The sequence below is a fragment of the Dermacentor andersoni genome, chromosome 1 (genome assembly GCF_023375885.2).
Source record: "Dermacentor andersoni chromosome 1, qqDerAnde1_hic_scaffold, whole genome shotgun sequence".
Lineage (NCBI taxonomy): Eukaryota > Metazoa > Arthropoda > Arachnida > Ixodida > Ixodidae > Dermacentor > Dermacentor andersoni.
Genome location: NC_092814.1, coordinates 341,603,460 through 341,747,638, shown reverse-complemented (window position 1 = coordinate 341,747,638; position 144,179 = coordinate 341,603,460). Strand labels below are relative to the sequence as shown.

Sequence of the window (144,179 nt, the reverse complement as noted above, 5' to 3'; positions counted from 1 at the left end):
TTAGATTCAATAGAAAGATATCCTGTGACGCACAGTGCTATCTCTGCCTGTGAACTCAACTTATCTGCAGGGCAGCTGCATACACTCACGGCGAATGAATAACCGTGACTCGCCAGGGCTCTGCAGGAGCGCATCCTTTCGTGTGGGAACCAGAAGCACGGTAGGATGCTGGAGTTGCCACGCAGTGCTGCTGATCCCAGAGAGCAGCTTGACATGGCGTCATGGCGGCACTTGCGCTGGAACACGTGGCGAGACCTGCTGCAGTCCTTGTGGCGCCCAGGTAGCCGGAGCGAAAACTGGTCGGTGGAAGCCCGCTGCCTAGCCCCGTCAACACGACGTCGGATGCAGAGTGAGACGGGACGGCGGACGACATCAGTGCGCCGTTGACGTCTTGCGTGAGGGTGCGTTCGCATCCGGGGACGCGTGAAGGACTTCGGAGCCGCTGAAGGGGCCATCTTCTCCGAGTTGCTTTTCTTCGTTGGCTGGGTGCTCTCCTGCAGCGTCTCGTGCAGCGTCGAACGCAGAAGGGCGCTTCGTCTTTTACTCGCCCGCCCGCGACGCGCATCGCTCTTGATATGTTTATTATTACGAGTATGGAATCTGTTTACTGCAGTGTAGATTGACATCGTTAAAAGACTTTCCCAAATCAGTCTCACGAGCGGAAGCTTCATGTTTTACTTGCTTTTATTTTCTCTCACTTATGCGAGCTCACAAAAGAAAATGATTCGGTGCTTTTCGAGCGAGTTTCGCAATTCCTTCTTCCATTCTATGTGCCCTCATTTTATGTCAGTGTCCTCATAACTGTATTTTTCGTGTGTTGGCCGGCAAACACTTCATTGATGCAGCCGTCCTGTTCCGCGTTTCCTCGGGACTGTTGCACAGAGAACAGGGACAGCCTTTAATGAAAGGTCATTTACCACCGATCGCAACGTCACATTATATCAGCCAGTCTGTGCAGAAAGGGAAGAGATGGGGAGGGGTCAGAAATTGGATGCAATGTTTAGTCAAAATATGAAAGTTCGATTAATGTGCTTTAAATGAGACTTTTTTTTTTTCAGCTGTATACACAGATCTGTGGGCATCATTCTGATATGAAAGCTTTATGGAAGGCTAAAAGTTAATCGACAGTCTTTATGTTTTTTTAGGTGAAGAGCGCAAACTAAGTAAATATCAGTATTTCAGCAAGAATGACGAAACGCTATGTAACAGGAATCGATTGGACTTCGACTGATTTAGCGTATGAATAAGCGTATGAGTGGCGAAAATGTTAGTGAAATGAAGTACAGACAGATACAGCACAAATGTCACATATCTTTATTTGAACGCTCCTTCCGCGCTAAAATAACAAAAAAGACAAGAACGAAGCATATTTGTGCGGTTCATTCACTTTATTGAAGTATGCTATAGACATACGTGTGACAATTTAGTGGGTGGACTCCGGGTGACGGTTGACCGCCTGTGGTTCAAATCGCACCCACGAAAGGCTGCGCGAGCGTATTCGTATTAAGGCACTATCGAAATGCGGTGGCCGTGACCGGCAACTCAAGCTATGACCTCATGATGTGCTACAGAATGCCATGAACCATTACGAAAAACATTTGGGCAAGATCACGGAAGTGGTTTACTCTAAGTATAAGGACAGGGTTCGTGCACCTATTACACTGTCTGTTACCCCGCTTGATGTCTCAGAGTATAGCGGTCCGCTTCTTAGCTCGAGTTCGTAGGTTCGATTCCCAGAGGTCGTGGTCGGATTCCATTGCAGTTGGAATGAATAACCCTCCTGCAGATGCATGGGGTCGAAGTCCTGTTGTAAAACACCCGACGGCCAAAATTATTCCAGAGACATTGCCCCCATTGGTCACTCATAGCCACTATGTTTCTTCGCCAGATAAAATCGCGGAATCAACCTTAATGAAATGGCGAATTGTTATTTACTTATTCTTCAATTTACTTTATTCGCTGTGATGTAGTCGCTCGATATGCGCCACTGTGTGTGTGTGTGTGTGCCAGTTCTTGGCCAATTCTCCTGAATTCTCCCACTGTGACACAAGAGGTAGAGAATCCCGAAATGACCTTTAATACGTGTCGTACTTTCTGTTCACGCACTTGTCATTCCCAGGCTTCCCTCCACGAGCGTCATACATCGCGTCTGTCCTCACAGACATTTTTGCGTAGACGTCTCACACTGTGCATCCACCTGATTAAGACTGCATTTCGGTATAGCCTGTGAACGATGCAGTGCATAAGCATACAAATTGAAGACTATAAAGTTGTGAGCTTTGTGGTGCATATTCCATGAGATTACGGGCTGCATAGGCTGAAAGCAAAGACAAATGTACTCGTGGCCGATAGATGCAAAGCATTTATTGTACCGCTTTACTAAAGCTTTGCTTCACATAGATTCCGAGATGTGCATTCTGCCGGCGTAATTTTTTTTTCGTCGCTAATGGCCTATCGATTTTTGCTCACGATTGCACAACGTCTGCATTAAGAAGAATAATCGCATTGGAACAGTTCACCACACTAATCTGTTCGAACTTCAAAGTGTTACGTAGCTTAAGCGTACCCCTTAGTTTTATCTCTCTGCAGCAGACATGTGGCGAGTCGGTAATGCAAAATGAAAGGGGAAAAGCTTGTACGTGCGAAATCATGCGTCGTTTTGTTGGCGTATTTGCCGTCGAGTTAGAACATTGCACCAGGCCCGATATTTTTTTTTTTTTACAAATTCTCGCTTTTACGCCATGCATATTGGTTACTGACTCCAAATATGGACTAGTCACATAGCTGCGCACACAAGAAAAGTGGGATAATATCGATTAAGAATAGTGCCCGGCAAGTAGGCACCCGCTCTCCAAAGTTACTCATTACATGGGTGCAGAAAAGTAATCAAACTGGGAGAATGAGAATGTTAACATGTCAATGAGAAATATACGTCATGAAGGCTTCGATTTACCGCTGACTCTGTGTTGTTCAGCAACACGAGATATGACCTAAAAGGTTGAAGACTTCAACGCGGGTAAGAATTGCAGTGCCACAGTGGTAGTGCGAAAACTCAAGTGGGGTTAGATGTCGGCCTCAATATAACTGTTAAGGCGTGCCACTTCCTCTTGATTTTCAACCCTGATCGACTCTTGGAGCTGCGTCTACCGAGCTTGAGCAGTTAATTTTGACGGAAGGTGCCGGCGTTCCTGATTATGCGCAGATAAGTTTTGTGCGTGCCTTTTTTTCCACCACTGTGCGACCTTTCAGTTGACGGTGGGTGTTTCTGTTTTCGTTTCCCTCTGTTTGTGTCCTAGTCAGCATGCCTACCTCTTTTCTAACATGAAATGCTATCACTGACGCATCATGTGTAGGTAGGCGTCCTGAAACTGTTTCGAGAACATTTCCCGTCTTATGCCTTTCTTTATATATTTTAGTGATTTGGCCAAAACGGTGCTCTCCGCTGTAAACGGCGGTTGCTTGCAGCTCGCGAAAAGCAAGGGTGCAGCTACTCAAGTCCCCGTTTCCTAGACACTTCGTGAGGAAGGCATGTCGGTGTGCCCTGCTTGGAAGCAGATGTAGTCGCTGTGTTGGAGGCGCGGGTGCCGCAAGCATGAAGTAAATAAATGAGGGAGAAAATAAATGAGGTGAGGCTACGATGTCTCCAATGGAACTTCCTAATTTTTAGCAACTGTTTAGGCTCCTTTTTATAACAGAAACTTCATTGATAAAAAAAATTGGCACATTTGGATTCCAAAGGAGATGTGATTATCAATTGAGCTCAAATAAAAATGGGCTGAATGAATTATCAGCCGCAGAATTTTCCCGGAATAAAACAACAACGTATTTTTCCATATCATGTGCGCAAACTATAGTTCAATTATAGGACTCGTAGTAGGCGCTCTTTTCCGAACGCTTATTTTCAACATGTTTATGGTTAAGTTTGTTAAGGCGGTTGGTTGTACGTAATAGTTGACTGGCATCTGAACTGTTAACTAAGAACACGCAGTTGTACGATCGTAAAACTTTGCGATCCTCAACCTCGAGGTCGAGCAAGCAAGCGCGTGCAAGCAGCGTTGCCCGTTTCGTGCCGTTTTGCCCTTGTTCTTGCTTGCGCAGGTCCTTGACCCAACACAGCGGCATGTATTCAGGTGCCACTCCTGTGCGCGACATGTGTTGTGGTCTCGCTAACGAATGACTTGCATATTCTTTCTTTCACCTTGATGCAGCCTATCGGAGGACAGAATCAGGACCAAGGGTTCTTCACCTACTGCCACGAGCTGGGCCGGAACCTGTCATTTCCCCCCCCCCCCCCCCAAAAAAAAAGGCTCTGTGCCCAGCCTGTAGGCGCGGCGGGCATGTTTCTTCTGAAAACCGCGGGCGAACTCAAAGGCCCCTCTTCCGCTTCAAGTTAGTATAGTCGCGTCAGTATGCACGGCTTCGCAGGAATGCTGAGATAATAAAAATAAACGCTAATAAACCCAATAGGGGCGAAAATAGATGCGGAAACAGACAGCTCTAGGGTCACTTTAATAAGTAGTTATTCAATAACATACACGTAATCATGAAGACGGCATTCTGCAGTCTCGCTTCGAAATCTACCTTCAAGCACTGTCTTGGGCTTCTGTAACTACATCAGGTGTCACTGAATATGGGTGTGCCCGACCCTGATATATTCAACCTTAAAAATTTTAAGTTAGTGTCGCTTAATGCAATACGTTCTATTACACGTTGATGGATGGATGGATGGATGGAGTAACTTTATTGAAAGGTCCTTCGAGCTACAGGGCGCAAGGGCCCATAGAGCGGGCTACTCCCACGTTGGGACCGGGAGTTGTAACTCCCTGGACGCATCGTGGGCTCGCTGGACAGCTCAGAGCTGCTCCGCCAGGCCCTTGCTGCGTAATGCGTCTTGTAGCCTGGCGGAGTCTTGATCCTTGTTTGCGTGGGTCCGACCACACGGCCAGAGCAAGTGATGTACGTCTAGTGTGCTATGGCAATTTTCGCAATACACGTTGAAAAACGGGAAATTACGTTCCGTAATACAGTAAATGATTCCAACAACCATGTGTTTGCCGTATTTTATTTTCTGCTCGTTATATGCAGAAAGAAAAAACTGAGAAGGGAAGCTGCATTTTTAATTGAAATTGTAGTTTTACGTGACAAAACCACATTATGATATTGAAACAGGAAGTAGTGGGGGACTCCGGATTGAATCTGACAAACTGGGGTTGCGTATTGCGCACTTATTGCCCGCTGGGCGGCCGTTTTTTCACTTCACCCCCATGGAAATGCGACTGCCGCGGCCGGGATGTATTCCCGCGCCCTCGGGCTTAGCAGCTTAACGACAAAGTCACTACGTAACCAGGGGGGGGGGGGGGGGGGGTCGCAAATTACTATCTGTTGAACTATGAAGACTCAAGCATATGGCGATGTATTATATTTTACGCAACTTTTTTCTGTTATTGTATGCTTCGCAAGGAAGTTTTCCTTCGACAGCCCGTGTTGGGAACATCGACCTGCAAAAGGTGTTATTGTGTATCGAATCCGCTGTATCTTATAACCAGGTCCCAAACACCCGGTACTCCTCGAGGGAAGGTCGACAGTCCACCCGGTCTGGGATCAAACCTCAGTCGGATAGATTTGGTTGGGCACCTGTTTGCATGCACGTGCCCGACACACTACGCGTGGAGTTGTCCTCCCTTTTCCTGGATCCGCAGCATTGGGGATAACCTATATTCAGGCATCTTTGTATGGCTTGATACAAGAAGGATCTGTGAAGCGGAAAAGAAGGTATATAAGAGGAAAACATATCTTTATTATTTCAATAGTTCATATTTAGATATTTACAATCTTAAAGGAGTTCAACGGACGTGAACCGCGAAGAGCGATATTACAGAAAAAAAAGAACGCGTTCGTAAAAAAGCGTGCGTGCCACTGTGTCACCGCTCCTCCCCGCAGCAGCGCAGTGCAGGCGGGGACCACGTTCGGCAAAAAAAGGATTCACTTCGGCTGACTCGGGTGTCGTGGCCCCGGACTCGGGTGAAGCACACGGGCGCCCTTGGCTGTGGTGCTGCGTGCGATGCTCGCACTTCCAGAAGCCTCTGGCGGACGGAATTTGCCAGCGCATTCCAGTTTCTATGAAACCGTGTTTTACAGAAACCGCGCTTCGTTCGCATGCCGACGCTTCGCGAGAAATTATTGCGAAAGTTTGTTTAGGTCTTAACTATATTATTCAGTTTGGCACTACGTGTTACCAGTGTGAATCACGTCTCTGCACTTTCTTTGCAACACGTCACATTCGCTGCGTTCAGGGGAATAATGTACAATCGGCCGTGGGCTTGCCAGCTATAGGCTAACTCAAAAAAGCACGGGAGTTCCCCTTACAGTTCAATACCCGTCGAAAAACACGTGAGTATCGTACCTTGATGGCACTGGCTACCGTTCTACCATTCGAGTCGATCGTTCTACTCTCCTTTTAAACAAACTTTGGTCTCGCAAGCCGGCAGTTTGAGGACTATGAGGACCAACTAACCTGTCCTGTCAGAAGTGGTGATAACACTAAACGCAATAATACGGACCAAGGTCCTTGCTCTATTGCATGAATATATTCCCCAAAAACTGATATTTTCTATTTCTTGAGCATTCAATCACTTAACATTCTACGCTGAACAGGAAAGAAAAGCGGACTGGAGTGCTTATACAGAAGTTAAGTGAACACTGGGCTTGACTGAGGCTACTCGTGTTTCCTGCGCCATATTTTCCCATTTAGGAACAAACTGTAACTTGTTTAACGCACTGAAACTTGACGACTAAGAACACGTGACAAGTTTTACTTAAGGTGATTACTATGGCTATGGCGACGACCAAATTTATTTGTTCGAGCGTAGCAGTAGCAGTACTGGCAATGTATTAGCGACACCAACCGTCCTGGAGATGAGATGCACGTCTAACTGGCTTGATTAAAAGGGGCCTTAGTTTATTTGCGTGAACAAGGTCGGTACATTGTAAAGATTGCACTCCAATGATATTATTTTGGCTCTTCGTCCGTGGTCCGAGCTACACTCCGCCGCGCCGTGAAGGGTGAATATTAAAGAAATTATGCCTGACACTGCTATCGCGAACACCAGAGACTAGTGGAGCTGGGGCAAGGCCAGTAAAGTAGTGCCAAACCGAACACAAGGCACACGAGCGCCAACAACGCATATCTACGGCGTCCGCCAAAGGAGTTTACTACGGCGTCCGCAGTTCGCGTGGCCAACGCCGTATTTGACGCCGTGGTTGTCTCCACTCTGTACGGAGCAGCGGGCGAGGAGGACATCGGGCACCCTAGCACCAGCCGGAGAAGAACGCTCCTCCTCCCTCGCCAGATCCCCCTGTCACGCCACCATATGGAGAGAGCACGCTCCGGGCCGCGTCCCTCCCTCTCGTGCGCGCCGTTCATTCTCCCCTGCCAGGCTCCACCCACTCTCGCTGCGACGCTATGCTGTGCTAGCTTTATACTCTGCTTGCACTGTCTCTCTCCTCTCTCTTCCCTCAGCTCGGCGAAGCGGCGCACGTCAAGAGAAAGCCAGCGAGGTTGTAACAGCTCCACTGTAAAAAGCAATATTATCGATAGAAAGGAATCCTCACGTTATATCGACTCAGGGTACCTTAACCAGTCACAGGAACCCCTACGGCTGTTTTTTTTTTTTTTTTTTCGTTACGGCGCTCGTAAATTCGAGGCTATTAGCCCCGAGACATCTCAATGGCACCGTCTTGAGGGTGATGTCAGAGAGGGGACACCTGCTCTGCTCGGGTTTTTGAAATGCGAGTCAGCATGTTTGTAGAACAGTACATACGGAATGTTGCAGGACGTTATTTCCCGCGAAAGCGAGCGAAGTCGCCTTCATCCCCACGCTTAGCGTGCATTGCTTCTGGCGTCGTCTGCTATAGTGATAAGTGTGCACACGTGTGTGTACGGCGTTTGGTTACTTATCGTCACTGTTCGGTTGTCTCGGCGCACTCGTACTGATTTGTCTGTCCAGCGCGTGCTGCCTGTTCGGTCGCCCGCTCTGTTGGTCACAGACATCCCAATTTTGCTGCGGCCCAGCTGCATATCACGAAAGACGTTTGATGCTATTCTCTGGAAACTAAGTAATCAATGCGGTGCGTTTCTGTATGCGCTGTTTTAGCATCATTGGCCCGAAATCCGGCCTGGAACGTCTGGCGGTAGCGCGGACACAATTAGTGGGCAAAACAAAGTTACGTAGCGTTGTGCTGCTATACTGACCTTCGCAAGATAAGTTAAACTTAATTACTTCCCTCCTGACACAGCTCACCATTGGATGTTAGTCGGCTCAGCGTAGCTATTTCTTCCTTTGCTTCTGCAACGGGTAGCGAGCACATTTACCGGGCGACGTTCGTCGAGCGATGAGAATTAATGCTATAAAAACAGGTGATAGTACCTTGCCTTATCTCATCGTTTCTTATATACCTTGTTCTGTAAGCGCGCCATGCTTATTTAAAGCAAATAAAGTTGAGAAGTTCAGGCTGGCTGGTACTTGACCGAATAACTATGCAGCTGAAGCACTAAACATAATAGGGGAAAAAAAGGGGGGGGGAGATTCAAAGGCGCAATGAAATGTTACTTTAGACAAACAATATTTTAGCAGTAGAAACTGGTAATGAGAGTTACTTGCAAGAAAATAATGTAAAGCAGGTTTGACGCTTGCGAAGCAGGATAGAGCATGGTACTAATGTTCGAGAAAAACCGCTTCCCACTGAAAAAAATTACTAGATTTTTCTGGTCAGAAAAAGCTTTGTATATGTAACAGCAAGTGACCGGAATTGGGAGAGAAATTTAAAATTTGTATTCCGCTTCAATGGGACTTAGCCGACGCCAAATTTTGTGAATGAGTCCTGCGACCATGCATGCTTCCTTTCAAAAAACTGTGTAAGCTCTCATTTAGTCGCTCAACGTGATGTCTTATGACAGAGTCACGAGATCTTGTCCCTGCCGCAAGGTCTGTGGTTATATGGAATGTTCTTATTATGGAAAATAATATTCAGTGAGTCCGCGTGCCAAAAACACAATATGAGTACTAGGCACGCCGTAATGGGGGACTACAGATTCATTTTGACGAAGTGAAATGACCCTGGACGCAATATGTCTGATATGGGCCCAAAATAGCACTATGCAGTGGATTGAGTTGCATACAAAGACACTTTCCTAAGAGCTTGTAATCGCAGTTCAGAAGTGTGATGGGACGCCATTGTCTTATACCGGTACTTCTGGACTCATGCTTACAAAGGAGAGTGATTCGCCCATCTATTTAGACGTTGACAGTCTCTTCACTGAGCAGCCTATTCACTAGGGATGTGAAAGGCTTCCCTAACACTTGCCAGAATTTACTATAAAATGCAACTGCCAAACCATCAGATCCTGGACTGCGATTATGTTTCATAGACTTCAAAGCCGAAACGAGCTCTTTCTCAACTGTGGCTGCATCAGAAACTTCCGGCGGCTCAACTGGTGAAACAAATGGAACAACAGCTGGAATGTCAGCTGGATCAGCATATAAATTCTTAAAAAAACAGCCTCGCCAACTCAAGAACTCCATCTGGTGAAGCTAGTCTACCACCACGAGTCTGCTACCAGTCTGCCACCATTTCTACGGAGGGCGTTTCTTCTGCACCATGCATGCGTTTCTATCCCCTCAAGCCATCTCAGCGTCGCTGCAGGGGAATCCGATCTTCCTTTCCCAGAGATGCCAGTGGTAGAGTTGCCACAGGACCGCACAACAGTGGTATCGAGCGCAGGAGGATTGCGTCAGAGACGATCTTAATCTCGCGCGACCGACACTTGTACCAAGACCTGAAGCACTCGCGCGTACTTGCCTTCACTTCATCCCATTCTCTGACTTCGAGATTCTCTTTGTTATGGATCTTGCGAAATAGAATGTACAATACTTCTGCGGTTGCCTGCCTGTCCTTTAAGAGCCGTGGATTTAAACGCCATGGTCTCTTCCCTGGCGAGACTAAATACGAATCGGCAAACCGCAGAATTAGAAAGCAGTGCTCTCTAAGAGCCCAAAGAAACAACCTCGAAGAGTGCATACTGGGTGACAGTGATGATGAGACATAAAACCGATCAATTCAGCTCTTCAGCCCTCGCCAAGCATCTGCATTCCAAGCTCATCATCGAGCTCTCAGAGTACTGAATCTCCATCCATGTCTTTAAATTTTGGAGTACCGCTATAGGATACACGATCCGTCTCCTCTAACACGCAATTGAAATCGCCCACGAGAATAAGCCGCGATGGGCCTACCAAGTGAGGGTTCAATAATGGAGTGAAAAACTCTCCGCGACCTTTACCCCTGCATGGAGTGTAGACACTAACAATTACAATGTCAGAATCAAGATCCACTGACTATATATGGCCCTCGGAATCCCTGGCATAAGTCGCAGCACAACCCTATCGAAATCTGGCATCAAAATGATAGGTCCACCAGTAGCGTCGTCTGCTCATTGCACTTCTTGAGCACCGACTGCAGTTCCGAGTCCGCCTATTAGAACCGGCGCCTGAAGCGTACAGGTGTCCCCAGTTTTTTCCTGGCTACCCGAGTTATATGCAGTCACAGATACCAAAACTCATACACAAAAGTTGGCGGGCAGGAGATTCTCGAAAAAAAAAATATCGACGTTCCTTCGTGAGTCAGGTGGCATTCCTTCTAGCATGTAGAGTTCGAATTCCTTCTGTCGCTTGTATGCTTTGCATTGGAATGCTGCGCTTGATTGCGCGGAAGTGTTATCTTCCCCCAAAACTTTGGTTCGCGGGTGTACTCTGTTCGGGCAGCATCATCCCGGCAGGGGTTGGGCCTATGCCCTTCTCAGCTCCACTCTCACTGACCAAATCTGGGCCGTGAAGCGTCGTCTAGGCAAGGCCTGGACGTCCCGACATGGGGTAACGGGGCCCGGGTCAGCAATCTGCAGTGCACTCAAAAAACGTTTTACCAACCAACCTACAGGGGATATGCATCCCCGCTTTTGTGTCGCTTTTTGCTCGGGACAACTTTTTGCGGTTTGTTATAAAGGGATAGTTTAAAGGTGGCGCGAATCGTCTCCCGCGCAGCCATAGCAACGAAGTCGAGGCGTCGGAGGTGTGCGTTCAGCGTGTATTCTTCCTACAGCTATCGTATACCTCTTTTTGCACTCTCGTAACCGTAAATGAAGCTGAGCTTCGCACAACGACGTCCCTGTGTTCCTTCTTAACCGTCGTCGTTGTCTTCAATACAGGCACGCGATAACCGCGACATTTAGGTAACACTCATGCACTCGGAGAAGAACGGCAATATTGAAGAAAATAATTATAGCAGGACCTATCAACGGCGTTGTTAAGCTCTCTTAGGGCAAAGTGTTCCAGAAGTACAAAATTGCCAACATTTTGAGGCCATAAAACATTCCCGCATAACAAAGTTTCCCGTTTAGACGGGGTATTGGTTAGTGATGCGAAATAACAATATTTTGGACTCTAAGAGCGTGTCTTAATTTCATGCACTTTGCGTGCGTGAGCGTCTTAATATTTGTGTAGGTGTGCATGTGTGTTACGTACGTATGAGGGCATAAAATAATATAGGGACAACTGGCGTGATAAATGCATGACAGAAATTAATGACACTGCACATATGATTCCAAAATCGTAACGTGTATACGCATTAATTAAACTGAGAGAACGTAGAACTGCTTTGATCATTAGTGCCGCTAATTTACGAAGGCAAAATGAAGGAAGTCGGAAGTCAAGGATTAATTGCGAAGTTGTGCGACATAGTAGTATACACATACTAGCAATACACTAACAAGACGCATTCTAATAAAGCAGTGAAATGGCGAACAATAAAGTTTGAATCGGGGTTGATACCGTCATTCATCAGAAGAATATACGTGTAAGTGTTTCAAAAATTGCAGCAATACCCATGCCATGGCTACGCAAGTAATAATTTAGCAGTGCGGAAAGAACTGTTGCGTCTGTTGAAAGAATTGAAGCGTGTGTTTACCATTGTTTGTGCGGCAACAGCGTATATTCATGCATTCATGAGCACGAGTGTTGTAAGCATTCATAAAAACTTCAAGTTGTGTCAAGTGAATATTTAATGTTATCGTTCTTTATTGTCCCTAACCAATCAAGGGGGCCAAGATAGCATAAAACTCTATTGGGCACAGCTTAGAATCACCGCGTGTCGCTCAACGAGGGTGGCCAGGCGTAGACACAATAAACGTAGACAATTAAATACTTATTTAATTAAAGATGTAATAAAATCGTTAAGAAAGCGCACGAACTTGAGCCGCCAGAAGTGACGGCGCAGAAAAGCGACGTCACCGAGAAGAACAAGCGCGGCCGTGCCACGACAGCGCGTTCTCCTCGCGTCGCTGTGCATTGTGGGCGGCCGCGTCGTCGAGACTCGGCCGCTGCAGTTCCCCGACGAAGCACGCGGTGCGCGTGGCCGTGCGGCTGCGTGCGGTCCTCCAGCGTCGAGCAAGGAAGCGGCGCTGCAGGGTCGGGACACTGTGACAGAAAGGGCCGCCATCACCCCGCCGCTTGCGCTCAATAAAAAAACACACGCACACACACAAAAGAAACTACGCGCACGATCGAAACCCCGCGTGAAGATGGCTGCGAGTCTAAAAGCGCACAGTATGATGACAACAGAAGAATTCCGAACGAACAGTAAAAGACAAACGACAGAAGAGAAGAAAAAGAAAAAATTTGAGCCCGCGCGGATGGCATGCCAATATCGCAGCCACGAACAAAGTTCAGTTGCCTATAACATGGCGGACTGCAGGCCAACCAAAATGGCTGCCCTCCCATTACCATCACCAGCCCATCTTTATGTCGACTGCAGGACGAAAGCCTCTCCCTGCGATCTTCTTTTACCCCTTTCTTGCGCTAGCCGAGTCCCACTTGCGCCTGTAAATTTGCTCATTTCATCGCCCCACCCAGTTTTCTGTCGTCCTCGAGAGCGCTCACCTTCCATTTGCACCTATTCTGAAACTCTACTGATGCACCGGTTATCTATCCTTCGCATGAAATGGCCTGCCGAGTTCCATTTCTTTCTCTTAATGTCATCTGTAATGCCGGCTAAACCCGTTAACTATCTGATCCACATCGCTTTACTATGTTACTTAACGTTACGCCTAACATTTTTCGTTCCATTGCTATGTCGGAACTTGGTCTCGAACGTCTGTATTAAACGGGCAAATTTCTGCCCTATATGTTAGCACCGGTAGAATGCAATGATTACACACTTTCCCTTTGAACGACACTGGTAAGCTGGTGCCCTCCCATAAAAGGCCATTAATGTTCCCTTGTGGGGGCTGTAAACAAGGTAAGGGGAGAGATTGTCTGCTGCGTACAATGTAGTCGCTTTCTCGCACTAAAGATTTGCGATAGATCATTTGCATATATCAAGAGTTGCACTAACCTTTACTAACATTCTTTTGGTATACTTTGACGCTCCTTGAACGGTACTCTTCGAAATCTGGTGTGAAACAAATATCTTAGACTGGGCTTGATTATGGCCCCCTTAAACTGCGATGCGCTATCATTTGTGAATGAGGTCTTCCGCCACGGCATTTAGCAGCTTGTGATGGTTACTAGAGGCCATATGCACCATCATTCATGAAAGATAAGTTTTCCGCCCTATGATCTTACGCGCCAACATTTACATTCACTGCAAGAAGCACTCACTTATCGATACTAATGTTATTGGCATCCCCTTTAAAACGGCGGGGCGACCAATGGTGACATATACTGCTTGAGCTAATTATATTATAAAGTTTAGTATATCTACTGCAGTCTGATATTTTGCCGAGCTTTTTCTGATATTGGTTACTTGTGCCTGTAAGAACGCCGGCATTCGTTCTCTTGATTTTGTTTCCCACGAATACTCTCAACGTGTCTTGCTTATTCGGACCGCTGACCAGATAATGCTCCCTTAAGCTGCAAACTCCTGCGCTTGTGCAATGCCGCCATTCCCTACTGCTCTGACTGGAGACTGAATTGCGGTTGTGGTTGGGCATTGCATCTTGACATTGTCGTGTTAAAGTGGGTTTAGTCTTCTCTTGCAATAGACACATGCCACATCCTGTTGAGAATACTTGCACCTTTGTGCATTTATGTTGGGGCTGCCTTCTAGGGTGTCAAATAGCCAGACATTGTCCTTTGTCTTATAGTATAAATTTTATCTCCTCCTTTCTCGCTTGCCGTATTTGTAAGTATCCGCAACCTTTTAGCAACCTCTCTCGGCCGCGGTCGAACTATCTCAAAGGCTGTGCTCTCGCGCGAACCGAGTTGCAGGGCGAGTTCAACGCCGCACGGCTTTCAGACGCACATGATGTGGTGCATGGGGCGTTGTTTATAGGCACTGTGGCACAGCCTAGAGAACTGCACGGGCCCGGGCCGACCCGAAAGCACGGGCCAGGCCTGGTTAAGATGTTTTTGGGTGGGCCCGGTGGGGGCTAGGTTTTGAGGCTGCGGACACCGGGCCGGGCCCGTTCGCTAATGAGCCGAAGTCGGGTTTCAGAGCGCGCGCGGACGCACTGCATAGATGCAAGGCACTCCGTGCGAAGCCAAACTGACCCGTTGTAAAAGCTGGCTCTTAGCTCACTCAACATAATAAAAAAAGAATAAAGTTTTAATTCTAAACAACCTTGCTTCTCCTCCCCCCCCCCCCCATAGCTGACACTAAAAGCCACTGTTGACACGATTATTTTATTGCAATTGTGCTATTTTTCTGCATTTTATTTCTTGAAAACACTGATTGCTTAATCGTCACTGAAGTACGCATGAAAATCGTCTTTGTAAGCCTTACATAGAAACTTCGTCCCGAGTTCGGCAGGGTCAGTGTGGTAGCTCAAAGCACTCACTTCCAGTAAGTTTCTGGTCAAGATGCCGCTATGGATTTCAACCTTAGCCTAAACTCATCATATGCCATGCGATATTCCAACGTGATCTCAGTTACTGTACCTTGCTTATAATTATTGTTTTTTTAATGACCACCCAGTGGACATGTCCATTTCGTATGCTGCTGAAGCTCTGATAGGTTGGGCTGGGGAGACAGATGGAGACAGGCGCCCCCACCCAATCACCACTTCCAACACCAGACGAAATTAACATGTCCACTATAGGTTAGCGCTTACAGAATGCCCCCCTTGGTATGGGCGACCACATCTAAAAGCAGCATTATTATGCTTCTGGATTTGAAAAAAAAGGAGTAATAAGAATTATAGCTGGTGGCAGTTACAGAACTTATCAACTTTTTATTCAATAAAATATTCTTTGTGTGGACATTCTTTTTGCATACAGATTATTATATACCCTCAAATTTTCTCTGACAAGTGTACCTAACATGTTAAGGCTCGCTCTAAAACAGCACGCATACATCAATGCATTTGTACGAGACAAATAAATGGTTATTTTCGTGTGTAAGAACAAACTACGGTGAACGGAGCCTAGAATATCTATTGCCTAGAACGCTAAATATGTATGACCCGTTACATGATGTTTATGATGAAGTTTATAGGTTCGCTTCGTTTAAGTTATATTTATTAAAAGGAACAAATAATACTGTTTGCTAATAGATGACTAGTTTGCATTTTTCCTGTTTTAGTTGATGTTTCATTCCCCCGTCTTTCATATAACATCTTGTCCTTTTGAAATGTTATTTCGCCATTATCTCCTCGCATAAATTGTGTATGCGTGCTACTCCGGTATACCATATATCTGTATTTATACTCTGGGTCCCAGATGTCTTCAAGCTACATTTTTGTAACGTTTCACTAGGGTGCATTCCCTAATTGATTGAAATAAATGAAGCAATCATTAATTCCCCGCAGTGCCTCAAAGAGCCACCGCAGTTGGCGTTCGCCTGTGAACGCGCCCCACAACGCAAGCAGGGGCGTCCTTCGCGTCGGCGCCTTGTCTCCAACCTTCGACGAGCAATTCCCGACCACCGGCGTTGGTCTACCAACCACACACAACCGACCAGGGAAACGGGTGACGGAGCCAAAGAAAGCTGTCCGATTTAAAAGGTGCAAGTCAACGCGAAGGAATAAATGCACACACCATCTGCTTAATCTCAAAGCGAGGAGATAAAGTGAGCAAGGCAGACAGTGCAGTTTTTTTTTTTATCTCGCACCATCGCTCTCTCACTTGCTCGGTCCTCAGCGAAGGTCGTGCGAATCGTTGCAATACATGTAAATTACGGTGCACAACTACTGACACGATGCGCTAACAAATTCGGCTGCATAGAATGTCACACATTATTTGCGCGGGTGATGTAAACGCACTGACTCGGACTATACACATATCTGATAACAAGCCGTACACCTATGCCATACGCTCACAGGGCAGCGCCTTGCCAGTTTCGTGCAATGAAGTGAAAACCGCCGATGCGGATCGAGAATCGGCTAAGTGTCGCAAAGAGCGTGTAGCTCGCCCTTCGTGCTCCGCTTATAATCCTGTTGCACAGGGAAGAATCAGCGACGGACAAAGGGAGAGCCTCTCTTTGTTGATTGTAAAGAGCCGCTTGTCACTCCAGGATGAATGACACGAACCACAGTATTCGCTGCCCTACGTGGATCTGCAGTGTTGAACGTAGTTATGTGGGCAAACTTGGCGCTTGTCGACTGGCGTGTTAGCTTCATCAACTGTGTTAGCTTCATCGACTGTGCTGTGGGTGCACGGAAAACCCACCTCTGAACGGCGAAGGGTCCGGACGCTTGTGGGCTTTCGTGCTATAGCCTGAACAATGGTGCGACGTGGAAGCTCCGAGAGATCGGAAGAGGCCCGCCAGGTCGCCCATCGTTTACGGACAGCGCATGCACTTGCAGGAAGCCATGAATGAAGACTGCCCCGTCTTCCTCGACGAGGCGGCGCGCGGCGACTTGCTCATCCGTGTGCGTCGACCCGCGGCCAACCATGTTTAGATTCTGGCAGTGCAGCCACAAGCGACGGGCAAAGCCGTTCATCGGGAAACCGCGCAGTGTGGCGGCGCCGATGCAAACTTGGCCGCAGCCAGGAACGTCGTGGAAGCGCAGCAGGAGTCCTCGCAACTGAACTGGGTGACGTCACACTCGGCTTGTTACACTCGTGCGGCCGCAGACTAGGACCTGAGGAGGCGATGCAGAAGCCTGGCAGATGCTGCGCGTGTCACATGGAACGAGGAGCTGCGTGTCGGGAACTATGGCACAGACCCACTTGAGCCGATAGAAGTCTGGTGGCATGGGTATATGTGCAAAATAAAGGATTGTTCTAAAGAGCGAAAAAAAAAATGCAATAACGAATGTGTAAAAATGGAAAGAATAGATCGGAACTGAGTAAGACTAGCTATACATAAATTTCGGGAAGCTTTCATATACGACGGCTATCCAAGTAGGCGAATAGTCGAAACTTGCAATTTATGAGGCGCTTCGTGCGGGACACACTGCTCCTTCAGTTGACGCCACCTGGGATTCCGCGCATCACAGTCGCACCGATACAGTGATTCAAATGGGAGGCAAAGATATTTTTTGAAGCACGCACATGTACCCTTTCCGACACGCGCAGGCGAACGACCCACATTTTTCGACTGCACTATTCCGGTACGGGCCCGTATATTTGGTAGGACAGCTGAATAGCTGTATAATTAGGAAAAAAAGAAAGCCTTGCCTGAGTACGCCAAGAATGCTTTCGCATTAAAATATCGAAATATTATACAGTTCTCCTGCACTGTGGATATCGATCATATCCGACGAATTTAGCAGGTTTCTGGCTCTGGAGAACAAGGTGGAACAACGTGTTCTTGTAAGGCCAGCAGCTGTGAGAATGACGCGAACGTCTGTGTGAGGACAGCAGCGATATGACGACGACCGAACGACAGCGATGACATAATTTATACTGTGGCCTCTCCACGTGACTTTACGGCACGCGTGTTCCTGGGAACTACATAGGTACTGTATGGGCGTAAGCAAAATTATGGCATCAGCTGCGACTAAGTGTTATACAGTGCTACGTGCCTGTGTCTATGTTAAGTGGTTTATGTTCAAACGACGGTGCAGATTGTAGTCCCCCAAGAAACCGGTTGGACCTGCGTTGATCACGAAGGCGGTGCGATGGCGTCCTTGATCTACGTAAGTCGCGTAGCCAGAAATGTATTTCGGGAGACGGGGAAGGTACACTACAGTGTGACAGAGGCGCCGAAGCGAAAGAAAAAGACCCTGCCGCCGATAGTTGGAAGACCGAAATTGGTGTCGGATCGTCCTAGTGTGAGTGAGCCTTAAGTAGGCCACGGCAACCCTAAAGCAACTGCCGCCGAGCGTACACGCCTCGTGCACCGCCTATAGAGGCACCACTGAAAGCCACCTAGCGGACATTTCGAACAGTACACGCGGGAGCAGTAGCAGACGACAACCCTTTGCAGCAAGGATGGCTGAAGTTCGCGGCTGCGATTTCTCCTTTGTTCGGGTGCCAGGCTGCTGCTTCTGCGGTGAGAGCTGTAGGAAAGATGCTGACCTCTGTGCGAGCGGGTATGAACACGATGTTACCGGTGTTTGGGACAACATGGTCCACATACGTGCAATGTGTGTCCCGCAAACAAACGCCATGAACCCCATTTACATGACGTGGAGCTCATGTTCACTAGCCGATATATTTTGTTGAGTGATGCGACCTCTCGATGGTTTTTTTTTAATTCTACCCTTGCCGCAATGCTGCTTCTGTACCTGAATAATAAGCACCCGTCGTTAGTGCAGACTTATATGAAACAAATCCGCACGGTGCAATCTCTGCATATGCCGTTGTGATTTTTCTGCCGATGAATACATGTGACATCGCCGATAAGTGCAGTCGAAGTCGCCTCAAGAAGAGTAATTGCCAATTTATTGATGGAAACGCGTACACTACCCAAAGAAGTCACCAAACACACGGGTTAATAAAAGTGCGTGTTAGTGCTGTACTGCCGATGCTATTCTGCTGCATACGCCGATGAACTACCGTTGCCGCTGCAGTTTGTGCAATTTTAAATTCCCCAAGGGAGCTGCTTGGAAACGTACAAAGCTAAAGACTGACTAACTTTTCAGTACTTTTTATATTACTAGAGAGAGGTGCTACATGATATACTTAAAGGCAGAGCAGCGCCAGTCAAAGTAGGTGAGCGCTGGCGGCAAGGCCCGGTTTAGTCGTCTGCAGCGTAAGTATAAGAAAGAATTCAGTTGAGTACAAAACTCAGATGCAAGAAGGAACTACGTTGTGAAACAAACAAATCACTCAGCGTGTTAAGTATGCTCAGGCAGCATCGAGGTGTGATGATTTCCCAAACGGGACGCGAACTTTTCAGCGAGAAATGGAACAAAAGTACCATATGCAGCCGCTATTAGCAATTCTCGCCCTGAACTACCTATTTTCTAAACACATTTCCAAAAACGCAAACAATATCTAAGATGCCCTCGGGCGGAAAGAATAAAGCTGTTAAAGAAGCACTTCCTTCATATCATTCTGATAAGACACAGCGTGATTTATACCCTTTACAAACAAGGCAGGGTGAAAACTTCGCAGCTCAAAATAATCGACAAGAGTTATGCATGGAGCAACTAGCAACAGTTAAACATGTTCGAAGCCACGCATAAAATAGATGTAAAAACATGAAGTACGCGACAGCTGGTGCGAGGATTTACCGCGCCACATGAAACCAACAATTTCAGTTCTTGCAAACTTCAGTAGCTTTAACATACAACGCGATGCGCTCGTGCAGTCGTGCTGCCTAGCTAGCGCAACGCGGTAAAAAAGCGGAAAACAATATAAGCGGCAAACAGCATCCCGAACTTTAGCGAAATGCCTTTAAACCTCATGCTGCACTGCAGACGACCTTCGTTGCTCACGCCTCTAACTATGATCGAGTGGAAAAAAACACCGACGAGACAAAGGAAAGGATGAGAGGAGGAAATTTCCTTTCGAAGCGACGATCCATTTTTGCTACCGTTGCTCCCGCTGATGACGCTTGGGCGGGAATGATTAGAACCGTATCGCCGGCACGTTTTTATCGGTATTTGAGCCCCCCACCCTGCAACAATTCTTCTTCGACATTCCCTGAAGCTTTGGCCACCCCACACGTGCGAATCGTGTTACCTATCTTGCTCTGAAAACGTGAATAAGACAGAGAAGCACGATCAACGACACAACAAACTACGGCGCGCGCCAGGCTCCTCTCCCGCGTGTTCTGCGCAAGGCCGCCACCAGTGGCGCGTCCGTCGGCGTGCACGGCGCTTATACCCGGCATACAACACAGCGCACTTCTCCGAAGTCACCATGGCGGTGAAATAATAATGCTAATAGTAATAAATGCTAATGCTAAATAATAAAGTGCTAATAGATGGCGCCACTGCCTGCGCAATATGGCGGCGCCCATGAAAAAAAGAAGGTCTACAGGTGGCGTGCGTAACTGGTGCCGCAGCGCCCACTAACCGTACTGTGCTGTCTACACTTCTCTCGTGCTAAAGCGAACTTCCCAGCTAGCTGTATTAGTCGTCTGGCCATTCCGTCACGTGTCAGTTTCTCGCATTCTGCCGTCGTAACAGACAACACTTTGAGAGGTTCTGCAAGACTATGCCGCTTTTTGGATCGGTCCACTATGCCCAGTTATTTCCGCGTGGCAGCTAACACTACGTAGAAGTTGTGCGACACTCTGTATACCAGCTTCTTATTCAATGGAGGTCGAATAGGTCTTAACGTTTCCTTGCCGGAGTTCAAGTGGTTTAATCATTTTAACAGAAATTATTAACATAATACACTTCGTAGCAGATAACTTCATAATCCCTGTTTCTTTCGCTTACTTCCATATGTAGTGTCCAGGAATAGGCATGTCGTAAGGTCACGTCGAAAGGTCGGAGTATAAATAATGCCGTCACCACCCTCATGCGATCGTCGTCACTGTCATCGGTGCCATATTGCGGCCATGGTCACACAGACTCACATAATCCACACAACTTCTCGCATTACACAAACACGTTGTCCCACCTGGCAATGCTTTGCGCTACACCAAACGAAGCTGGATAGCCCGCAACTTCCATAATGCATCGCATATGGTTCTTGTTCCCGACAATGTGGTCGATCTGCATTTTTTTTATATTTTTGTTACGATTGGTATGACTCTTCATCTTTAGAACTATTCTTTTCATTCAGCATCTTTGTTTCTGCATTATTTCGCCGGCGCAGCTGCGCGGATTCCTGCGCAGCTGTCACGGTGTTCTCAGTTGTTGCCAAGCTGGGATCGGAGGCGACATTCCACGTTGTTTCCCAATCGGCAGCCTTCCGCGTGGCTTGCGGCTACAGTGCCCGAGTCTAAAAGCTATTGGCCACGGGTTGACAAACTTGGATTTAAAATTCACCCCGTGCCGCCTCGTCGCGAGTAAACATTGCAGATCTGAATTGAAGATTTCTTGCACGTGCGCAGCTCCGATTCGATGGGCAACTCCGCTGCCCGTACTGCTACATTCCACGTCCCGCCATTTTTCAGGCTCGAGCACGACAGCCCCCAAACCCTCGGACTCGTCGTCGCTCAGAGGTTTGTTTTCCGTACAAACTCACTGAAGCTGATGAGGCCAACACGCAAGTCGTCAAGCGCGAAACTTCCCCACATAACTCCGAACCGCCAGATCCCTGTAGAGCAGCGAATACTGTGGTTCGTGTCAGTCACCCTGGAGCGACAAGCGGCTCTGTACAGTGAACAACGAAAGGCTCTGCCTTTGTCTGCCGCCAAGGGCGAGCTATACGCTCTTTGCCACGCCTAGCCCGTTTTCGATCCTCGTTGGCGATTCTCACTTTATTGCTCGAAGCTGGCGAGACGGCAGGTGTAGTGAACGTATGGCGTGTGTTTACATATTGTTGTTAGATATTTGTACAATCAGAAGTTGGCGCGTTAAAAAAATCCGCACTCATAAGTTTGAGATTCAAAGTATAGTCGAACAAGCTAGCTAATCACGTTAGTGTGATGTGCCTCAATTTACATATATTACACAATTTCGCGTGACGGTCGCGTAGAGTGGACCAAATAAGAGAGCGATGGTTCGATATAAAAATAAGTGTACTCGCTGACTCTTAGAGTTTCTCTGTTATCTTTGATGCGATGGAGAAAGTGTTTGTATATTACAATCTCACCGAAGATTACGATGCTCCCAAATGTGAAATTTGAGTGCAGCTCTATACGTGTTTTCATTTCGCGATATACTGGCTGGAGAGGGCAATCTGTCTCATGTGGCATGTTTCAAACGGAGCGAAGCGTAGCGCGACTGCGTCCCTAATCGGGAGATCGCGAGAGGCAGCACGTAGGTAACGCACAGGCGCGATTCACAGCAGCCGTCGCAGACTGACTTCCCAGACGACGCACCCTAGTGCGGCGCCATCGCGTTGTCATCGTCGCCGCAGAGCTCGTCCTGCGAGGAACTACGCTCTTATTGTTCCGCTTTCACCATGCACTCCTCCGCCGTATTCCTCCTCGCGCTCTCTTCGCTGTCACCCTTTTTGATCTTTCAATGTGCTGGTTCGCTCCGTGACGCCGACGCTCACCGTAGGAACGAACGCCTAAGAGCTGCGTTCTAAAATAAAATTCACGGGTTTTAAGCGCAAGAACTACGATGTGATTATGTGGCACGTTGTAGTGTTCTTTAACGTGCACCCAATGCATGATAAACGCACGTTTTTGCACTTTGCCTTGTCGAATAGCGACCGCTGCGTCCAGGAGTAGATAGTGCACCTTTGGGGTTACCACGGTCTCTGTTTGTATGTAGTCGTTAAAGTTAACTTGCAACTTTTAGTGTCCCCATTATACAACATTATCTATTACGTATACTTCGAGCTTGACTTTCGTTTTCATCTATTTTAGAGCTGCGTTTGGATTCTTGTATACGTCGATACTACTTATACCGCCGGGAGATCATCTTTCCATTTCTCGTGCAGGGAATGTCCGTCTCTCTGAGTAATCAAGCTGAATGACTAGAATTACGTTATCTGGAACAGGCTATGTTTAACAATTCCATAAACCTTTAATGTGATCATCATGTGTCGATTGGGTTTGGAACGTAAAACACCTCAAGTTTTTTTTTTTCTGTTTTCTTTTTTAATGCGAGGTGATTACTTGGCTCATTCAGCCACCCCGCCATCGTCAGAAAGTCCCGGCAGAAAAACGACACAAGATTGACGCCATGATTTATATTTGTTAAGGTAAGCGAGATGAAGATGGAATTCACTCAAATGGACGGTTCACAATTACATTGGTAATATATGGGTTAGCAATCCAGGCAATTAAATTAAAGCTGCAAGCATAGGCAGAGAATAGCAGCATTTTAGGAAAAATTCAGAATGGCTTCAGAATAATTAAACGTCTCGATAAGTTGTTAGAAATGAAATGAGTAGAAGAAATAAGTAGAAATAACACCGTTATATCTGGCCTTTTTAGACATTATATGAGCGTATGAAAAGGTAGACCGCAAAAGTTTGTGGGATATTCTGGCAGGGGAAGGCTTGGGCGATAACTGTATACAGATTTTGAGAAAGATTTACCTGGAAAATAATGTTTGCGTTGTATGGAAAAGGATGAGGAGCGAGGAGGAAGTTGATATCAGCAAGGGACTGAGGCGAAGGTGCCTTGGTGAGGATGAAGAGGGCGCTAGAGGGAAGTAATATCGGGTTTAATCTCTTATGCAAACAGGTGGTTATAGCAGTAGAGCAGTAGCTTCCAGGTTTGTTTTAAGCGGATGACATTGTGTTGCTAGCTAACAAGCAAAGTGATATGCAACGTCTAGTTAATATCGGTGGACAGGAACGGGATAATTTAGGTCGGAAATGTAGCGTTAAAAACCAGGTGTTACGGAATTCAATGGAAACAGTTAACAGACTGTGTCAATGCGGGACCAGGAAATACCTCGGAAAAAGGAATGTAAATACCTTGGTATATGTATAAACGATATACCATGTGCTGTATATAACCATTTACAGATAGATATCTGGAAACACAGGAAAAAATAACAGCGAACGGGAAGAGAAATACGTCTTTAATGAAACACGGAGCGCTATGGGCATGCAATAGGTAGGAGGTGCTGCAGGGTATATGAAAAGGTTTCGTGGTTCCAGGACTTACATTAGAAAATGCGGTTGCTAGCTTGAAATCATAGATACAATCGGGACTCGATGGCAACCAAAGGTCAGAGGGACGCCTCGCATTGGGCGCTCACGGGAAGACTACAAATGAAGCTATGCAGGGTAACACGGGCTGGGCAAGCTTTGAAATGAGAGAACTTCATCGTTAAATTGATTATGAATAACTACTGACTAATATGGAGAAAAGTTAAATGGGCTGGGAGAGTTTTCAGGTATTTGTACAAAAAAGAGAAACATGGATGCACAGTCCAGGAAAAGAACTAGGAAGCTCTCCAGCAAGTATGCAACCCGTATGGTGAGCAACATGGCAACAAAGAACATCAAGCGGAAAGTCAGAGAGACTGAGATAATCTCATGGGTGGCGGCATTGGAAAAGAAACCTGCCATGAGTAACTACTTGAGAGGAAAAAAAGAAATCGCAAAAGAAACAATTCATGATAACTCAAGGGAAGCTCTTACTTTTGGAAGCGAGAGCGGGATGCCTTAGAATACGCACTTATAAAGCGAGATGTCAGAAGGAAGTAGACGCATGTGGCTGTTGCGGTAAAGCTGGGGAAACGATGGAGCACGTTTTATTAGGACGTGAAGATATCTGTGCAGCGGTCGATTTAGGCATCTCAGGCCTCCCTGAAGAACACGGATTTAGTGAGAGCAGGGAGAACGTAAATATGCGCGTAGAAGAGATTAGTAAGCGGCGATTGGAAGGTTGGTGAATAAAAAGTAGGCAAACGACAAACAACCGAGGTATGCAAAAACAAAGCTTACAATAGGGGTTCAGCAACATTGGTTATGGGAATTCATCGTAATTTTTTTTTCTCTTTTCCTTTTTTTTTTCTTTTTTTTATCAAAGATGCGGCATTAGGCAATATAATAAGAAGAGCTCGGTTGCGCAACCCACAACGCCGTTCCAAAGGGCACACTCATGGCATCCATCTATCCATCCATCCATCTATCCGCAGATGAACCGCCATGTCTTGCACGTATAGGCTCCTATGGAAGCTTCGCTACCTGGTGTATTTACCTTGGAGGCGAGCTGCAGCAACTCACTGTGCCTTTCGCGTTGTCGGGATCCGGCAGACGCCGTCGACGAATAAGATGCAACGCGCTTCAGGTTTACCCCTCGGGTGACGACGACTACGACATCCCCCCTTAGTAGGAGGTGGAGTTCGCCTACACACCCGATGAAGAAATTTAGTGCCGACACTATGGTGCCGGATCGGAAAAAAATACTGGCATCGCTCGGCCTAGTGTAGTCATGGAGAAATAACACTCAACGCAAGTGAAACACTATACTTTAAATAGAACTCAGTTGAGAGATCGCACTACGGCCTGCTTGTCGTCTTGCGTTGTTGCGACCTCACCGGCAGCAACATTACCCTCGGAAACATAACGCAGCAGCGCTAAACTCGGCAAAATTTGGCCGCTGTCTTAAACTCGGCGGCATACCTCAGCGCCGCTGCCTTAAACTCGGCGGCATACCTCAGCGTCACGTTATGCTCTCGCATTCACACGCAACAATTTCTTAGTTCCCCCATATCTCTTTTTTCATGACACCGTATTGCTCTCTGGTGTCCCCTTAACATGTTGTATGGCACGCAGGCACGGCATATAACGCTGGAATCGTTGGTGTGTTCTGCCGGTGTTCACGGAGCACAAGTTCCAGCACACTTTGGTAAGATATTTTTTTTGTCGGCTCCCACTATCTGTTTATTTATTTCTTTATATAAAATACCTTCAAGGCCCTATGGGGGCAATGTGTAAGGAGGTTACAAAATCAAATGCGTAAAAAAGAAGAGTAAGCAGCCTTCTGAAGTCTGGTACAAAAGATACGTCCCAATGCAGGGCTTTTCAACATGGCTAGAAAGATCAAAACATGAAAAAGGAGAAACTGAAGTAATAAAATACCACCAAGGCACACTTCAAGGAAAAAACACGAGTAAAATTAACGTAAGGCACTAATACTAGAAAGTACAATACAGGAAAACTGAACAGATCAAGGAATACAATGCATCAGGGGATATTTCGAGAAAAAGACGCAGAAAAGCAAAATATGAGGAGTTTTTTTTCGAAATGGGTCAAATCCACGTAAACAAAAGTTGAGAAAAAAGCAAAAATTTGTTACTGGACCTAAATGCAACGCTAGCAAAGCTATTATATGATATGCTTTACATGTCGGCTAGGGCAAGTTTACGACCACAAGTAATGAAAAATTATGCGGCAGATATGCCCAATATTAGGGTGAGAACTCTGGATTTGGCTCGTATTGAATTGAAACACTGGATTTTAGGCGGTATTGTTATGAAAACTTTATTAAAATTGGCTTTCCAGAATGGCATCATGTAATAATGACAGAAAAGCTATAATAACATTGGCAGCAGGGCTTTGCTGTGCTTCAAGAACAATAGAACTATACTTGAAGAGCAGGTGCGTCTTCTTGGCAGCATAAGCAGCTCTCTTCTAATTCTTCCGCAGGATCATTTCCTTGGGCGCGCCTGAAGACACTAACGAAGTACGCAAGCTCTTCATTGTCTTGCCAGGAATTTCCGAAATGCTTCACAAGAAGGCTGGTCACATCTCTGACTTTCATTTCGTTGACGTGGTGTGCGTACAGTGCACATCTTATGGGTGCTTGTGCAAGGGACCTTCCCCTTTTTAGCACTGACACGAAATTTGACACAGAAACTTTATAGTGAGGCTCTGCTCTAATTTGAGGACTCCTACCAGCTGCATTTCTTTGAATGTAGAAGACCTTCGTTTCGGTTATCTTGAACGGCAAGCTGGATGTCGACTTCATCACCGCCGTGCAGTAGGCCTTCCAGTCGTACGCATGCCAATGTTTTCCAAGCTCTAACACAGTGCCGTGATTTGAAAAAATCCTTTGGTAGCTTTGTGGATTCAGGATTTCTTCGTGTCGTCTAACATCTTTTTCAATTCTGCCAAATACCCTGTCTGGGGGTAAAAAACAGTGTCCTGTGACAGGAAACACAAGGGAAACTACTGAGACACCTGCTGGAGCCTCATTCTGGAGCCACCAAAGAAGCATGCAAAGCACAGTACTGTTCTTGTTTTGTCCAGCACAGCCATCGGCTACTAACCGCACCTCTCTAATTCCTTCGAAGTTAGCGCTTCGAAGTGTATTATGTACCGCACTGGCTACTTGGTTGCTTCCTTTGGAGCTTTCATCTTCGCTCCATGTGTAGGAATGGATGGCCTCTTTGGGCATTGATCCATCTGCCTGGTTTTCCACCACGCAGAGGTGGTACTGATAGAGCTGGCGGCTGTAGTAGGCTTCCTGGTCCGGAACTTTGGGGAGCACTTGATTTTGTTGGCAATCAAATGAGAATGTTTTCAAGTCTTCCCTCTTCTCACGCAGCAGGGAATAAAAAGCCTTATACTTCAACTTGTGTACACGTTGCTCTGTTATGACACGCTGCTTCTGTGAAACATCTCCACAAGTTTTCATCTCATACGCATTTTTCAGGCACACAGAGCAAACGTCTGTCCTCGGTGTTCTGAACGAAAGATTGAACGTCGCTCGAAAAATGTGGTGAAAGAAGCCATACTTCACCCTCACATCTTCGGGTGCTTGTTGGTTATAAATCTGCCACAGGTTTCGGATGCTCTTCAGCTCACTTGGAAGGTATAGCTTTTTTGTCTTCTTCCGGTTGTAGTGCGACTCTCTTGCCCGAAGTCGCTTAATGAAACCCACAACAGCTGATCGCTTTCGACCGTAGCGCTTGATCTTATGGTCACCTCCACGACTGTCGGCTTTCACTTCACCTTTTTCATGCTTGTGCTTTATATAGCGAGTAACTGTGCTGTGACTCATATCAAGCACTGCGCAAAACATATCGCGACAAACACGAATCTCTTGGCCATTTTCTATCCGTACCTTGTAAACAACAGCAAGGCTCCGACGAGGTTCCGCTTCTTTTCCTCTCCTACGTTTTACGGCTGTTGGCGTGCAGTACATCAAAACGAACGCCTTTTGTTCCACGCTACACAGTTCGTAAAACTTCTCCTTGAAACGTTTAGTGGATGCTTCTGTCACAAGCGCACACCTGAGAGTCTTTTTCGCGTGTTTACATTTTGGCAACGGCGCATTCTTGCTTTTACGGTGGTGATGCGGCTTTTTTTCACTTCGCCGTCGACGTCTAGGGATAGATCTTTCGCCGATCTCTTCATTGCCATCCGAATCCATGAACAACGATATCAGAAAAGCGAAGAACTCGCGAAAACACGAACGAAACACTCTGAGCTGTCAGGCGGGAACCAACTCCTTGGCGGGAACTGACGAGGCAGCGATGGCTAAATGACGTCATGCCAAAAGCGCTCTCCTATTGGGCAAATGGATTTGGCTCATTTTGATCCGTGCAACAGCTGGATCAGGCTCAATTTCGATACGAAATACGATCTGCGAACACGTTCGCCTGGTGTTATTTGACCCATTTCGTTGCAACGGTTTTTCTATGAGAAAGTTGCCTAGTTTTTCTTGTCATTACCGTTTTATCTGACCCAGTTTCGGTTTGTGGATTTGGCTCATTTCGAAAAAAAACTCCTCATATACAGGGCATACAAGTGAACATGTGACGCAGCATAAAATACTAATTGATAAGAGCGAGATAGCAATGCATCAATAGAAATAAAAACATCGCAAGAAGTTCGAAGCACATTGCCAAGTACTAGAAACAAGATAAAGTGGTTTGTATGTACTATTACGAAAAATGCTCTTGTAGGGGATGACGAAATTTTTCTTGATCTTACTCGGAATCAATGTTATCAGAAAGATTGTTCCACAAGCGAATGGCCGTAAGGAGTGCGGAAAAGTTAAAAGCATGTGTCGTACCGTATATGAGCGCAAAACTTAAGTGGTTATTTATTCGGCGAGACCTTTTTGAGGCGATCTGGATATGCAGCGTGGATTATGTGGCATTATAAACATATTTGTGAAACAAGGATACCAGAGCGATATTACGGCGAAGAACGAAAGGCTGGAGGGAATGATCGAGTTTGATTTGTGTTACGCTGGATTGGTGGCTATAACTACGTGAGATGAAACAGGCCCCTCGGTTCCGGACTGATTCAAGCATGTCGAATAAGTAGGTAGGATGTGGGGACGAAATGGATTATGTATATTCGAGCTGTGGACGAACAAATGGCTGATAGACCAATCTGTGGATGTTGGAAGATGAATTACCCAGATTACGAAGTAGGTAACCTAAGGTCCTTGAAGCTTTCGCACAGATGGCTGCAGTGTGGCCTGTCCCGGAGAGGTTTTCGGTTAGTAAAGCATACAGTAAAGCATATAGAAAAGCAGCCGGCCTGCTGCTTCCAGTAAGCATTGTTCAGCATATCGTCACGAATGAATCTGTGCAGCAAGTAAACAGCAAGGTGTCCCAACTATCATGCACCAAGGTTTAAAAATACGCGAATGCCACGTAGCTGGACCGAACCAAGGTAATGCTGTTCGCCGTCGCATGGAGGTACTCAGATTATTCTTTCCATTCCGCCTAATCACATAATTACTCTTAATTACTTGATCAGCTTCTCAAGTGTTATATTTAGGTGAAAAGCGTCAGTGAGAAACATGTAGAGGAACACGAAAAACTTCCACTAAAGCATTCCGTTGCTCAATACGTGCTATAAAAAAAGTGTTTTTCCGAGCCTGAAAGAAGCGCGCGAATACACGCAATGTGCCTCGAGCGGCCAGTCACGCGGCCATTTTGCGTGCATTCGTGGGTAATCTCGCTGATTTCGAGAGTGTCAGTAGAAGGGGCGAATGGTATCTCAGGCCCGTGCGTTGTTAGCTGATCTGAGGTCTGTGCGAGAACACTGTGACGTTGAATAATTGCACTGACAGCCATTTAGCGCGATATCTGACGTTGCTGCGTCCAAGAAAAATAGAGGGGGAATTAAGTTAGTGATTTGTCGTCGCTTTCTTGCACCGTTCGACGTTTACCCACACACAGATATATATATATATATATATATATATATATATATTTGGTATTCCATCGAACACTTTTAAAATACTTTAATGGTTGCCTGCGGCAGATAGCTCAATTCTAGTTTACGAGCCGGTCTACTTGAAGCGGCGGACACTGCTTGCATGAAGAATTGAAATGCAAAATATACTAATTATTGACAATTCACTAATTATCTTTTTAGCTAATTATCTTACGGCCCATATTGCAATTTACAAATTCTAGCAGTGGATTTCGCAAGGCGGATCCGCTTAAAACGAATTCTGAGGGCGACACCACTTTGGAGATATAAAATCCTAAACTTTGCGTAGACACGCATTGACGTTCCAGTTACTTGTGTGCTTCATTGTATGAAACGATGTTTTTTTTTTAAAAATTAACTGCACTGCGAATGCATTCCTTCACGATGTTCGGGAATTGATATCTCGAAACCGGTGTCGTCTTGAAGAAGAACCCCACCTATATATACTGTGGCGAGGAAGGCGTACGTCGCCTTGAAGAAGACAAGTCCACTTGTCGAAACGTTGGCTCCTGCATTCACCTTGTTCACGTTTTGCTCATCGTCTTGAATTTCCATCTCCCGCATTCCCCGTGTTTTCCCATTATTTTTGAGGGAGACTCATATCGTGAGAATTTTGAGCATATGAATCACACAGCTGTCTTCTGTATCCTTTAGATGCATTTAATATTCTGTATAGTAAACGGGTCCCAAACAACACATGCATATTCAAGTTTCGGTCTAATTAATGAATAATAAGCAAACATGCATACGTTAGGTGAGAATTTTTAGGTTTGTGTCGCAAAAAATATAATTTACGCAAGGCCAAAGAACACATACTACCAATGTGTAAATTCCATGCTAAATTGTTAGTAATTGTGACACCGAAATATTTATATTTTGTTTCTTCCTGCAAAGGCAACGAACCTACCGTGTTACTAAAGGTTAGTGGAGCTTTCTGAGGAGTGAAGCGAAGAAAGACCGTCTTTTCAACGATAAGCCGCATTCGCCGCAATTTCAGCAAGAGAAGGATTTAAATCAATTTGATCATCTGTTCAAGTGATTACTCTAAAAAGCACACAGTCGTCCGCAAACAACCTAATTTGCACACTTGAATGAATTGAAGTAATATATATATATATATATATATATTTATATATATATATATATATATATATATATATATATATATATATATATATATATATATATATATATATATAATATGGTGATAGAATGCCAAATGACATTAAAGCCAAAGAAAGCAACGGGGAAATTAACTGTGGCTGGAATTAGGCCCGCATTTTAGCCCTCTAAGTAATGTTACGACACGGTTATAGTTAAAGTGAACTTCAGATATATGCTCCAGCCTTAATTCCGTGTAATGCAGTACTGAGCCATAGTAGGGGTGTGTGAACACAGACGGAAAATAACGAATAAAGCAGCATGCCTTCTTATAGTTGACTGCTACTGTATGTAGTACTATCTGACTGTAACCTCGGAATAGATTCCTGCTGTCGGCCACTATTCTTCAAAAATTTTCACCGCTCCTTCGTGTTGTCTGAAATGTTAAGCCATGTGAATCGAAAAAGCCTTTTTTTTTCAAGTAACCTTAGCTTTGTGTAAATCTGCTAATTAAGTGTCCTGATAATTCCATGCACTCGTGGCCTCTGACTTCTCCTGTAGGAAAAACGATGGCAATGTCATCTTTAATTAGCTTTCCAGCATCGTTATTCATCCAAGGCTTGTCTTGACGCCTTTCTCGTGTTATGACTTTCGAAGGGACAAGAGCGTTTATGAACGCAATGAATTTAGTTGTCAAAGCAGTCACCTGCCTTTGCAATCTCTGGAATACTCTGTATTCAAGAACTTAGGCAAATACAATGTAAGTTCGCATTTTAATGGTGCATTGTCTCCATTATCACAAAGATAAACCTTCCTGGGCCCTCTATATATGGTGCTCTGGCGGCGAAATGCAATCCATGCGCAACAACAAATTATGATGGCAATATACCGGGAATTATTTCGACATTTGAAACAAGTGGTCCAGGGTTTGCCAAGAAGAAGTCGAGCATTGGAGGTGACGTGTTCCTTTGCCACGTGCTTTCAGTCACACACTGATCTAGAATATTTGAGCCTGTGATTTCCGCAAATTCTATAGACAAGGCGTTTGCGTTGACTAATTGGTGTTTTTGGTCTTACCATAAAACTTGTGGCTTGTTGACATGTCCCCCAATTATAAAGCCGTGGTTTGTTGTACACAAAAAAAGCACAATTACCTACTTAAAAACGTGCACGATTATTCGGCGAATCAGAGGGATACACAGCAGCAATGGCCAGACAACCACCAGGGTTGACTTTGAATTTACGCCGCGCGGATTCGCAAGATTCGAAAGACGTCAAAAACGGACAAGGCTGAAGACACCCGTCGGTGTTCTGATCAGCGCGGAAGAAAGAGAGGCCACTTTATTCGTAAGAGTGGGGAACTAATTCATGGGGTCATTAGGATGGCGGCCAGGCGATACGTGACGGCGACCTCCTCGGCTCTCCCCACGGCTAAGCAGCGTGCAAGGCGTAGTAATCTGAGGGAGAAACTTCGGCATTGTGAAAGGATCCATGTAGCCGAGATTCAGCACCGATTACAACGGGAGGCTTAAAAGAAGAAGCCGAGACAGCAAATGCGTAAATTTTTATTATACTGCGGCCATTAAGTATTATAAAATTGAGGTCTTTCCGGACGGCACTCTCATACCGCTGTGCTATATTTTCAGCTCCAGAATTTTGTCCTGATTGGCATCATAAATGAACCACCCATTACCCATATAAATGACAAGAGAGGAGGTTAACCTAGGGACCCGATTTTGTAATAATGATATCATATGAAGTCAACAAACAATGACACCAAGAAAAACAAAGGGGGAATTAGTTGTACTCACCAATTGAATTAAAGAAATAATAGATTATTGGAAATTATTGTGCATGAAAAAAGAACTTGCCGAAGGTGGGGAACCATCCCACGTCTTCGCATTAAGCGCGCCATGCCCAAGAGTCACGAGTACGTGATCTTTTTGGGTGAAGGCAACTAGTCAATAAACCCACACATGCTACCTGAACGCATCAATGTTGCCTTCAATGTTGGCTTGGAGATTCGAGACTCTCGTTATGTAATAAACGAAAGGAAAGGCGATTAACCGAGGCGACCGATTTTGAATAATCAGATCATAAGAAGCCACCAAACAATCACACCAAGGAAAACGTAAGAAAAATTGCTTGTACGGAAGGCCGTGAGGCTTGGCCTTCCGGTCCCAACGTGGGAGCGGCCCGCTTAGTGATTAATTATCACTACTTGCAGGACCACATAAAGTTTTCCTTCCTTCCTTCCTTCACTGATTCAATTAAAGAAACGATAATTTCTAATTAATAATTCTCGTTTGATACATAACAAGGGTCTCGAATCCGGCAACATTGATGCCTTAAGGTAGCATGCGTTGCCTTCACCCAAAAAGATCACGTGCTCGTGACGCCTCTGGCAGAAAGGGTGTGCCACATACGCCGCCAAGGCTGGCGAGTGGTGGCGCTGGCTAACACTCCCAGGATTAGTTCTAGTAGTAAAACATGAATACCCGAGGATGTAGATGGGCAAACGGCGCTGCGGTAGCTGACCTGGTTGAACATGGCGCGCATAATGCGACGACGTGGGATGGTTCCCCACCTTCGATACGTTGTTTTTGAGGCACATTCATTTCCAATAATCTATTATTTATTTAATTCGGTTAGTGAGTACAAGTAACTTCCCCTACGTTTTCCTTGATGTTATTGTTCGTTCGCTTCTCATGCTATGATTAACCATATGCAGCGTATCATAGTGAAGCATGTACAGAATGCAGAAGCGCAAATGAAAAGCAGGCCTCGTTATAGGCAAGTCTATTCTGGGTACGCATGTCAAAAGTGCGGAACCCTAATGGACTCACTTAAGAACTGCAGGGGCTTGAGCGCGTTATGGCAGGTTTATATTTTAGACTATACAGTACGTAAAATTTTTAAAGTTGCCTGCGGCATTCTAACGCAATTCCAATCCTTCAACTGGAATAATGGAAGAAGCTGATATCTGCGCGAGAAATCAAATTCCGTAACTGAATTATTACCAAGTAAATCTCTATTGAAGTTTTAACGGACTGCTTTATGCGGCACATATTCAGTTTAAGAATGGTTGCTGGCGCTTTTGCAGGGCATATTCATTTTGATCGAATCCTAAGGGTGGCAACGTTTTCCAGATATCCACCGCGAAAGTGGCGCTATGACGGCTGTGTCGCTCTTGCTTTTGCTTTCTTAACACCGTTTGATGCATTTAAGCACAAGACTACCTGAACATCGCAGTACATGTACACGACCGCGAAACACACCGTAATCAGTCCAGTAGTTGTGCTCACTTTTCGCGAGTGTTGATAGTTAGGATAAAGAAAAGGATAGACTTCGCAACAGCTTGAACTCATCTGTTCTGGGATAACGACAGCGTTTTAGCACAGACGTCACGCCAGTAGACAATCAAAACCAATTTTATTGATATATTACAGAAGTAGTAGAACAAAAATTGACGGATACGAAAGCAAAATCGTCAACATAAACGTGCTGACCACGCGCGTGGACTCTTTCTAGGGAAAGAGTAGCCCACGTGACCTCGTTCGGCAACACTGGGTCCCTCGAGGCGCAGGAGCTGCAGCATGCGATGCACTTCACGAAGGCTGCGCTGCTCGCGGCGGTGCTGCTGCGTGCGATTCTTCGGCGTCGAGCAGCCACCGCAGCGTCGCCGAAGGGCAGCACGCCGGCAGGTCGGGGCACTGCGAGGGTCAAATATTAACCAACCATGCCCGTGGGTGTCACATTTAGTAAAAAACAGTATAGAAAGAAGTGTTGGTTGGATTAAAATCTCGCTCGAGGATGGTCACGAGTGTCGAAGTGCGCAGACCAATTGCAACGAAATTGGGCAGAGAAATTCAGCGCTTTTTCCGCATGCAGGTAACCGGGCATGCGCGCATGATCGTTAACGAGCAACATGCCGTTCTAGAAGTTGACGACGACCTCCCTCACACGCCGTTGTTACTTAGTGTCTATGGTATTGGGCTGCAAGGGCACGAGGTCGCGGGACCGAATCCCGGCCGCGGCGGCCGCGCATTACGATGGGGACGAAATGCGAAAACACCGGTGTACTTAAATTTGGGTGCACGTTAAAGAACCCCAGCTGGTCCAAATTTAGGGAGTCCCTAAATACGTCGTGCACCATAATCAGATCGTGGTTTTCGCACGTAAAACCCTACATTACATTTTTTCAACGATTCTCCCTCTGTCTTACGACTCTTGTTCCCTCATGTCTTCCTGTATTGCAGAATCTGTGGCTCGCAAGCAGTCGTTTCCGAACCCTTAGCGCGGCCTATGCAAATAGCAAGTCTTGCTAAAAGAATTCGATAAACGTGCAACATTGTCCATCTTGTTTTGCAATTGTTAATCGCAAAATGTCATTAAATAGAGCTGAAACACTCACGCGTAAATTAAAGGATAATTGAGTTCTAACGGTTGATTCCAAGTAGAACGTCGCTAATGGCCGATGTGCACATACCATACATCTCCTCCCCAATGACGCCAGTTGCGCTGCTGCGTGCGATTCTCAGGCGTCGAGCAGCTTCTGCAGCTTCGCCGAAGCACAGCCTGGCCACAGGTCCTGGCACCGTGACAGCACAAAACAAGCCATTTGTAATCCTAGCGTGGCACTTGTATTGTGTGACAAATCCCCTAACACGGCCCGCGCACACTCGGAAGTGCAGTACAGAGGCGGGTATGAAATTCTAAGTTCCGGGGCAGTCGGGCGACGGCAAGAAAACAGTTCCTAGCGAAATAATCCAATTTCAACAAGAACACCTGCACCATGAACACCACAACTCCTCCTTTATTCCAGTTGCGTCCAGCGTTCCTCAAGGGAGTGTGCTTTGTGCTTTCCTTCTTATAGTCTATATTATTGATTTGCCTGATTGCATGTCGTCCCGAATAAGACAGTTCCCCGATGATTCAGCCATTTTCCGTAAACTTTCTACTGACTCTAACAGTGAAGCGTTCCAACCACACCTAAACGCATTGAGTCCATGGTGTTCAGACTAGCAAATGACCTTAAATTATGCTAAAGCTAAGTGCATGTCATTTTCCCGCTCCGCGACTCGTATTGCAACGTCATACTCTCTTGATAATAAGATTTTGAGGAGACACTTTGCAGCGGAATCCAACATATGTTGGTCATCACATCACCGTTACTCTTGCATCTATTAACTACAAATTTGAAATAATCAAACACAGACTAAAGCAAGCACGTTTACACTTAAAAAAGATCTTACATATACACCGCATTAGTGATACCTCAAAATTGAATATGCATGCGCCACCTGGGATCCGAACCAAGACACCATCGTACGTAACCTTGAATACTTGTAAGCCGTGCTGCTTGCTTTTATCTTTACAGATTATCCCGCGAACTATAATGCTGCATGTTTAAAGAATCGTGCCGAATTGCATCCGCCATCACTACGCCGCAAACACGCGCCCCTATCGCTCTTTCATAAACTTCACCATCACGACCGTTTGCAATGATGGCTTCTTTCACTCACGCTCTGTCATTTTCTCTCGCCCAGATCACCCTCTCTATGTCAAAGCCCGGTTTATCATTCAGGTCTTCGCGTGCAGTCATTTATACCCAGATTCATACTTAGCTAGAGCAACCTACCATCAGACATTGCCTACTGAAGTTCACCCCGACACATTTCAACAAATCCTGCGTACGTATGTCATAATGTGATGTCTCTGTGCAATGGATGAGTTATATTCTATGTTGTGTTCCTCCGGTACCTTTGCCATCCGGTAAATTTTGTTTTCGAATTATCCTCTTTGAGTGCCTTTTATGTATTATGAATTCCAGGTGTTTCAATTTTCAAATTTCTTCTGATATACTGCTGATTTGGTTTTATCCAAACTGTGATTTTACTACACATAAAATGTGTCTGCGTATTTAGTCGTGTATTTAGGCGCGTTTGTTGCATTTTTCTCAGAAATTGTTATGACAGTACGTTCGTGTTCCCCCCTCCCCCAATTCTAATGCCCTCTTCGGCAGGGCATTCAGTGCTGTTATTGAATAAATAAATAAATAAATAAATAAATATATTAATAAATAAATAAATAAATACAGGTCATTTACAGTGTATTTCCCTTCGTACTTCTACGCACGAATTCCTTATAGGAACTCTAAGTCACTGTTCAACTGTTTCGCTGAAATAGCGCAACGTTCATCATCTGCTGCTCGAAATTCTATTGTTCGTGGGCAAAGTTGTAATTTCGTTTCCATACGCTATTTACATTGACGCAACAAAAACGTGAAAACTGCTTCAAATGGTTTTGTTTTTTTCTCGTGGCTAACATGTGAAAAATGGTTCCGGTGATTTCACAAATGATCGGTGAGACACAATAGCACCACCGAAGAAGCGCATGCTGTTGAATGAGCGGCCATAGCTGAATACAATGAGGTGGCGCCACTAGCAATTTCCCCGACGTTGTACAGTTTCCGCGATACGGAAAATATTGACTTGAGCACATATTTGCTGTGCTCGTACAACCTACTGTATTTTAAACTGTGCTGTACTCTAGGCCAAGGGATGGGGAAATAATTTAAGTATAAAAATTGAAAAGAACACACCGTGGAACGGTGCCCTGTCTTATACTCATTTCTGTGCATTTACTGCTGAGGAAGTGAAGTCTTTCATTGTAACACATTGCCGTCTGTTTGAAAGGCAAAGCGTAGTTATATCGAAAGATTCGTCAAAAAACCTACACTTAGGGTGATTCTCTGTAAGAATGTCATTACAAACGGTGTTACTTGATTTATATCGATAAATATTACGTCTTTTCACGAGTATGGGAGAACTCAACAGGGCAAACTTACGCAAACAGTAAAATATCAGTCGCTTACTGTTTTACGAATTGTTCCAATTTTATGCTTTGAAAGAACAAGGCAGTGTTTTTTGAACATATGAAAACGTCAGCAGTACTGCGGGACTTCTTCCTGCAGTGGTGCAAAAGTGCAGTGGTGCAATTTCGAGAGCTTGCGTTTCTCTGAGGAGTTCGGCGTTAAGTCCAAACTCCACGAGAGCGATTTTGCGCGTGAGGATGACGGGCGACGGCTTCGAGCGACAAAACGGGCCGTCGCTTGAACAGATCGTTCGGTGTTGTCGCTCGATCGCTCGTTTCTAGAAATCTAGAACTCATCGCTTGTCGCCTGGAAGTACTATGAGCGACTAGCCAATAGTGCGAAGCCGGAACTGGATGTACATAACTCAAATATTACTGTTTGTCGCACGGAACGAGGAAACTATTGAATTGTACACGTGCAAGAGTAAGACCCTAGTGCAAGACCTTCATAAATATTTTATGCTCCTTTTTCAGTAAAATAACTCAACCTAAATTGATAAAGCAAACGTCACGCTAGTTTCGGCGCGTATATTGCTGCCCTCACATCGGCAAGTCTTCGCTCAAAGCCGTCGCTCGCGCGGAGTTCGGCTTGCAGGCGACGAGTGAACGCGATAGCCATCGCCTCGCTTGTCGCGCTGTCGCTGTCGCGTTGCAAGATCACTTGTGAGGGGTCTATACTTTACTACCTACTTGTACGAGCCGATTGCGAAGAGCCGGCCTCTCCAAGAAGCAAAAAATGCTGGTGAAAGCACTGCTTTCCACGCGAACGAAAGTGTTAGCACCTCCTTGTGTTGGAAATGTTCTTTGGCGAGTATGTTTTTTGCTAAGCTGCATTCAGCGTTCCAGTGAGTACGTTTCCTGGCAAACAATTGTAGTGTTATGTTCCTGCATGCCTCCTTGTAGAACGCAAGCGGTGATGCGATCTTCGGCATTTGTGCGCTGCCCCAAAGCTGTCGGCAATCTTCACAGACGGTTTAAACGCGGCAAAAGTTTACCGGCTGTTGTAGCACGTGTAGTCTATAGAACCTTCATCAGCGCTATCCCCACGCTACTCGTAACAGGCGAGTTCCGTCGGCTACGTGAGATGGTCGATTTCTCTATGTGTGCGAAAGAAGGGGCGCGCAGCGTCCTGGCGTGAGCAGGCTTTCCAACACGTGCAAATTTTACGCTTGCACTGCGTTATGGTAGCTGCTAGCAGGCTGTTTCACAACCCACGTGCGAATAGAAAATTCGCGGCGCCTGACGATGAAACCTGCGTCAAGGGTGGGAGATAAACATGCACCTTCCGTTCAGCGTGCTAACACGAATGAGAACCCAAAGCACACATTATTGATAAACTCCGGTAGTAATCGTCACGGAAGTGGTTAGAGCACAACACTGTTGTTCTTGAGCGCTTGAAGTTGTTTCGCTTCACAGCAGCCTCCCACTTAGCTGAAAGCCTCTTGTCTTGGAGGAACTAATGGAACATCGGAACATCGTCGCGGCCGCTGCTGTTCGTGCAAGCGTAGGCTGCGCTGCACAGAACGCCGGCATGATCGGCCTACAAGTTCAATTGATGCTGCGCACGTCAACTACCCCTCCTATATACACACAAACAAAGGAATGTGGGGTCGAGCGCAGCAGATTAGGACGGCACGCACGCAGAAATAAGCCCGGTCAGGCACGGTCGCGGAGACTGCGAAGGAACGGAACACCAGTGCTGACGTCACTACGCCGCGGTTTCCGGTCGCCGCTCGCATCGTCAGCGTCAGCAGCAGCGCGCGGCGCTAGACGGGGGGGCAGAGCTACACCGCAATTTTAACCGACGATTGCGTCGCTCCTAAGTGATAAATCACCCACAACATTTTACCTGCATGGTTTATAAGGTTCCCACATCCGTATATGAGCGTCTTATTGAATTCGACAGACTCTTCAGCTTCTCTTTAAGGTTTCTTTGCCGAACCGTGAGAATGACTTATACCTACTCTGTGTAAACCGCCGTGGTTGCTTAGTGGCTATGGTATTGCGCTGCAAAGCAGGAGATCGTGGGAACGAATCCCGACCATGGTGGGCGCATTTGAATGGGTGCAAAACGCGAAAAAACCCGTACAGTTAGGCTTAGCTGCAAGTTAAAGACCAACAGGAGGTGAAGATTATTCCGGAGTCCCAAACTACGGCGTGCGTCATAATCAGATAGTGGTTCTGCCATGTAAAATGCCATAATAAAAAAAAACATGATGAATATTCTCTAAGGAAAGCACAAAATTCTAAAAATATACTTGAACGCTTGAAATTCCTCTCAGTTTTTCCTGATGAGTAGATGCCTTTTAATCCAAATAGTTTAAGGAAAATAGGCCAACACGGTGCCTCTTGTGGTACACTCTGCTGGTTCCTACGGCGCCGCAAGTCGGTTTACAGCGATGCGGAGCCCTCTCGGGATTAGAGCCGTAGAAATACTGCCCCAGCCGAACGTGCTAGCTGCTGCCAGAGCCATCAGAGTAGCCGCGTTATCCAGCTTTCCTAGGATCTCTGTGGCGCTGTCGTGTGGAAGGCATACAGCACCGCCTGCTAATGCTCTCTGCTGGAGCGCCGCGCTCTGAATAGACCACGCGAATGTGTTCAGAACGCCTGGTTTCGACCAGCCGAATGGAAACTGCATCAAGAGAGCGCCCCAAAGAGGCCACTCCCCTGTAAATTCAATATAGAAATATCACGTGACACTTTACTATGGGCGCCTATCAAATCACCTTGACGGCAGCAAAGCTATTAACACTGATGGCGAATGAAGAAACACAACTTGCCATCATTCGGAAGGGGCAGGGACTTTCGTACCGGAGCCAGAAGCACGGCAGGATGCTGGAGTTGCCACCTGCTGCTCCTGCTGATTCCAGAGGGCAGCCTGACATGGCGTCATGGTGGCACTTGCGCTGGCAGACGTGGCCAGGAGACCTGCTGCTGTCCTTGTGGCGCCCGGGCAGCCGGAGCGAAAACTGGTCGGTCGATGCCCGCTGCGTAGCCCCGCCAGCATAAAGTCGGCTTCTATATTTGGTCAGTTTGCGCAACTACGTAATGAAACAGCCATATAAATAAAATTATTTTGTCGCTTCTCTAAATGATTCAGTTAGGTACCAGGGCCACTATAATGTAAAAGTATTCCAAACCTTTTTATTTCAATTCTGAAATCAGCACTCCACGATTGGTCAAAAGCTTTTTTGGACCGATAGCCCATCTTCTGAAAAACCTTGTACGCAATGATTATGCATCAGTTGACCGAACAAAAGAAAAATTGTAATTTCTCATTCGACGGCTTTTCGGCATTAGCCCTCGGCTATTGGTCAAAAGTTTTCGGGCTGCACTCCTCTTCACATGCTTGTCACGCGACGTCACAAAACCGTAAGAACTCAAAGCGTCAAAGTGACGTGTACGCGTTAAAGATGCATTTATATACCGAACAAGTGTGAAATTTCTTCTGAATAGCCGCAGTCTGCCCCGTCCCCAAGGAATAAAAGATGGCTGCCGCCGATCCTTCAGGCACTGGCTACTCGCACCTGCCAGAAAGCATGGGTTTATTCGCGGATAATAAACTGCTTGCGTGGCCGTGTAACCTTTTTGAGCACTTTGAGCACGTTTACGATCCCGCTGTTCCAACTCTTCTTTTCTGAGGATTCATTTTAGCGGCATTCTTAACCATCCGTTGCACGACGTCGCGATTTTCGACCAGCCACCTCAAGCTAAGTACTGAAAGCGGACCAATCGCAGACGCCGACACCACCCTCTTCATGTGGTTATTTCTTTCACTGCGGTGGCTCGGTCCCATCGAAACGCTGTCCACTTGAGCGTGCTTCTCGCCTCCTGCCAACCAATTACAAGTGAAACACTTCAACGTAGGCAATGATTCATTTCGAAAGCAAAGAAAAGTAGGAGTGTTTGATTGGCTGTTCAGGCAGCGCTGCGGGTCACCGCGTGATGCTTGCGTCGGTGGTTGAGCAAACTTGACGTCGGAAGTTTGGAATAAAAACATATTGGAATAGTTTTACGTTATACGCGCCGTGCACGTCGACGGACGCGCCACTGGTGGCGGCCTTGCGCAGAACACGCGGGAGAGGAGCCTGGCGCGCGCCGTAGTTGGTTTTGTCGTTGATCGTGCTTCTCTGTCATATTCACGTTTTCAGAGCAAGATAGGCAACACCATTCGCACGTGTGGGGTGGCCAAAGCCTCACGGAATGTCGAAGAAGAATTGTTGCGTGGTGGGGGGGCTCAAATACCGGTGAAAATGTGCCGGCGATACGGTTCTAACCATTCCCGGCAAAGCCTCATCAGTGGGAGCAACGGGAGCAAAAATGGATCGTCGCTTCGAAGGGAAATTTTTTGTTCTCATCCTTTCCTTTGTCTCGTTGGTGTTTTTTTCCACTCGATCATAGTTAGACGCGCGAGCAACGAAGTTCGTCTGCAGTGCAGAATGAGGTTTAAAGGCATTTCGCTAAAGTTCGGAATGCTGTTTGCCGCTTATATTGTTTTCCGCTTTTTTACCGCGTTGCGCTAGCTAGGCAGCACGACTGCACGAGCGCATCGCGTTGTATGTTAAAGCTACTGAAGTTTGCAAGAACTGAAATTGTTGGTTTCATGTGGCGCGGTAAATCCTCGCACCAGCTGTCGCGTACTTCATGTTTTTACATCTATTTTATGCGTGGCTTCGAACATGTTTAACTGTTGCTAGTTGCTCCATGCATAACTCTTGTCGATTATTTTGAGCTGCGAAGTTTTCACCCTGCCTTGTTTGTAAAGGGTATAAATCACGCTGTGTCTTATCAGAATGATACCAAGGAAGTGCTTCTTTAACAGCTTTATTCTTTTCGCCCGAGGGCATCTTAGATATTGTTTGCGTTTTTGGAAATGTGTTTAGAAAATAGGTAGTTCAGGGCGAGAATTACTAATAGCGGCTGCATATGGCACTTTTGTTCTATTTCTCGCTGAAAAGTTCGCGTCCCGTTTGGGAAGTCATCACACCTCGATGCTGCCTGAGCATACTTAACACGCCGAGTGATTTGTTTGTTTTACAACCTAGTTCCTTCTTGCATGTGAGTTTTGTGCTCAACTGAATTCTTTCTTATACTTCCGCTGCAGACGACTAAACCGGGCCTTGCCGCCAGCGCTCACCTACTTTGACTGGCGCTGCTCTGCCTTTAAATATATCATGTAGCACCTCTCTCTAGTAATATAGAAAGTTCTGAAAACTTAGTCAGTCTTTAGCTTTGTACGTTTCCAAGCAGCTCCCTTGGGGAATTTAAGATTGCACAAACTGCAGCGGGAACGGTAGTTCATCGGCGTATGCTGCAGAATGGCATCGGCGGTACAGCACTAACACGCGCTTTTATTAACCCGTGTGTTTGGTGACTTCTTTGGGTAGTGTACGGGTTTCCATCAATAAATTGGCAATTACTCTTCTTGAGGCTACTTTGACTGCAGTTATTCGGCGATGTCAGATGTATTCATCGGCAGAAAAATCACAACGGCATATGCAGAGATTGCACCGTGCGGATTTGTTTGATATAGGTCTGCACTAACGACGGGTGTTTATTATTCAGGTACAGAAGCAGCATTGCGGCAAGGGTAGAATAAAAAAAAACCATCGAGAGATCGCATCACTCAGCAAAATTTATCGCCTAGTCAACATGAGCTCCACGTCATGTAAATGGGATTCATGACGTTTTTCTGCGGGACACACCTTGCACTTATGTGGACCATGTTGTCCCAAACACCGGTAACATCGTGATCATACCCGATCGCACAGAGGTCAGCATCTTCCCTACAGCTGGCACCGCAGAAGCAGCAGCCTGGCACCCGAACAAAGGAGAAATCGCAGTCGCGAACTTCAGCCATCCTTGCTGCAAAGGGTTGTCGTCTGCTACTGCTCCCGCGTGTACTGTTGGAAATGTCCGCTAGGTGGCTTTCAGTGTCGCCTCTATATGCGGTGCACGAGGCGTATAGGGCGCCAGGTCGTTATTATTATTTTTTTTTTGGCGTGGGTCTGGCGGGAGTTAGGTGTCGGAACTGCAATTCAATGATGAGTCGCCCTACTCTGGCAATAATTTTACCGCCAGGGGTTATTTACCGTGCTCCGAATCCATCCCGCACGTGCATTTTTAAAGCTGCCCTCGATAGGAATTCCCCCCCCCCCCCCCCCCCCCACGTCTAGGGCCTAACACATGACCTCGACCTCTAGACAGCGACAGGATGGCTATTGGGCTCCCATGACAGCTTATTACCTCATCGAATTTTAGTTCCTGCTATTGTCAGTCTTTATTAAAAACATAGAACCACGGCCACTGCGTGGACAAAATATCCGCGCGAAAGATGGGTACAAGGGTGCACACAGAGGCAATTCTTCGATTATACGTTTCTTGTGGTTTAATATTTGTAAAACTTATATCTGTAAAACGTACTTACATTTACCTGCGCTAAGACTCCAACGTTAGGATTAAAATTTATAAACAAAAATACAGGAGAGACCGTTCCATTCTCACTGATGAATATTGTGAGGAGGTTTTCAATACAGACTGATAAAGGACAGAAAGGCAGCATGGCCCACCTTATACTCAGTATGAAGATATCCCGTGACGTAGCGTTCTATCTGCGTGTATGAAATAACATTGACGGCAGGGCAGCTACATACACTCACGGCGAATGAACAAACATGACTTGCCAGGGCTCTGCAGGAGCGCAGCCTTTGGTGCCGGAACCAGAAGCACGGTAGGTTGCTGCAGTTGCCAGGTGCTGCTGCTGTCCCCACAGCGCAGCCCGACATGGCGTCATGGCGGCACCTTCGCTGGAAGACGTGGCGAGGGTACCTCCTGCAGTCCTTGTGGCGCCCAGGCAGCCGGAGGGATAATTGGTCGGTCGAAGCCCGCTGCCTAGCCCCGCCAGCACGACGTCGGATGGAGAGTGAAACCGTACGGCGGACCCCACCCATGCGTCGTTGACGTCTTGCGTGAGGGTGCCTTGGCATCCGGGAACGCGTGAAGGACTTCAGAGCGGCTGAAGTGGCCATCGTCTCCGACGTGCTCGCTCGGTTGGCTGGTTGCTCTCGTGCAGCGTCTTGTCTTGTCTTGTGTCCCAGACAATGGCGCATACCCACTATGGGGGATTGGCCAAGAAGCAGGCGGTTTTTCATATGCTTAGTAGTAAAGCCAAACTAGATTTAAATTGTGGAGCATGAGACTTGAACAGTAATTTAGACGTATGATGAAAATATTGTGAATTTTGATAAAGTAAGTTAACGTAAATAAATGAAATAATAGAAAATATTGATAATTTTAGAAAGTCAGCAAGGTACTCTTTTGTACTCTAATAAGCGTCTCGTGCAGCGTCGAACGCAGAAGGGCGCTTCGTCTTCGTCTTTTACTCTCACGTGATCCTCGCACACTGACGACGGGCATCGCTATGAATATGCTTATGAATACGAAAATAGAATGAGCTTATTGTCACGAACATCCGCACAGAGGCACGGTAGTTCTATACACACTTAACTTGTAGAAAAGTGGCACTTTCGCGGACTCATATGATAAATGGCGGCCGGCTTTTTGGAAGATTGTGCATATTTTTACGTTTGCGCGCCGTAGCAGAGGGAGCAGTACTTTACAAGTACGGTCCTTTCATCGACAGTCATAGTGGCGTTTTTTGTCGCTGAATTCACAAGCTTTTCTGCTTAGGTTAATTTGTAAGGAAGCAAAAAAAAAGGGGGGGAATCTGTACAAAAAAGCTAATCAACAAGAAAGCCAGAAATAAAGGAATCCAGATACAGGGAACGCAATACGTGGCAGAATTCAATCATTGTCTCCGCCTCTGTAGCCGACCATGCGCAAGAGACCTTGGTAATCAGACAATGATGTCGCTGTCATTACAGAAAGGCAATGCTACTTACAGTGTAGGTTGACATTATTTTAAAATATGTACTAGTGCATCTCAAGTGCACCGCTTTCATGCTTTACTTGCTTCGAATTATCCTTAACATGTGAGGCAGAAAAACAATGAAAGAAAAATTCGGCAGAACCTATTTATTTATTTATTTATTTATTTATTTTGATAGTACGCGTTTAAGGCTACAATGGCCACAATTAGTACATGACCGAGGTAGTTGGAGAAGTATGGGAGAGGCCTTTGACATGCAGTGGGCGTAACCAGGCTGATGATGATGATGATGTTTAAGCCTAGACACAACGGCAGAGCGGAGCGAGCGCGAGCACCAACAACAGCAACTGTCTTCTTCCTCTTCGTCTACTGCTGGCGCCCATATTTCTCACTGCAATCACTCCCCGCCGAAAAAGGAGCCGTCGTGGCGACCTATGGAACAGCAAGCACTGGTGGGTCGTAGTGCGGCTTCAGTCGGTCGACACGAACAGTTTTGCGTCCGCGATGCCGCTCGTCCGCAGATGGCTCAATAGACACATTGACGTAGTTGACCGGAGACATCTGTTGTGGAACCCGGTAAGGGCCGTCATATTTTGAGCTGAACTGTGTAGAAAGGCCAGGAGCAGAGGAAGGAACGGGTAGCCATACCAGCGTTCCAGGTGAATACGAAGGAAATGTCAAGCTTGGGTCACGGCCATGTTTCTGGCTGGGGTGATTTTGCGCGGTTAGTGGGCGAGCGATCTGACGACATTCTGCGGCATAAGCGGCGGCATCAGATACAGTCGTAAATTAGGAAGCGTTGGGGCGAAAGAAAATAATTTTGTCCATAAGCGAGGACCGTCTTGTCTTGTATTGTCTTGTATCCTAAGCAGCGGCGCATACCCGCTATAGGGGATTGGCCAAGAAGCAGGCGGTTTTCCGTATGTTTTGAAGTTAAGCAAAACTAGATCTGAATAGTAGAGCGTGGGACTATACAACTGTAATTTCGAAGTGTAATAAAAATATGGTTAAGAATTTTAATAAAATATGTTAACGTAAATAAATAAATAACAGCCATAAACCGCAACCGTCTTCTTCCTCTTCGTCTTCTGCAGGCGCCCGTATTTCTCAGTACAATTTATTTATATATTTATTTATTTATATATATATTTACTTATTTATTTGTTTATTTAGTATGCTTCAAAAGACCCTAAACGGTACGTTACATGAGGGTTGGGCACATATTGAAGAACGATAAATATCTACGTTAATGTGATTAGTGTTGAAACTATCGCTTTGAGCTATTAAGCTAGTATATTGAGCACCGGAGGTACATTCAATGGCGTCTTTCATGCTGGAACTTTGGTGTCAGACTTTCGTGACAGTTGTTAAAGGGACAAATAGAGAAGCGAAATAAGGTTGAATATCTTTATTTCACCATAAATAATAAATGCATGTCTGGCGGAACATCCCGATGCTACACATTTTAATCGAGAGAGAGCAAGGGGCAATTTTCAATGACAGAAAGATGGAGAGGTCGGCCTGAGTGAAGTGCCTCTAACTTGCTACTCCACACTGGTGAAGGATTTCGTCTGAATGACAGAGGTGGGATGCGAAAAGGAAGGAAGGCGGTTCTGTGCTGAAGATGATGATGATGAGAGCTGCACAGCATACTGTTCCTGTGCTCCGGGTACATCCATACTTCACAGCGCAACCCACACGTCTTCGCGGACAGAGGTAGAGGTCACTGCAGTGTGGTTACGGGAACGTCTATAGCTTGCATGATTTTTGCAGCTCTTGGAGCCACTGGCTTGTCAAAACCAGACAGTAGCAGCTGTAGGATGTCGATTATTTGTCGCAGCATGACATTGATGAGAGAGCCCGATGAGAGTGCCCGACTCAAAAATCTCCTTCAGAGATTTTCTTATTGCGATGAGAATTTGTCACTGCACGGCACTCTGTTCGAACAAAGTCTTCACTGATAAGATGGGAGAAAAGAAAGGTTATAGAGGCAAAAATTGTCACATTATCACCCAGATATATTCCCTAATGCCATGCCTAAAAGATTTTTTTTTTTTGTTGGACAAGAAGATCAGGGTAAGGCTCAAGACCTATGAGCATTCTTTTGCACCGATGAAGGGATTAGCCAAACAAGCCTTGCGAAGTCAAGGAAGATTCTTACAAAGGAAACTTGGCATTTGCTTGAGAGTGGCATGCATGGACCTGCAAACCCAAACCGGTCATATTAGCGTGCATCTCAAATCTATAACCAAATGCAGGTTCCTGCAATGAACGTACATCGTGTTTGAGAACAGGTTGCGAGGAACATTTGCGCAAACCTGGTACCTCGCATAGCGTCATCAAAAGAAGCAATACTAAATAGCAGTTTAGCAAACTAGCTGGAAGAAATTTAAGAAAATTTCTTGGTCTTCAAAACAGCCAAGCTTTACAACAAAATTGAGCCAGAGTAGAACTATGAGCGGCTGGACCACGTTCTGAAATATTAGTCTTCATAGTTTACATTCGGGTGTCTGAACATGTGCCTTTTGAACTGTGGCGAGCTGGTGCTCAAGCAAATCGCGATTCGCTAGCCGCCAAAATCCAAGACAAACAAGGAAACAGTATGAACATGCAAGACAAGAAACAGTAGAAGTAAATGCAAAAGCTCACTTACTCAGGCAATATCTGCAACAGCCATCCTACGAAGGATGAAACAATTTTTTTTTTCGCGATCGATGTACAACACTAAGCGGCAACTGCAGCAACAAGCACTTCGAACGAGTTTAAACGTTTTTACCATAAGGGAAAAAAGTGCTGCCAAACTGAGAGCCCACATATGCGCCATTCACACCAGCAAATTCAACAAACAAGAGCAACAGCACTGAAAACGTAACAGGAGGTGCACAAGACCACACTACCAACCATAAAGGCACTGCAAGGCTTAGGGAAACGACCTGCTCAAGCGTTGAGCCCAAGTGTCGCTCGATATCGCAAGCTCGAACACCATTCGGTTCTCCCAGCGCAACTAACTAGAAGAACATTCTAGCACACAATACATAAAGATTGTGTAGGGCAATAAAAATTAATAAAAATAATATAATAAAATAAGAAACTATGCGCTGCCTGCTGCACCTAAGTATTGCAGGCTGCCAAATTAGAAAAATAAAAGCACACAATACAGTAAGAAACTGTAAAATTGTGTTTTAGCTAAGTTGAAAAGCTGAAGGAGCTCCAGCAGCGCGCATAACTATAAACCGGAACATGCCATACTTGTTTAAAAACGTCATCATAACTGTGACGTCACTTCCCTGCGTGGCAGCAGCGTTTTAGTACGGCATTTCGCTTTTACCACGCGCGTGTCACCAGTTACCGCCTATTAATTGCTTCTCTAAATGATTATTAGGCACATTTGCTAATTGTGCAGCATCACAGTGACATGAAATCAAGGGCATAAAACAGCTCATCTGTCTGGGAATGAACTTGGCATAAGAAAGACACTGACGACAGTCAAAGTGAAAATTTTACAGGGCCCTTGCATGCCTTGTGCTAGTGTAGTGGCATGCAAGATTAGTGTTCAACCTTCCAGGAACGTAAACATGGTCAGTAGAGACAATAGCACCTGCTAAGCTAAAACAAGCCAGAACATTCAATGCCCACATCACAGCTACAGCACTGTTTCCCCAGTTCGCTAATAGCCGTAAGTGCTGGCTTGTAGAAGTCTAGGGCTAGGTTACAGTTTACGAAAGACGGCTACTAGCCCTACTCTTAGCTTGATCAAGCTTTAAGGGAGACGTCTACTAGCTAAATGCGTGCTACCTGAAGCGGGTTTGTACTTCCCTGAGAAAGAGTAAGACAATGGGCCTTCCTTGACTGAGATCAATACATATGCGCACACGACATAAGGGAACCTATTGTGAACGCGTTAGATTCCGCACACCATAGATAGCGCCAATGCTATTCGTGGAGAACCACCACTATTGCTCGCTCCAGCCTAGCCTCAAACAAAGATGGTATTTCAATCAAGCTTCTCGACAATCCATGCGATTGAGAATTACTTGAGAAACACTCCTCCGGTCCTGCACCTTCCGCTTGACGATGAAGGTGCCTAAAGGCGAAGTTAATTCCTAGTACCTACAAAGCAGCGACGCTGGCGTGCAGTGAACTTATTTTAATTGAGTATGTGCGGGAAAGGAATAATCTGTGCGCAGGTAGCCGTACAATTATCACGTGTCCTTAGGACGAACCAGTATTCACTCTGTCGTGTGAAGCAAATAGGTATACTTTCCGCAAAGTTGCGGTGGTTTCAAGTTATTAGATCACCGTTTATTAAGTTCATGCCGTAATGGTTGATAAAGGTGTGAAGTCGTTAAGAATTGTTGCTTTTAGAACGCTACAACTGAGGCGTTAACTATACAGGTGTGAGCATCGCACCCTACACCCGCGACTTCTCGCTGCGCCTTTTCTTGCAATTGAACTGTATTGTTATGCATCTTTTGCATACTGTTACCACATAGAAATGAAAATAACGTAGGTGAGAGTCGAAAAGAGACCGCATAATTAGAGCCGTCTAGACATACTATGGCGAGGAGCAGCTGTACGGCAAAACAGAACCCCGTAGGTCTTATACAGTTTTCGTGTGCAATTAAATATAAATATACCAATTTATTTCGCACATTACGCCGTAAAATACGGTAAATACACGGTGAACAAGTATGCGCGCGTGGGGCATGAGAAGGGTTTATTTCGTCTGAAAGCGTATAAAGAGGCATCATCTGCGTTGAGACAGCTTGAAAAGACCGTTTTCGCTGTAATAGGCATTCCTGTGAACACGTGCTATGCTACACATATGTATATATATATATATATATATATATATATATATATATATATATATATATATATATATATATATATATATATATATATATATATATATATATATATATATATATATATATACCCTACATATACCCTACACTACAGATATATTCATGGTCGCATTGTATTGTCATCTTGACTCACAAAGTGCACATCGTCATGAGTTATAACAAGCTATTCTTTTTTTCCTAAATATATACTGATAGGACGGGGACCGGCAGTTCCATTGGCACAGGCGGCTCGCTGCTGCCAAGGAGAGAAATTGTTTTGTCACTCCACAGCGGTCACCGGACCGCTGTGGAGTTCCTCCCATTGCTCCGCATTTGGGTGTGACATGACTGGGAGTACGTCAGTTTGTGGACATGCCCATGCTATTTGGTATAATGTGGCCTTCTCGTTGCACCATGGACAAGTGTTCTTATATAGTGTGGGGTGATTTATTTAGTACAGGAAGGTTAGGGTACGACCCTGTTTGTAGTTGTCTCCATGGGACAGCTCCTTCCCTGCTAAGGCGCTTCGTCAGCGGAGGGTATCGCTTTCTACTACCTGTGTAACCAACCAAATCTAGTGCGGCGTGCACATCGGACAGCAGAGGCCAGCGGAGCCCTGGACTGAGGGCAGCAGACCATTGCGATAGAGGACGGACGAAGCAGTGGGTGAAGACTTCCAAAGAAGACATAAGGAGGAAGAATCCCCTGAAAAATTACAAGAGCTAAATAAAGTTTTCCCTCCCTCCTTCCCTCACTCACTCACTCACTCACTCACTCACTCACTCACTCACTCACTCACTCACTCACTCACTCACTCACTCACTCACTGCGCAGCAGAAAGGGAGCCGAGTTTGAATAGAAGCCTATTGCCGTGATACTTTAATACTAGATACAAGTTCAGGGTAACTAGTTCGTTACTTCTCGTTTACGCTTGGCTCTTTCTAACGATCCCGGAGTAAAGTGTGAGAAATATTACTCTAGTGTATGGTATCTTTTCATTTTAGGCGTAAAGAATTAAAACCTAAAGGAGCGTAAAGAAGTATTTCGTCGACATCATAGATTCAAGTGAGAAGAAAATGACTTACCATTAACTGCGAACCATGCAGCCTCAAGACAGACGACGCTTCCTTCGAAGCAGGCGCTGCCGATGCTGACGGACGCTGGGAAAACCGCGCAGCAAGCCTTCGGCCGCCTTTGTTTTCGCTTTAAAGCGATCGCAACTTGAATATAGCAGCCGCGTGCCATGCTGCGCCCAGCGATGTTACCAGCCTCGATAAACAGCCGACCTTCTCGGAATGCCGCGGGCGCACTCAGGTCATCGGCTTCGACCGTTGTGCGAGGTGGCGCCACTGTATTTATTTCGGGATTGTGGCTACTCATCTTTTGCAAAAATTATCCGTGACAAGTGTGTTCCTCGCAAAACAAATCCGCCCCCCCCCCCCAAAAAAAAAAGGAAACACAAACACATCTGTGAACATTGTCCCGCAACCACCGATTTGTTCGCGGCCGACAGAGGATGGGTCATAGACAGGCTGCAGTGCCTCCGTGGCATAGCGCAGCTCAGCGGTGTAACCGCTGAACGCGATATCGCGGGTTTGGCTGTCGACAGCGGTAGCAGTTTCCCGAAAGGGACGCAATTCAAGTACGATCGTGTACCGAGCAAAGGGCACACGTGAAAGTACCACAGGCGATCAAAGAATATACAATTCGGAACCCCTTAATACATGTCTCTCTTAGCTATAGAGTCCTGGCTTTCGAACGAAAACACCAGAAGAGTCATTTTAGATTTTGGGGTTTTATGTGACAAAAGCACGATCTCATTATGAGGCACGCCTAATAGCGGAAGACTTCGAAAATTTGTACCATCAGCGGTTCTTTAACGTGCACCTAAATCTAAGTACACGGGTGCGGTAGTCGTGCCCGGGATTCGATCCCGCGACCTCGTGCTTAGCAGCTCAACGCCACAGCCACTAAGCAACCACGGCGAGTCGTGTAAGTGTAACTTTCAAACTTTCATTTCACGTGTAATTGTGTAAGTGTTACTTTCATTTGCCGGGTGACACTACTCTGGCCGCCGAGCAGTTAGGGGCAAGTATGGATGCAACGAAGAAATTTGAAAAAAAAAAAAAACAACGCCAGCACGTTTAACATCGGCAAGTAAGTGATGGCAGTGCCGATAATCGAACCGTGCTACGGAACGAGCTACAGTGCCGGTGTAATGAAAGCGATGCTGGTACATGCGAAGAAACATTTTCTAGACGTGCTCTAAGATGTCACTGTGAAATATAGAAGTTCTAGTCTAAATCTTCGATGCGTATTCAAGTTAAGGAACACCGGTAGTTGTGTACAACTTGCGGAATGGTGTAGGACATTATAATTCCCTTCATAGTCTGCAAACAGAGCCCAGAGAGCGCAGACCCCGCATTGAAACGCGATTAGTCTGCACACAAAGGTGTAAGGTTCCATCAAACAGTGTACAGGGATCATTGATCTCAGTGCCATTACACAATGGTTCAGGATCTACAGATTAAGAAAAAAGAAATGTTTGCTGCTGTAAGCTAGAGGCTCCGCGAAACTACCGCGAATCGCACCGTTATCACTTCAGTAGTTGTACTCCCTTATTGCGGTTGTTGATAGTAAGGGTCTCTCATCTTTTCTCGCATAACGACAGCGTTTTAGCGTAGACGTCATGTGAGTAGACAATCAAAACCATATTTATTGAAATATTAAAGAAGCACAAGAACAAAAAGCGACGGGTCATGAAATCAAGTACGTTAGCATGAACGAGCTCGCCACGCGCGCAGACTCTTTCTAGAGACAGAGTAGGCCACGTGACCCAATTCGGCAACACTGGGTCGCTGGAGGTGCTGCAGCTGCAGCATGCGATGCACTTGGCGAAGTGCGCGCTGCTCGTGGCGCTGCTGCTGCGTGCGATTCTCCGGCATCGAGCAGCCACCGCAGCTTCGCCGAAGGGCTGCACGCCGGCAGGTCGGGACACTGCGAGGGTCAAATGTTAATCAACCATCCCCGTTGGTCCCACATATAGTAAAAACAAGTATAGAAGGAACTGTTCGTTGGATCAAAATCTCGCACGAACATGGTGACAAATTTTGAAGTGCACATGCCATTTGGAACCAAATTGGGGCGAGCGAGTTCACCGATTCGCCGCATACAGGTAACCAGGCATGCGCGAATGCTCGTTAACGAGCAACATGTCGTTCTAGCAGTTGGCAACGGTTCTCCCTTGTGACCCTTGCTGCTTCGTGTCTTCCTGTCCGGCAGAGTCTGCGGTTCCCAAGCAGTGTTTCCAAACCGTTACCGCGGTCAACGCGGATAGCAAGCCTTGCAAAAGGAATCGGACCAACTTACAACATTTTCCGTCTTGTTTTAGAAAGTTTAATCGCAAAATATCATTAAGTATTGCGAAAGCACTCACGCGCCAAATGATCGATAATTGAGTTCTAACGTTCGATTCGCAGTAGACCGCCGCTAATGGCCGATGTGCACACACCGTGCATTACCTGCTCAAAGACGCCAGTTGTGCTGCCGCGTGCGATTCTTAGGCGTCGAGCAGCCTCCGCAGTCTCGCCGAAGGGCAGCGTGGCCACAGGTCCTGGCACCGCGACAGCACAAAACAACCCTTTTGTCACCCTTGCGTGGCACTTCTGTGGGAAATCCAGTAAGGAATACCGCACTCAGTTTAAGTGATATACAGAAGCGGTTATGAATTTATAAGTGCCCGTGCAGTCACGCGACGGGAAGCCAATAGTTACTACCGAAATGACAAATTTTGCACGGAAAAACCAGGCACAATTACCGTCTCGCCGCACTTATACGTAAGAATTCGTTATGAACTCTCAGTTACTGTTAAATCTCTTGTTTACGGATGAGGTTGTCATTTCGTTTCCATGGAATATATTGAGCGCGCAAGAAATAAGAAACGTAAACCAGAGCAACGTGAAAACTGCCTCAACAGTTTCTTTTCGCATGTCTTACATGGAAAATGGTCCAGCTGATTTCACCTGTGGTCGGCCAGGCACAATAGCACGACCGAAGAAGTGCATGCTGTTGAAAGAACTGCCGTACCTGAACACAATGAGGTGGCTGCACTAGCAACTTCCCCTACGTTGTACAGTGTTTACGATACGAAATATATTGACTTGAGCATACATTTGCAGGGCTCGTATAATAAACTGTTATTTACTTAGGATATATATAAGATATATGGTATATATAATATTTATTATAGAATGCATTATATATATATATATATATATATATAAGATCGTGAGCCCGGCATGCACTGACGTCAATATAGAGGCGACGTACTCGGAAGCGTCCCTATTAGATTGCATGGCAGGCGGGTAAGGTAGCATTACGTCACTGATCTAAGTACACCGGCCTTGTGCTATCTAGGAGGCGTTGGCCAGGCGTCTTGACGCGCTTGTCTTAGCACCCGCGAAGAGTTCATAAGTCGAAAGAATGTTCAGCGCCGTTCAATTCTACGTTTATGTTTCCGGATTCATAACTCATAAGATGTGCTTAAGTGTCCTTGCATTTTTTTTCGTTGACAATTTGAACATAAAGGCAGTCGAAGATGCTCCTAATCCTTATCGAGCAATCAGGTGTGACGACTATTGAGAATAGTTCACTTTATTTATACTTGCCTTAGAAGGACATCACATATGGTACTTTATTTATTTATTTATTTATTTATTTATTTATTTATTTATTTATTTATTTATGGGGGGAAGGTCTTGTTTTGTACAGTTCAATAATGTGCTCAGCTATCTCGCGCGTAGTTCAAATTCGTCTTGATCATGTCGAAATTGCGAGTTTTCGAAGTTGCTATTCCCTGCACTTAGGAGAATAAATGTGAAATTATTGCTTCTAGTGGATTGCGTACAGAATACTTACAGTGTACTTGTATTGTAATTCACGCTTACAAAACCGTCAGAACAAAACTCCCGCAGCGTATTCGCGGCACGTTGGTCGTCAGAGATTTCAAGGCGTAGGGATGCGTGCACGTAATTGTTTTATTCTTGGCTATAATTACTGCACGCTTAAATGATTTGAGTGCCCCGACGAGCACGTCATTAAATGGGAAGGAAAAGTTTGGCTAGCACATTTCGTCAGACTGTGCAACCACAACAGGCAACCGCAGTTTTCAGAGTGAGTGAGTGAGTGAAAAACTTTATCAGCTCTAGATTCGCTGGTCTTCTGCGGTCTTCAGATGGAATCGTCGATCTTTTAGCACAATGGTCGGTTGCCCTTAGTCCAGGGCTCCGCTGGATGCTGCTGCCAGTTGTGCTCGCCGAATCAGACCTTCTTGGTCGACCTGGCGATCGCTGGAGAGCACTCGCTCCCATTGCTCCGCACTCGGGTTTGGTATAACGGGTACCATGTCTATCTTCTGGCATGCCCACGTTATGTGGTACAGCGTGGGTGTTTCGTGGCACCAGGGGCATTTGTCATTGTATAGTGTGGGATAAATTTTGCTGAGTACGTGTAGGTTCGGGTACGAGCCCGTTTGTAGCTGCCTCCACGCGACGGAGTCCTCTCTGCTAAGGGAGTTGTGCGGTGGTGGATACCGCTTTCTGCAGCCCTTGTAGTAATTTATTATTGCCGAATAGTCTTGGGGTACAGGTTCGATCTCCTCGAGGTCGCCTACGTTGGATGCTCGGTAATAAGTGTACCCTCGAGCTATCCTGTCCGCCTCTTGGTTCCCTGCCACTCCCGTGTGTCCCGGCGTCCATACTATCGTATGCCTAATTGGTTCTTCTTTTGTTTGTCGTTCTGTTATGTGGTCTCCGGAGCGGAGTATGCGGAGTGCTCCGTGCCCTATTCTGCCGCGTAGGCAGTTGCGGCACGGTGTTTGCGAGTCTGTAAGGATTGTTAGAGACCGTTTAGACCGATAGCCCTCCGCTGCCGCTAGAGCGACGGCCGCTTCTTCAGCCTCGACTATCGTACAGCCTTGTAGTGATGCGCTGGTGATCTCGCGTAGGTTCGAATCGATCACCGTTGCTACCGCGTTGCTGTTGCTCTGACCCGCTGCTCTGGCGTATGTGGCTGCGTCCACATATACCGTCGTTTCTTGGGGTGCTAGGGTCTTTTGTAGGTATTCAGCCCTCGCTTCTCTGCGTGCTTTGTGTAGGTTGGGATCCATGTTCCGGGGTATGGGTGCTACTTTTAGTGTGTTGCGATACTCATCCGGAATTGTTTCGGTCCTCTGTATCTCTTGAAGTTGATCGGCGCAGCCTAGTTTCTTCAGGAGCTCCCTGCCAGATGGGGTCTGCTGTAGTCTGCGTTGTTGGGAGACTAGTTGCGCCTCTTTCAATTCGTCGAAGGTGTTGTGTAGTCCTAAGGCTAGGAGCTTTTCGGTTGAGGTGTTGTGGGGAAGGTGGAGTGCGGTTTTGTAGGCTTTGCGTAGAATCGCGTCCGCCTGTTGTACCTCACTCTTGATGGGATTGTAGTATGGGAGGCTGTATGCCACTCGGCTGACGACCAAGCTTGTGACCAGCTTGAGTGTGTCCTCCTCTCGCATGCCGTGGCGTTTGTGTGAGATGCGCGTGATCATGCGGGCCACTTGTAGGGTGGATGCCTTGAGTAGGGCGAGGGTGTGGGTGCAGCGTTGGTTTGACTGTATCCACATCCCCAGGATTCTGATGAGCGTCTTTTCCGGTATCGGCTTCCCCTGGAGGTAGACGTTGAGCTTTAACTCGTCGCTGGTGGGGACTGTGCGGTTTTGCTTTCCTCTCCGAACTCTCAGGAGCTCGGACTTCTCAGTGGAGCAGGCTAGCCCTCTTGCTCTGACGTAGTCCTCTACGCAGGTGGCTGCCTCTTGTAACTTCTCTTCTTTCTTTCTGAGCGAGCCTGTGTTAACCCAGATGGTGATGTCGTCGGCATACATGGCATGGTGTATGTCGTCGATTTCATTTAATTGTTTTGCCAAGCCAATCATTGCTATGTTGAAAAGCGTGGGGGAGATGACCGACTCTTGAGGCGTCCCTTTGTTTGGAGTGAGGAACTTCTCTGATCGGAGCCCTCCGAGGCCAATCGTTGCCGTTCTGTTTGAAAGGAAGGCTTTGACGTAGCCGTAGACTCTCCTCCCGCAGTTCAGGTCGTTCATGCCCGTGAGGATAGCCTCGTGGCTTACATTGTCAAAAGCCCCCTTGATATCCAATGCCATTATTATATTCTCCCCGCTCCTGGGGACGTTCCCGAGTACTTCTTCTTTGATTTGAAGCAGTACGTCTTGGGTGGATAATTTTGCTCTGAATCCAAACATGTTGTGGGGATACAGTTCGTTGTCCTCCATGTACTGTTGTAGTCTCAGCGTCACCACTCGCTCGTACAGTTTACCCAGGCACGATGTGAGCGAGATCGGTCTGAGGTTCTCAATTTGCAGTTTCTTGCCCGGTTTAGGAATCATCCCTACCTCTGCATGCTTCCACTCCTCGGGGACGGTCTCAGCTTCCCAGTGTTTGTTGAGAAAGTCGGTTAATTCTGCGACTAACTCTTCACTGAGGTTGCGGACGAGTGCGTTATTTATCTTGTCTGCACCTACGGCTGTGTTTCTGGTTGTGCTTCGAATCGCTGCGTAGACCTCTTCTCGCGTGATGGGTCTGTCCAGGTTATCGTTTTCTCTTCCTCGGTAGCGCTCTGCGTAAGCTGCTGGGTTTGTGTCCCCGAAGCATTTAACGCATACCTTATCCAGGAGTTCCGAGTCTTGTCCCTCGAACTGGTGGATGAACCGGTAGATGGTTTTGTTGTTTTCTGTCTTGGTCTTGGTCGGATCTATGGGAGCCTTGAGGATATGCCACGTCCTCGCTGTGTTCAAAGTTCCGTTGAGGGAGTCGCTGAATTGCTGCCAATTTTGCCTTGCCAATTGCGCCGCGTACTCCTCTACTTTCGCTGTGACTTCTGCGATCTTTATCTTTAGCTTCCTGTTGTATTTTTGTTTCTTCCACCTCTTCGTGAGCCCGCGTCTAGCTTCCCACAGCTTGAGCAGTCTGGCGTCTACCTCGGGCGTCTGCGTCGTTCGCGCGATTTCTTTGGTGTACTTGCGCTGTTTTTCAATAAGCATTTTCCCCCACTCTTCTATCGATTGGATCCCGTTCTCGGCGAGATTCCTATCGCATGCGTCTCGAAAAGCGCTCCAGTCCGTAATTTTTGCCGATCGCACCTGACGCCTTAGCCTGTCCGAAGTTACTTGCGTCTTGAGTATGTAGTGGTCACTACCTAGTTTCTCTAACAAGTTCTCCCACACTGATTGTTCCGCTCCTCGTATGAACGTGAGGTCGGGGCAGGTGTCGGTACTAACGCTGTTTCCGATTCTGGTTGGAGTGTCTGGGTCTGTGAGGAGGTTGCAGTCGGTGTTCTCTGCTGCCTCCGCTAGCGTTTTGCCTTTCGGGTTTGCTGTTTGGTATCCCCAGCTTTTGTCCATGGCGTTAAAGTCTCCTAGGATGATTATCGTGCTGTCTTTCGCTAGTTTGCGTGCGCCATGGAAAAGCTCGTGGAATTTTGCCTTCCTCTGTTTCGGGGGGCTGTATGCATTTACAATAAATATACTGCCCCTCTTTCTTTTCTTCTTTGGTATAATTTCTACAATCACGTGCTCTACGTCGGTGTCGGCTATCCTGTCGTGGCTTATGGCGATCAGTGCCTTGCTGACTAGGGTCGCCGTTCTTCCTTTCTCTTGAGCCTTGTAACACGTGTATCCTGCGAGTGTTGGTGTCGTACCCGTCTCTTGAAGCGATATGATGTCGGGCGGTGTTTGTTGTGTATGAATGTATTGTTGGAGGAGGCCCTGCTTCTTACGGTAGCCTCTGCAGTTCCATTGCCATATATCTAAGGTTTCTTGCTTGCTTAAAGTTGTACTGGCCATGTTTCAGCCTCGGTGTTGTTTGCGGATGTGTCGGCGAGGGATGCCAGCGCGGGGCGGTGGTAGGCCTTCTCTCTAATGTTCTCGGTAAACTTCTGCTTGCGGATGCTGCTTCGGAGCTCTGTGACTTGTAATTGCACTTGCTGCATTTGTTGCTGCTGTTGCTGCATCATCTGCTGCATCATTTGCTGAATCTCTGCTTTAAACGTGGCGAAATCCTCGTTGCCTGCTTGCCATGGGGCTTGGGTTTGTACGGTCTGTGGCTGCGGAGGGTTGTTCGACCTAAGGTCTCGCACTGCCTTCGCTAGCTCTGATATTTGGCGTTCCAGATCTTTCTGCCTAGCGCGTGACAGCTCTAATTCGCGTCTTAACGCTATTTTCTCCGCGTCCTCCTGTCTAGGCTGTTCGCGGTTGCTGTTTGTGTTGTTCTTTTCGTTAGCTACCCCACCCGAGTGCGGAGCAAACCAAGGGTTTTCGGCTCCCCAGCTCACCTTGACGCCGCCGCTCTTTCGGGTAGGCTCCTTCTTCGTCTTCTTCCTCTGCTGCTGCTGCTGCTGCAGCGGGCTCCCTCCCTTAATGGCCAGGTGCGGCAGGGGCGGGAAGGACCGTGACCGGCTCCGTGAACGGCTCCGCGACGCCCGGGATCTCGAACGGCTCCGCGAAGTCTCCCCCTCCGAGCTGAACCATCTCGGCTTCTTGCCGCGGTCGTCCCGGCTGCGACGTCTGCTCTCGCGTTCGCCGTCGTTGTTGCCGCCGTTGGCCTTGCCTCGCACGTCCTTGGCTTTCTTTAGTCGGTCTTGGCACTCCCTCGATCCGGTGGCGTGGTTGCCTCCGCAGATCAGGCATCTCGGGGTACACTGGTGATCCTTTGGCGGGTTCTGCATCCCGCACTGTTTGCAAGCCTTGGCGTCCGGTGTGGGGCACACGTCGGAGCGGTGACCTTGTTGGCAGCAAACGTAGCAGATTTGTCTTGTGGGCCGGTACGGGTAGCACTTGTACTCGGCTCCGCAATAAATGACGTGTTTCGGTGTGATGGGTCCGTCAAAGGTGATGACGGCCGTCTTGGTCTTGCCTAGTCTTCGGGCGCTGTGGATGGTGACACCCTGTGTGCGCGTCCACAAGTCGGTTTTCAGTTCTTCCGGTGTCGCTCTGGGGTCCACTCCGTGTATCACGCCACGCCGGGTGTTTCCCGGTACGGCCACGTAAGCGTTCACGTCATGTGAGCGTCCCTCGATCGTGAGGCTAGTGATGCGCCTCGCGAGCTGGGCGGCCTCCTCGTTCGGCGTGCTCACGATTATTATGTTGGACCCTGTGCGGAGCCTCGTGATCAGGTCTCTTCCTTCGAACTTGTTGCTGCATGCCGCGGCTATGGCCCGGGCCACTTGAAATTGCTGGAGCGACTTGACTACGAGTCCCTTCGGTCGCAAGATAATCTTAAAATCGTCTGTGGGGAGCGGGGGCAGCCTCTACCTAGGCTGCCGCTGCGCTCCTTTCCCGTCATTTTTCAGCGCGCCGGAAGCTGGCGCGGCAGCTGTCGGCGGTGGGGCTGGGGAATTCCCGGCGCTGGCGGCGTTCCATCCGTTCTTCCTCTGTCGATTCTTTTGGCGTTTGGTCATAACCAATTCCCAATTTGCTTCGTCTTCTTTGTGAGTGTCTTGCTGCTCCTGCATGGCGGAGTCCTCGATCTCCCCCTCCGCCGAATTCTCGGAGTCGGAGGCGCCGAGGTGGTCGTCGTCCATCTCTTGCGCTTCTAGCAAATTCTGTTCTAGCCTACTCGTCGATGGCTCAAAATTCGGATATTTCGTGGAGCGGGAGTCGGGTCCTGGCTGCATAGCTATCGCTGAGCGGGTCTGGCTGCCCGCAAACGCCCGTAGTCGTGCTAAACCTCGGTAGGCTTAGCGGCGAGCGTTTCCCGTCAAAGTCCGGTAATTTGCCAAAAAATGGTCCTACCGTCTTGAAATCGGTGTCCGGGTGATCCAGCTTGTGAGCTCTCTCAGATCCAACCCAAAAGTTTTCAGATAATTCTTTTGGCATTCAACTAAATTATCCATGTCGTTAGCGAGTCTTTCTTAAAATTTTAATTTGGGCATTTTACGAGCCGAATCTTCGATAATATTATGAGGCTTGCCGTAGTGAGCGTGCTTCCACGTGGACGGTGTAAGAACTTGTTTTGTTTGCCTCAACAGTAATTTGTTGGTCATCAGTCCATCGGGGGAGCTCAGAGTCGGAATGAGTGAATTCTGGTGTTTTACGTGCCAGTGGGAATTCTGGGGTTTTACGCCGTAGTGGACAACACTCCAGATTAATTTTGACCACCTGGTGATCAGCTGACAGGCCGGACAGCAAGCGACGAACACACACCAGAAAACTCGGCCGCCATTTTGCCTTTGCCATGTTTACTTTGACGGACACCAAAAACGGGCTATTTTCTCGCGTATGTGAAAACTCTACTTGCAAAATTAAGGAATACAGCAAGAATGTCAGTTGCTTACTGCTGAATGTTACCCATTGTTGCAATTTATCTGCTTTAAAAAACAATACCATATGTTTCTTCGAGTGTAAGAAAACGTCTACAGAACCGCGGGACTTCTTGCTACAGCGGTGCCAAAGTCGCGCTTTAGTTCCATAGCCTTCGCTATCGCACAAATAAAAGTCCACGAAGACATAGCTGCTAGTATAATTCTTTTTTTTTCTTATCTTGCAGAACAGCGATCGCTTCTTGGACGAAATATATGTGAACAAGACGTATGATTCACTGGACACACAGGCACTTATTCGGTTTAACCTTTCTTTACAAATGACTTGCACAAACACGCTGCAACCCGTGTCGTTGCACGACGTCGCGGGATCCAATCCCAGCCATGCCGGGAGAAATGTGAAAACACCCGTGTACTTAGATGTAGGTGCACGTTAAAAAAAAAAAAAAACTAAATGTCCAAATTACCCCGGAGTCCCCACTACGGCGTGCGTCAAAAGCAGATCGTGGTTTTGCCACGTCAAACCCCATAACTAAAAAAAAAAAAAAAAAAAAAAAACACATGCTGAATATTCTCCAACCAAAGGCATCAAATTCAAAAATAAAAAAGAAACGCTCGAAATGCCATTCAATTCTTCATGGTGAGTAGAGGCCTATCAATCCAAATAGTTTAGGGAAAATAGGCCAACACGGTGCCCATTATGGTGCACTCTGCTGGTTCCTACTACGCTCCAAGTCGGTTTACAGCGATGAGGAGCCCCTCGAGATTGGAGCCGTAGAAATACTGCCTCAGCCGAACGTGCTAGCTGCTGCCAGAGCTATCGGAGTAGTCACGTGATGGAACTTCTGTCGGACCTCGGTCGCGCTCTCAGGTTGCAGGCATGCAGCACCGCCTCCTCACAATCTCAATGGGAGCGCGGCGCTCTGAGCAGACCTGCCGAATGCAAACTGCGCCGCGAGAGCGCTCAAAAGAGACCACACCATTGTAGCGTCAAATTTAATATAAAAATATCACGTGACGCACTCTAGTGCCTGCGCCTATCAAATAATCTTGACGGCAGGACAGCTATTAACAATCATGTCGAATGAAGAAACTGCCTTCACTAGGCCGGGGCAGAGACTTTCGTGCCGGAGCCAGAAACACGGCAGCATGCGGGGGTTGCCGCCTGCTGCTCCTGCTGATCCCAGAGGGCAGGCCATCATGGCGTCACGGTGGCAGTTGCGCTGGAAGACGTGGCGAGACCTGCTGGGGTCCTTGTGGCGCCCAGGCAGCCGGAGAGAAAATTGGGCGTTCGAAGCCCGCTGCGTAGCCCCGTCAGCAGGAAGTCAGCATGTATGTTTGGTCAGTTTGCGCAACTACGCAATCAAGCAGCCATTCAGACCAAATTATTTTGGCGTTGTTCTAAATGATTCAGTTTGCGGCCGGAAGTTGCATGCCGGAACTACACTCCAATGATGAGTCGCACCACTGCGGCATTTATTTTACCACCGGGGGTTCTTTACCGTGCACCGAATTTATCTTGCACGAGCGTTTTTGCATTCGGCCCTTATAGGAATTTGGCTCCCGCTCTCTAGGATCGAACCCATGACCTCGACCTATAGAGCGCGACAGGATAGCCACTGGGCGATCATAACTGCCTATTACCTTGTCATCTATTAGTTACTACTCTTATTCACTCTTTATTAAAAATTTAGAACCGCGGTCACTGCGTGGACAAAATATTTGTACAAAAGATGGATAGATAGGCTGCACACAGAGGCCCTTCTTTGATTACACGTTTTTCGGGGCTTAACCTCTGCAAAACCGTGTAGATGACTGTTACAGATACGTAATGACCATTATGTACACAAGACACCAGCTTTAAGATTAAAATGAATAAAGAAGCACATGAGCGACGGTTCCATTTTTACTGACGATTATTGTGAAGCGGTTTCCTATCCAAATAGTTAAAGGTCACAAAGTCAGCATGGCGCATCTTATACTCAGTATGAAGATATCCCGTGACGCACCGTTCCATCTGCGCATATGAAATCATGTTGACGGCAGGGCAGCTACATACACCTATGGCCAATGAATAAACATGACTTGCCAGGGCTCTGCAGGAGCGCAGCCTTTCGTGCCGGAGCCAGAAGCGCGGCAGGATGCTGCAGTGGCCAGGTGCTGCTGCTGTCCCCAGAGTGCAGCTTGGCATGGCGTCATGGCGGCACTTGCGCTGGAAGACGTGGCGAGGAGACCTGCTGCAGTCCTTGTGGCGCCCAGGCAGCCGGAGGGATAGCGGATCGGTCGAAGCCCGCTGCGCAGCCCCGCCATCACCACGTCGGATGCACAGTGAGACTGAACGGCGGACGACTTCAGTGCGCCGTTGACGTCTTGCGTGAGGGTGCCTTCGCATCCGGGAACGCGTGAAGGACTTCAGAGCGGCTGAAGGGGCCATCGTCTCCGAAGTGCTCGCTCGATTGGCTGGTTGCCCTCGTGCAGCGTCTCGTGCAGTGTCGAACGCAGAAGGGCGCTTCGTCTTTTACTCGCACGCCCGCGACGGGCATCACACTTGATATGTTTATGAATACGAGTATGGAACGTATTTACTGCAGAGTAGATTGACATCGTTAAAAGATTTTCCCAAATCAGTCTCATGCGCGGAAGCTTCATGTTTTACTTGCTTTTATTTTCTCTCACTTATGCGAGGTCACAAAAGAAAATGATTCGGTGCTTTTCGAGCGAGTTTCGTAATCCCTTCTTCCTTTCTATGTGTCACCATTTTATGTCAATGTCCACATCACTGTATTTTTCGTGTGTTGGCCGGCAAAGACTTCATTGATGCAGCCGTCCTTGTTCCGCGTTTCCTCGGAACTATTGCACAAAGAACAGGGACAGCCTTTAATGAAAGGTCTTTTACCACCGATCACAACGTCACATTGTATCAGCCAGTCTGTGCAGAAAGGGAAGAGATGGGGAGGGGTCAGAAACTGGATGCAATGTTTAGTCAAAATATGAAAGTTCGATGAATGTGCTTTAAATTAGACTTTTTTTTTTCAGCTGTATACACAGATCTGTCGGCATCATGCTCACGTGAAAGCTTTCTGGAAGGCTAAAGGTTAATCGACAGTCTGTATGTTTTTTTCCGGTGAAGAGCGCAAACTAAGTAAATATCAGTATTTCAGCAAGAATGAGGAAGCGCTATGTAACAGGAACCGATTGGACTTCGACTGATTTAGCGTATGAATAAGCATATGAGTGGCGAAAACGTTAGTGAAATGAAGGACAGACAGATGCAGCGCAAATGTCACATATTTTTATTTGAACCCTCCTTCCGCGCTAAAATAACAAAAAAAGACAAGAACGGAGGATAATTGTGCGGTTTATTCACTTTATTGAAGTATGCTATAGACATACGTGTGACACTTTAGTGGGTGGACTCCGGGTTACGGTTGACAGCTTGGGGTTCAAATCGCACCCACGAAAGGCTGCGCGAGCGTTTTCGTATTAAGGCACTATCGAAATTCTGTGGCCGTGACTGGCAACTGAAGCTATGAGCTCATGATGTGCTACAGAATGCTATGAACCATTACGAAAAACATTTGGGCAAGATCACGGAAGTCGTTTACTCTAAGTATAAGGACAGGGTTCGTGCACCTATTACACTGTCTGTTACCCCGCTTGATGTCTCAGAGTATAGGGGTCCGCTTCTTAGCTCGAGTTCGAGGGTTCGATTCCTAGAAGTCGTGGCCGGATTCCATTGCGGTTGGAATGAATAACCCTCCTGCAGATGCACGGGGTCGAAGTCCTGTTGTAAAACACCCAACGGCAAAATTTATTCCAGAGACATTGTCCCCATTGGCCACTCAGTGCCACTATGTTTCTTCGTCAGATGAAATCGCGGAATCAACCTTAATGAAATGGCGAATTGTTATTTACTTATTCTTCAATTTACTTTATTCGCTGTAATGTAGTCGCTCGATATGCGCCACTGTTTGTGTATGCGCCCGTTCTTGGCCAATTCTCCCGAATTCGCCCACTGTGACACAAGAGGTAGAGAATCCCGAAATGATCTTTAATACGTGTCGTACTTTGTGTTCACGCACTTGTCATCCCCAGGCTTCCCTCCACGAGGGTCATGCATCGCGTCTGTCCTCGTAGACATTTTTGCGTAGACGTCTCGCACTGTGCATCCACCTGATTAAGACTGCATTTAGGTATAGCCTGTGAATGATGCAGTGCATCAGCATACAAATTGCAAGACTGTGACGTTGTGAGCTTTCTGGTGCACATTCCACGATATTACAGGCTGCGTAGGCTGAAAGCAAAAACAAATGTACTGGTGGCCGAAAGATGCAAAGCATTTATTGTACCGCTTTACTAAAGCTTTGCTTCACATAGATTCTAAGATGTGCGTTCTGTCGGCGTACTTTTTTTTTTTTTGTCGCTAATGGCCTATCAATTTTTGCTCACGATTGCACAACGTCTGCATTAAGAAGATTAATCGCACTGTAACAATTCACCAAACTACTCTGTTCTCACTTCAAAGTGTTATGTAACTTAAGCGTACCCCTTAGTTTTAGCTCCCCTGCAGTGGACATCTGGCAGGACTGTAATGGAAGAAGAATGAGGAGAACATGTAAATGCGAAACCTTCCGTCGTTTTGTTGGCGTATTTGTCTTCGAATTAGAGCATTGCACCAGGCCCGATTTTTTTTTTTACAAATTGCCGTCTTTAGGTCGTGCACATTGATTACTGAAATCAAATATGGATTATTCGCATAGATCTTCACGCAATGGGATAGTACCGATTAAGAACAATGCCCGACAAGTGGGCACCTCCTCTCTAAAGTTATTCATTACATGGGTGCAAAAAAGTAATCAAATTGGTAGATTGAGAATGTTAACATGTCAATGAGAAATATACGTCATGAAGGCTTCGATTTGTCGCTGACGCTGTGTTGTTCAGCAACTCGAGATATGAGCTAAAAGATTGAAGACTTCAACGCGGCTAAGTATTGCAGTGCCACAGTGGTAGTGCGAAAACTTAAGTGGGGTTACATGTGGACCTACGTGAAATATAACTGTTAAGGCGTGACACTTGCTCTTTATTTTCATCCCTGATTGACTCTAGGAGCTGCGTCGACCGAGCTTGAGCAGCTAATTTTGACGGAAGATGCCGGCGTTCCTCAGTATGCGCAGATAAGTTTTGTGCGTGCCTTTTTTTCCGCCACTGTGCAACCTTTCAGTTGACGGTGGGTGTTTCTGTTTTGCGATTCCCTCTGTTTGTGTTCGTGTCTGCATAACTAGCGTTTTTTCAAACATGAGATGCTATCACTGACGCATGACGTGTAGGTAGGTGTCTTGAAACTGTTTCCCCCGTCTTATGCCTTTCTTTATATATTTTAGTGATTTGGACCAAACCGTGCTCCCCGCTGTAAACGGCGGTTGCTTGCAGCTCGCGAGAAGCAAGGGTGCAGCTACTCAAGTCCCCGATTCCTAGACACTTCGTGAGGAAGGTATGTCGGTGTGCCCCGCTTGGAAGAATATCGTGTGGCTGTGGTGGAGGCGTGGGTGCCGCAAGCATGAAGTAAATAAATGAAGGAGAAAATAAATGAGGTCAGGCTACGCTGTCTCCAATGGAACTTCCAAATTTTCAGCGCCTCTTTAGATTCCTTTTTATAGCAGAAACTTCATCGATAAAAAAAAAATCGTACATATTGATTTCCAAAGGAGATGTGATTATCAATTGAGCTCAAATAAAAATCGACTGACATGAACTATCAGGCGCAGAATTTTCCCGGAAAAAAACAACAACGTATTTTCCATTTCACTTGCGCAAACTATAGTTCAATTATAAGACTCGTAGTAGACGCTTTTTTCCGAACGCTTATTTTCAACATGCTTATGGTTAAGCTTGTTAAGGCGGTTGGTTGTACGTAATAGTTGACTGGTATGTGAACTGTTAACTAAGAACACGTTAAGTTTTACGATCGTAAATCTTCGCGATCCTCAACCTCGAGGTCGAGCAAGCAAGCGCGTACACGCAGCGTTGCCCGTTTTGTGCCGCCTTGCCCTTGTTCTTGCTTGCGCAGGTCCTTGACGCAGGTCCGAAGGTTTTTCACCTACTGTTACGAGGTGGGCGAAACCTGTCATTTCCTATAAAAAAAAAAAAAAACTCTGTGCCCAGACTGTAGGCGCGAACATGTTTCTTCTGAAAACCGCGGGCCAACTCAAAGGCCCCTCTTCTGCTCCAAGTTAGTATAGTCGCTTTAGTATATACTGCTTCGTAGGAATGCTGAGATAATAAAAAAAAACGCTAATAAACCCCATAGGGGTGAAAATAGATGCGGGAACAGGCAGCTCTAGGGTCGCTTTAATAAGTAGTTATTCAATAACATACACGTAATCATGAAGACGGCATTCTGTAGTCTCGCTTCGAAATCTACCTTCAAGTACTGTCTTAGACTCCTGTAACTACATCAGGTGTCATCGAATATGGGTGTGCCCGAACCTGACATATTCAACCCTAAACCTTTTAAGTTAGTGTCGCTTAATGCAATACCTTCTATTACACGTTGAAAAACAGGAAATACGTTCCGTAATACAGTAAATGATTCCAACCACCATGTGTTTGCCGTATTTTATTTTCTACTCGTTATATGCAGGAAGAAAAAACGGAGAAGGGAAGATGCATTTTTAATTGAAATTGTGGTTTTACGTGACAGAACCACCGTATGATATGAGGCACGAAGTAGTGGGGGACTCCGCATTGAATCTGATAACCTGGGGTTGCGTATTGTGCACTTATTGCCCGCTAGGCGGCCATTCTTTCACTTCACCCCCATCGAAATGCGACCGCCGCGGCCGGGATTTATTCCCGCGCCCCGGGCTTAGCAGCTTAACGACAAAGTCACTACTTAACCAGGGAGGGTCGCAAGTTACTGGCTGTTGAACTGTAATGACACAAGCAGATGCCGATGTACTATGTTTTACGCAACTTTTTTCTGTTATTGTATGCTTCGCAAGGAAGTTTTCTTTCGACAGCCCGTGTTGCGGGAACATCAACCTGCAAAAGGTGTTATTGTGTATCGAATCCGCTGTATCTTATAACCAGATCCCAAACACCCGGTACTCCTCGAGGGAAGGTCGACAGTCCACCCGGTCTGGGATCAAACCTCAGTCGGATAGATTTGGTTGGGCACCTGTTTGCATGCACGTGCTCGACACACTACGCGTGGAGTTGTCCTCCCTTTTCCTGGATCCGCAGCATTGGGGATAAGCTATATTCAGGCCTCTTTCTATGGCTTGATACAAGAAGGATCTGTGAAGCGGAAAAAAAGGTATATAACAGGAAAACATATATTAATTATTTCTATAGTTCATGTTTAAATATTTACAATCTTAAAAGAGTTCATCCGACGTGAACCGCGAAGAGCGATATTACAAAAAAAAAAAAAAAAGAACGCGTTCCTAAAAAAGCGTGCGTGCCACTGTGTCGCCGCTCCTCCCCGCAGCAGCGCAGCGCAGGCGGGGATCACTTTCGGCAAAAAAAGGATTCACTTCGGCTGCTTCGGGTGTCGTGGCCCCGGACTCGTCGGGCGACGCACACGGGCGCCCATGGCTGTGGTGCTGCGTGCAATGCTCGCACTTCCAGCAGCCTCTGCCGCACATAATTTGCCAGCGTATTCCAGTTTCTAAGAAACTGTGTTTTACAGAAACCGCGCAACGTTCACATGCCGACGCTTCGCGAAAAATTATTGGGAAAGTTTGTTTAGGCCTTAAATACATTATTCAGTTTGGCGCTACGTGTTACCAGTGTGAATCACGTCTCTGCACTTTCTTTGCAACACGTAAAATTCGCTGAGTTCAGGGGAATAATGTACAATCGGCCGTGGGCTTGCCAGCTATAGACCAGAATACGCTAGCCTCGCACCCAGACTAACCGAACGCATACTCTCGCACCCGGATTGCCCGGTCGACCAGCGCCATATTGTACTGGGCTGCCAAAGTGTGTTCGCCGGCGATCAGTAGACATGGCAAGCGCTAGCTCTAGGACTCCAAAGTGCGGAAATGTGCCCGTTCACGCGGATCCAAAGTACAAGAAGTCATCTGGGCATCATTGCGTTGTGTTTTGATGCCAAAATAACCAGTGGAAAAGGAGCCGGTTGCTTAGCGCTGTTTGCGAAGAGAGAGAGAGAGAATAAACGTTTTTATTCGATGAATGAAGCTTCGGAGAGGCGTCCTCATTCCAGAATGCCTTGAGCTCGGGCCGCGTCCTGGGCCCTCGCAATCAGCCGTTGCTGATCCTCGAGGTCGGAGCTGGCCAAGGCTCTCTCCCAAAGCTCTTTAGTGGGGTAAGGGTTCGGAGGATTTAATGGTGCCGCTCTGCAACCCCCTACTATGTGCCAGAGGGACCCGGGCTCTGCGCAGAAGCGGCATTGCGGAGAGAATTTTGTAGGGTCTATGAGGTGATTTCTGGTTGGGTGGGGGAATGTATTAACCTGTAGAGCTCGGAGGAATCGCTCCTGCTCTCTAGGTAGTGACTTGTGTGGGGGTGCATATGTTCTGCGGGTTAGTTTGTAGTGTTGTGTGATGTCTTGGTAAGAGACTAGAGGGTGCATGCGCTCGGGTTCAGATTCCTCGGCGTCGGCTCGGTGGGTCAGATCTCGAGCCACGTGGTTGGCGACCTCGTTGCCAGGAATGCCTTGATGAGCTGGCGCCCAGATGATCATGACTGATCTCGTTGGCGGCTTTTGATTGATGATCCGGAGCGTAGTGCTATGAATTCTGCCACTAGCAAAGTTGCGGCACGCCTGTTGGGAGTCGGTCACTATGACTTCAACCTCTGTTTAGGAGAGCGCGAGGGCTATGGCCGCTTCCTCGGCTTGGAGGGGATTGTTTCGTGTGAGCGAAATGCTACTCCGATGTTCTGTGTTGAAGACTACGGTGGCTGTTGTGGCTGCGCGTCTGGAGTAAGAAGCCGCGTCCGTGTAGGCTGTAGAGGGTAAAGTCCCGTATCGCTTGTGTATGGCCAGGGCGCGGGCCTCCCTTCGCTCTGCGTGGTGCACTGGGTGCATATTGCGAGGTAGAGGACGTACGGTGATGTTTCTCCGGATGGCATGGGGTAAGCTCACAGTCTGAGGCGGCGGATGGCTCAGAGGGGCAGAGAGCCCCAGGCGTAAGAGAATGGACCTCCCTGCTTCCGTAACCGCCAGCCTTGTTCGCTGACTGGATAAATGTGCCTCGATCAGCTCCTCGGCCGTGTTGTGCGCACCTAGTCGTAGTAGGCGTTCTGTGGACGTACTGGTTGGCAGGCCCATCGCCTGCTTATATGCCTTTCTGATCATTGTGTTGATTTTCTTCAGTTCCGTCTCGTTGAGTAGTGCGTATGGAATAGCGTAAGTTATTCGAGACACTACGAAGGCTTGGACAAGCCGAAGCGTGTCCGCCTCCCCCATGCCTCTTGTCCTGGTTGTTATTCGCCGGATCATGTGCGTAACTTGGGCTGTTGTATTTTTAAGCTTTTGAATTAATATTGTATTGGTGCGATCCGACTGGAAAACCATTCCCAATATCTTTACGCTCTGAGACGGAACGATGGTGTGTCCCTCCAGTTGTATGTTGATAGTGGGCGAGTCCGATGTGTGCTTCTTTCGCGGTGAGACCAGGAGTAGCTCCGACTTTTGGGGGGCGCAGCTGAGCCCGCATGACTTAGCATAGTCGCTCACCACGTCTGCAGCTTCCTGCAAGCGGTTCTCAATTTCCCCGATGGACCCTGTGGACGACCAGATGGTAATGTCGTCGGCATATAGGCCGTGCCGGATCCCTGGGATGTTATCGAGGAGCGGCGGTAGGCCTATTAGGGCGATATTGAAAAGGAGAGGGGATAACACTGCGCCCTGTGGTGTGCCGCGCCCGCCCAGTAGGAAGGGGTTTGTGGCTTTGTCCCCGACCTTTAGGATGGCTTTTCTATCTGAGAGGAAATCTCTGATATAGGAGTACGTCCTGGCCCCACAGCCCAGCGCGTTTAGCCTCTGTAAGATTGCTGTGTGCTTGACGTTATCGAACGCCCCTTTAAGATCTAAGGCGAGGATAGCCGTGGGGGAGTTGCGTGTCGCTGGTACATTCACCTCCTCTTTTAGCTGAAGTAGGATGTCTTGAGTTGAGAGGTGTGGACGGAATCCTATCATCGTTGTTGGAAGTTTCCCCGAATCCTCCAGGAATGGTTGTAGCCGATTGAGAACGATGTGCTCTAGGAGCTTTCCTACACACGAAGTGAGGGAGATCGGTCGTAGGTTCTCAATGGCTGGTGGCTTGCCTGGCTTCGGTATCAGACGAACCTCGGCTATTTTCCAGTCCTCGGGAAGGTTTCCTTTCCTCCATACTTCGTTAAGATGAGCGGTAAGCTCTACTAGCGAGGGGCTGTCAAGATTTATAAGTGCCTTATTGGTAATTTGGTCCATTCCCGGGGCTGTGTGGCGTCTCAAGCCCATTATCGCCGCTGTTACCTCATGTAGATGAATGTCCTCATCTAGGAGCTCGTTAGGGGTTAGAGCACAATACACGTAGGGAATCGTGCCGGTGCGGTGTTTTCAGCCTGCACCGATTTCCGTCCGCAACGAAGAATGACAAGCTGCGCCACCGGTGGATAGCTGCAGTGAGTAGGAAGTACTACCAACCCAGTGAAAATGCACGAGTGAGTATTCGATCTATGTATATTTTGGTGCCACGTTCAACTTTGCGCCCTACGAACGTAATATGTGTAACACGCAGGTTTGCTCCGAGCACTTTCTGGACAACAAGTCTACAGAGCGGAATCCCGTGCCGGTGCTTCGCCTTGGCTATAACAAGAAGGCAAGCCTTTTCGTGTTTTCATTCAGGCAGAGCTCCCGACGGTTAAGCGGAACAGTTGAGTTTGCGGTTAGCGATACTTGCAGCCGGTGCACGGCATGACCATTAAGCGTGAACGACAAGTTGTAGGCAATAGTATGTTGCCCTGTTGGTGAGCGTTATTGCTAATGACAGTAAACCGAAGTCCGCTCGTCACGTAGCATGCGTCCACAAAAACGTAATCGACGACTGCTCGTCGCCGAAGGTGTTCTTGCAGCGCGCCTGTCTTTACGAGCTGGTGTTGCAGGTGTCATTCGTAACGAATTCATTTGAGCCTCCTGAGCTCTAAACTGCATGCGTGCTGTTATGCGGAGCAAAGCGCAAAATTTTTCCGTTCATATGGCGAGGAAAATAAGGTGCTTAATTATTGTTGTTTTTTTTGTAACAAAATTTTGCTCGTTCTCACCAGTTTTTTTACTGTTTTTTCTAAGGGCGCGCCAACAATCCGATATGGCCTCGCACAAGCGAAACAGGTGACACCAGGTAGCTGCAGTTGGTGGGGCTAATTTTTTGGAATGCAGGAGCGGTTGTTGTCTTGTACCAAAGGGGTCCCTGATGATGCAGCTTTAAGTATGGATGGTAATTTTATGTGCTCTGTCATGGTTTGTGCAACTGTACAACACCTGCGTCTGTCATGCTCGCCCTGTTAAACGGGCTTTGACTGCACATGTAGTTGAACATTATAACTACTGTAGTTCCTCATTTTCCAATGAGTGCAGGTTTAGCATCATATGCTGCTTGTTCGAGTGCTGTAGGCTTGTGTTCTGAATGTTGTACTCTTAAGTGGTTGCACGATACAATTGGCCTGGTGTATTTTCTATTTCATTTTGAGAGGACTTTATATTTTCGCAACAGTGATGGCATGGGAAAGAACTACAGCCCTTCTTACTATAACATCTATTTTGTTTTCAATGTGCAGGTGGTGAAGGGCAGGCGTCTGCTAATCAGGCAGTCAAACGAGCTCGCCAGTTGGTTGCCAAACGCGGCCAACCCATTACTGACCATGACAAACAAGACCAAACTGAAAGTGCAGAGGACAATGTTCTGCGTGCTTTAATAAAATATGGCACCAACACAGTGCAGTAAAATCCTTAACAGGTTACGTGCCAGAAAGCTCACACGTGTTCTAGCACATAGCGCGCGGTTTGTACAAACGTAATATCGTACTTACCCGATATATTCGCTTCTGCAGTCTGCACAGCACTCAGTGTGGCCATTGCGGACTTGCATGAGGTCTTGAAGTTTGATTGATAATTTCGAGACAGCGCAAATGACATGTTAGAAAAAACGCGAAACACGCCCAAGTTTCGCTTTCGCGCCGGGTCGCATCTCACAGCGTGGCAGCCCAGGCCTGCCACTTCGCGGCGCTTGGGATAGATGGCGCGACCGGCGCTCATCAATATGGCGGCGCGCTTAGAATTAACGGTGTTCTGGTGTATAGGCTAACTCAAAAAAGCACGGAAGTTCCCCTTACAGTTCAATACCCGTCGAAAAACACGTGAGTATCGTACCCTGATGGCACTGGCTACCGTTCTACCATTCGAATCGATCGTTCTACTTTCCTTTTAAACAAACTTTGGTCTCGCAAGCCGGCAGTTTCAGGACTATGAGGACCTACTAAACTTTCCTGTCAGAAGTGGTGATAACTCTAAACGCAATAATACGGACCAAGGTCCTTGCTCTATTGCATGAATATATTCCCCAAAAACTGATATTTTCTATTTTTTTGAGCATTCAATCACTTAACATTCTGCGCTGAACAGAAAAGAAAAGCGGAGTGGAGTGCTTATACAGGAGTTAAGTGAACACCGGGCTTGTCTAAGGCTACTCGTATTTTCTGCGCCACATTTTCCCATTTAGGAACTAGTTTAATGCGCTGACACTTGATGAGTGAGAACACGCGACAAGTTTTGCTTCAGGTGATTACTATGGCTGTGACGGCGGCCAACTTTATTTATTCGAGCGTAGCAGTAACAGTACTGGCGATGTAGTAGCGACACGAACCGTCCTGGAGATGAGATGCATGTCTAACTGGCATGTTAAAAGGGGCCTTAGTTTATTTGTGTGAACAGGGTCGGTATATTGTAAAGATTGCACTCCAATTATATTCCTTTTGGCTCTTCGTCCATGGTCCGAGCTACACTCCACCGGGCCGGGAAGGGTGAATATCAAAAAAAATTATGCGTGACACTGCTATCGCGAACACCAGAGACTAGTGGAACTGGGGCAAGGCCAGTAAAGTAGTTCCAAATCGAACACAAGACACCCAAGCGCCAACGAACCATATATACGGCGTCCGCGAAAGGAGTTTACTACGGCGTCCGCAGTTCTCGTGGCCAACGCCGTATTTGACGCCGTGGTTGTCTCCACTCTGTACGGAGCAGCGGGCGAGGAGGACATCGGGCGCCCTTGCACCAGCCGGAGAAGAACGCTCTTCCTCCCTCGCCTGAACCCCCTGTGTCGCACACCATATGGAGAGGGCACGCTCCGGGCCGCGTTCCTGCCTCTCGTGCGCTCCGTTGATTCTCCCCTACTAGGGTCCACCCACTCTCGCTGCTTCGCTATGCTCTAGCTTTATACTCTGCTTTCATTGTCTCTCTCCTCTCTCTTCCCTCAGCTCGGCGAAGCGGCGCACGTCAAGAGAAAGCCAGCGAGGTTGTAACAGCTCCACTGTAAAAAGCAATATAATCGATCGAAAGGAATCCTCGCGTTATATCGACTCAGGGTACGTTAACCAGTCACAGGAACCCCTACGGCTGTTTTTTTTTTTTTTTTTTATTGCGGCGCTCGTAAATTCGAGGCTATTAGCCCCGACATATCTCAATGGCACCCTCTTGAAGGTGATGTCAGAGGGCGAACACCTGCTCTGCTCGGGTTTTTCAAATGCGAGTCAGCATGTTTGTAGAACAGTACATACGGAATGTTGCAGGACGCTATTTCAGCGAAATCGAGCGGAGTCGCCTTCGTCCCCACGCTTAGCGTGCATTGCTTCTGGCGTCGTCTGCTATAGTCATAAGTGTGTACACATGCGTGTACGGCAGTTGCTTACTCATCGTCACTGTTCGGTTTTCTAGGCGCACTCGTATTGATTTGTCTGTCCAGCGCGTGGTGCGTGTTCGGTCGCCAGCTCTGTTGGTCACAGACATTCCAATTCTGTTGCTGCCCAGCTGCATATCACGAAAGACGTTTGATGCTATTCTCAGGAAACTAAGTAATCAATGCGGTGCGTTTCTGTATGCGCTGTTTTAGCATCATTGGCCCAAAATCCGGTCTGGAACTTCTGGCGGTAGCGCGGACAAAATTAGTGGGCAAAACAAAGTTACGTAGTGTTGCGCTGCTATACTGACCTTCGCAAGATAAGTTAAACTTAATTACTTCCCTCCTGACACAACTCACCATTGGATGTTAGTCGGCTCAGCGTAAATATTTCTTCCTTGGTTCTATAACGGGTAGCGAGCACACTTACCGGGCGACGTTCGTCGAGCGATGAGAATTAGCGCTATAAAAACAGGTGACATTAACTTCACTTATCTCATCGTTTCTTATATACCTTGTTCTGTAAGCGCGCCATGCTTATTTAAAGCAAATAAAGTTGAGAAGTTCAGGCTGGCTGGTACTTCACCGAATACCTACGCAGCTGGAGCACTAAACATAATAGGGAAAAAAAAGGGGGAGGGGGGGGGAGAGATTCAAAGGCGCAATAAAATGTTACTTTAGACAAACAATATTTTCGCAGTAGAAAGTGGTAATGAGAGTTACTTGCAAGAAAATAATCTAAAGCAGGTTTTACGCTTGCGAAGCAGGATAGAGCATGCTACTAATGTTCGAGAGAAACCGCTTCCAACTGAGAATAATTACTAGATTTTTCTGGTCTGAAAATCTTTGTATATGTAACAGCAAGTGACCGGAATTTGGAGCGAAATTTAAAATTTGTATTCGGCTTCAATGGGACTTAGCCGAGGCGAAATCTTGTGAATGAGTCCTGCGACCATGCATGCTTCCTTTCAAAAAACTGTGTAACTCTCATTTAGTCGCTCAGCGTGATGTCTTATGACAGAGTCACGAGATCTTGTCCCTGCCGCAAGGTCTGTGGTTATATGGAATGTTCCTATTATGAAAAATGATATTCGGCGAGTCTGCGTGCCAATAACACAATATGAGTATTAGGCACGCCATAATGGGGGACTACAGATTCATTTTGACGAAGTGAAACGACCCTGGACGCAAGATGTCTGATATGGGCCCAAAATAGCATTAAGCAGTGGATTGAGTTGCATACAAAGACACTCTGCTAAGAGCTTGCAATCGCAGTTCAGAAGTGTGATGGGACGCCATTGTTTTATATCGGTACTTCTGGACGCATGCTTACAAAGGAGAGTGATTAGCCCATCTATTTGAGACGTTGGCAAAGTCTCTTTACTGAGCAGCCTATTCAAGAGGGATGTGAAAGGCTTCCCTAACACTTGCCAGAACTTAACATAAAATTCAACTGCTAAACCATCAGATCCTGTACTGCGTTTATGTTTCACAGACTTCAAAGCCGAAAAGAGTTCTTTCTCAACTGTGGCTGCATCAGAAACTTCCGGCGGCTCAAGTGGTGAAACAAATGGAACAACAGCTGCAATGGCAGCTGGATCAGCATATAAATTCTTATAGAACAGCCTCGCCAACTCAAGAACTCCACCTGGTGAAGCTAGTATGCCACCAGTGCTTGGATCTTACTAAGGAAGAGAGAGTTGTGCTCTTTCTTGATAGATTTCTACGGAGGGCTTTTCTTCTGCACCATGCTTCCGTTTCTATCCCCTCAAGCCATCCCAGCGTCGCTGCAGGGGAATCCGATCTTCCTTTCCGAGAGATGCCAGTGGTAGAGTTTCCACAGGACCGCACAGCAGTGGTATCGAGCGCAGGAGGATTGCGTCAGAGACGATCTTAATCTCGCGCGATCGACACTTGTACCAAGACCTGAAGCACACGCGCATACTTGCCTTCACTTCATCCCATTCTCTGGCTTTGAGATTCTCTTTGTTGTGGATCTTGCGAAATAGAATGTACAATATCTCTGCGGTTGCCTGCCTGTCCTTTAAGAGCCGTGGATTTAAACGCCATGGTCTCTTCTCTTGCGAGACTAAATGCAAATCGGCAAACCGCAGAATTAGAAAGCAGTGCTCTCTAAGAGCCCAACGAAACAACCTCGAAGAGTGCATACTGGGTGACAGTGATGATGAGACATAAAACCGATCAATTGAGCTCTTCAGGCCTCGCCAAGCATCTACATTCCAAGCTCATCATCGAGCTCTCAGAGTACTGAATCTCCATCCATGTCTTTAAATTTTGGAGTATGGCTATAGGATACACGATCCATTTCCTCTAACACGCAATTGAAATCGCCCACGAGAATAAGCCGTGATGGGCCTACCAAGTAGAGGGTTCAATATTGGAGTGAAAAACTCTTTGCGACCTTTACCCCTGCATGGAGTGTAGACACTAACAATGTCTGAATCAAGATCCACTGACTATATACGGCCCTCGGAATCCCTGGCATATGTCGCAGCACAACCCCATCCAAATCTGGCATCAAAATGATAGGTCCACCAGTAGTGTCGTCTGCTCATTACACTTCTTGAGCACCGACTGAAGTTCCGAGTCCGTGAATTAGAACCGGTGCCTGAAGCGTACTGCTGTCCCCAGTTTTTTCTTGGCTACCCGAGCTATATTCAGTCACAGATACCAAAATTCATACAAAAAAGTTGGCGGGCAGGAGATTCTCGAAAAAAAAAAAAATCTACGTTCCTTCGTCAGTCACGTGGCATTCCTTCTAGCACGTAGAGTTCGAATTCCTTCTCTCGCTTGTATGCTTTGCATTGGAATGCTGCGCTTGATTCCGCAGAAGTGTAATCTTCCGGCAAACTTTGGTTCGCGGGTGTACTCTGTTCGGGCAGCATCATCTCAGCAGGGGTTGGGCCTATGCCCTTCTCAGCTCCACGCTTAATGATCAAATCTGGGCCGTGAATCGTCGTCTAGGCAAGGCCTGGACGTCCCGACGTGGGATACCGGGGCCCGGGTCAGCAATCTGCAGGGCACTCAAAAAAAAGTTTCACCCACCAACCTACAGGGGATATGCATCCCCGCTTTTGTGTCGCTTTTTGCTCGGGAAAACTTTTCGCGGTTTGTTATTAAGCGATAGTGTAAAGGTGGAGCGAATCGTCTCCCGCACCGCCATAGCAACGAAGTCGAGGCGTCGGAGGTGTGCGTTCAGCGTGTATTCTTGCTACAGCTATCGTATACCTCTTTTTGCACTCTCGTAACCGTAAATGGAGCTGAGCTTTGCACATCGACATCTCTGTGTTCTTTCTTAACCGTCGTCGTTGTCTTCAATGCAGTCACGCGATAACCGCGACATTTACGTAACACTGGCACGTGCACTGGAGGAACAGTGGCAATCTTGAAGAAAATAATTATAGTAGAACCTATCAACTGAGCTATTAAGCTTTCTTACGGCAATGTGTTCCAGGGGAACAAAATTGCCAACATTTTGAGGCCATAAAATGTTCCCGCATAACAAAGTTTCCCGTTTAGACGGGGTATTGGTTACTGGTGCGAAATAACAATATTTTGGACTCTGCGAACGTTTCGTCATTTCATGCACTTTGTGTGCGTGCGCGTCTTAATGTTTGTGTAGGTGTGCAAGAGTGTTACACATGCAACCACATGATTCTTTTTAAATCTAAAATAGTGACGTTGACATGATCAGGCTTAAGAGGAAGCTTTAGCTCGGGGGCTCCTATCTAAATACCTGTAAAAGGAGAATTCATTTTTCTCGGCAACAACTGCACCAAATTTGACAAGATTTGTTGCATTTAAAAGAGAACCTTAAAATCTAGTGACTGTTGGTTTAGAATTGTTGATTTACGCCGTTAATTGTTTATTAAAACTTGACGAAAATCGATAATTTTCAGGAAACGAAACAATCAAGTTTACAACTCAGTAATTCAGCAACGAAATACGATAATACAATTTTGTGAATTTAATCTAATAGGGTATCTGAGGCGGACAAAATCGATATGTTACACATGAATCTGAAAAACTTTTGTAATTCGCAAATTCAGCTTTTGCAAAACCCCTGTAAGCAACGCAACAAATTCACGTAAGATGCAAAACGACCTATCGAATTTGTCCGCTTTGAGTGATCTAATGGATGCCGTTTACAGAACCGCGATATCTATTCTTGATGCAAGGCTATGAATTTGTAAACTTCGTGCTTCTATTTCTTTCTAACGGTCGAATATTTGAAAATTTTTTAAACAAAATTCAAGCCCTAAATCGAAATTCCGCTTCCAACAGTCACTAGAACTTAACTTTCTCTCTCAAATGCCACAAATTTTATTAAAATCGGTGCAGGAGCTCTCTCAGAAAAGAATTTTAGCTTTTTACATGTATTTGAATAGGCCGCGTCGGAGTTGGGCCCGAGGTAAAGCTTCCTCTAAATCATTTTCGATAGAAGGGTTCATATTGTTTACTGAACCAGATTTTTCTGGTCATAATAGAACCAGTACCCACGAATGACAATTGTAACAGCAAGCGCTCCACATGGCCAACGCTGTTTAGCTAGCAGTCACCTTGCTCGAACTGCCTAGTTTTTGGCTGTTATCATTGATTGGCCAAAACCTATCGTCTAAATAAAAAAAAATACTTGTTTAATTGATCAAGCTCTAGTGTTAAATGCCTTGATATGTGGAGTGTTTAGGAGAACTGAAATCGCAGGGAGCAAATGGTCATGCAAAGTGTTTTATTTTTTTTTTTCATATTTCGCGGGCTTTGTTTTGGATGCAGAAAGAGATTACATAACAAATCGTAAGTTAGAGAGTGCAGAATTAGATGTTCCCTAGACGGCTGTACCTCTCATTGGACGTTTGTGTTAAAGTTGATACTTGCGATGCTAACTTGTCTTGGATAATCATGCAGTTAAGTAGAACACAAGACTTGTTCGATACAATAGCGAACAACATGCATTTCTAGCGTCCTCCTGCAGAGCTCCTGCATTCTTTTAAACCTTGGCTAAAGTTAGCTAATATATGCCCTGTACATCTTAGCGTCGAACGAGAAAAAGCAATGGAAAAGCAAATTCGCAATAGGCATATTATCGTTCCTAGATGCATGCCAAGAAGGGCAGCGCTTAATTGTCCGGCTCTGTAGCCCGTAAATAAAAGCGCCAATCGAATATTTTTCTGTACTCTTAGATTGCGATAAAAAGAAAGCTACAGCGAAGAATTCCGTTTACCTAAAGAACGGTGGAATGTTATCTTAACGCGTGGATTGAAAGGCGGTGACATGCGCGTGTTTGCGCGAATTGGGATAGCAGGCGAGGTAAGAAAAAGGTGCGTCTAATTTCCATTTGGAGTGCAATAGAACTAACGTTAGTCCGCGCCATGTAGTGAGCCATCGAGCTGCATACATGTGGCAGCGTGACAACACACTCAGTCCTGTGTCATCATCATTTTTGAGAGACTCTTCTCATTCATTTCAACTCAATTCACCTCAAATTTTCTCTAGGAGAGAGCAGCCCCATGAAAATTACCGAGCAGGTCCGCCCCTTCTTTGGCAGCAATGAACAGCATGACATTTAAACAGATGCTTAGGACAGGCATATAATAACCAATAATGCACGTACGTATGAGGGCATAAAATAATATACGGACAACGGGCGTGATAAATGCATGACAGAAATTAATGACACTGCACATATGATTCCAAAATCGTATCGTGTATACGCATTACTTAAACTGAGAGAACGTACAACCGCTTTGATCATTAGTGCCGCTAACTTACGAAGGCAAAATGAAGGAAGTCGGAAGTCAAGGACTAATTACGAAGTTGCGCGACATAGTAGCATAGACATACTAGCGATATACTAACAAGACGCATTCTAATACAGCAGTGAAAGGGCGAACAATAAAGTTTGAATCGGGGTTGATACCATCATTCATCAGAAGAATATACGTGTAAGTGTTTCTAAAATTGCAGCAATACCCATGCCATGGCTACGCAAGAAATAATTTAGCAGTGCGGAAAGCCGGTACCGAAGCGTCTGTTTACCATTGTTTGTGCGGCAACAGCGTATATTCATGCATTCATGAGTGCGAGTGTTGTAAGCATTCATGAAAACTTCAAGTTGTGTCAAGTGAATATTTAATGTTATCGTTTTTTATTGTCCCTAACCAATCAAGGGGGCCAACATAGCATAAAACTCTATTGGGCACAGCTTAGAATCACCTCGTGTCGCTCAACGAGGGTGGCCAGGCGTAGACACAATAAACGTAGACAATTAAATACGTATTTAATTAAAGATGTAATAAAATTGTTAAGAAAGCGCACGAACTTGAGCCGCCAGAAGTGACGGCGCAGAAAAGCGACGTCACCGAGAAGAACAAGCGCGGCCGTGCCACGACAGCGCGTTCTCCTCGCGTCGCTGTGCATTGTGGGCGGCCGCGTCGTCGAGACTCGGCCGCTGCAGTTCCCCGACGAAGCACGCGGTGCGCGTGGCCGTGCGGCTGCGTGCGGTCCTCCAGCGTCGAGCAGGGAAGCGGGGCTGCAGGGTCGGGACACTGTGACAGAAAGGGCCGCCATCACCCCTCCGCTTGCGCTCAATAAAAAAACACACGCACACACACAAAAGAAACTACGCACACGATCGAAACCCCGCGTGAAGATGGCTGCGAGCCTAAAAGCGCACAGTATGATGACAACCGAAGAATTCCGAGCGAACAGTAAAAGAAAAACGACCGAAAAGAAGAAAAAGAAAAATTTGACCCCGCGCGGATGGCATGCCACTATCGCGGCCACGGACAAAGTTCAGTTGCTTATAACATGGCGGACCGCAGGCCAACCAAAATGGCTGCCCTCCCATTACCATCACCAGCCCATCTTTATGTCGACTGCAGGACGAAAGCCTCTCCCTGCGACCTTCTTTTACCCCTTTCTTGCGCTAGCCGAGTCCCACTTGCGCCTGTAAATTTGCTAATTTCATCGCCCAACCTAGTTTTCTGTCGTCTTCGAGAGCGCTCACCTTCCATTTGTACCTATTCTGAAACTCTACTGATGCACCGGTTACCTATCCTACGCATTACATGGCCTGCCCAGTTCCATTTCTTTCTCTTAATGTCATCTGTAATGCCGGCTAAACCCGTTTTTCTGATCCACATCGCTTTTTTATGTTTCTTAACGCTACGCCTAACATTTTTCGTTCCATTGCTATGTCGGAACTTGGTCTCGAACGTCTGTCTTAAACGGGCAAGTTTCTGCCTTATATGTTAGCACTGGTAGAATGCAATGATTACACACTTTCCCTTTGAACGACACTGGTAAGCTGGTGCCCTCCCATAAAAGGCCGTTAATGTTCCCTTGTGGGGGCTGTAAAAGAGGTAAGGGGAGAGATCGTCTGCTGCGTACAATGTAGTCGCTTTCTCGCACTAAAGATTTGCGATAGATCATGTGGATATATCAAGAGTTGCACTAACCTTTACTAACATTCTTTTGGTATACTTTGACGCTCCTTGAACGGTACTCTTCGAAATACGGTGTGAAACGAAAATCTTAGACTGGGCTTGATTATGGCCCCCTTAAACTGCGATGCGCTATCATTTGTGCATGAGGTCTTCCGCCACGGCATTTAACAGCTTGTGATGGTTACTAGAGGCCATATGCACGATCATTCATGTAAGATAAGTTTTCCGCCCTATGATGTTACGCGCCAACATTTACATTCACTGCAAGAAGCACTCACTTATCGACACTAATGTTATTGGCATCCCCTTTTAAACGGCGGGGCGACCAAAGGTGACATAGCCTGCTTGAGCTAATTATATTATAAAGTTTAGTATATCTACTGCAGTCTGATATTTTGCCGAGCTTTTTTGCTATTGTAAGGTTATCTGTGCCTGTAAGAACGCCGGCATTTGTTCTCTTGATATTCTTTCCCACGAATACTCTAAACGTGTTTTGCTTATTCGGACCGCTGACCAGATAATGCTCCCGTAAGCTTCAAACCCCTGCGCTTGCGCCATGCCGACATTCCCTACTGCTCTGGCTGGGGATTGCATTGCGGTTGTGGTTGGGCATTGCATCTTGACATTGTCATGTTAAAGTGGGTTTAGTCTTCTCTTGCAATAGTCGCATGCCACATCCTGTTGAGAATATTTGCCCCTTTGTGTGTTTATGTTGGGGCTGCCTTCTAGGGTGTCAGATAGCCAGACATTGTCCTTTGTCTTATCGTATAAATTTTATCTCCTCCTTTCTCGCTTGCCGTATTTGTAAGTATCCGCAACCTTTTAGCAACCTCTCTCGGCCGCGGTCGAACTTTCTGAAGGGCTCTGCTCTCGCGCGAACCGAGTTCCAATGCGAGTTCAACGTCGCACGGCTTTCAGCCGCACATGATGTGGTCCATGGGGCGTTGTTTATAGGCACTGTGGTACAGCCTAGAGAACTGGATGGGCCCGGGCCGACCCGAAAGCACGGGCGAGGCCTGGTTAAGATGTTTTTGGGTGGGCCCGGTGCGCGCTAGGTTTTGAGGCTGCGGACACCGGGCCGGGCCCGTTCGCTAATGAGCCGAAGTCGTGTTTCAGAGCGCGCGCGGACGTACTGCATAGATGCAAGGCACTCCGTGCGAAGCCAAACTGACCCGTTCTAAAAGCTGGCTCTTACCTCACTCAACATAATAAAAAAAGAATAAAGTTTTAATTCCAAACAAACTTGCTTCGCCTCCCTTCCCCCCCCCCCCCCCCATAACTGACACTGAATGCCGCTGTTGACACGATTATTTTATTGCAATTGTGCTATTTTTCTGCATTTTATTTCTTGAAAACACTGATTGCTTAATCGTCACTGAAGTACGCATGGTAATCTTCTTTGTAGTCCTTACATAGAAGCTTCGTCCCGAGTTCGGCAGGGTAAGTGTGGTAGCTCAAAGCGCTGACTTGCTGTAGGTTTCTGGTCAAAATGCCGCTATGGATTTCACCCTTAGCTTAAACTCATCATATGTCATGCGATATTCCGACGTGATGTCAATTGCTGTACCCTGTTTATTATTATTGTTTTTTAAATGACCACCCAGTGGACATGTCCATTTCGTATGCTGCTGAAGCTCTGATAGGATGGGCTGGGGAGACCGATGGAGACAGGCGCCCCCACCCAATCACCACTTCCAACACCAGACGAAACTAACATGTCCACTATAGGTGGACACTTACAGACCTCCCCCCTTGGTATCGGCGACCACATCTAAAAGCAGCATTATTATGCTTGTAGGTTTGAAACAAAAAGGAGCAATAAGACTTATAGCTGGTGGCAGTTACAGAACTCAACTTCTTATTCAATGAAATATTCTTTGTGTGGACATTCTTTTTGCATACAGTTTATTATATTCTCTCGAATTTTCTCTGCCAAGTGTACCTACCATCTTAAGGCTCGCTCTAAAACGGCACGCATACATCAATGCATTTGTACGAGACAAATAAATGGTTATTTTCGTGTGTAAGAACAAACTGCGGTGAACGGAGCCTAGAATATCTATTGCCTAGAACGCTAAATATGTATGACCCGTTATATGATGTTTATGATGAAGTTTATAGGTTCGCTTCGTTTAGGTTATATTTTATTAAAAGGAACAAATAATACTGTTTGCTAATAGATTACTAGTTTGTATTTTTACTGTTTTAGTTGATGTTTGATTCCCCAGTCTTTCATATAACATCTTGTCCTTTTGAAATGTTATTTCGCCATTGCCTGCTGGCATAAATTGTGTATGCGTGCTACCCCGGTATACCACATATCTGTATTTATACTCTGGGCCCCAGATGTCCTCAAGCTACATTTTCGTAACGTCTCACTAGGGTGCATTCCCTAATTGATTGAAGTAAATGAAGCAATCATTAATTCCCCGAAGTGCCTCAAAGAGCCACCGCAGTTGGCGTTCGCCTGTGAACGCGCCCCACAACGCAAGCAGGGGCGTCCTTCGCGTCGGCGCCTTGTCTCCAACCTTCGACGAGCAATTCCCGACCACCGGCCTTGGTCTACCAACCACGCACAACCGACTAGGAAAACGGGTGACGGAGCCAAAGAAAGCTGTCCGATTTAAAAGGTGCAAGTCAATGCGAAGGAATAAATGCACACACCATCTGCTTAATCTCAAAGGGAGGAGATAAAGTGAGAAAGGCAGGCAGTGCATTTTTTTTTTATCTAGCACCATCGCTCTCTCACTTGTTCCGTCCTCAGCGAAGGTCGTGCGAATCGTTGCAATACATGTAAATTACGGTGCACAACTACTGACACGATGCGCTAACGAATTCGACTGCATATAATATCACACATTATCTGCGCCGGCGATGTAGACGCACTGACTCGGACTATACACATATCTGATAAGCCGTACACAAATGCCATACGCTCACTGGGCAGCGCCTTGCCAGTTTCGTGCAATGAAGCGAAAACCGCCGATGAGGATCGAGAATGGGCTAAGTGTCGCAAAGAGCCTGTAGCTCGCCCTTCGCGCGCTGCTTATAATCCTGTTGCACACGGAAGAATCAGCGACGGGCAAAGGGAGAGCCTTTCTTTGTTCATCGTAAAGAGCCGCTTGTCGCCCAAGGATGAATGACGCGAACCACAGTATTCGCTGCCCTACGTGGATCTGCAGTGTTGTACGTAGTTATGTGGGCAAGCTTGGCGCTTCTCGACTGGCGTGTTAGCTTCATGAACTGTGTTAGCTTCGTCAACTGTGCTGTGGGCGCACGGAAAACCCACCTCTGAACGACGAAGGGTCCAGACGCTTGTGGGCTTTCGTGCTGGAGCCTGAAAAACGGTGCGACGTGGAAGCTCCGAGAGACCGGAAGAGGCCCGCCACGTCGCCCATTGTATACGGACTGCGCATGCGCTTGCACGAAGCCTTGAATGAAGACTGCCCCGTCTTCCTCGGCGAGGAGGCACGCGGAGACTTGCTCAGCGGTGTGCGTCGACCAGCGACCAACCATGTTTAGATTCTGGCAGTGCAGCCACGAGCGACGGGCAAAGCTGCTCATCGGGAAACAGCGCAGTGTGGCGGCGCCGATGCAAACTTGGCCGCAGCCAGGAACGTCGTGGAAGCGCTGCATTGGGTGACGTCACACGCGGCTCGTTACACTCGTCCGGCCGCAGACTAGGACCTCAGGAGACGATGCAGAAGCCTGGCAGATGCTGCGCGTGTCACATGGAACGAGGAGCTGCGTGCTCGAGCTCATCATGGTGCATGTCGGGAACTATGGCACAGACCCACTTGAGCGGATAGAAGTCTGGTGGCATGGGTATATGTGCAAAATAAAGGACTCTTCTAAAGGGCGAAAAAAAATGCAAGAACGAATGTGTAGAAATGGAAAGAATAGATCGAAACTGAGTCAGACAAACTATACATAAATTTCGGGAAGGTTTCATATACGATGGCTATCCAAGTATGCGAATAGTCCAAACTTGCAATTTATGAGGCGTGTACTCAATTTATGAGGCGCTTCGTGCGGGACACACTGCTCCTTCAGTTGACGCCACCTCGAATTCCGCGCATCACAGTGATTCAAGTGGGAGGCAAAGATATTTGTTCAAACACGCACGTGTACCCTGTCGGACACGCCCAGGCGACCGACCCACATTTTTTCGACTGCACCATTGCGGTACCGGCCCATATATTTGATAGGACAGCTGAATAGCTGTATAATCAGGAAAAAAAAGAAACTCTTGCCTGAGTATGCCAAGAATGATTTTCGCATTAAAATATCGAAATATTATACAGTTCTCCTGCACAATGGGAATCGATCATATCCGAAGAATTTAGCAGGTTTCTGGCTGTGGAGAACAAGGTGGAACAACGTGTTTTTGTAAGGCGAGCAGCTGTCAGAATGACGCGAACGTCTGCGTGACGACAGCAGCGATATGACGACGACGACAGTGACGACGACCGAACGACCGCGATGACATAATTTATACTGTGGCCTCTCCAGGTGACTTTACGGCCCGCGTGTACGTTCCTGAGACCTACATAGGTACTGTATGGGCGTAAGCAAAATTATGGCATTAGCTGCGACTAAGTGTTATACAGTGCTACCAGCCTGTGTCTATATTAAGTGGTTTATGTTCAAATGACGGCGCAGTTTGTACTCCGCCAAAAAACTTTAAAACCGGTTCGACCAGCGTTGATCACGAAGGCGGTACGATGTCGTCCTCGATCTACGTCAGTCGCGTAGCCAGAAATCTATTTCGGGAGACGGGGAAGGTACACTACAGAGTGACAGTGTACAGTGTGACAGACGCGCCGACACGAAAGAAAAGGACCCTGGCGCCGATAATTGGAAGACAGAAATCGGTGTCGGATCGGCCTAGTGTGAGTGAGCCTTAAGTAGGCCACGGCAACCCCAAAGCAACTGCCGCCGAGCGTATACCTGGCATACAACACAGCGCACTTCTCCGAAGTCAGCATGGCGGTGAAATCAGAGTGCTAATAGATGGCGCCACTGCCTGCGCAATATGGCGGCGCCCATGAAAAAAAGACGGTCTACAGGTAACGTGCGTAACTGGTGCCGCAGCGCCCACTAACCGTACTGTGGCTGTCTACACTTCTCTCGTACTAAAGCGAACTTCCCGGCTAGCTGTATTAGTCTTCTGGCCCTTCCGTCACGTGTCAATTTCTCGCGTTCTTCCGTTGTAGCAGACAACACTTTGAGATGTTGTGCAAGACTATGCCGCTTTTTCGATCGGTCCACTATCCCCAGTTACTTCCACGTGGCGGCTAACACTACGTAGAAGTTGTGCTACACTCTATATACCACCTTCATATTCAATGGGGGTCGAACAGGTCTTAACGTTTCCTTGCCTGAGTTCAAATGGTTTAATCATTTTAACATAAATCATTAACATAAAACACTTCGTAGCAGTTAACTTCATAATCCCTGTTTCTTTCGCTTACTTTCATAAGTAGTGTCCAGGAATAGGCATGTCGTAAGGTCACGTCGAAAGGTCGGAGTATAAATAATGCCGTCACCACCGTCATGCGATCGTCTTCACTGTCATCGGTGCCTTATTGCGGCCATGGTCACACAGACCCGCATAATCCACACAACTTTTCGCATTACATTAACGCGTTACCCACCTGGCAATGCTTTGCGCTACAACAAACGAAGCTGGATAGCCAGCAACTTGCATAATGCATCGCATATGGTTCTTGTTCCCGACAATGTGTTCGATCTGCATTTTTTTTATATTTTTGTTACCATTGGTCTGACTCTTCATTTTTAGAACTATTCTTTTGATTCGGCATCTTCGTTTCTGCATTATTTCGCCCATGCAGTTGCGCGGATTCCTGCGCCGCTGTCACGGTGTTCTCGGTTGTTGCCAAGCTGGGATCGGAGGCGACATTCCACGTTGTTTCCCAATCGGCAGCCTTCCGCGTGGATTGCGGCTGCAGTGCCCGAGTCTGAACGCTATTGGCCACGGGTTGACGCACTTGGATTAGAAATTCACCCCGTGCCGCCTCGTCGCGAGTAAACATTGCAGATCTGAATTGAAGATTTCTTACATGTGCGCAGCTATTCGATGGGCAACTCCGCTGCCCCGTCATCCTACATTCTACGTCCCGCCATTTTTCAGGCTCCAGCACGACAGCCCACAAACCCTCGGACTCGTCGTCGCTCAGGGGTGGGTTTTCGGTAGAAACTCACTGAAGCTGATGAGGCCAACACGCGAGTCGTCAAGCGCGAAACTTCCCCACATTACTCCGTACAGCCAGATCCCTGTAGAGCAGCGAATACTGTGGTTCGTGTCAGTCACCCTGGAGCGACAAGCGGCTCTTACGGCGAACAACGAAAGGCTCTGCCTTTGTCCGCCGCCAAGGGCGAGCTATACGCTCCTTGCCACACTTAGCCCGTTTTCGATCCTCGTTGGCGATTCTCGCTTTATTGCTCGAAGCTGGCGAGACGGCAGGTATAGTGAACGTATGGCGTGCGTTTACATCTTGTTGTTGGATATTTGTACAATCTGAAGTTGACGCGTTAACAAAATCCGCACTCGGAAGTTGTAGATTCAAGGTATAGTCGAACTAGGTAGCTTATCATGTTGAGGTGATGTGCCTCAATTTGCATATATTACAAACTTTCACGTGACGGCCGCGTAGAGTGGACCAAATAAGGGAGCGACGGTTCGAGATAAAAATAAGTGTACTCGCTGACTCTTAGAGTTTCTCTTTTATCTTTGATGCGATGGAGAAGGTGTTTCTATATTACAAATTCACCGAAGTGAAATTCGCCATCGCGTTGTCATCGTCGCCGCAGAGCTCGTCCTGCGAGGAACTACGCTCTTATTGTTCCGCTTTCACCATGCCCTCCTCCGCCGCTTTCCTCCTTGCGCTCTCTTCGCTGTCACCGTTTTTCATCTTTCAATGTGCTTGATCGCTCCGTGACGCCGACGCCCACCGTAGGAACGAACCCCTAAGAGCTGCGTTCTAAAATTAAATTTACGGGTTTTAAGCGCAAGAACTACGATGTGATTATGTGGCACGTTGTAGTGTTCTTTAACGTACACTCAATGCATGGTAAACGCACGTTCTTGCACTTTTGCCCGTCGAATAGCGACCGCTGCGGCCAGGAGTAGATAGTGGACCTTTGGGGTTAGCACGATTTCTGTTTGTATGTAGTCGTTAAAGTTAACTTGCAACTTTCAGTGTCCCCATTATACAACATTACCTATTACGTATACTTCGAGCTTGACTTTTGTTTTCATCTCTTTTAGAGCTGCGTTTGCATACGTGTATACGTCGATAGTAGTTATACCGCCGGGACATCATCTTTCCATTGCTCGTGCAGGGAATGTCCGTCTCTCTGAGTAATCAAGCTGAATGACTAGAATTACGTTATCTGCAACAGGCTATGTTCAAAAATTCCATAAACCTTAATGTCATCATCATGTGTCGATTGGGTTTGGAACGTAAAACACCTCAAGTTTTTTTTTTCTGTTTTCCTTTTTAATGCGGGAGGATTACTTGGCTCATTCAGCCACCCCGCCATCGTCAGAAAGCCGGGGCAGAAAAACGACACAAGATTTATGCCGTCATTTAATTTATTAAGGTAAGCGAGAGGAAGATGGAATTCACTCAAATGGACGGTTCACAATTACATGGGTAATATATGGGTTAGCAATCCAGGCAATTAAATTAAAGCTGCAAGCATAGGCAGAGAATAGCAGCATTTTAGGAGAAATTCAGAATGGCTTCAGAATATTAAATGTCTCGATAAGTTATTAGAAATGAAATGAATAGAATGAATAAGTAGAAATGAGACCGTTATACGTGGCCTTTGTAGACATTATATGAGCGTATGAAAAGGTAGACAGCAAAATTTTGTGGGAAATTCTGGAATGGGAAGGCTTGGGCGATAACCGTATACAGGTTTTGAGAGAGATTTACCTAGAAAATGATGTTTACGTGAATGGAAAAGGATGAGGCTCGAGGAGGAAGTTGATGTCAGCAAGGGACTGAGGCGAGGGTGCCCTGGTGAGAATGGAAAGGGCGCTAGAGGGAAGTAATATCGGGTTTAATCTCTTATGCAAATAGGCGGGTATAGCAGTAGAGCAGCAGCTTCCAGGTTTGTTTTCTGCGGATGACATTGTATTGCTAGCTAACAAGCAAAGTGATATGCAACGTCTAATTAATATCGGTGGACAGGAAAGCGAGAATTTAGGTCGGAAATGTAGGTTAAAAACATGGTGTTATGGAATTCAATGAAAACAGTGAACAGACTGTGTCAAAGCGGGGCCAGGAAATACCTCGGAAAAAGAACGTAAATACATTGGTATATGTATAAACGATATACCATGTGCTGTATATAACCATTTACAGATAGATATCTGGAAACACAGGAAAAAATAACAGCGAACGGGAAGAGAAATACGTCTTTAATGAAACACGGAGCGCTATGGGCATGCAATAGGTAGGAGGTGCTGCAGGGTATATGAAAAGGTTTCGTGGTTCCAGGACTTACATTAGAAAATGCGGTTGTTAGCTTGAAATCAGAGGTACAATCGGGACTCGATGGCAACCAAAGGTCAGAGGGACGCCTCGCATTGGGCGCTCACGGGAAGACTACAAATGAAGCTATGCAGGGTAATACGGGCTGGGCAAGCTTTGAGGTTAGAGAAACTCAACGTAAAATTAATTATGAATAACTACTGACTAATATGGAGAAAAGATAAATGGGCTGAGAGACTTTTCAGGTATTTGTACAAAAAAAAAAAAAAGAAACATGGATTCACAGTGCAGAAAAAGAACTAGAAAGCTCTCCAGCAAATATGCTACCTGTATGGTGAGCAACATGGCAACAAAGAACATCAAGCGGAAAGTGAGAGAGACTGAGATAATCTCATGGGTGGCGGCATTGGAAAAGAAACCTGCCATGAGTAACTACTTCAGAGGAAAAAGCGAAATCGGTAAAGAAACAATTCAGGATAACTCAAGGGAAGCTCTTACTTTTCGAAGCGAGAGCGGGATGCCTTAGAATACGCACTTATAAAGCGAGATATCAGAAGGAAGTAGACGCATGTGGCTGTTGCGGTAAAGCTGGGGAAACGATGGAACACGTTTTACTAGAACGTGGAGATATCTGTCCAGCGGTCGATTTAGGCATCTCAGGCCTCCTTGAAGAACATGGATTTAGCGAGAGCAAGGGTAACGTAAATATGTGCGCAGAAGAGATTAGTAAGCGGCGATTGGAAGATTGGTGAATAAAAAGTAGGCAAACGGCAAACAACCGAGGCATGCAAAAACAAAGTTTACAATAGGGGTTCAGCAACATTGGTTATGGGAATTCATCGTGATTTTCTTTCTCCTTTCCTTTTTCTTTTCTTTTTGATCAAAGGCAGGACATTCGGCAATATAATAAGAAGAGATCGGTGGCGCAACCCACCACTCCGTTCCAATGGACACACTCACGGCAACCATCCGTCCATCCATCCATACATCCGCAGATGAACCGCCACGTTTTTAAACGTATAGGCTCGTATGAAAGCTTCGCTACCAGGTGTATTTACCTTGGAGGCGAGCTGCAGCAACTCACTCTGCTTTTCCCGTTGTCGGGATCCCACAGACGCCGTTGACGAATAAGATGCAACGCGCTTCAGGTGCCCCTCGGATGACGACGACTACGACATCCCTTCGCAGTATGAGGTGGAGTTCGCCTACAAACCCGATGAAGAAATTTATTGCCGACACTATGGTTCCGGGTCGGAAAAAAATACTCCCTTCGCTCGGCCGAGTGGACTCATCGAGAAATAACACTCAACGCAAGTGAAACACTATAGTTTAAGTAGAACTCAGCTGAGAGATCGCACTACGGCCTGTTTGTCGTCTTGCGTTGTTGCCACCTCATAGGCAGCAACATTACCCTCGGCAACGTAACGCAGGAGCACTAAACTCTCCAACATTTAGCCGCAGCATTAAACTCGGCGACATATCTCACGTTATGCTCTCGCATTCACACGCAACAATTGCTTAGTTGCCCCCATAGATTTATTTTTTTTCATGACACCATACGGCTCTCTGGTGTCCCCTTAACCTGTTGTATGGCACGGAGGCACGGCATATAACGCTGGAATCATTGGTGTGATCTGCCGGTGTACACGGAGCACAAGTTCCAGAACACTTTGGAAATATATTCTTTTGTCGGCTCCCCCTATTTATTTATTTATTTATTTATTTATTTATTTATTTATTTATTTATTAATAATACCTTCAAGGCTCTATGGGGGAATGTGTAAGGAGGTTACAAAATAAAATGCATAATAAGAAAGAGTAAGCAGTCTTCTGAAGTCTGGTACAAAAGATACGTCCCAATGCAGCGCTTTTCAACATGACTAGAAAGATCAAAACATGAAAAAGGAAAAACTGAAGTAATAAAATGCCACCAAGGCACACTTCAAGGAAAAAGCACGAGTAAAATTAACGTAAGGCACTAATACTAGAAAGTACAATACAGGAAAATTGAACAGATCAATTAATACAATGCTTCAAGGGATATTTTGGGGAAAAGACGCAGAAAAGCAATATATACAGGGCATACAAGTGAAGACGTGACGCAGCATAAAATACCAATTGATAAGAGCGAGATAGCAATGCATCAATAGAGATAAAAACGTCGCAAGAAGTTCGAAGCACATTGCCAAGTACTAGAAACGAGATAAAGTGGTTTGTATGCACTATAATGAAAAATGCTCTTGTAGGGGATGACGAAATTTTTCTTGATCTGACTCGGAATCAATGTTATCAGAAAGATGGTTCCACAAGCGAATGGCCGTAAGGAGTGCGGAAAAGTTAAAAGCATGTGTCGTACCGTATATGAGCGCAAAACTTAAGTGGTTATTTATTCGGCGAGACCTTTTTGAGGCGATCTGGATATGCAGCGTGGATTATGTGGCATTATAAAGATATTTGTGAAACAAGGATACCAGAGCGATATTACGGCGAAGAACGAAAGGCTGGAGGGAATGATCGAGTTTGATTTGTGTTACGCTGGATTGGTGGCTATAACTACGTGAGATGAAACAGGCCCCTCGGTTCCGGACTGATTCAAGCATGTCGAATAAGTAGGTAGGATGTGGGGACGAAATGAATTATGTATACTCGAGCTGTGGACGAACAAACGGCTGATAGGCCAATATGTGGAAGTTGGGAGATGAATTACCCATTTTACGACGTAAGTAACCAAATTTCTTTGAAGCTTTTGTGCAGATGCCTGCAATCTGGTCTGTCCCGGAGAGGTTTTCGGTTAGTAAAGCATACAGCAAAGCATATATTAAAGCGTCCGGCCTGCTGCTTTCAGAAAGCTTTGTTCAGCATTTCTTCGCGAATCAATCCGGGCAGCAGCTGTACAGCTAGGTGTTCCAACTATCATGAACCAAGATTTAGAAATATGCAAATGACACGTAGCTGGACCAAACCAAGCTAATACTGTTCGCCGTCGCTCGGAGGTACTCAGATTATTTTTTGCATTCCGCCTAATCACACAATTACTCTTAATTACTTGATCAGCTTCTCAAATGTTATATTTGGATGAAAAGCGTCAGTGAGAAACATGTAGAGCAACACGAAAAACTTCCACTAAAGCTTTCGGTTGCTCAATACGTGCTATAAAAGAAGAGTTTTTCCGAGCCTGAAAGAAGCGCGCGAATACACGCAAAGTGCCTCGAGCGGCCAGTCGCGCGGCCATTTTGCGTGCATTCGTGGGTAATCTCGCTGATTTCGAGCGTGTCAGTAGAAGGGGCGAATGGTATCTCAGGCCCGTGCGTTGTTAGCTGATCTGAGGTCTGTACGAGAACACCGTGACGTTCAATAATTGCACTGGCAGCCATTTAGCGCGGTTTCTGACGTGCTGCGTCGAAGAAAAACAAACAGGAAATTAAGTTACTGCTTCATCGTCGCTTTCTTGCACAGTTCGACGTTGACCCAAGCACAGATATATATATATGTATATATATATATATATATATATATATATATATATATATACATATATATATATATACATACATATATATATATATATATATATATATATATATATATATATATATATGTATACAAAGTATGCCGATATAAAGCCAATTGACATGAAAGCCAAGGAAACCAACGGTAAGTTAACTGTTGCTGGAATCAGGCCCGCATTTTAGCCCTCTAAGTAACTTTACGACACTGTTATAGTTACAGTGAACTTCAGATATATGCTGCAGCCTTAATTCCTTGTAATGCAGTGCTGAGGTATAGTAGGGGTGTGTGAACACCGACGGAAAATAACGAATAACACAGCATGCCTTCTTATAGTTGTCTGCTACTGTAGGTAGTACTATCTGACTGTAACCTCGGAATAGATTCCTGCTCCCGGCCACTATTCTTCAAACATTTTCACCGCTCCTTCGTGTTGTGTGAAATGTTAAGCCATATGAATCGAAAAAGCCTTTTTTTTTTTAGAGTAACCCTAACTTTGCTTCAATCTCCCAATTAAGTGTCCTCATAATTTCATGCACCAGTGGCTTCTGACTTCTCCTGTAGGAAAAGCGATGGCAATGTCGTTTTTAATTAGCTTTCTAGCATCGTTATTCATCCAAGGCTTGTCTTGACGCCTTTTTCGTGTTATGATTTTAGAAGGGACAAAAGCGTTTATGAACGCAATGAATTTAGTTGTCAAAGCAGTCACATGCCATTGCAATCTCTGGAATACTCTGTATTCATGAACTTAGGCAAATACAATGGAAGTTCGCATTTTAATGGTGCATTGTCTTCATTATCAGAAAGATAAACTTTCCTGGGCCCTCTATATATGGTGCTCTGGCGGCGAAATGCAATCCATGCGCAACAACAAATTATGATGGCAATATACCGGGAATTTTTTCGACATTTTAAACAAGCGGTCCAGGGTTTGCCAAGAAGTCGAGGATTGGAGGTGACGTGTTCCTTTGCCACGTGGCTTCACGCACACACTGATTTAGAATATTTGAGCCTGTGATTTCCGCAAATTCTATAGGCAAAGCGTTCCCCTTTACAAGTACCTACCATGAAACCACTGTCTTACCATAAAACTTGTGGCTTGTTGACGTGTCCCCCAATTATAAAGCCGTGATTTCTTGTCCACAAAAAAAGCACAATTACCTGCTTAAAACGTGCACGATTATTCGGCGAATGAGAGAGATACACAGCAGCATTCGCCAGACAACCACCAGGGTTGATTTTGAATTTACGCCGCGCAGATTCGCAAGATTCGAAAGACGCCGAAAGGGGACAAGGCTGAAGGCACCTGTGTGTATTCTGATCAGAGTGCAAGAGAGAGAGGCAACTTCATTCGTCAGAGTGGGGAGCTTATTCATGGGCTCGTGAGGAAGGCCACATGGCCGCCAGGCGATGCGTGATGGCGACCTCTTCGGCTCTCCCCACGGCTCACAGTTTCCCGTCCGGGCTGTAGCTAAGCAGCGCGGAAGGCGTAGTAATGTTAGGGAGAATTTTCGGCATTGCGAATAGATCCAGGGAGCTGAGATTCAGTGCCGATTACAACGTGAGGCTTAAAAGAAGAAGCCGAGACAGCAAATGCGTCAATTTTATTTATTATACTGCGGCAATTAAGTATTATCAAATTGAGGTCTTTCCAGACGGCAGTCTCATACCGCTGTGCTATATTTTCAGCTCCAGAATGTTGTCCTGATTGGCATCATAAGTCAACCACCCATTACCCATATAAAGGACAAGAAAGAAGGTTAACCTAGGGGCCCGATTTTTTAATAAGAATATCATAAGAAGTCAACAAACAATGACACCAAGAAAAACATAGGGGAAATTATTTGTACTCACCAATTGAATTAAAGGAATGATAGATTAATGGAAATTAATGCGGATGAAAAGACATGCTGAAGGTGGGGAATGATCTCACGTCTTCGCTTTAAGCGCGCCAAGCTCTACCAGTTGAGCTACCGCGGCGCCATTTCCCCATCTACTTTCTTGGCTATTCATGTTTTACTAATATAACTAATCCTGGGAGTGTTAGCCAGCGTCACAACTCGCAAACCTTGCAGGCGGATGTGGCACATCCTTTCTGTCCCAAGAGTCACGAGTACGTGATCTTTTTGGGTGAAGGAAATAGTCAATAAACCCACACATGCTACCTGAAGGCATCAATGTTGCCTCTTTAATGTTGGCTTGGAGATTCGAGACTTTCATTATTTAATAAACGAGAGGAAAGGCGGTTAACCGAGGCGACCGATTTTGAATAATCAGATAATAAGAAGCCACCAAACAATCAAATCAAGGAAAACGCAAGAAAAATTGCTTGTATTCACTGATTGAATTAAAGAAATGATAATTTCGAATTAATAATTCTCGTTTGTTACATAACAAGGGTCTCGAATCCGGCAACATTGATGCCTTAAGGTAGCATGCGTTGTCTTCACCCAAAAAGATCACGTGCTCGTGACGCCTCTGGCAGAAAGGGTGTGCCACATACGCCGCCAAGGCTGGCGAGTGGTGGCGCTGGCTAACACTCACAGCATTAGTTCTAGTAGTAAAACATGAATACCCGAGGATGTAGATGGGCAAACGGCGCTGCGGTAGCTGACCTGGTAGAGCATGGGGCGCACAATGCGAAGACGTGGGATGGTTCCCCCACCTTCGGTGCGTTGTTTTTCAGCCACATTTATTTCCAATAATCTATTATTTATTTAATTTTCCTTGATGTTATTGTTTGTTCGCTTCTCATGCTATGATTAACCATATGCAGCGTATCATAGTGAAGCTGAAATGACGCTCCGCCCCCCCGTTCCTCCCCTGCTGCAGCAGCTTTGATCGCGCATGCGGAACACAAGGGGTGAAATCTTCGCGCATCACTTATTGTCACACATTCAATTTACGCCTTCGGACACAACAAGCCTTGCTAATCTTTGTAATGATTAATGCCATAATAACTGGTCGGCACTTTCCACTCAGATGATGCTTCCCACAGATATCAGCGTTTCATCAACTTCACATAACACGTGACGTACCCCACAACGCTCTTGCTTTTATTACACATCAGAGCTGACACATAATACAGCATTCACACAATGGCATGTACTGAAAGCAGAAGGGCAAATGAAAAGCAGGCCTCGTTATAGGCCAGTCTATTCTGGGTACGCATGTCAAAACTGCGGAACCCTAATGGAAGAGGCTGATATCAACGCGAGAAATCAAATTCCGTAACTGATTTATTACCAAATAATTCTCTCACGAACTTTTAACGGACTGCTTAATGCGGCACATATTTAGTTTAAGAATGGTTGCCGGCGCTTTTGCAAGGGATATTCATTTTGTTCGAATCCTAAGAGTGGCACCGTTTTCCAGATACCCACCGCGAAAGTTGCGCTAGAACTGCTGTGTTGCTCTTGCTTTCACTTTCTTAACACCGTTTGATGCATTTAAGCACAAGACTACCAGAACATCGCGATACACGTACACGACCGCGAAACACACCGTAATCATTTCAGTAGTTGTACTCCTCTTTTGCGATTGTTGATAGCAAGGGTATAGGAGAGGAGAGACTTCGGCACAGCTTGAAATCATCTCTTCTCGCATAGCGACAGCGTTTTAGCATAGCCGTCACGCGAGTAGACAATCAAAACCATATTTATTGATATATTAAACAAGTAGTAGAACAAAAAGTGACGAATCACGAAAGCAAAAGCGTAAACATAAGCTTCCTGGCCACGCGCGCGTACTCTTTCTAGGGAAAGATTAGCCCACGTGACCTCGTTCGGCCCCACTGGTTCGCTGGATGCGCAGGAGCTGCAGCATGCCATGCACTTGACGAAGTCTGCGCTGCTCGCGGCGGTGCTGCTGCGTGCGATTCTTCGGCGTCGAGCAGCCACCGCAGCGTCGCCGAAGGGCAGCATGCAGGCAGGTCGGGACACTGCGAGGGTCAAACATTAACCAACCACCCCCATTGGTTTCAGATATAGTAAAAAAAGTATAGAAATAATTGTTCGTTGGATTGAAATCTCGCTCCAGGACGGTGACGAGTGCCGAAGTGCGCAGGCCAATTGCAACGAAATTGGGCCGAGCAAATTTAGCCCTTTTCTGCATGCAGTTAACCGGGCATGTGCGCATAGTCGTTATCGAGCAACATGTCGTTCTAGCAGTTGACGACGATTCTCCCTCACCGCCTTTGTTACTTAGTGTCTACTGTATTGGGCTGCTAAGCACGAGGTCGCGGGAGCGAATCCCGGCCACGGCGGCCGCGCATTACGATGGGGACGAAACGCGAAAACACCGGTGTACTTATATTTGGGTGCACGTTAAAGAACCCCAGCTGGTCCAAATTTAGGGAGTCCCTAAACACGTCGTGCACCATAATCAGATCGTGGTTTTCGCACGTAAAACCCTACATTACATTTTTTCAACGATTCTCCCTCTGTCTTACGACTCTTGTTCCCTCATGTCTTCCTGTATTGCAGAATCTGTGGCTCGCAAGCAGTCGTTTCCGAACCCTTAGCGCGGCCTATGCAAATAGCAAGTCTTGATAAAACAATTCGATAAACGTGCAACATTGTCCATCTTGTTTTGCAAATGTTAATCGCAAAATGTCATTAAATAAAGCTGAAACACTCACGCGTAAAGTAAAGGATAATTGAGTTCTAACGGTCAATTCCAAGTAGAACGTCGCTAATGGCCGATGTCCACATAGCATACATTTCCTCCCCAATGACGCCAGTTGCGCTGCTGCGTGCGATTCTCAGGCGTCGCGCAGTTTCTGCAGCTTCGCCGAAGCACAGCGTGGCCACAGGTCCGGGCACCGTGACAGCACAAAACAAGCCCTTTGTAATCCTTGCGTGGCACTTGTATTCTGTGAGAAATCCACTAACATGGCCCACGCGCACTCGAAGCGCTGTACAGAGGCGGGTATGCAATTATAAGTTCCGGGGCAGTCAGGCGACAGCAAGCCAATAGTTCCTAGCGAAATAATCAAATTTCAACAAGAACACCTGCACCATGAACACCACAACTCCGCCTTTATTCCAGTTGCGTCGAGCGTTCCTCAAGGGACCGTGCTTTGTGCTTTGCTTTTTATAGTCTATTTTATTTATTTGCCTAACTGCATGTCGTCCCGAATAAGACGGTTCGCCGATGATTGCGCTATTTGCCGCAAAATTTCAACTAACGCTAATCGTGAAGCGTTCCAACCACACCTAAACGCATTGAGTCCATGGTGTTCAGACTGGTAAATGACCTTAAATTATGCTAAAGCTAAATGCATGTCATTTTCACACTCTTCGTCTCGTATTGCAACGTCATACTCTCTTGATAATAAGATTGTTGAGGAGACACTTTGCAATGGAATCCAACATGTGTTCGTCATCACATCAACGTTACTCTTGCATCTTTTAACTGCAAATTTGAAATAATCAAACACCGACAAAAGCAAGCACGTTTACACTTAAAAAAAGATATTGCATATACATCGCATTAGTGATACCTCAAAACTGAATATGCATGCGCCACCTGGGATCCGAACCAGGAGTCCATCGTACGTAACCTTGAATACTTGTAAGCCGTGCTGCTTGCTTTATCTTTACAGATTATCCCCCGGACTCTAGTGCTGCATGTTTAAAGAATCGTGCCGAATTGCATCCGCTATCACTACGCCGCAAACACGCGCCCCTATCGCTCTTTCATAAACTTCACCATCACGACCGTTTGCATTGATGGCTTCTTTCACTCACGCTCTGTCATTTTCTCTCGCCGAGATCACCCTCTCTAGGTCAAAGCCCGGTCTATCACTCAGATCTTCGCGTGCAGTCATTTCATTTATACCCAGATTCATACTTAGCTAGTACAACCTACCATGAGACATTGCCTACTGAAGTTCACCCCGACAAATTTCAACAAATCCTGCGTGCGTATGTCATAATGTGATGTCTCTGTGCAGTGGATGAGTTATATTCTATGTTGTGTTCCTCCGGTGCCTTTGCCATCCGGTAAATTTTGTTTTCGAATTATCCTCATTGAGTGCCTTTTATGTATTCTGAATCCTAGGTGTTTCAATTTTCAAATTTCTTCTGATATACCCCTAATTTGGTTTTATCCAAACTGTGATTTTACTACGCATATTCGTGTCTGCGTATTTCGTCGCGTACTTTGGCGCGTTTGTTGCATTTATATATATAAATATCCGAGGAGGCCTAAGGAAGTGACCTGCTCGGCAATTGTGGATACTGTTCAGAATCAGTTTTAAAAAAAAATAGAAGGTTTTGAGCTAAATGTGTAGTAGACACTCGATTTGTCATAAAGGTGCTTAGAGTAAATACTCATGCACTAAACATGAAAGTTTTAGCTAAATGTGCCCTACTGCTGACAAGAAATGCGGAAATGAGCTAATTTCTCAATCTAGTATGCATTGCATCTATAAATAAATAAATAAATAAATAAATAAATAAATAAATAAATAAATAAACAAATAAATGTCATTTACAGTGTATTTCCCTTCGTACTTCTACGTACGAATTCCTTAGGAACTCTAAGTCACTGTTCAATTGTTTCGCTGAAATAGCGCAGCCTTCATCAGCTGCTGCTCGAAATTCTATTGTTCGTGGGCAAAGTTGTAATTTCGTTTCCATACGCTATTTCAATTGACGCAACAAAAACGTGAAAACTGCTTCAACTGTTTTTTTTTTTTTTTCTCGTGGCTAACATGTGAAAAATGATTCCGGTGATTTCACAAATGATCGGTCAGACACAACAGCACGACCGAAGAAGCGGATGAGCGGCCATAGGTGCATACAATGAGGTCGCGACACTAGCAATTTCCCCGACGTTGTACAGTTTCCGCGATACGGAAAATATTGACTTGAGCATACATTTGCTGTGCTCGTACAACGTACTGTATCTTAAGCTGTGCTGTACGCTAGGCGAAAGGATGGGGGAATAATTTACGTATAAAAATTGAAAAGAACACGCCGTGGAACGGTGCGCTGTGTTATACTCATTTCTGTGCATTTAGTGCTGAGGAAGTGAAGTCTTTCATTGTAACACACTGCCGTCTGTTTGAAAGGCAAAGCGTAATTAAATCGAATGATTCGTCAAAAAACCTGCACATTGTAAATTTCTCTGTAAGAATGTCATAACAAACGGGGTTACTTGATTTGTATCGATAAATATTACGACTGCGATTCGATTGTAGTGGAGTTCTTGGTTCTCTGGGTGTGAACGAGATCAGCTTTAGCAGTTTGCCTGCTCGTGGGTAGTGCTGATGTTATGCCTAATTGCAAAGGCTTTTATAAATTTGTAGAATATTGCCTCGAAAATCTTATTGAATTCATCACCTTTGATGGAAGCCAGTGGGGCGGTGGCTTAGAGAGCAGAGGAACAATGGGCGCTGTCGTCAGCGCCATCTCGGAGGATCGCGTGACACCAGCAGGCGGTGCCCAAGAGCAGAGCCGCTGTCCCCACCGTTGACCACGCATAGGTGGAGCGGGCTGCAAAGTTGGGAAGGGACGCTTGGATCGGAACACCACTTGCGCAGTGCTTTCCTCTCGATAGCAGAACATGTTCAAGGCACGCCTATCTTTGTCAGCATCCTTATCTTACTGCCCTCAGAACATCATGTAAGTGCTTGAACCATGTCATTGCAGGCCACCTCTGAACCCTTGTGGTAGGAAACCATACGGCAGCGCAAGGCCATTGCTCTCTGGGCTGGAACGGCTTCTTTTCACTAGTGGCCATTGTCAATCCGTAACGCGCTTCACCGGATAAACTTTTTCACTGCTTCGCAGCTGTCCAACAATAATCCCAAGGGTGAAGAATGCGGCAGCGGTTACGAAGGACGGCTACCGATGCTTCAGTACACAGGTTGATGGTAGAACACAATAAGTCAAAGTTCATTGATAATTTTTTTCGCTGATAAACCTGACGCCCACGCTCTTCATTAGCCAGCGATGTCCCGTGTTAGTACAGTTCACAACAATTTTCAAGCGGCTTGTCTTTCTCTCTCGAGGAACGCAAAGTGCGAGTCTCGGGAGCGGCAGTTAGGCAGGACGTGGCCTCAGAGATCGAACCCATTTGCTCCGTTACGATCTGGGAGACTGGGGACAACCCTGACCGTGTGCTGCAGGTGCCAAGTCATGCACTATGAAGTGGATCAGCTCGCAGCATTTTCCTTCGTGTTTTGCGCTACCTACTTGCTTAGAGTCTTCCAATACTGCTGAAATACTCTCCCATATTAAACCAAGGTTTAATGCGTTCTCGTTCCATTTAGTGCAGGAAAATTAAGCATATGAGAAAAACGCGCGTTGAAAACGACAAGAAAGCTGAAGGCAGCACTGGTGATCGAACGAAGAGGCCAGTGAGCTTCAGTGGCACACATCCTCTGTTTTCTCTTCTTTTTTCTTTTTTTGGCGCTGCGTTTCCGCTTCTAGGCACACACTCAAGCTGGATTAATGTGACGGAACAAATTGTGCTGACGAGCATTAGGTGACTCAGTGTTGCCCAATCACTGCGCACACAAGGACGAAGCAGATAAGCAGCTGGCGGAGCAGTTCGTTGCGGCTCAGATACGTGATGCTTATCAGAGGACTTTGCTGCGTTGTGTGAAGCCAGGCTGGCGAAGAGAGGAAGCCTAGCAAATAATGATGTCACCGTGTAGGTGGTCGCGGACAGATTCATTTTATGGTCGCTACGTGCACGAGTGATGAATACCGGCAGTGTAGCTACCCTGGTGGAGAAGCTGGATAGCTTGAAGTGGGTTGTTTGCCGAGTCGGTTGCCAGAGCGGCATACTATGGAATACAGTGCGAAAACATGACTGAAATAAGGAAGACGGACGACACAGGCCATGGAGAGTAGACAGTTTTAACAGAGCGTTTGCTTGCGCTCCGCTCCGCACACGTTTCACGCGCACCGGTGGCTGCACCGAATGCATTGATTTCGCTTATCTAACAAGAGCGCCTTCCAGAGATGCCACTGACGTGCTCTCAGCTTGGCGGTAAAACGATTACGAAAGCAACTACACGCTCCCTGACGCACCGCTAAATCAGGTTCCTAGCGGAACGTGGTCAGCGTCCCACGTTCCGCTGCTGCTATGTGTGCTGTGCGCACGCGCGTCAGCGTTCCCAGTAGCGTTTTGCTGAGCGGCGGCGTGCCAATTGTTGTGATAGGGCGGTCTGAGCGGAGCGGACCGTAAACGCTCTGCTAAAATTCTCTAGTATTTCCGTGCATTGTGCCCAAACCCTTCAGCGCGTATGATTCCGAGAACCGGAAATGGAAACAAGTATTGGTCCGTTTTGTCAAAGCACGCTATAATCCGAGGCACAAAAGCCATTACTTTCCGATAATATTCCGTGCAGGTTGTGGAGGTTGATGATGTCTAGAAGAAGGGTCAAAGTGTTAGGAAGTGGGTGTTATGAGATCAAGTCGGAGTGGCAGCCAGCCTTACAGGAAGGCTACAGGAAGGCGCGACTCGACGGAAAACTGCGGGCGAATGGGAGGGGGCATCACCGCCTATCACGTCAACCTCGCTCTCGCTCTCGGAAGACTGTGTTATCAGCGCGTTCCTTGGCCGCACAAGCTGTCGCCTGCGTCCTAACTTCACCTCGGTAATCGCTATGAAGAAATTAAAAAAAGAAAACAGAATAAACTAGAAAGACATTGGTGGTTGTGAGTTTCGAGCGTACGAACCCACGTTCAGAAGCCGCGCGCGTTGCCCACTGGGCAGTTAGTAGGCCTTTGCACTCTGCCTCATGACATCCTGATTGCCAAGCCCGGCGTGAGGAATGCAATGACATCAACATCACCGTGGCTTACTCGAGAGCGTCCCCATTAGATTCCATGGCAGGCGGGCAAGATAGCAATACGTCACGGATCAAACTGCACCAGCCTTGTGCTAGGCCAGGCGTCTTAACGCGCACGCCTTAAAGCCCATGAAGTACTCATAACTCGAAGGACCGCTCAGCGGCGTTCAGTTGTGCGTTAATGTTTCCGTCTTCACAACTCCTAGATGCTTAGTTGCCCTAGAATTTTTTACAGCGAAGTTGTTAAGGGCTAGTTCCTCGACGATCTTATCCGTGTGTTAGGTGAAAACTATCGTCATCAGGATTGGTTCGAGCGTCACCGTCGTCTTCCACAGCTGGCTCGTTTGCGCCCGTGGGCGCTACTGCATGAACGCACTCGTGCGATTCCTTCTGCGTTCGAAGCCGCCAATAATTATTTCATTAATAATTAACCAATTTAATAATTACCAATTTTTCAGCGAATTATACCGAAGGTCTTTAAGGCTAGTTCCACCAGCATCGTGTCCATGTGTAGGTAGAAAACTCCCATTACGCTGTACGATCCCGAAGATAGTGCATTGCCGGACCGACCCGTGGCGTAGGTGTAGTTCGCCATTAAGCGGCCCACAAACATAACCTCGCTGGTCATCCCTCTTCATAGAGTGGAAGCACAGTGAGCCTTTGTTGTTGTTGTTGTTGTTGATGGTTTCAACACAAATGGAGTCGAACCTGTTCCCAATACTCAGCGACCATTGAGGTATGACGACAGTTGAGAATAGCGCACTTTAATTATACTTGCTTTAGAAGGACATCACATATGGCCGAATATTTCATTTAGTACTATATTTTTCTTATTCTTATGCGGCGAGCATGTCATTTTATGTAGTTCACTTAACTTATGCGTTCAGCTATCTCGCAGATACTTCAAATACGATTTTATCATGTTGAAATTCCAAGTTTTCTAGGAAGTTGCTAATAATAGCGAAGTTAATGCTTATAATGGATTGCGTGCAGAATACCCACAGAGTACATTTGCTAGTAATTACTGCTTACAAAACCGTCGGAGTGAAAATCCCGCAAAATATTGGCGGCACGTTGGCCGTCAGAGGTTACAACGCTTAGGGATGCGTGCAGGTCATCATTTTAGGCTTGGCTCCTTTACTGCACGCTTAAATTATTTGAGTGCCCTGACGAGCACGTCACGAAAACGTCAGAACGAAAAGTTCTGCTAGTAAATTTAGTCAGACTGTGCAACCACAGCAGAGTACATCCGTTTTCAGAGAATTCCTCTGGTATTCGACTAAATTATGTTGCTGTCCGTTACGGAGTCTTTTTGTTTTAATTCAATTCGGCCATTTGACGAGCCAAATCTACGATATTATTATGAGTCACGCCGTAGCGAGCGTCCTTCGGAGCATATTTCAACCCGGTGGGGTTCTTCATCGCGCACCCAAGTGACGGCATGCGCGGCCGTTATTGCATTCCGCTCTACTTCGTAAAGCGTCCGCCTCGGCGAGGATCGAACCGGCGACCTCGGACTCAGCAGTGCAACCCCTTAGGCACTGAACAACCACTGCGGGTAATTATTCTTTATTTCATACATAGTGCAAGCCTCCATACGGAGGCGGTTACTGGACATGCGGCAATACACTGCATCGAAATATGAAGGACAAGGTTATACGCTTGTTAATATTATACGCGTAGTGAAACTGTACACTAAGAGGTTGTGACCTTCCTGTACCAGCCCTTAAAATGAACAACAATAACGGAGCAGGAAATGAACAACAAAAAGTACATCGAAGCCAATTCACACTCAGTACTCGCTGACAACTATTCTGTGGCACGAAGCGAAGGCTACGGGTCTTCAGTTTTCTGCACGTGTAATCGTATGCAGCCGAGTCTCAGTGATTGAGTGTGGCACAGGCTTCGGCTTTGATTTTTTCCGACGTTGCATGACTCCTTCATTTCTGTGCCGGCAGATACCATTATCTGAGGGGAAATTTCCGAAGCTAATCGATATTTATACAGTCAATTTGTATCGACTTTTGAACAGGAAGCAACGCAGTCTGTATCTAAGCCCCGAATTGGCCGTATGATGTCGAACGCGCAACCGACGCCGGCGTCGACGGTTGTTATTTCCAGACGGGTTAACCTGGTTTCCGCGTGGACGGTGTCAAAACGTGTTTTGTTCGCCGCAACAGTATTTTGTTGTTCATGTTGGCCATCAGTCTCTCCAGCTAAGCAACGAGGGCGGAATGAATGAATTCTGCAAGATTTCCGTGGAAAAACCTCGATTTGATTATGAGGCACACCTTAGTGGAAGACACTCTACATTAATTTTGACCACCTGGGAATCAATTAGCAGGCGGGACAGAAGCGATGAACACACACCAGAAGATGCCGTCGCCATTGTGCCTTTGCCATTTTGACTTTGACCGACGCCCAAATGAGCTCTTTTCTCGAGTATGTGAGAACTCAACTGGGAAAACTAATTAATACAGTGAAGTATCAGTCGCTTACTGATTACTTTTACGCATTGTTCCGATTGATGTGCTTTGAAATAACAAGACTGTGTTTTTTCAACATAAGAAAACGTCAACATAACTGCGGGACTTCTTCCTGCAGCGGTGCACAAGTCGCGAGTTGGTTCCGTAGCCTTTGATTTCGCGCCAAAAATATTTTTCCACGAAGATAAAGCTACTAGTATTATTCATTTTTTTTCTTATCGTACAGAGCAGCGTTCACTTAATGGAAGAAACATATGTAAAGAAGGCGTATAATATTACCTGAATGAACAGGCCCTTGTTCGATTTAAGGTTTCTTTGTCGAACAGTGCGAATGACTTATGCAGACTCGCTCTAACCTGCCGTGGTTTGCTTAGTGGCTATGGTGTTGCGCTGCAAAGCACGAGGTCGTGGGAGCGAATCCCGGCAACGGCGGGCGCATTTCGATAGGGCGAAATGCGAAAGCACCCGTGCAGTTAGGCTTAGGTGGACGTTAAAAGACCACCAGGAGGTCAAAATTATTCCCGAGTCCCCAACCACGGCGTGCTTCCTAATCAAATCGTGATTTCGCCACGTAAAATTCCATAAATGAAAACATATGCAGATAGTTTCTACCCAAAGGCACCAAATTCTAGAAATAAAAAAAATGAGCGCTCTGAATGCCATTCAATTTTTCCTGATGAGTAGAGGCCTTTTAATACGAATAGTTTAAGGAAAATAGGCCAACACGGTTCCTCTTGTGGTAATCTCTGGTGGTTCCTACGACGCTCCAAGTCTGTTTACAGCGATGCGGAGCCCCTTCGGGATTGGAGCCGTAAAAATACTGCCCCAGCCGAACGTGCTAGCTTCTGCCAGAGCCATCAGAGTAGCCGCGTGATCCAGCTTCCCTAGGATCTCGGTGGCGCTGTCGTGTGGAAGGTTTACAGCACCGCCTGCTAATGCTCTCTGCTGGAGCGCGGCGCTCTGAGTAGACCACGCGAATGTGTTAAGAACGCCTGGTTTCGACCAGCCGAACGCAAACTGCATCCTGAAAGCGCCCCAAAGAGGCCACTCTCCCGTAAATTCAATATAGAAATATCACGTGACACACGGTACTATGGCCGCCTATGAAATCACCTTGACGGCAGCACAGCTATTAACACTGATGGCGAATGAAGAAACACAACTTGCCATCACTCTGCAGGGGCAGGGACTTTCGTGCCGGAGCCAGAAGCACGGCAGGATGCTGGTGTTGCCACCTGCTGCTCCTGCTGATCCCAGAGGGCAGCCCAACATGGCGTCATGGTGGCACTTGCGCTGGCAGACGTGACGAGGAGACCTGCTGCTGTCCTTGTGGCGCCCGGGCAGCCGGAGCGAAAACTGCTCGGTCGATGCACGCTGCGTAGCCCAGCCAGCATAACGTCGCCTTCTATATTTGGTCAGTTTGCGCAACTACATAATGATACAGCCATTTAAATAACATTGTTTTGTCGCTCATTGAAATGATTCAGTTAGCTACCAGGGGCGCTATAATGTAAAAGTATTCCAAACATTGCCATTCCAATACTGAAATCAGCCCTCCACGATTGGTCAAAAACTTTTTTGGACCGATAGCTCCCCATTTGAAATAGCGTGTACGCACTGATTATGCATCATTTGACCGAACAAAAGAAAAATTGCAATTTCCCATTCGACTGCTTTTCGCCATTAGCACTCGGCTATTGGTCAAAAGTTTTCGGGTGGCACCCTCTTCACCTGCCTGTCACGCGACGTCACAAAACCGCTAGAACTCACCGCGTCAAAGTGACGTGTACGCGTTAAAGATGCATTAATATGCGAACAAGTCGGAATTTTCTTCTGATTAGCCGCAGCCTGCCCCGTTCCCAAAGGAATAAAAGATGGTTGCCGCCGATCCTTCAGGCACTGGTTACTCGCACCTGCCAGAGAGCATGGGTTTATTCGCGGATAATTAACTGCTTGCGTGCCCGTGTAAACATTTTGAGCACTTTCGGCACGTTTACGATCCCGCTTTTCTAACTCTTCTTTGCTGAGGATTCGTTTTAGTGGCATTCTTAACCTTCCGTTGCACGACGTCGCGATTTTCGACCAGCCACCTCAAGCTAAGTAGAGAAAGCGGACCAATCGCAGACGCCGACACCACCCTTTCTACCTGGTTATTTCTTTCAGTGCGGCGGCTCGGTCCCATCGAAGCGCTGTCCACTTGAGCGTGCTCCTCGCCTCCTGCCAGCCAATTACAAGTGAAACACTTCAACGCAGGCAATGTTATTCATTTCGAAAGCAAAGAAAAGTAGTAGTGTTTGATTCGGATGTTCAGGCTGCGCTTCGGGTCACCGCGTGTTACTTGCGTCGGCTGTTGCGCAAACTTGACGTCAGAAGATTGGAATAAAACACATTGCAATAGTTTTACGTTATAGGGCTCCAGGTCATTTTTTTTTTTGGCGTGGTTTGGGTGGGAGTTAGGTGTGAGAACTGTAATTCAATGATGAGTCGCACTACTTTGGCAATAATTTTACCGCCGCGGATTATTTACGTGCTCCGAATCCATCTTGCACGAGCGTTTTTGATGTCGGCCCCGAATGGAATTTGCCCTCCCCCCTCCCCCCCCCCCCCCCCCCGCGTCTAGGACCTAACACATGACCTCGACCTCTAGAAAGCGACCGGATGGCTACTGCAGGGCTCCCATGACTGCTTATTACCTCATCAAATTTTAAATTCTAATAATATTCAGTCCTTATTAAATACGTAGAACCAAAATATTCGCACAATATATGGATAGAAGGGTGCACACAGAGGCACTTCTTCGATTATACGTTTCTTGTTGTTTACTGTTTGTAAAACTTATATCTGTAAAACGTATTTACAATTGCCTATGCTAAGACTCCAACGTTAGGATTAAAATGAATAAAAAAAAATACAGGGGAGACCGTTCCATTCTTACTGATGAATATAGTGAGGAGGTTTTCAATCCAGACTGATAAAGGACAGAAAGGCAGCGTGGCCCATCTAATACTCAGTATGAAGACATCCCGTGACGTAGCGTGCTATCTGCGTGTATGAAATAAGATTGACGGCAGGGCAGCTACATACACTCACGGCGAATGAATAAACATCACTTGCCAGGGCTCTGCTGGAGCGCAGTCTTTCGTGCCGGAGCCAGAAGCACGGTAGGTTGCTGCAGTTGCCAGGTGCTGCTGCTGTCCCCACAGCACTGCCCGACATGGCGTCATGGCAGCACTTGCGCGGGAAGACGTGGCGAGGGGAACTCCTGCAGTCCGTGTGGCGCCCAGGCAGCGTGAGGGATAATTGGTCGGTCGAAGCCCGCTGCCTAGCCCCGCCAGCACGACGTCGGATGGAGAGTGAAACCGGACGGCGGACCCCATCAATGCTCCGTTCACGTCTTGCGTGAGGGTGCCTTGGCATCCGGGAACGCGTGAAGGACTTCACAGCGGCTGAAGGGGCCATCGTTTCTGAGGTGCTCGCTCGGTTGGCTGGCCGCTCTCGTGCAGCGTCTCGTGCAGCGTCCAACGCAAAAGGGCGCTTCATCTTTTACGCGCACATGATCCTCGCACGCACGCGACGGGCATCGCTATTAATATGCTTATGAATGCGAGAATGGAATGTGTTTATTGCCACGAACATCCGCACAGAGGTACGACAGTTGTATACACACTTAACTTGTAGAAAAGAGCCTCTTTCGCGGACTCATTTGATGTATGACATGACGGCTGGCTTTTCAGAACGATGTTCATATTTTTACGTTTGCGCGCCGCAGCAGAAAGAACAGTATTTTACAAGTGCGGTCCTTTCATCGACAGTCGTGGTGGCGTGTTTTGTCATTGAATTGACAGGCTTTTCCGCTTAGGTTTAATTTGTAAGGAAGCAAAAAAAAAAAAGGAATCTGCACAAGAAAGCTAATCAAGAAGAAAGCCAGAAATTAAAGAAACCAGATACAGGGAACGTAATACGTGGCCGAATTCAATCATTGTCTCCGCCTCTGATGCCGATGTAATACGACCATGCGCAAGAGATCTAGGTAATCAGACAATGATGTCCCTGTCATTCCAGAAAGGCAATACTACTTACAGTGTAGGTTTACATCATCTTAAAATATGTACTAGTGCATCTCAAGTGCACCGCTTTCATGCTTTATTTGCTTCGAATTATAATAAACATGTGAGGCAGAAAAACAATGAACGAAAAATACGGCACAACCTATTCATTTATTTATTTATTTATTTATTTATTTATTTGTTTATTTATTTATTCATTTTGATAGTACGCGTTTAAGGCTAGACACAACGGCAGAGCGGGGCGAGCGCGAGCACCAACAACAGCAACCGTCTTCTTCCTCTTGGTCTTCTGGTGGCGCCCGTATTTCTCACTACAGTCGCTCCCCGCCGAAAAAGTATTAGTCCTGGCCACCTATGGAACAGCCAGCACTGGTGGGTCGTAGTGCGGCTTCAGTCGGTCGACACGAACAGCTTCGCGTCCGCGATGCCGCTCGTCCGCAGATGGCTCAATAGACACATTGACGTAGGTGACCGGGGACGTCTGTTGTGGAACCCGGTAAGGGCCGTCATATTTTGAGCTGAACTGTGTAGAAAGGCCAGGAGTAGAGGAAGGAACGCGGAGCCATACCAGCGTTCCAGTTGAATAGGAATGCAAAATCAGGCTTGTGTCACGGCCGTGTTTCTGGCTGGCGTGATTTTGCGCGGTAAATGGGCGAGCGATCTGACGACATTCTGCGGCATAAGTGGCGGCTTCAGGTAGAGTCGCAGATTGGGAAGCGTTTGGGCGATACAAAATAATTTTGTCCATAAACGAGGACCGTCCTGTCTTGTATTGTCTGTATCCTAAACAGTGGCGCATACCCGCTATAGGGGATTGGCAAAGAAGCACGCGGTTTTCCTTATGCTTAGGAGTTAAGCAAAAGTAGATTTTAATAGTAGAGCGTGGGACTATAGAACTGTAATTTCGAAGTGTAATGAGAATATGGTTAAGAATTTTAATAAAGTAAGTTAACGTAAAGGAAATAAATAATAGCCATAAACAACAACCGTCTTCTTCCTCTTCGTCTTCTGCTGGCGCCCGTATTTCTCAGTAAAAATTATTTATTTATTTATTTATTTATTTATTTATTTATTTATTTATTTATTTATTTATTTATTTATTTATGAATATGCTTCAAAAGTCCATAAACGGTACATTACATGAGGGTTGGCCGCATATTTAAAAAAGATAAATATCTACGTTAATGTGATTAGCGTTGAAACTATCGCTTTGAGTTGTTAAGCTAGTATATTGAGCCCCGGAGAGACATTCACTGGCGCCTTTCATGCTGGAACTTTGGCGTCAGACTTTCGTGACAGTGTTTAAAGGGACAAATAGAGAAGCAAAATAAGGTTGAATATGTTTATTTCACCATAAATGTCTGGCAGAACATCCCGATGCTACACCTTTTAACGAGAGAGAGCAAGAGGCAATTTTCAAAGACAGAAAGATGGAGAGGTCGGCCTGAGTGATGTGGCTCAAACCTGCTACTCCGCACTGGTGAAGGATTTTGTCTGAATTACAAAGGTGGGATGTGAAGCGGAAGGAAGGTGGTTGTGTGCTCAAGATGATGATGATGAGAGCTGCACAGCATACTGTTCCTGTGCTCTGGGTACATGCATACTTCACAGCAAAACCCACACGTCTTCGCGGACAGAGGTAGAGGTTACTGCAGTGTGGTTACGGGAACGTCTATAGCTTGCATGGTTTTTGCAGCTCTTGTAGCCGCTGGCTTGTCAAAACGAGACAGTAGCAGCTGCAGGGCGCCGATTACTTGTCGCAGCATGACATTGATGAGAGAGCCCGATGGTGATTTTTGGTTGCATTGCCGTTCCTGGCGCTCACAGTCCAAGCCCCTCTGCGCGGCTGCAGGCGTGGCCATACATTCGATTCCAGGCTTGTGCTGCTCGCTTGAAGCAACGTGGCTTGGAGAGGCCCAGCGATAACGATTGATATACCTTCCACTGGAACTGCGGGATGAGAGTCAGGGAGATCTCGTCTGGACCGGCAGCTTGTTCATGTAGACGACTCGATAGTCTCTTCCGGTGCTCCGCTTACGCTGCCGTACCTTTGTGTGACATACTTCTCTTGCTCGTTTGGTTCAATATTTTTATCTTCTTTTTCTGTTGGGGACAATCGCTGAAATTTACCTCGTGTGGTCCGCTGTAGGTCAATCACTTCATTTTTTTGCTACCGTGCGTGAACACATGTCGTGGCTGCCTCCGAAACGAAGTCATGCCGTCTGGCCTGTGCACACAGCGCTGGCATGACCTAGCTGTCGGGACTTGCGACATCACAGAGGTAGGCACACGTAAGGACGCACCGAGTGTCTCACATAGCCCACCTTGACGTGATAGGAATCGTGTGTCCCTCGAAAAGGAGCTTGAAGCTCGTCGATGACCTTCACTGTTGAAGAAAGAAGCCCTTGGAATTCTTCATCGGTGATGTCAATGACGACATCATAAATAACGCTTGCGTTTTTCTTAGCGTTGAAAGCTACCTCATTCATTGCTTTCAGAGCCACATTAACCAAGTTAGGTCTTGAGAATCTGTCTTGAGGCACAAATGCAATATTGTAACTTGCGAGTAGGCGGTCCTTTGTGGCCATGCTCACTCACGTCCTTAGTTGTCTTGCGGCATTTGCTCTTCAATCATTTGACCTCCACGATGGTGTAGTTGTCGTACGAGTCCAAGGATTCACTGTTGGAAAAACGCGAACCGGGCGTCTCCACATTGACGTGGCGAGTCTTGCACAAATATTGCTGGGCGCTAAAGTGCAAAGAAGCGCGCCCGGCACAAGTGATGGTGAGCCGTATGTCATCGCCTCTGAGGGCTTTTCGTTCAGGAAGCACAATTAAGCCTCGGCTGTAACAAAACTGTCGCAGCAAAGTTAAAAAGCTACGCTAGCTCAGCTCCTGCAGTTAACCATGCCTACCTGTGACAATAAAAAAAACGGGCTCCGTATTATACCCTTGAACATCTGGCGTTCCTTCCCATAGCTGAAGAAAGGTGCATGATAAACGTGAATGCACGGACCCTATAGATATGCGTCCACCGGAGGCCGGCTAAACCTGAAAAATCCGAGACTTTGAGTGGTGGAAACAGGTTATTCGAACCAAGATTTCCACAAAATTATGGAGATAATTCGAATTCGATAAAAATTGCAGGACGCCTAAGCTTTCTCTACAAGAGTGGTATGCGATAGCGTGTTCGCACCCGGCTCGCGCCGCCCACTCATACGCTCGCCATGCTCTTGACTAGACGAAGCGGAGAAGCGCGCGAGTGGCGCGCCACCTGTCGTGGCAGTGCCGTACATTGCTAGGAGGGGGTCTACTGTGTTTGCCGCAAGATGGCTTTACGTGTGCGCTAAACGCAGAAGAAATGTAGGGGAAACGTACTTCGCTACTCGTTTAACTGCGTTTACTGAAATTTAAATGCTCATAATCACCGATAGACAGCACAGTATAACTTTCTACGGCCCGTTTCTAAGGCAACCGGTCCCACCGTGCCAGTGTTGACTCAACTTGCCATGGAAAGCACTGATAGTTCTTGCTCCAACCTGGGCAGTGCCAGAAGCTTGTACGCTAGTGTCAAGAGAGGCATCTGTTTTTTGTAGCTTACTCTTTATGAGTTGGCACACGGTTATTTTTGTACAATGTCAAAACGAAGAAAAATGAAGACATTTGTTCCCCTCAACCTAAGGAATATAAAATCCAAATTTCTGCAGGTAAGGTGACGGCATCCATGTTTTGGGACCAAAAAGGGATCACCTTGGACTATATTTAAGTGGGTGCTACAGTAACAGCAGTGAATTATTTATCACTGATGGCAAAATGAGGCCGATTAGATCGACAGGCTTATAAAAGCAGGTTTATCCTATAGGTCATGCGTGCCATGGCCGATTCCATTCCCTGAAAGCTGAAGAGCAGCTCGACAAGGATTTCCTAATCAGACGTAAGCTGAACAGACGCCACTAGACATGAGGTGCAAAAATTGTACGCCTCATGTACAAATATGTGCAATGTACAAATATGTGCATAAATTTACCCATAGCTATCAAGAACATGCCTGCTAGATACAATGTCCCAATTGTTCCTTTACACACCTGCCAAATTAGCCCAATTGTGTTCTCGTACCACGAGACAAGGGTGTATGAAAAATCACGCCAACCTTTTTTTTTTTTGCATTGTGCTGTGGGTTGGTCTATAAGATACCTCTCAGCTGTGTCAAGTTCTATGTGGACCAAACGGCCCAATGCCTGAATGACTATTTGAGGGAGCATTCAAACAATTTAAATAAACCGGATGGTGCAGCGCACATTGCAGGACCTGATCATGTGAGCCGTGCATTCGCACATTATGATCCTGGGCAGGAGTAGCAACAAAACAGCACATGAGATCACGAAAGTATATTTTATCAGAAAGATTGTGCACATGTTAGTAGCACTTCAATTGCCTTAATGCCCCGGAGGCGCACTTGCTTAATGCCGATTTGTAGCATTACTAGACAAACTATCACTGTCACAACATTCGCCTCTTGCGTGTGCGCAAAATTTGTACCCTATGTTCCATCCTTTCAAGCATTAAATCAGTTGGTAGTTGCATTTTCATGTGTCCTTCCTCTATAAACATCATTTGCGCCCAAAGCAATGTGCAGCAGAGTTCACCAACTTGCCCAAGGTGAAGTCCTAGTCAGACTCAAAAATCTCCTTCAGAGATTTTCTTATTGTAATGAGAATTTGTCACTGCACGGCACTCTGTTCGAACAAAGTCTTCACTGATAAGATGGGAGAAAAGAAAGGTTATAGAGGCAAAAATTGTCACATTATCACCCAGATATATTCCATAATGCCATGCCTAAAAGATTTTTTTTTGTTGGACAAGAAGATCAGGGTAAGGCTCAAGACCTATGAGCATTCTTTTGCACAGATGAAGGGATTAGCCAAACAAGCCTTGCGAAGTCAAGGAAGATTCTTACAATGGAAACTTGGCATTTGCTTGAGAGTGGCATGCATGGACCTGCAAACCCACACCGGTCATATTAGCGAGCATCTCACATATATAACCAAATGCAGGTTCCTGCAATGAACCTACATCGTGTTTGAGAACAAGTTGCGAGGAACATTTGCGCAAACCTGGTACCTCGCATAGCGCCATCAAAAGAAGTGCTACTAAATAGCAGCTTAGCAAACTAGCTGGAAGAAATTTAAGAAAATTTCTTGGTCTTCAAGACAGCCAAGCTTTACAACAAAATTGAGCCAGAGTTGAACTATGAGCGGCTGGACCACGTTCTACAATATTTGTCTTCATAGTTTACATTCGGGTTGCTGAACATGTGCCTTTTGAACTGTGGCGAGCAGGTGCTCAAGCAAGTCGCGATTCGCTAGCCGCCAAAATCCGAGATAAACAAGGAAACAGTATGAACATGCAAGACAAGAAACAGTAGAGGTAAATGCAATAGCTCCCTTACTCAGGCAATATCTTCAACAGCCATCCTAAGAAGGATGAAATAATTTTTTTTTTTCGCGATCGATGCACAAAACTAAGCGGCAACTGCAGCAACAAGTACTTAGAACGAGTTTAAAAGTTTTTACCATAAGAGAAAAGAGTGCTGCCAAACTGAGAGCCCACATATGCCCCATTCACATCAGCAAATTCAAGAAACAAGAGCAACAGCGCTAAAAACATAACAGGAGGTGCACAAGACCACACTGCCAACCATAAACGTACTGCAAGGCATAGGGAAACGAGCTGCTCAAGCGCTCGCGATCGCAAGCTCTAACACCATTCGGTTCTTCCAGCGCAACTAAGTAGAACAACATTCTAGCACACAATACAGTAAGAAACCGTAAAATTGTGTTTTAGCTAAGTTGAAAAGCTGAAGGAGCTCCTGCAGCGCGCGCAAAACTATAAACCGGAACATGCCATACTTGTTTAAAAACGTCATCATAACTGTGACGTCACTTCCCTGCGTGGCAGCAGCGTTTTAGTACGGCATTTCGCTTTTACCACGCGCGTGTCACCAGTTACCGCCTATTAATTACTTCTTTAAATGATTTTAGGGACATTTGCTAATTCTGCAGCATCACAGTGACATGAAATCAAGGGCATAAAACAGCTCATCTGTCTCGGAATGAACTTGGCATAAGAAAGGCACTGACAACAGTCAAAGTGAAAATTTTACAGGGCCCTTGCATGCCTTGTGCTAGTGTAGTGGCATGCAAGGTAAGTGTTCAACCTTCCAGGATCGTAAACATGGTCAGTACAGCCAATAGCACCTGCAAAGCTAAAACAAGCCAGAACATTCAATGTCCACATCGCAGCTACAGCAGTGTTTCCCCAGTTGGCTACTAGCCGTAAGTGCAGCGATCTAATGTGCCAGATGGTACATTGCAGCTGCTACAGCTGGTAAGGTACCAGCTGGCTTGTAGAAGTCTAGGGCTAGGTTACAGTTTACGAAAGACGGCTACTAGCCCTACTCTTAGCTGGATCAAGCTTAAAGGTAGACGTCTACTAGCTAGACGCGTGCTACCTGAGGCGGGTTTGCACTTCCCTGAGAAAGAGTAAGACAATGGGCCTTCCTTGACTGAGATCAACACATATGCGCACACGACATGAGGGAACCTATTGTGAACGCGTTAGATTCCGCACACCACAGATAGCGCCAATGCTAGTCGTGATGAACCACCACTACTGCTCGCTCCAGCCTAGCCAAACAAAGGTGGTATTTCAATCAAGCTTCTCGACAATCCATGCGATTGAGAATTACTTGAGAAACACTCCTCCGGTCCTGCACCTTCCGCTTGACGATGAAGGTGCCTAAAGGCGAAGTTAATTCCTAGTATCTAGAGAACAGCGACGCTGGCGTGCAGTGAACTTATTTTAATTGAGTATGTGCGGGAAAGGAATAATCTATGCGCGGGTAGCCGTACAATTAGCACGTGTTCTTAGGACAAGCCAGTATTCACTGTGTCGTGTGAAGCAAATAGGCATACTTTCAGCAGAGTTGCGGTGGTTTGCAAGTTATTAGATAACCGTTTATTAAGTTCATGACGTAATAGTTGATAAAGGTGTGAAGTTGTTAAGAATTGTTGCTTTTAGAACGCAGAACTCAGGCGTAAACTATACAGGTGTGAGCATCGCACCCTACACCATCGACTTCTCGCTGCGCCTTTTCTTGCAATTGAACTATATTGTTATGCATCTTTTGCATACTGTCACCACATAGAAATGAAAATAACGTAGGTGAGAGTCGAAAAGAGACCGCATAAATAGAGCGGGCTTGACATACTATGGCGAGGAGCAGCTGTACGGCAAAAGAGAACACCGTAGGTCTTCTACAGTTTTCATGTGCAAGTAATTATAAATAAGTTAAGTTATGGGGTTTTACGTGCCAAAACCACTTTCTGATTATGAGGCACGCCGTAGTGGAGGACTCCGGAAATTTCGACCACCTGGGGTTCTTTAACGTGCACCTAAATCTAAGTACACGGGTGTTTTCGCATTTCGCCCCCATCGAAATGCGGCCGCCGTGGCCGGGATTCGATCCCGCGACCTCGTGCTCAGCAGCCTAACACCATAGCCACTGAGCAACCACGGCGGGTTAATTATAAATATACCAATTTATTTCGTACATTACGGCATAAAATACGGTAAATACACGGTGAAGAAATATGCGCGCTTGGGGCAAGAGAAGAGTTTATAATTCGTCTGAAAGCGTATAGAAAGGCTTCATCTGCGTTGAGACAACTTGAAAACACCGTTTTCGCTGTCATAGGCATTCCTGTGAACACGTCCCATGCTATATATATATATATACCCTATATACCTTATATATACTCTACCCTACAGATATATTTATGGTGGCATCGTATCGTCATCTTGACTCACAAAGTGCACATCGTCATGTGTTATAACAACCTCTTAATACATGTCTCTCTTAGCTATAGAGTCCTGGCTTTCGAAAGCAAACACCAGAAGAGTAATTTTAGATTATGGGGTTTTACGTGCCAAAACCACGATCTCATTATAAGGCACGCCGAATAGCGGGGGACTTCGGAAGTTTGCACCATCAGCGGTTCTTTAGCCTGCACCTAAATCTAAGTGCACGGGTGCGGCCGTCGTGACCAGGATTCTATACCGCGACCTCGTGCTTAGCAGCTCAACACCATAGCCGCTAAGCAACCACGGCAAGTCGTGTAAGTGTAATTTTCAAACGCACTTCCTATAATTTGAACCGGTTACCCTAATCTGCTCATCGAGGAGCTGGGGGCAAGTATGGATGCAACGAAGAAGTTTGAAAAAAAAAATAAAGAACGCACCGAATGTCAGCACGATTACATCGGCGAGGAAGTGATGGCAGTGCCGATAATCCAACCGTGCTATAGAACGAGGTACAGTGCCGGTGTAATGAAAGCGATGTTGGTAGATGCGAAGAAACATTTTCTCGACCTGTTCTACGATGAAACTGCTGAATATAGAAGTTCTATTCTAGACCATAGATGCGTTTTCAAGTTAAGGAACACGATAGTTGTGTACAACTTACGGAATGGTGTAGGACAATATAATTCCCTTCATAGTATGCAAACAGATCCGGGAGAGCGCAGATGCCGCACTGAAACGCGATTAGTGTGCACAACAGTGTACACGGATTATTGATCTCAGTGCCATTACACAATGGCTCAGGATCTACAGATTAAGAAAAAAATGTTTGCTGCTCTAAACTATACACTCCGCGAAACTACCGCGAAACGCACCGTTATCACTTCAGTAGTTGTACTCCATTATTGCGGTTGTTAATAGTAAGGGTCTCTCATCTTTTCTCGCATAACGACAGCGTTTTAGCGTAGACGTCATGTGAGTAGACAATCAAAACCATATTTATTGAAATATTAAAGAAGCACAAGAACAAAAAGCGACGGATCCTGAAATCAAGTACGTTAGCATGAATGAGTTGGCCACGCGCGCAGACTATTTGTAGAGACAGAGTAGGCCACGTGATCCAATTCGGCAACACTGTGTCGCTGGAGGTGCAGCAGCTGCAGCATGCGATGCACGTGGCGAAGTGCGCGCTGCTCGTGGCGGTGCTGCTGCGTGCGATTCTCCGGCATCGAGCAGCCACCGCAGCTTCGCCGAAGGGCTGCACGCCGGCAGGTCGGGACACTGCGAGGGTCAAATGTTAATCAACCATCACCGTGGGTCTCACATTTAGTAAAAATAAGTATAGAAAGAACTGTTCGTTGGATCAAAATCTCGCATGAAGTTGCTGACAAATGTTGAAGTGCACATGCCATTTGAAACCAAATTGGGGCGAGCGAATTCACCGATTCGCCGCATACAGGTAACCAGGCATGCGCGAATGCTCGTTAACGAGCAACATGTCGTTCTAGCAGTTGGCAACATTTCTCCCTTGTGACCCTTGCTGCTTCGTGTCTTCCTGTCCTGCAGAATCTGTGGTTCGCAAGCCATGTTTCGAAACACTTACCACGGTCTACGCAGATAGCAGCCCTTGTAAAAGGAATCGGACCAACTTACAACGCTTTCCCTCTTGTTTTAGAAAGTTTAATCGCAAAATATCATTAAGTATTGCGGAAGCAGTCCCTCGCCAAATGATCGATAAGTGAGTTCTAACGTTCGATTCGCAGTAGACCGCCGCTAATGGCTGATGTGCACACACCGTGCATTACCTGCTCAAAGACGCCAGTTGTGCTGCTGTGTGCGATTCTTAGGCGTCGAGCAGCCTCCGCAGTCTCGCCGAAGGGCAGCGTGGCCACAGGTCCTGGCACCGCGACAGCACAAAACAACCCTTTTGTCACCCTTGCGTGGCACTTCTGTGGGAAATCCAGTAAGGAATTCCGCACTCAGTTTAAGTGATATACAGAAGCGGTTATGAATTTAGAAGTGCCCGTGCAGTCACGCGACGGAAAGCCAATAGTTAATAGTGAAATGATACATTTTGGACGGGAAAACCAGGCACAAGTACCGTCTCGCCGCACTTATACGTAAGAATTCGTTATGAACTCTCAGTTACTGTTAAATCTCTTGTTTACGAATGAGGTTGTCATTTCGTTTCCATGGAATATATTGAGCGCGCAAGAAATAAGAAACGTAAACCAGAGCAACGTGAAAACTGCCTCAACAGTTTTTTTTTTTTTTTTTGGCATGTCTTACATGGAAAATTATTCAGGTGATTTCACATGTGCTCGGCCAGGCACAATTGCACGACCGAAGAAGTGCATGCTGTTGAAAGAACTGCCGTACCTGAACACAATGAGGTGGCTACACTAGAAACTTCCCCTACGTTGTACAGTTTTTACGATGCGAAAAATATTGACTTGAGCATACATTTGCAGGGCTCGTAGAATAAACTGTTATTTACTTAGGATATATATAATATATATTGCATATAGATTATTTATTATAGGATGCAATATATATATATATATGATCGTGAGCCCGGCATGCAATGACGTCAACATCAAGGCGACATACTCGGAAGCGTCCCTATTAGATTGCATGGCAGGCGGGCAAGGTAGCATTACGTCACTGATCTAAGTACACCGGCCTTGTGCTATCTAGGAGGCGTTGGCCAGGCGTCTTGACGCGCTTGTCTTAGCACCCGCGAAGAGTTCATAAGTCGAAAGACTGTTGAGCGGCGTTCAATTCTACGCTTATGTTTCCGGATTAATAACTCATAAGATGTGCTTGTGTCCTCGGATTTTTTTTCGTTGACAAATTGAACATAAAGGCAGTCGAAGATCCTCCTAATCCCTATCGAACAATCAGGTGTGACGACTATTGAGAATAGTTCACTTTAATTATACTTGCCTTAGAAGGACATCACATATGGTACTATTTTTATTTATTTATTTATTTATTTATTTATTTATTTATTTATTTATTTATTTATTTATTTATTTATTCATGGGGGGAAGGTCTTGTTTTGTACAGTTCACTAAACTAATGTGCTCAGCTACCTCGCGCGTAGTTCAAATACGTCTTGATCATGTCGAAATTGCGAGTTTTCGAGGAAGTTGCTATTCCCTGCATTTAGGAGAATAAATGTGAAATTATTGCTTATAGTGGATTGCGTACAGAATACTTACAGTGTACTTGTTTTGTAATTCACGCTTACAAAACCGTCAGAACAAAACTCCCGCAGCGTATTCGCGGCACGTTGGTCGTCAGAGATTTCAAGGCGTAGGGATGCGTGCACGTAATTCTTTTATTCTTGGCTATAATTACTGCACGCTTAAATGATTTGAGTGCCCCGACGAGCACGTCATTAAATGGGAAGGAAAAGTTTGGCTAGCACATTTCGTCAGACTGTGCAACCACAACAGGCAACCGCAGTTTTCAGGTAATTCTTTTGGCAATCAACTAAATGATCCACGTCGTTACAGAGTCTTTCTTAAAATTTTAATTTCGGCATTTTACGAGCCGAATCTTCGATAATATTATGAGGCATGCCGTAGTGAGCGTGCTTCCACGTAGACGGTGTAAAAACTTGTGTTGTTTGCCTGAACAGTATTTTGTTGGTCATCACTCTATCGGGGGAGATGAGAGACGGAATGAGTGAATTCTGGCGTTTTACGTGCCAGTGGGAATTCTGGGGTTTTACGCCGTAGTGGACAACACTCCAGATTAATGTTGACCACCTGGTGATCAACTGACAGGCGGGACAGCAAGCGACGAATACACACCAGAAAACGCGGCCGCCATTTTGTCTTTGCCATGTTTACTTTGACGGACGCCAAAAACGGGCTATTTTCTCGCGTATGTGAAAACTCTACTGGGAAAACTAATGAATACAGCAAAAATGTCAATTGCTTACTGCTGAATGTTACCCATTGTTGCAATTTATCTGCTTTAAAAAACAATACAATGTGTTTCTTCGAGTGTAAGAAAACGTCAACAGAACTGCGGGCCTTCTTGCTACAGCGGTGCCAAAGTCGCGCTTCAGTTCCATAGCCTTCGCTATCGCGGAAAGAAAAGTCCACGAAGATATAGCTGCTAGTATAATTCTTTTTTTCTTTCTTATCTTGCAGAACGGCGATCGCTTCTTGGACGAAATATAGGTGAAGAAGACGTATATGATTGACTGGACACAGAGGCACTTATCCTTTAACCTTTCTTTGCAAATGATTTATACAAACACGTTGCAACCCGCGTCGTTCCTCGACGTCGCGGGATCCAATCCTAGCCATGGCGGGAGAAATGTGAAAACACCCATGTACTTAGATTTAGGTGCACGTTAAAAAAAAACAAAAATGTCCAAATTACCCCGGAGTCCCCACTACGGCATGCGTCAAAAACAGATCGTGGTTTTGCCACGTCAAACCCCATAACTAAAAAAAACAACAAAAAACATGCTGAATATTCTGCAACCAAAGGCATCAAATTCAAAAATAAAAAATAAACGCTTGAAATGCCATTCAATTTTTCATGATGAGTAGAGGCCTATTAATCCAAATAGTTTAGGGAAAATAGGCCAACACGGTGCCTATTATGGTACACTCTGCCGGTTCCTACGACGCTCCAAGTCGGTTTACAGCGATGCGGAGCCCCTCGAGATTGGAGCCGCAGAAATACCGCCTCAGCCGAACGTGCTAGCTGCTGCCAGAGCTATCGGAGTAGCCACGTGATGGAACTTCTGTCGGACCTCGGTCGCGCTCTCAGGTTGCAGGCATGCAGCACCACCTCCTCACAATTTCAATGGGAGGGCGGCGCTCCGAACAGACCTGCCGAATGCAAAGTGCGCCGCGAGAGCGCTCAAAAGAGACCACACCACTGTCGCGTCAAATTTAATATAAAAAGATCACGTGACGCACTCTAGGACCTGCGCCTATCAGATAATCTTGACGGCAAGACAGCTATTAACACTCATGGCGAATGAAGAAACTGCCATCACTCGGCAGGGGCAGAGACTTTGGTGCCGGAGCCAGAAACACGGTGGCATGCGGGGGTTACCGCCTGCTGCTCCTGCTGATCCCAGAGGGCAGGCCAACATGACGTCACGGTGGTACTAGCGCTGGAAGACGTGGCGAGACCTGCTGGGGTCCTTGTGGCGCCCAGGCAGCCGGAGAGAAAATTGGGCGTTCGAAGCCCGCTGCGTAGCCCCGTCAGCACGAAGTCAGCATGTTTTATGTTTGGTCAGTTTGCGCAACTACGCAATGAAGCAGCCATTCAGATCAAATATTTTGTCGTTGATCTAAATGATTCAGTTTGCTGCCGGAAGTTGCATGCCGGAACTACACTCCAATGATGAATCGCACCACTGCGGCATTTATTTTACCACCGGAGGTTCTTTACCGTGCACCGAATTTATCTTGCACGAGCGTTTTTGCATTCGGCCCTTATAGGAATTTGGCTCCCGCTCTCTAGGATCGAACCCATGACCTCAATCTCTGGAGCCCGACAGCATAACCACTGGGCTACCATGACTGCCTATTACCTCGTCATCTATGAGTTGCTACTCTTATTCACTCTTTATTAAAAATATAGAACCGCGGCACTGTGTAGACAAAATATCTGTACAAAAGATGGATAGATAGGCTGCACACAGAGGCCCTTCTTTGATTACACGTTTTTCGGGGCTTAGTCTCTGTAAAACCGTGTAAATTACTGTTACAGATACGTAATGACCATTATGTACACGAAGACACCAGCTTTAAAATTAAAATGAATAAACAAGCACATGAGCGACGGTTCCATTTTTACTGACGATTATTGTGAAGCGGTTTCCTATCCAAATAGTTAAAGGTCACGAAGTCAGCATTGCGCATCTTATCTCAGTATGAAGATATACCGTGACGCACCGTTCCATCTGCGCGTATGAAATCATATTGACGGCAGGGCTGCTGCATACACCTATGGCCAATGAATAAACACGACTTGCCAGGGCTCTGCAGGAGCACAGCCTTTCGTGCCGGAGCCAGAAGCGCGCCAGGATGCTGCAGTAGCCAGGTGCTGCTGCTGTCCCCACAGCACTGCCCGACATGGCGTCACGTTGGCACTTGCGCTGGAAGACGTGGCGAGGAGACCTGCTGCAGTCCTTGTGGCGCCCAGGCAGCCGGAGGGATAACGGATCGGTCGAAGCCCGCTGCGCAGCCCCGCCATCACCACGTCGGATGCACAGTGAGACTGAATGGCGGACGACTTCAGTGCGCCGTTGACGTCTTGCGTGAGGGTGCCTTCGCATCCGGGTACGCGTGAAGGACTTCAGAGGGGCTGAAGGGGCCATCGTCTCCGAAGTGCTCGCTCGGTTGGCTGGTTGCCCTCGTGCAGCGTCTCGTGCAGCATCGAACGCAGAAGGGCGCTTCGTCTTTTACGCGCACGTGATCCTCGCACTCACGCGACGGGCATCGCTTATGAATACGAGAATGGAATGTGTTTATTGTCATGAACATACATAGTTGTATACCCACTTGTGAAAACCTGGCACTTTCATGGACTCAATGGATGTATGGAGGCCTGGTTTTCGGAACGAGGTTCATATTTCTACGTTTGCGCGCCACTGCAGAGGAAACTATATTTTACAAATACGCTGCTTTCATCGACAACCATGGTGACATTTTTTATTATACAATTGGCAAGCTTTTGTGCTTAGGTTTCATTAGTGAGGAAGCAAAAAATGAAGCTGTACAAGAAAGGTATTTAAAAGAAAGCCAGAAATGAAGGAGAGGAGATACAGGAAACGTAATACGTGGCAGAGATCAATCGTAGTTTGCACCTCTGATGCCGATGTAGTACGACCATTTGCAAGAGATCTTTGTAATCAGAGAAGGATGTCTCCTGCCATTCCAGAAAGGCAATGCTACATACGAGTGCAGATTGACATCGTTTTAATATATTTACTAGTGTATCTCAAGTGCACCGCTTTCATGCTTGCTTCGAATTATCCTCAAAATGTGAGGCACAAACACAATGAAAGAAAAAATATGGCAGAACTCATCTTACGATGAACATCTGCGTTATTGGGATTGGTATTGAAGCTACATAGTGACATGTGGTACTTCCGATGCCCAAACGTGTATACAGCCGGGGCCCTCTCTTACGGTTCTCATTGCAGACGCTGCGCAATCTAGCTTTGATGATGCAAAGTCGGTGTCGGTGTGATTATGCCGAGCGCCGGAGAAACATTCAATGGCACCTTGCATGCTGGAACGTTTGTGCAAATCTGTCGTGATAATTGTTATGGTGAGAGATAGAGATGCAAATAAAAGTGTTGAATATGTTTATTTCACCATAAATAATAAATACATGTCTTGTTGAACATCCCGATGCTACACATCTGACTAGAGAGAGAGAGGGAGTACTCAGTTGCAGAAAGAGGTGGAGGTCGGCATGAGTGAAGTGCCTCTAACCTGCTACTACTCGCTGTTGAAGGGTATTACGGGAATAACAGAGGTTGAGTATGAAGCGGAAGGGAGGTGGTGGTGTGCTGAAGATGATGATAATGATGAGAGAGGCGTAGCATACTGTTCCTCTGTACCGCGTACACGCACACTTCATGGCGCAGCACAGTCTTCGCGGATGGAGGTAGAGGTTACTGCTGTGTGGTTACGACAATGTCTATAGATTGCAAGATTTTTTCAGCTGTTGGAGCCGCTGGAATGTTAAAACCAGATAGTAGCAGCTGCAGGACGTCGATTATATGTCGCAGCATGACATTCATGAGAGAGCCCGTTGGTGATTTTTCGTTGCACTGCCGTTCCTGGCGCTCACAGTCCAAGGCCCCTGTGCGCGGCGGAAGGCGTGGCCATATATTCGATTCCAGGCCTGTGCTGCTCGCTTGAAACAATATGGCTCGGAGAGGCCCACCGATGCCGATTCAAATACCTTCCGCTGGAACTGCGGAATGGGATCCGGGGGAATCTCATTCGGACCTACAGCTTGTTCACGTCGACGACGCGATAGTCTCTTCCGGTGCTGCGCTGACGCTGCCACCCCTTTGTCTGATATTCTTCTCTTGCTCGTTTTGTTCAATATTTTTTATCTTCTTTTTCTATTGGGGACAATCATTGACGTTTGCCTCGTGTGTTTCTTTCTAGGTCAAGCACTTAATCTTTTTTTCAAACGTGCATTAACATATGTAGTGGCTGCTTGCATTGCCAAGTCTCTTGCATTCTCTGGCCTCTGGAGACAGCGCTGGCATGGCCTAGTTTTTGGGACTTGCGACATCGCAGTAGTTGGGGCACGTAAGAACACACCGAGTGTCTCACGTGGCCTACCATGACGTCATCAGGTATCGTGTCTCCCTCGAAAAGAAGCTTGAAGCTCGTCGACGACCTTCACTGTTGAAGACAGAAACCCTTGGAATTCTTCATCTGTTATGTCAGTCACGACGTCGTAAATAACGCTTGCATTTTTCTTAGTGTTTAAACGCGCCTCATTAATTCCTTTCAGAGCCAGAGTAGCCAAGGTATGTGTTGAGAATTTACGGAATTATTTGAGACGTCGAGAGGCACAAACGCAATATTGCAACTTACTAGTAGGCGGTCCGCTGGGGCTGTGCTCACTCACGCGCTTAGTTGTCCCGCAGCATTTGCTCTTCAAGCGCTTGACCTCCACGACGGTGTAGTTGTTGCAGGAGTGCGAGGATTCGCTGTTGCAGAAACAGGAACCGGACGTCTCCACGTCGACGTGGTGAGTCTTGCACAAATATCACTGGTTGCCAAAGTGCGAAGAAGCGTGCCCAGTACAAGTGATGGCGAGCCGTCTTTCATCGCCTGGGACGGCTTCTCGTTCAAAAAGCGCGATTAAGCTTCAACTCTAACGAAATTATCGCAGCAATCTAAAGAAGCTACGCTAGCTCAGCTCCTACAGTTAACCATGAATGCCTGAACGGGACAATGCAGAAAACGGGTTGCGGATTACCACTGAACGCCTGGTGTTTCTGCGCATACTTGAGGAATGGTGCATGATAAAGGTAAATGCGCGGACCCCACAGATATGCGTTCGTTGCAGCCCCGCTAAGCCTGAAGAAGCCAGAACCACTAAGCGGCCTGTACAGTTTATTCCAATGAACATTTGCGCAAAATTACGGAGATAATTTGCATTCGATAAAACGACGCAGTTTTAAGAGTTGTTCGAGTGTCCTGTATACCCCGCTTGACGTCTCAATGGGAGGTTCCGCTTCTTAGCCCAAGTAAGCGTGTTAATATCCCTTCCGCTTCCCGAAGAGGGTTATATGAATAAGACACCAGCCCGTTCAAAGCATCAGTGGCGTGTGCGAAAAGAAAAACAAAGTGTGGAAATTACTGAGCAACCGTTCCTCATGTCACCTCTTGTACCCCCTTCGTTCTTCGACAGTTGAACCCGGCAGGTTCAACGAAACTGTGCAAATCTGCTTTCTTACGCCGTTTCTTCCTCTGACCTCTTCGTAACGCGTCCCATTCCTAATATCCCCGTTTTTATTGCTTTCATCAAAATGCTTACGCACAAAAAACCTTCGAGGGATCTTTGTACAATCGACAATTGCGGATACCTAAGGCCGCGAAGTCTTCTTGCTGCTCTTAACGATGTGCTGGCGACACTAAAAAAAGTGTGCACGGTATGATTCTATTAAATTATGTGGGCATATGCCGTAAGCGGTCATCCTGTGCTGTAGAGCCGGTCTGGTACTTTCTGTTACTACGATAACACTGATAAAAGTTGGACTTGCAACTCAGCGTCTCTATGCGTTGGTACTGACGATGACATTCATCCGCGATCAACAGGGGCGCGTGGTAGCAGTGAACCTTAGGTACCACTCGGTCATGTACCGATTGGAGAAGGTACAAAGAATTAAATTTAAAAAAGTGTAGCAATAACTCGAGCAACGCTATTAGTGTATCCTTTACTCAACATATATTGTGTATGGTATTTCCAATGTTGTTGCGAAGGTGTCGACTCTGTCTTACCTGGTAGAAAATAGAAATCGCAGTATTTTCAGGGCACCATAGTATTCAGCTCTAAAAATTCTAATGTTCTACGTGCATGTATTACTGACGCAATATCGCTAACTAGAATGTCAATTTGTGGTCTGCAGGAGCTTCAGAACTGAATTTCATTATTTTTATTATTTTTGCAAGGGCACGGAACTTGTATAGGGCGGAGACAGTGACATAACAAAGTTGAACTGTACTCAATAGACGGACGTACGGACGATGGAGCTGATGTTCTTTCTTTAAATTTCACTGCTTTGTGACAGCGTTGTAGTTCCTTTTTTGTTTAGGTTGTGGGGATTTGGGGAATTCGACGCGCCATCGCGCGGGCGCATTTCACCCATGTCTGCAATCCTTTCTGCCACGTCGTCCTTGCTCCGAACCAGTTTTGGCGGTGGCGCTCCACTTGCGCTGGTTCGCGGTGAGGGCGGAGCTAGTGACGTCACGGAGCGGCCCCTGGTGGCTACTGCCGTGACGGTAGCGACTCTCTTGCTCCTTGGGACTGCGCCCGGTACGTACATGCTTCCTCTCGTCCGCCGACACCTTTGTGACTAGGACTGAGCTCACGCACGGTGCCTTTGCCCGTGCGGGGAGCGCCTACCTCGTGTTGTTCCTATCCCGACGCTAAGCCGAAAAACGGGTGCCTAGTGCTCGCGCGAGGTCGTACCACGCCGAGCCGCACTCATCGGAGGCCCAAGCCGAAGGAGATTGCCCGAGCTCTCGCGAGTTGGCCCATCGGTTATCGCGAGAGCGAGTAGCATAGCCGCCAGGACTTTTCCTAGCGGCGCGTCCCAGCTTGAGCCTGTGCTCTCGCAGCGACGTGCTACAGGCGGCGCCCCTAACTGTATTTTTCGCCCTTGGTGCGGGACCCCTTTGGTTCCCCGCCGTCCCGGGACCGGGCGTTCGTGCAGTGTTGGGTGCCGTTGGAGACAATAAACGGTTTCCGTCAATTTAGGGCAATACTGTGTTCTTGCGTGGGTCGCTCGGTAGCCCCTTGTGGCCTGAGCTCGCGCGCAGCGGCGCTAGAGGCTGACGGCTGACGCGGCCCTGTGGCTCGCTAAGCTCGAACCCGCGGTGGTCGGTACTCCTGTGAGACCCCTAAGACCCACAAGGTAAATGTAACAAAATGGGGAAACAGATTGTTTCGTGCAATTAATACTCGCAACACGTTTCGAGCCATAAGTTCAGGAAGCCCATAAGCCCCTAAGCTGCGCGGCTGTGTTCTAGCTGGTGCGTTCAGTAATGGCCGCAGTGGCCGTATTTCTACGGGGGCGAAACACATATATGCTTGTCTGCTTAGATTTAGGAGCCCTTTAGAGAACCCCAACTGATGAGAAATTAATCCCCAGTCCCTCATTACGGCGTGCTTTATGATGAGATTACATCATGATGAGATTACGAGTTACATAGCTTTAAACTCGATAGTTTAGATTTCTGAAAATTTGCGATTTTGGTGAATGTTTAATAAAGAATTGACAACCTAAATGAAAAATTCGAAACCAACAGTCACTAGAATTCAAGTTTTTTCTTTTCACTGCAACAAACCTCATCATATTTGATGCATTGGTTGCAGAGAAAAACGAATTCTCCTTCTACATGTATTAAGATACGAGCACCCGAGCTAAAGCTTCCTCTTAAGGAGGAGGCCGAGCTGGAATGTGAGCCCCCACCCCCGAACGAAATTTCGGGCTACGCCACTGACCACAGATGTATTACTTTAACATATGGAGGACAAGAGTCGGGCTGCCCGCAAGCGTAAACTTTAGTACTTGCGTTGCGAAACCTTCCTCTATGACCTCCTCTGAGGTAGATAAAGCTTTCCTGTACTGGCTCAGCCCAGCGGAATAGGAGGCAGTACTTGGAGTCCAATACAGCGCGGGTTCCTTCATGAACACCTGCACGGGCCTGTGATGAGTATTCGCGCGAGTACCTTCATAATGAGGAACAAATGCGTTTTCTGCCCATTGTGCAGTCTCTCCGATTCCTTCTGGGCCAGCAACTCGATAAACTTCCCACTGCCAGACTCGTATGCGGCTCTGTTTCCGCCATGGGCATCGCAGCTGTTCGTAAGGGCTTTGCTGTCGATTCCCAGCCGGGCGCTTCATTTCCAAGCAATACCATCAATGTTACCCTTGGCATCAAGATTAACATCCTTGACGAAAGCATTCCTGAGGCAACGACATCGTCTTGCGACCTGAAGTGGCGTACGAAAGTGCGTCGCGCCTTACTTTCCTCCAGAGTCCCCCACCACGATGTTCGTCACAACCGTATTGCATTTTTGGCACGTAAAACCGCAATATTTTAAGTGTCCGGCTCACTAAAGTGAACTCAAAACTGAATTGGAATAAGGCATTTTATGTAGTGATATATAATAGAGAAAATCCAAAGGATGCAGCAAGCCTTATCATTGACTATGTGCCAAAATGTTTAACTACAAGGAAATGCACGCACCTAGCGACGCACCTGTTAATGTGATTTAAAGGAACTCGATGCAAGTATCAAATTTTTTACCAATGATGACTGCAAAAGACTGTTTTAAATGAGACTGACAATCCACCAGATGTCTTATGAATGCTGTGACAGTCTTAAAGTAGTACGAAAGCTTGATGCACATGACTGCGATGCGCAGTGGAGTCGCTGCAATCGTGATTCTGTGAGGGAGACAGCAGGCCATTTGGCGCTACTTTCAGTGGCATCTCTTCGCACGGCGATAGGATTACGACATACGCGAAGATTGAGATTGGACAATAAATAACTCATTTATTGCAAATATTACAAAGTCACAGTTTTCTTGAAACAAGAGCGTTTTAAAAAATAATATCGACGCCACTCTCGGAAATCATCCAAACTGGAGAGCGAAAGCATCGACAAAATAATGATGAAGCCGTCAGGGCCATATGGAGGAATGCGTGGCAGAAGAAGCAAGAGGTGCCCAACGGCTGAGCCGAAGTTGCCCACGTAGGCCACCAGTATGTGGAGCAGGCTTCGGAGTGGGGAAGGCAGGCTTGGGTAGGAGCACCACTTCCGCCATGTCTTCATCCTGGTAGCAGAACATGCTCAGGGTATGCAGATCCTTGGCACCGTCCTTATCTTGCTGCACGCAATATGTCGTGTAAGTGCTTGGACCACGCCACTGCAAGCCGCCTCCGAATACTTGTAGTTGAAAACTATATAGACGGATCAAGGTCATCACTCCCTGGACTGGAACGGCTTCTTTTGACCGGTCGCCGTTCTTCCATGAGCAACGCGCTTCACTGGAGTCGACTCTTTCACTACGTGAGACGAAGCTGCCCCACGTAGATGACAAGGATGAAGTCTGTGACAATGAAGCCGGTGCTCCGTTGTTGGCCGACGCACATGGCAAGGAAGAAGCCTGCACCAAAGGTTACGAAGGACGGTTACGAATGTGGATGTAGATAGGCTGGTGGCATCCTAATAATTCCAAGCTAATTAATTGAACTTTTTTGTTCGTAGGCGAACGTTGTCTTCCTCTCGCGAGCAACACAAGGCACGGGGGTCGCGAACGGCATTTCGGCAACCCTTACTGCAAGCTCCAGCAAGCCTTGCAATGTGAAGTGGAGCAACTGGCAACATTGCATGTCACGTTCTACTCCGGTTCCTTGCTAATTAAGTGTCATGATGCAGTGCTAAAAAAACTGACATTGTCAAAGAGTGTGGGCTTTCTGCTCAATATGTAGGGGCTAAATATTCGCATACTCAACGACCAGATAGCGGAAGGCCGCCATAGCGATCGAGTGAAGGGGTCATTGAGCGTCAATAACACACATCCCGATTTTCGAGCTATATTGCTCTCTCTCTCTCTCTCTCGGTCTCTCCTTCTCTCTCTCGCACATAGACGCACGCGCGTACACCATAAGCAACTGTCTTCAACTAATCTGAACAGCTTCCATACATGCACGGAAGATTTACAACATCACTGTGCTACAGAATAGCGTGACCGCGCAACTTGGCTGGTCATTTCAAATCCTATTATCTAGCTCCATATCAAAGCTTTATAGTTTACTGCTGCTGTTGAAAGGCGATAACCCTATTAATATGTTTACAGTTTAAATACTACGGTAGTGGAAGCTGGTCCTTATGCTCATCGACCCATGAGGTATGACGAATCGCTTCACTAACGCAATCCATGATCTCTGCTTTGTGTTTGTTTGTTGCATTGTTTATTAACATTCATAAAAGTTAAGCGCTGAGTTATCTCAAATTACGCGTATACTTAAAAGATGTTTTCATCATATTGAAATTGCGACTTCTAAAAGCACAATGCTATTCCCGCTACTTCACAGTATGAATTGTGGATGTGCAATCATTGTCAAAGGGAATGTGTGCAAAATACTCGCAGTGGAGATCCATGTGAAATAAAGGTTATACAGTCGTCGAGGCAAAACTTCAGCAACGCGCCTGCAGCACTTTGGCATTGACATATCACATGGCCAAGTGAGGTGTGGGCGCTAGTTTTTGACTATTGGCTAAGTATACTGCCTGTCTAATTGCGTGTAGTGGCCTGAGGAGCACGTGATAAAATACGAAATAAAATTCTGCTTGTATATTATGTGGTCACTTTGCCCACCCACACAATGACATATCCGTTTACATAAAATTATTTTGTCGCTCATTTAAATGATGCAGCCTAATACACAGTAATTTTTGTGGTGTTTAACGTGCCAGAACGACAATCCAATGATCAGTCACACCACTCCTGCATTTAATTTACTACTCGGGGTTCTTTGCCGTGTAACGAATGCATCTTGCACGAGCGCTTTTGCATTCCGCTCCTTCAGGAATTTGGCGCCCGGCCTCTAGGATCGAACAAATGACCTCGACCTCTGGAAGCGACAACATGGCCGGTGCGCTACCCTGACTGCTTATTACCTTGTCATCTATTAGTTGCTATTGTTATTCACTCACAGCGCTCACTGCGTGGAAAAATATATCTAAAGAAGATGGATTGATGGGCTGCACACAGAGGCACTTCTTTGATTATACGTTTCTTGTGGTTTAGTATCTGTAAAACTAGACGAACGACTTACAGACAAGTACTTACAATTACCTACACTAAGACACCAACTTGAGAATTAAAATGAATTAACTGAAGATGCCCTCTCGGTGAGCGCATATTTCCCCCCTCATCTTTTAAGAGGTTCAATGCATACAAGCATTTGTCTAGCAAACCAGATTTTTTTTTCAAGGGAATTTTCCACGTCTCAGTAATTTCTCTCGTCGTATTCGAGTGCTGATTGCCGTGTTATAGTTTGTTTACGAAGCTTTCCCTCAAGTCTAAATATTTTAAGGCAGTTTTCCTAGCCTCTAAAGCCGCTCGAGTTCGCTCTCCTCCTCGGGCAGCCATTTTTCCAAGAAAGTATGCCTTCCAACTATCGCGGACAACATGAGTTCCTTTCCACGTAAGGGTGAGGCTCGGAGCAGGAGCTGTGGCGCTTGAAAGTAGCCTGGGGCCTGACGAACCAACCGACTGAGCTATCTTTCCGGGCAACATCGAAGGGTCACAAGTTCAAAAACCTGTTATGTTCCTTTTTTTTCGCCCCTTTTTCTTTCTTTTTTTTTCTTTCTTTTAATGTCTTTTCCTTTATTTTATCACTGTACGGGAACCCTCCTAAAAAAATATATATATATATACATCTTCAAATACGTATGGCCTCACATGTGCAGGTCATAAATACCAGGTTCTCTAGCCGAGTGCCATCCATGCGGTATAACCGAGCTCAGATTGGTCCACCTTGACTGATCAAATAGGGCACCACTGTAGGTTAAATGAGGCGTACAACTCCTGCGGGACCCGCCGTGGTTGCTCAGTGGTTACGGTGTTAGACTGCTGAGCACGAGGTCGCGGGATCGGACCCCGACCACGGCGGCCGCATTTCGATGGGGGCGAAATGCGAAAACACCCGTGTACTTAGAATTAGGTGCACGTTAAAGAACCCCAGGTGGTCGAAATTTTCGGAATCCTCCACTACGGCGTGCCTAATCAGAAAGTGGTTTTGTCACGTAAAACCCCATAAATTAATTTTTAATTTAACTTCTACGGGGACGGTAGAGTATCCGTCTCCAGTGCAAGAGGACCGTGATCCAAATCCCGGTGCCGCGCAATTCTCCACCGGAAAATACAAAAAAAAAACCGTGTGTTGAGAAAATTGCACAAACAGGCCTGGATTGCGGCCTGATCCCGGTGACCAGAACCGGTAACGCACTCTCTCACCAGAGCAGGATTGGCCACCCTGGTGCAGTACTTGGCCACAACCTCCTATATGAATACAACAATCGAACCCCGGCCCTCAGTCCCCAGCAGCCGCGAAGCAACTGACCACGGCGGCGGTCAGATCTGTGACGCTGCAGAGGATGCTAACAATACCTGGCTCCGGACAGGCCGCCATTGGAATCTGAACCTGGCAACGTTTAACGTTAGGAAGCTATCTAGTGAGGCGAGTCTAGCAGTGTTATTGGAGGAATTAGAGGGTAGTAAATGCGATATAATAGGGCTCAGTGAGGTTAGGAGGACAAAAGAAGCATATACAGTGCTAAAAAGCGGGCATGTACTGTGTTACCGGGGCTTAGCGGAGAGACGAGAACTAGGAGTCGGATTCCTGATTAATAAGGAAATAGATGGTAACATACAGGAATTCTATAGCATTAACGAGAGGGTGGCATGTCTTGTTGTGAAACTTAATAAGAGGTACAAAATGAAGGTTGTACAGGTCTACGCTCCTACATCTAGTCATGATGACCAGGAAGTCGAAAGCTTTTATGAAGACGTAGAATCGGCGATGGGTAAAGTCAAAACAAAATATACTATACTGATGGGCGACTTCAATGCCAGGGTAGGCAAGAAGCAGGCTGGAGACAAGTCAGTGGGGGAATATGGCATAGGCTCTAGGAATAGCAGAGGAGAATTATTAGTAGAGCTTGCAGAACACAATAATATGCGGATAATGAATACCTTTTTCCGCAAGCGGGTTAGTCGAAAGTGGACGTGGAGGAGCCCGAATGGTGAGACTAGAAATGAAATCGACTTCATACTCTGCGCGAACCCTGGCATCATTCAAGATGTAGACGTGCTCGGCAAGGTATGCTGCAGTGACCACAGGATGGTAAGAACTCGAATTAGCCTAGACTTGAGGAGGGAACGAAAGAAACTGATACACAAGAAGCCAATCAATGAGTTAGCGGTAAGAGGGAAACTAGAGGAATTCCGGATCAAACTACAGAACAGGTATTCGGCTTTAACTCAGGAAGAGGACCTTAGCGTTGAAGCAATGAACGACAATCTCATGGGCATCATTAAGGAGGGCGCAATAGAAGTCGGTGGTAACGCCGTTAGACAGTAAACCAGTAAGCTATCGCAGGAGACGAAAGATCTTATCAAGAAACGCCAATGTATGAAAGCCTCTAATCCTACAGCTAGAATAGAACTGGCAGAACTTTCTAAGTTAATCAACAAGCGTAAGACAGCGGACATCAGGAACTATAATATGGATAGAATTGAACAGGCTCTCAGGAACGGAGGAAGCCTAAAAACAGTGAAGAAGAAACTAGGAATAGGCAAGAATCAGATGTGTGCGTTAAGAGAGAAAGCCGGCAATATCGTTCCTAATATGGATGAGATAGTTCAAGTGGCTGAGGAGTTCTATAGAGATTTATACAGTACCAGTGGCACCCACGACGATAGTGGAAGAGAGAATAGCCTAGAGGAATTCGAAATCCCACAGGTAACGCCAGAAGAAGTAAAGAAAGCCTTAGGAGCTATGCAAAGGGGGAAGGCAGCTGGGGAGGATCAGGTAACAGCAGATTTGTTGAAGGATGGTGGTCAGATTGTTCTAGAGAAACTGGCCACCCTGTATACGCAATGCCTCATAACCTCGAGCGTACCGGAATCTTGGAAGAACGCTAACATAATCCTAATCCATAAGAAAGGGGACGCCAAAGACTTGAAAAATTATAGACCGATCAGCTTACTGTCCGTTGCCTACAAAGTATTTACTAAGGTAATCGCAAATAGAATCAGGAATACCTTAGACTTCTGTCAACCAAAGGACCAGGCAGGATTCCGTAAAGGATACTCAACAATTGACCATATTCACACTGTCAATCAGGTGATAGAGAAATGTGCGGAATATAACCAACCCTTATATATAGCCTTCATTGATTACGAGAAAGCGTTTGATTCAGTCGAAACCTCAGCAGTCATGGATGCATTACGGAATCAGGGTGTAGACGAGCCGTATGTAAAAATACTGGAAGATATCTATAGCGGCTCCACAGCCACCGTAGTCCTCCATAAAGAAAGCAACAAAATCCCAATAAAGAAAGTCGTCAGGCAGGGAGATACGATCTCTCCAATGCTATTCACAGCCTGTTTACAGGAGGTATTCAGAGACCTGGATTGGGAAGAATTGGGGATAAAAGCTAATGGAGAATACCTTAGTAACTTGCGATTCGCAGATGATATTGCCTTGCTTAGTAACTCAGGAGACCAATTGCAATGCATGCTCACTGACCTGGAGAGGCAAAGCAGAAGAGTGGGTCTAAAAATTAATCTGCAGAAAACTAAAGTAATGTTTAACAGTCTCGGAAGAAAACAGCAATTTACAATAGGTAGCGAGGCACTGGAAGTGGTAAGGGAATACAGCTACTTAGGGCAGGTAGTGACGGCGGATCCGGATCATGAGACGGAAATAATCAGAAGGATAAGAATGGGCTGGGGTGCGTTGGGCAGGCATTCTCAGATCATGAACAGCAGGTTGCCATTATCCCTCAAGAGAAAAGTGTAGAATATCTGTGTCTTACCAGTACTCACCTACGGGGCAGAAACCTGGAGGCTTACGAAAAGGGTTCTACTCAAATTGCGGACGACGCAATGAGGTATGGAAAGAAGAATGATAGGTGTAACGTTAAGGGATAAGAAAAGAGCAGATTGGGTGAGGGAACAGACGCGAGTAAATGGCATCTTAGTTGAAATCAAGAAAAAGAAATGGGCATGGGCAGGACATGTAATGAGGAGGGAAGATAACCGATGGTCATTAAGGGTTACGGAATGGATTCCAAGGGAAGGGAAACGTAGCAGGGGGCGGCAGAAAGTAAGGTGGGCGGATGAGATTAAGAAGTTTGCAGGGATGGCATGGCCACAATTAGTACATGACCGGGGTTGTTGGAGAAGTATGGGAGAGGCCTTTGCCCTGCAGTGGGCGTAACCAGGCTGATGATGATGATGATGGTGATGATGATGATGATGATGATGATGATGATGCAATAGACACATGCCACATCCTGTTGAGAATATTTGCCCCTTTGTGCATTTATGTTCGGGCTGCCTTCTAGGGTGTCAAATAGCCAGACATTGTCCTTTGTCTTATCGTATAAATTTTATCTCCTCCTTTCTCGCTTGCCGTATTTGTAAGCAGCCGCAACCTTTTAGCAACTTCTCTCGGCCGCTGTCGAACTTTCTCAAGGGCTGTGCTCTCGCGCGTACCGAGTTGCAGGGCGAGTTCAACGTCGCACGGCTTTCAGACGCACATGATGTGGTGCATGGGGCGTTGTTTATAGGCACTGTAGTACGGCCTAGAGAACTGCACGGGCCCGGGCCTACCCGAAAGCACGGGCCAGGCCTAGTTAAGATGTTTGTCGGTCGGCCCCGTGCGGGCTCGGTTTGGAGGCTGCGGACACCGGGCCGGGCCCGTTCGCTAATGAGCCGAAGTCGGGTTTCAGAGCGTGCGCGGACGTTCTCCATAGACGCAAGGCACTCCGTGCGAAGCCAAAGTGACCCGTTGTAAAAGCTTGCTCTTACCTCACTCAACATAAAAAAAAAAAGAGAATAGAGCTTTAATTCTAAACAAACTTGCTTCGCCTCCCCCCTCCCCCCCCCATAACTAACACTAAAAGCCGCTGTTGACACGATTAGCTTATTGCAATTCTGCTATTTTTCTACGTTTTATTTCTTGAAAACACTGATTGTTTAATCGTCACTGAAGTACGCATGGCAATCTTCTTTGTAGGCCTTAAATAGAAGCTTCCTCCCGAGTTCGGTAGGGTCAGTGTGGTAGCTCAAAGCGCTCACTTGCTGTAGGTTTCTGGTGAAATTTCCGCTACGGATTTCAACCTTAGCTTAAACTCATCATATGCCATGCGATATTCTAACCTGATCTCAATTACTGTACCTTGTTTATTATTATTGTTTTTTAAATGACCACCCAGTGCACATGCCCATTTCGTATGCTGCTGAAGCTCTGATAGGATGGGCTGGGGAGACAGATGGAGACAGGCGCCCCACCCAATCACCACTTCCAACACCAGACGAAATTAACATGTCCATTATAGGTGGACACTTACAGAATGCCCCCTTTGGTATGGGCCACCACATCTAAAAGCAGCATTATTATGCTTCTAGGTTTGAAAAAAAAGAAGTGATAAGACATATAGCTGGTGGCAGTTACAGAACTTATCCACTTTTTATTAAATAAAATATTCTTTGTGTGGACATTCTTTTTGCATACAGATTATTATATTCTCTCGAATTTTCTCTGCCAAGTGTACCTAACATCTTAAGGCTCGCTCTAAAACGGCACGCATACATCAATGCATTTGTACGAGACAATTAAATGGTTATTTTCGCGTGTAAGAACAAACTAGGGTGAACGGAGCCTAGAATATCTATTGCCTAGAACGCTAAATATGTACGACCCGTTCTATGATGTTTATGAGGAAGTTTATAAGTTCGCTTCGTTTAGGTTATATTTTATTAAAAGGAACAAATAATACTGTTTGCTAATAGATGACTAGTTTGCATTTTTCCTGTTTTAGTGGATGTTTCATTCCCCAGTCTTTCATATAACATCTTGTCCTTTTGAAATGTTATTTCGCCATTGCCTGCTGGCATAAATTGTGTATGCGTGCTACCCCGGTATACCATATATCTGTATTTATACTCTGGGTCCCAGATGTCCTCAAGCTACATTTTTGTACAGTTTCACTCGGGTGCATTCCGTAATTGATTGAAATAAACGAAGCATTCATTAATTCCCCGCAGTGCCTCAAAGAGCCACCGCAGTTGGCGGTCGCCTGTGAACGCGCCCCACAACGCAAGCAGGGGCGTCCTTCGCGTCGGCGCCTTGTCTCCAACCTTCGAAGAGCGATTCCCGACCACCGGCCTTGGTCTACCAACCACGCACAACCGAGCAGGGAAACGGGTGACGGAGCCAAAGAAAGCTGTACGATTTAAAAGGTGCAAGTCAACGCTAAGGAATAAATACACACACCATCTGCTTCATCTCAAAGGGAGGAGATCAAATGAGAAATGCAGACAGTGCAGTTTTTTTTTTATCTTGCACCATCGCTCTCTCACTTGCTCCGTCCTCAGAGAGGGTCGTGCGAATCGTTGCAATACATGTAAATTACGGGGCACAGCCACTGACATGATGCGCTAACGAATTCGACTGCATAGAATATCACGCATTATCTGCGCCGGTGAAGTAAACGCACTGACTCCGACTATACACATATCTGATAACAAGCCGTACACCAATGCCATACGCTCACTGGGCAGCGCCTTCCAGTTTCGTGCAATGAAGCGAAAACAGCCGATGCAGATCGAGAATCGGCTCAGTGTCCCAAAGAGCGTGTAGCTCCCCTTCGTGCGCCGCTTATAATCCTGTTGCACACGGAAGAATCAGTGACGGACAAAGGGAGAGCCTTTCTTTGTTCATCGTAAAGAGCCGCTTGTCGCTCCAGGATGAATGATGCGAACCACAGTATTCGCTGCCCTACGTGGATCTGCAGTGTTGTACGTAGTTATGTGGGCAAGCTTGGCGCTTGTCGACTGGCGTGTTAGCTTCATCAACTGTGTTAGCTTCATCAACTCTGCTGTGGGTGCACGGAAAAACCCACCTCTGAACGGCGAAGGGCGGACGCTTGTGGGCTTTCGTGCTGGAGCCTGAAAAACGGTGCGACGTGGCAGCTCCGAGAGACCGGAAGAGGCCCGCCAGGTCGCCCATCGTTTACGGACTGCGCATGCGCTTGCAGGAAGCCTTGAATGAAGACTGCCTCGTCTTCCTCGGCGAGGAGGCAGGCGGAGACTTGCTCAGCCGTGTGCGTCGACCCGCGGCCAATCATGTTTAGATTCTGGCAGTGCAGCCACAAGCGACGGGCAAAGCCGCTCATCGGGAAACAGTGCAGTGTGGCGGCGCCGATGGAAACTTGGCCGCAGCCAGGAACGTCGTGGAAGCGCTGCAGGAGTCCTCGCAACTGCATTGGGTGACGTCACATTCGGCTCGTTACACTCGTACGGCCAGGTACTAGGACCTCGGGAGACGATGAATCCTGGCAGATGCTGCGCGTGTCACATGGAACGAGGAGCTACGTGCTCGAGCTGATCATGGTGCATGTCGGAAACTATGGCACAGACCCACTTGAGCGCATAGAAGTCTGGTGGCGTGGATATATGTGCAAAATAAAGGGCTGTTCTAAAGGGCGAAAAAAAAAATGCAATAACGATTGTGTAAAAATGGAAAGAATTGATCGAAACTGAGTCAGACTAACTATATATAAATTTCAGGAAGGTTTCATATACGATGGCTATCGAAGTATGCGAATAGTCGAAACTTGCAATTTATGAGGCGTGTACTCAATTTATGAGGCGCTTCGTGCGGGACACACTGCTCCTTCAGTTGACGCCACCTGGGATTCCGCGCATCACAGTGGCACCGATACAGTGATTCAAGTGGGAGGTACAGATATTTGTTGAAGCACGCACATGTACCCTTTCCGACACGCCCAGGCGACCGACCCACATTTCTCGACTGCACCATTGCGGTACCGGCCCATATATTTGGTAGGTCAACTGAATAGCTGTATAATCAGGAAAAAAGGAAGTCTTGCCTGAGTATGCCAAGAATGCTTTCGCATAAAAGTATCGAAATATTATACAGTTCTCCTGCACTGTGGGAATCGATCATATCCGAAGAATTTAGCAGGTTTCTGGCTGTGGAGAACAAGGTGGAACAACGTGTTTTTGTAAGGCGAGCAGCTGTGAGAATGACGCGAACGTCTGTGTGACGACAGCAGCGATATGACGGCGACGACAGTTACGACGACCGAACCACGGCGATGACATAATTTATACTGTGGCCTCTCCACGTGACTTTACGGCACGCGTGTTCCTGGGACCTACATAGGTACTGTGTGGGCGTAAGCAAAATTATGGCATCAGCTGCGACTAAGTGTTATACAGTGCTACGTGCCTGTGTCTATATTAAGTGGTTTATGTTCAAACGACGGCGCAGTTTGTACTCCGCCAAAAAACTTTAAAACCGGTTCGACCTGCGTTGATCACGAAGGCGGTACGATGTCGTCCTCGATCTACGTCAGTCGCGTAGCCAGAAATGTATTTCGGGAGAGGGGGAAAGGTACACTACAGTGTGGCAGAGGCGCCGACATGAAAGAAAAAGACCGTGCCGCCGATAGTTGGAAGACGGAAATCGGTGTCGGATTGGCCTAGTGTGAGTGAGCCTTAAGTAGGCCACGGCAACCCCAAAGCAACTGCCGCCGAGCGTACACGCCTCGTACACCGCCTATAGAGGCGCCATTGAAAGCCACCTAGCGGACGCTTCCAACTGTACACGCGGGAGCAGTAGCAGACGACAACCTTTTGCAGCAAGGATGGCTGAAGTTCGCGGCTGCGGTTTCTCCTTTGTTCTGGTGCCAGGCTGCTTCTTCTGCGGTGACAGCTGTAGGGAAGATGCTGACCTCTGTGCGAGCGGGTATGAACACGATGTTACTGGTGTTTGGGACAACATGGTCCACATACGTGCAATGTGTGTCCCGCAAACAAACGTTATGAACCCCATTTACATGACGTGGCGCTCATGTTCACTAGCCGATATATTTTGTTGAGTGATGCGACCTCTCGATGGTTTTTTTTTAATTCTACCCTTGCCGCAATGCTGCTTCTGTACCTGAATAATGAGCACCCGTCGTTAGTGCAGACTCATATAAAACAAATCCGCGCGGTGCAATCTCTGCATATGGCGTTGTGATTTTTCTGCCGATGAATACATGTGACATCGCCGATAAGTGCAGTCGAAGTCGCCTCAAGAAGAGTAATTGCCAATTTATTGATGGAAACCCGTACACTACCCAAAGAAGTCACCAAACACACGGGTTAATAAAAGCGCGTGTTAGTGCTGTACCGCCGATGCCATTCTGCAGCATACGCCGATGAACTACCGTTCCCGCTGCAGTTTGTGCAATCTTAAATTCCC

At 46.6% G+C, this 144,179-nt stretch overlaps 1 long non-coding RNA gene across 1 annotated transcript; it reads right to left on the bottom strand.

Annotated features, from left to right (window-relative positions):
* Nucleotides 1-34,865: 34,865 nt before the first annotated feature.
* LOC140215363 (uncharacterized) lies at nucleotides 34,866-103,088 on the bottom strand. Its single transcript, XR_011892323.1, has 3 exons — nucleotides 102,977-103,088; nucleotides 35,743-35,844; nucleotides 34,866-34,966 (listed from the first exon to the last, which is right to left on the bottom strand). It is a non-coding gene; the product is annotated as an uncharacterized lncRNA (long non-coding RNA).
* Nucleotides 103,089-144,179: the final 41,091 nt, after the last annotated feature.